General features: G+C 40.6%; 1 protein-coding gene across 2 annotated transcripts; it reads right to left on the reverse strand.

Annotated features, from left to right (window-relative positions):
* Positions 1 to 3409: 3409 nt before the first annotated feature.
* Positions 3410 to 106270, reverse strand: Wwc3 (WWC family member 3). 2 transcript variants are annotated; one of them, XM_027431820.2, is made up of 23 exons: positions 105666 to 106270; positions 67885 to 67994; positions 64288 to 64491; positions 53497 to 53573; positions 51924 to 52003; positions 40718 to 40847; positions 39569 to 39718; positions 37528 to 37601; positions 30005 to 30247; positions 25046 to 25135; positions 23770 to 24332; positions 18833 to 18950; positions 17779 to 17850; positions 16783 to 16869; positions 15635 to 15827; positions 15117 to 15284; positions 14608 to 14759; positions 13038 to 13203; positions 11612 to 11776; positions 9843 to 9935; positions 8045 to 8272; positions 7313 to 7440; positions 3410 to 5944 (listed from the first exon to the last, which is right to left on the reverse strand). In XM_027431820.2, the coding sequence occupies exons 1-23, from the start codon at positions 105947 to 105949 to the stop codon at positions 5878 to 5880; spliced, it is 3642 nt and encodes a 1213-aa protein (XP_027287621.2). In that variant the 5' UTR covers positions 105950 to 106270; the 3' UTR covers positions 3410 to 5877. The 2 variants fall into 2 exon arrangements, with proteins under 2 accessions (XP_027287621.2, XP_027287622.2); XM_027431821.2 differs by having other exon boundaries at positions 18833 to 18953.
* Positions 106271 to 144179: the final 37909 nt, after the last annotated feature.

A 144179-nucleotide genomic window follows, 5' to 3' on the forward strand; every position in this document is an offset into this window, starting at 1 on the left:
GAAAACAGAGAAAACAGCCCCCCCCCCAAAAAAAGACAGAGAATGTTTTAAAGTAGCAACCTGTTTTCATTCTAAGGAAGAAAAAGCAAGCAAAACCAAGGGAACTAATGAGATGGCTCAGTGGTTAATACTGCTTACTCTTTTAACCACTATTCTTGCAGAGGACCCAAGTTCAGTTTCAAACCCCCATGTTAGGTGGTTCACACCTGCCTGTGTAACTCTGGTCACAGGGAATCCAACACCCTCTTATGTTTTCTGCAAGCTCTCTTGCTCTCCCTCTCTCCTCCCTCTCCCTTAAGAATAAGGAAACTAAAATCAAATGAAAAAGGAGGATCTGGAAAGATCGCTCAGCAGTTAAGAGCATTGGGTACCCTTCCAGAGGACCCTGGTGCTATTCTCAGCACCCATATGGTGACTCACAACTGCCTGCACTTCTGCATGAAAATACACATACACAAAAATGAAAGTAAAGAATACTTTAAAAATAAAAAAGACTCAGGAAGTGAACAACTCAAAACTTTCAGTAAATTCCTGAAGCCTACAAGCTGTACAAGGTCTCCCTTTCCCCAAGGTTATATAAGCAGTAAGGACTGTTCTGAACAGAGGGTACTCTCCAACCTGTAGAGCTCCCTGCAAGTTTTGCAGAGTTGCAGGGTTCTAGTTTTCATGAGATGTCATCTATGATGTGGTCAGATTTTTTAATCATCCTTACTTCTATAGGTAACCCCAGTAAATTTGTTGGTCCACCAAGAAACATATGGAGGTATCCTTAGTTTGGTCTGCCTTTGTTTCCCTATCTGGGGTGAGTAGACATTAATTCACATCTTCCTAGGAACACTATCACACATATAAGCAACTACTAATTTATAATAAAATTCTGTGAAGAATGTTCACCTATGCCACAGAGATTGAGCCAGATAAATCCAGAAAGTGGGAGAATTGTAGGACTCACAATGGATTGTGTACAAATCTGTACACTATAGATGGAAAGACATAGCTACAATGAGATAACACTTTGCACCTTCAAGATTTGCTATCGCTACAATGACAAAACAAGTATTGACCAGAATTCAGAGACATTGGAGGCCTGGTGCATACATGCTGGGAATGTAAAATGGTGTAGATGCTTTGGAAAATACTATGGCAGCTCCTCAAAATGTGAGACACAGAGTCACCATATGACTCAGAAACCCTCTCTGTAAAAATGAATGAGAAATGAACATGAAAGCTCACAGCAGCACTACATATAACCACCCCCAAGTGGTAGCAACCTAAATGTTCAAGTGACAGATTAATGGATAAGTTATAGTCTGCCCACACAATGGAAGATTACACAGCTGTAAAAATGAAATGCTGTTAGATTATACAGTGTGGCTGAATCCAGCATTATGACAAATGAAAGGAGACACATTAAAAAAAGTACATATTGTATGAGTCCCTCTGGATGAACTAAGTGGGTAAATCACAAGGAAAGTAAATAGAAGGGGGAGGCAGGGCACAGAGGGGGAATGGAGGGTGACAGCTGATAGTTACAAAGATTTCTTAGGGAGTGATCAAATATCAAAATGAATTGTGGTAATACCTGCATACTTTTTAAAAATAATTTATAAACTATATTTTGTGTGCATCGGTGTGAAGATGTCAGATCCCCTGGAACTGGAGTTACAAACAGTTGCAAGCTGCCAGGTGGGTGGTGGGGATTGAACCACAGTCCACTGGAAGAGGCATTTCTCAAGTGCATACTTCTAAATATATGAGAAAACTCTGAGTCATTTGCCTTAAAAGAGTACATTCTATATTGTTATTTTAATTCTATTCAACAAAGGCATTAATAAAGTCACATGCATTAAAAATTAACAAATGGATTATATTTGGATTCTATTTAGAGTTAAAAAATAGGAAAAGAAGTAGGGTTGTTGACCCTGGTGTCTTAATACCAAGGAGTTATTAGATGCTAAGTTATAATAAAGTCTTCACACAGATTTTTCTCACTAACAATATGTGCTGAAATACTTTAAAATGAAAAAAGGGTATATGGAACTTGCTTCAAATCACAAGATGGAGAGTTGGGGAAACACTAATGGCTTTCGTGAAAGCCAGGTGAGCACTATGTGTACATTCATTGTATTACTCTCTAATTTTATACCTCTATTTGTATGTTAAAGTAAACATGCCTGTGACAGCTATTCTTGGTTGTCAAGTTAACTACATCTGGAATTAACTAAAACCCAAATTGTTGTGCATACCTGTGAGGAATATTTTCTTTTCTCTTTTTAAAAAAAGATTTACTTACTTATTTTATTTAATGTGCACTGGTGTTTTGCCTGTATATATTCTGTGTGTGGGTGTTATATCCCTCAGAACTGGAGTTACAGACAGTTGTGAGCTGCCATGTGGTTGCTGGAAATTGAACCCAGGTCCTTTGGAAAAACAGCCAGTGTTCTTAACTGTTGTGACATCTGTCCAGCCCTGAGGGATTTTTTTCTTAATTAAAACCTTTGAAGTGGAAAAAAAAAACACTTTTTAAAAATTTGTTTTTTATTTAAATTAAAAACAATTTTATTTTATGTACCAATCCCAGTTCCCTCTACCTCCTCCCCCACTCCCTACCCCCATTCACTCCTCAGAGAGGGGGAGGCCTCCCATGGGGAATCAAAGTCTGTCACATCATTTGGGGCAGGACCTAGGCCCTCCTCCCCTGTATCTAGGCTGAGAGAGTTTCCCTCCATAGGGAATGAGCTCCCAAAGCCCATTCATGCACTAGGGATAAGCACTGGTTCCACCGCCAGAGGCCCCATAGACTGCACAAGCCCCCCAACTAACACCCACGTTCAGGGGCTCTGGTTCAATCTTATGTTGATTTCCCTGCTGGCAGTCTGGAGTCTATGAGCTAAGAACCACTTTTAATCCAGATCTTTCAGGTGGGAAGATTCACCTTTAATCTGGGTCACTCCCTCTGCTGGCAGCCTATGTAAAGGACAAGGAAGAAGGAAGCTTGTTCTGCTTGCTTACTCTGCTTGCAAGTCCATTCCTTCACTGACATTAGAGCCTAATGTCAGAGTATATTGAAGACCCGGGGTAAGACAGCCAGTCTTGTGGACAGAACAACTAATGGATTCTTGAACATTCTGTTGGTAGAAAGACATTGTTGTAAGACATTCTAATAAATAGCCCCCCCCCTCTCTCTCTCTCTGTGTGTGTGTGTGTGTGTGTTTTGTGTTTCTCTTGACTACCCCAATACAATGTCGTTATTTTCTTCATATATTTGTCGGTGTTGAGACTGAAGTCAAGTCCTGGTAGGTGTGAAATATGTGCTCTGCCACTGATCTAAATTCCCAGTACAATTTTCATTTATTTAAAAGTCTCCATTAAATTATATATTCTTTAAAAAACAAACCACACTTTTCCATTTGTTCTTAAGGCAGGTTAGTTTAATTTTATAGAAGAAATACTTTCAAACAATACAAATGACACAATCATAGAAAACAGGGACAAAACAAAGAGATGAATACTGATTCTAACTTATTCCCACAACAGGTTACTTATTTCAGCAATAATCACCAAAGTCTGACAATGCAATGATTAGATAAAGCAGAAAAAAACAAATTCCCTTTTACACTCGGCGCTGTTTCAGCGACCCTGGTGGCAGAACTCAGGTTGTTGGATGAACAGAGCTGCCCAGAGACCTTAGTTTTCTTTCTCACCAGGCAAAGCATACATACAAACTCACATAGCAGATGTAAACCTCCTCTGGCCCCCTAAAGCCTGTAGCCCTTCATTTATCTGAAATAGGCAATATATTCTGAGCATGGTAGTTTTAACAGGTTGGCAGCTGCCAAAAGGCAGCAAGTGAGGGTGTTGGGTACCATGTCTGCTACAGCAGCAAACAGCCCACACAATTCACCTTTGCAAAGCCAGATGGCAAGGAGAGATATGATGGAAAGGTGTTAAACTCAGGTGCTCCTCTTTGGACTGATCCCAAAGCAGGGGCTGCATGGGTTTCCTGTGGGGCATGAGAAGGAAAACAATGCTCCCCACAGAAATTGGCATAGGTAAGCAGTGATGTTTCTGAAAAGTACATCTGGGTTTTTTTTTTTTAATTAGCATTATCAGTTTTTCTCAACTGCTCCCTAATTTGGGCTGGCAGAAAAGCTACATTATTCCAGGTAGAGTGTGGCCTGGGAAGAGCTTTCTCTGTAAGGCAGTGTCAGCTACAGGTTAAGGTCCTAATATTCTGCAGGCAGAGGAGAAGAGCCTGCTGAGCAATGTTGCTTGCTACTGGCAGTGCTCTAAGATGGGTGCCTTGGGTCTCTACCTCTATTGTAGGTTCGTACAAAAGGGAAATTGGGGGAAGGGGGCGCAAAAAAGCAAGGCTAGAAACAGGAATGCATAGCAAGAGATGACAACTGTAAAAAACAAGATTTTCAGTCTTACCACCACTGACAAATTCCATTGTCTGTGATTGGTCGCATGTCGATGAAATGCTTTTACAAAATTCATTTTTAATAAATTGAAAAATGAAAGTGGGTTATATAAGGGAAGAGGGTATAGAGTGATAAGAAAGGAGACCTAATTAAAAGGGGGCATTTCCAAGGAGGGGAAGGAAGATCTAGGAAGAAAGTTCTGTTTTCTTTGACATTTCCTGTGATTACTTCATTTATTCATTCAAGGCCTCAGAAAGAAAACACATTTCCATAGAATAAATGTGTGCTAGGCAAACTAATTTGTTTGGCATTTAAAAGAATCATGGCATATTTTTATTCCATATTTTTCCTCATGAGCTAGTTCTAAGATTCCACGAGGAATATTGTTCATTCCAATATGAGAGAAGCACTCTGATGTAACTCAAATATTCTCCTACAATGACTTGCTGGGTAAGCCATGTTACCCACATGCCCTTCTCTACACACACATACACACACACACACACACACAAAGCACCTTCAGAGGTTACGTCTCTGCCTTTAGTGTCTGCTGTATTCATTCTTTTCACTTTCCTTCCTTCACAAAACAGTAGGGTATCGGAAAAGCTTTCCCACCCTGCTGTCTGTCAGAGCAGCCAGAGGTGGCAAAGATAGCTGCACATGCTTTGACAATGTAAGCAATGTGAACAGCCACCGGTCACCAGTGGACAGGCAGGCTGAAACCTGGGATGCCGGAGGCTCTGTTGCCAGCTTTCAGACTTGTGGTAAGCACAGAAAGATGCATTAGATGACAACACAGCAATGATGAGCTCTCAGTGCCCAGCACACTGAGCCCTACAACGCATACACAGCTTTGCAGAGTATGACTGAACCACTGCAGTTGATATTTTAACATAACACACAGAGAGTGAAAGTGTACAGTATACATGGTTAACGCACCTATAAGAAACTGATACATGTGACAAATTCAGCACATAGTGTTTGCGTTTCAGGTGTCAGAAACAAAACCGGCCCCAAGTTCCATTCTACTGCATTACAAATACTGAAGAACAAAATTTCAGTCTTAAAATACACCTTAAAGTCAGTATTTTCCTTCAAGGAAAAAAAAAGTACTATAAATAAATTACAATACAGTGAATTTGCCTGAACTCACTTCGTTTCTGTCTTCCAGCCTTTAAGTCAAATAAAACAGCGTAAAAACTGTACACTCTTAACATGATAGTTGATCTTTTATAAAATAACCTGTCTTCAGAGATGTCGATTTCACAACAAGGAAAAACCAAGCCCTGTTGCCGTCACTATTATAAAATATATATGTATAGATATATGTTTTTTTACAAAATGTGTATATTAATAGCTTTGCACAAATATTTTAAAGACAAATTTAGCTAATCTAAGAACTTCATGAAAATAAAACAGGCAGATAAATACTTCATGTGCACAACGCACTACATCAAACGTCGTCGGCTGGGAGAGGAGGTATGTTAATCCTTGGTCTTGTAAAAAATGCTATCTTCTCCCTAGGATCAGAAAGAATTATACATTAGAAACTATTCTTAAAAGGTCATGGTGTAGCTCAGTGGCAGAGTGCATGCCTAATTTATGCAAGGCCCTAGAATCAATCCCCAGTAACAAATGTGGGGAGGGGAGGGCTGAACTTAAATCTCCAGTGACAATGGTATGTATAAAGCCCTATGGTGTGCTTATATTTGGTGGCTAAGATACTAATTCGTATATGGTAGGTGCACAGGAAATACTCATTAAGAAATGAATAAGAAGGTGAAAATTGTATGAATGAGGTCTAAAACATAATTGAAGGCAGAAGATTATACTACTTAATGCTAGTTATGACAAGGATATGAGTATCTTAAAGATTTCAAAGCATGAAGGCCAAAAGCCAAACATGGTCTTTACCAATAAAAAGGATTGACACAGGTAGATGCTACAACAATATGGATGACCTTCAGAAGCCTGATGCTAAATGCAATGAGTAAGACATAGAAAACTACATGTTTTGTGATCCCATTAATAGGGAATAGGCAAAGGATACAAATGCAGAGAGACAGAGAGAAGACTGCTTTTTGGCAGGGCTCAGAGAGGGGGATGGGCTTGATCCCAAGCAGGTTTGAGGCACTTTCCCCTTTGGGAGTAATGACAGGGTTTATAAACCAACTGGAGGGAGCAGCAGCATGACTTCATTGATGCAGCAAATGCTGTTGATTTTTTTGTCTTAAATGTGTTAATTTTATACTTTCTGAACACCACTGTACTTTTTCACAACCACAGAGAATACAGATATAATGATGCAATTAATTCTCCCCCGCAAAAATCTTTACCTGCTTTGGTAGGTAAACCCAATCTATTCAATTAAATTCCATGGCAATAGTGATTCTAATGTGGGAAAGTAGAAGTTGCTGACAAATTCTTGATTCCTGTGACAGCAAGTCTTTGATCACTAACCTATACAATACAGTTTGTAGGTTTCGTTTCAGTCAAAAGTTAATTAAAAAGAAAAGGTGACAAGGATGTGTGTCTGTATGTAAATTAGTTACCTACAGTAGCAAATGTTCAGAAAGCAGCAGCCAGTTAATAAAATAGAGCAACTGGGTGATTTATAGATAAAAGATTATGTTCCAATAAGCTATCAAAGTATGTAGCATCCTGGGATATTTTAATTTTTAAGCAACATACGATTACAGGTTGCATGAAAAAAGTATAAAAATATAAAAATCAGAAGAAAACATCAAAATGGTACTAGTGGCAGGACATGCTGCTTTCAGTAGATTCCTGGTGGCTGTGCTTTTTACTTTTTATATTAACCCAGGTGCCATGGTGATAGGAAGGCAGTAAGCCATCATTTGGTGCACTGGGTCCACTTCCTCCCCTACCTAAAGGTCTGCACTTGGATAGGCTCCTTGTGGTTCTGCCCTCGAAGTTGGTAGATCTCTTTGGAAGCTTTCTTCAGCATCTTCTCAGCTACTTGTTCTTGATGGTAGTCAAGTTTGGTCTGTCTTGTCTGCAACAAAAACATTTGATGAGCAAGACTTTCTAATGCTACTTTAAAAAAAAGAATTGCTGGGTGGTGGTGGTACACGCCTTTAATCCCAGCACTTAGGAGGCAGAGGCAGGTGGATCTCTGTGAGTTTGAGGCCAGCCTGGTCTACAGTGTGAGTTCCAGGACAGCCAGGGCCGTTACACAGAGAAACCCCGTCTAGGAAACAAACAAACAAAAAAATGAATAAGTTCACTCCCATCCCCGGAGTCCAGAAGATGCAAGGCGAGTCCTCTCTGCATCCACAGAGGAAATCTCCACAGAAGTGCCTGGGGGTGGTTGAGGTGGTTGGAGCCAGGCCTGACTGAATGTGGCTCCAGGACATTCTCCATGCAAGGCAAGGAGGACCTTACTGCCCTTCACTCTCCTCGAAGAATCTCTAGCTGTCCATTAGTACCACCATAAATGTGCATAGTAGGGGAGAATGTCACAAAACAAGTGCCATCATCTTTTCAATCACTACATCATTATAGGAACACTCACAACTGGAGCTCAGGGTGGTAGCCACCGCTAACTAACAGCTGGGGAATTCTAGAAGGAGTTCAGAACAGGCCCTTGGCCGTCTTACCTGCCGTTCTGCTTCCTTAAGTAAGCTACGGAACCGTTCATCTCGGAGCACCCAGTGTGGGAGGTCAGTCTGGCCCCGTAGCTGGGCATCTTCAAGACGCTGCCTCAACTCCCGGAGGGTTCCAATCTCCTCATTCAGCTGCCGCTGCCTAGTCCTCGAGGCCTGAAGGTCCAGCTCCAGGTCCAGAGAGGTGCGAGCCATGAGCTCAGCTAGAGACGACCTGCAGGGCTATGGAAAGCAGGCAGAGGGCACCAGTGAGCATGCATACCAGCTTGGGATGCAGGCTTCACCTTCTGGAAGGTTCTTCCACCATTAATAGTAGACGTCTGTGGCACAAGAATTTTTCTAGGTGCAACCTATCCCATATTCACATTTTAAAAAGCTAGGTTCTGGCAAGATTAAATCTCTACTTCAATATAAAAATTAGGAACAACAAACTTTTTCCTTTAATAATGGCCTACAACTGTATACATCCACAGACCCTTATATATGCAGCCAACAGGATTTAAAAAAAATGAACACATTTTTGGAAATGCCATTTGATAGTGTATGTCTAAAGCAGCAAATGTGCGTTTTCTTTGGCTTTTAGATTTCATTTTGACTTACAACTGAAAAGTACAACTGGCAACACACAAAAGTGACCCAAGTAAATAAAATTTAACACAGAGGGGGAAAACTTAAATATATAACAGCAGGAAATGTGGGTGTTTCTGACATCCAATGATGAAGGTCAAGGGCGGTGCTCAAAAGAGAGCACAGGAAGCAACAAAGGATGACTCAGTTCACGATGTCCATACTGCTGCTGTTCAGACACAACTTCTGCAGCCCAGTCATATGCTTTTTAGATTTCCCAGTCTGCAAGTAATCTGTATACCAACAGCACATGGGAATCTTGGATTTTTAAAATAGCTATTCCAAAGGATGCTTGCCCAGAAAATACAGGGACTTCCCTAGTACCTTACAAACTACAATTTTTAAAGCTGGCATGTTATAAAGAGAAGAAAAACGTGGTTAGTAAAGGCAATGAAAGCTATAGAACAATTGTTTTTTTTTTCTTTTTTGCATGGGGGTGGCTTTTTGAGACAGGGTTTGTCTGTGTAACAGCTCTGGCTGTTCTGGAACTCGCTTCCTAGACCAAGCTGGCCTTGAACTCATAGAGATCTGCCTGTCTCTGTCTCTTGAGCACCAAGATTAAAGATGTGTACCACCATCACCCGGCTAGAACAGTTTTTGTAGAAGCATGCTTTATGTTGAAAAACTCGGGCTGGAGAGATGCTATTTACCACCATGCACTGTCTTGCAAAGAACCCTGAATTGGGTTTCCAGTAGCCATGCCAGGTGTCTTACAGCTACCTGTAACCCAGTCTCCAGGGATCAGACATCCTGTTCAGGATTAATCCGCACAGGCATCTGCATTCACATGTACACATACTCCCATAAATTCACATACTCCCACACAATATACATATAATTAAAAGTAATAATAATCATAAAAGAAGCCCAATTTTGTCAAGCCAACTCTCCTGTCAAATAGGAAAAAATAACATCATGTAGAAATGGTTATTCATTTAATACAGCTAAGCAAATAATGATCACAAATGACATAAATTCATCTCAAGCAATGCAAATAGCATTATGACACTATTACACTTTATAAAGAAGTTCCAAAGAAATAAAGATATCATCTTTTAATTATTTTGGCTTTAACCAATTCCTAAAATAATATCTTTATAAAGAGGGTTATACAAATAAAACACAGAGCAGATATAGATTACATATAAGTTTCTATAACACACACCTGTTTGTAGCGAAGGGTTCGTCTTTCCAAAGTATTTCTGACAAAGGAGGACTTCCTGGGCAGTGTTGAACTGTCACTGTCACTACGATAAAGCTGCATCAAAAAGAATGATACTCAGAAACAAGTTATGAGATATTTTCTATTTAGTCACTGTGTATTCCGAATGGCATTTTTTTTTTACTTTTCCCAGGCATTTAAAACACATTTAAAACTTTTGTTGATGCTTTTTTATCAGGTCTTTGGACCTATTAGAGTTTTAAGGGAAAACAAAAGACAAAACCAAAAACCAAAATGAAGCAAACAGAACTGCCATCCTGGCCTTTTTTCATGCTCACCAACTTAGCCAGGTAGACTTTCTACACTGATCAAATCAATCTAACTTCTGTGCTATCCATACCAACTACAATTTGCTATTAGGTAAGATGCTTATAATAAGGTACTGTCTTCAGCAATCATTCACATTTGCTATTTATTTCTGGTTTTAGTAAAATGGCTTTCTGGAAAAAGAGACTCATTCCTGGTAGAAGGACAAGCCAACATTCACCCAGCCCTGCTGTGCCAGTCAAGGGAAAGGTGTGGTTTTAAAGAGGAAAATAAAGAACACTTCTTTATGGGAGCCCCTACGGATTTCATGTGGTGGTGGATCAATGGTTGTCTGTGTGAGTGCCCAAGTCTTGCCTTCCTAGCTTTATTTTCTGTACCAGTTTACAGGAGATATTCAGGAAACACAGTGGCATGGAGGCTTACTTGCCCTGTGGTCATACCAACATGCATATAAACAGTAAGGCTTCTAATACCATCACCAATAAATGCAGTCTTCTATGCAGGGCACAGAGCTCAATGCAGCAGCTGCCAGTCTTCCTCTAAGCAGCAAACTCTGCCCAACTACCACCCTATTGTCAAAACACAACTGAATCTGCTCCCTGGTGGTTCTGGCAGAGCATAGGCTACAGAGGGACCATAAGGATAGTATTCAGATGAATATATGCAATGACCCATATTAGCATCATCACCATTTTCTTTTAAAAACCCTTTCACTGTCCAGGTGAGTGGTGTTATTGAAATCCTGGCACTGCCTAATCAGCTCAAACTCGCTGAACTCCCTTCATTGACTACCATGGCTTGGATCTCCTATCCACCTACCTTCAGGTTCTCAGTCCCATGTACACATCATAATTTCCAAAAGTTCCAATTCTTATGCCCTACCTATAACCAGTGACAAGTCTCTAGGAGTGGGACCAGGGTGTCAGTACTTAGCGGAGCCTTCCAATGTGATTTGACCGTGCATATCCATCATTCCCCAAAGGGAATGTGGGTGAATTGGAATGCACTCCTTAGAGTCTACAGGCTACAAATTGGCTGTTACCTTGCTGTTCAGACACTCGACCATGCTTCATGGACTTCTAAGGAACATGCTAGTGCAACCTACAAATCTCTATCCAAATCAAGGCTGCCCGCATTTTTACTTGCTGTTTCTGAGGCTGATGTCACAACATTTACCCTGCCTCCATGAGATGGAACACATAGAGTATGGAAAATCTGTGGAAGGTAAAATTCAGAGGAAATCCAGATATCAACAAGCTCAGGGATATGTGGCAAGCTGAGTGCCTAGCATTCAACTTCTTCTCCACTCATATATCGTGTTCATTCATTCATTGATATGGCTTGTGAGAATACACGTCTTTTAGCAGAAATAGTAAAAATAAGTACATGACAAAGAGAATGAAGAAGAAAATGTTGCAGACAAGGGTAGAGGAATTTCAACTCACCCTGCAAACATACTGGCTCCTTGCTCCTGGTGAGAAGGTCTGCGAGCGCACAATGGTGCTGCTGCGGACGAAGGGAGAGCCTCGGGCACGGCGGCTAAGCCTTTCCTTGCGAACACTCACTATGTCCTCCAGGTAAAGGTCTTCTGTGGTGGTCTCCTTGTCAACCTAGGTGGTAGGCTTTTTGTTACTACATAGTACAAGTGATACATGTAGTGGGAACAACTTCCTCTCCGAAGTTTTCCCCTGCTGGGACACCTGACTTTTTAAACCCACCATGAAGAAGCGGCATTCCAAGAAAGTACAGTAGTTCATTTCCTCACTCCTTACTCCAATCAGCTCTCTTTTTTCTATTTTTGGAGACAGAGTCTATGTAGCCCAGGCTAACCTGAATCTCATTACACAGTCCACGTTGGCCTTGAACATATGACAATTTTAATGCCTTATCCCCACAAATGATGGAATGAGAAAAATGAGCCACCAGAATGCACTGAAGAAATGCCAGGCGATTTTCCATAGCAATTACATCATCTCACAACCCCACCCTTTCCAAAATATAAATGCAAAGAAAGAAAGAACGAAATGAAGGAAGGAGAGAGAGAGAGAAAGAGAGAGAGGGGCAGAGAGGCAGAGAGAGAGTGGGAGGGAGGGAGGGAGGGAGAGAGGAAGAAAGAAAGAAAGAAAGAAAGAAAGAAAGAAAGAAAGAAAGGAAGGAAGGAAGGAAGAAAGAAAGAAAGAAAGAAAGAAAGAGGAAAAAACATCAATCTAGCCTCCCCAGCCACTCATTTGGTTACTTTTCAAGGTTATAAGCAGTAAAACAGCAGCAATTCCTGTAGGCCTAGTCTAAAACAGCTACTCTAATCTGCTGCATAAGCTGCAGACTAATAAGCTGCCTAAGGGGAGAGTTCATACTTGCTCTTAAAGGGACTTTGGCGGCAGCATGTTTACCCAGATGGTTAGGGTAATAGTGTTTCAATGAGGTATAGATACAGTGTCAATTGCTCAAAACATAGTTGTCCCTGAAGATGGGAAGGGATTACCACAGAATGGTGTAAAAAGCTCACTTTCTAAGTTACATCTGTCCTTTCCTTGTAATCTATGGGTGATGGACATTTCTGTAGGACATACTGAGCACACATCAAGCTCAGAGCTTAGGCAATATGTTTGGTAGTACAGAGCCCTTGCTTTGCTATTACCTTCAAATGCCACACATCTCCATACCCCCCAACACCCACAAGGCATGACTATTAGTGAGCACATGTTCTACTCCTACATGTAAGCATGTCAGTCTAACTTCCTGCAGAACACCTGCCTCTTTTCTACCCTGTCCCTTACACTTGCCATAATAGGTATGGGGACATACCCTTTCTCCTTCTAGGACTGGCCAGGTACTATATATTCAAAGACCCCTTTGACACTTTCTACTTACCTTAACAGGCAGGGGTTGAAGTTTCTCAGGGTTGTAAGAATCTACCTGGCCAGCAAACACATGTCCATGGATGGCATCTACACCAGTGTAACAGGAATCCGGGTAGTGGGGACTGGTCTGGGTGCAGTTGCTACAGCCACTATCAACCGAGTCAGCCTGCCAACTCCTAAAGGTAAACATTGCAATAGCCCATGAAAAGCTCATCAGAGGTGATTCCTTTTGTGGCTGTTTGCACAGTAGAGTAGCAGAAAGAGCAAAGAGAAACTGTTTCTGTTCAGTGACTAAAGACAGCTGCTATTCTCATAAAGTAGGAATATTTCTGTTTTCTAAGGAAGACAATACTTAGATTTCTCTATCACCCAATTGGAGCCACTTAACGTACCAAAATCTTTACCAGAAAATGCCCCCCCCCAACTTGCTGTCTGACCATTAATAGAATACCCTATCCCTCTGCCAGGTGCTCCAAGGGCGCATTCTGTCTAAACTAAATTCAGGGAAAGTCATGTGAAGAAATAGTGAACTTCACAAAGACAATATTCTTCATGGAAATCTGTAGAAAGAATTCAACATGTAAATGCCTCCACAGAGGATCAGTCAAGGCACTCCACCAGAGGGGTTCAGTCACCTAACTATTCATCCATTTCTCACAGTTCTTCACAGTCAAGCAGTCACTGACTGGACACTTCAAGCAGCAATAGAAAGAGAAACTGCCTGGTCATGTGATTATATGATTCGGCTGAAGAGTGCGTCCAGAAGAGTAAAGTCCACAAAGACAAAGTGGATTTGTGGTAGAGTAGGGTCAGAAGGAAGGGGGAATGGAAGTGACTGACAATGGGGGTGGTGGGTGGTATTTTCATTTCATGAAATTTCTCCATAGCTGACTATGGTTAAAACAAAAACAAACAAACAAAACATGGCACACTGCAATTATAACCCCAAACTAGTGAATTGCACACTGTAATTGGCAGACGGATGAAAGCTCAATAAGGTAGGTTGTAACAATAACAACAGTGGAAGTGTAGCTCAGTGATATAAATACCTGCCCAGAATGTACAAAGCCTTCGGTTTAATTCTCAGTACCTCAAAAGAAATAAAACACACAACAAAAAACTTGAAAGAACTATGAGTCAAGTATAGTGGTATATGTCTATAATCCTAGCACTCAAAAGGCTAAGGCAAGAGAAGTCCAAAGCCACCTTAGGCTAAATAGTAATAACCTATCTTCAAAAACTAAGAGGAGGGACTTTGTTATTATTAGTCTCAGCAGAGGGGAGTCCTGAAAAGAAATTCTGGACTTAAAGGAAGATGACCGGGCACAAAGCTCTGGATATTTCTCTTACTCAGATCACTGTGAGATTCCCCACCAGAATCTGGCTCCTGAGCACCACTAAGTATACTCTAGAAAGGAAAAGAGGGAAAGCAACTTGCATCCAGAAACACTCCCCAGAGAGCCATGTTGACTGGCACTGGGCTAGCCTGTCTGCAGGAACTTCACTTCGCCTCCCTAAGGTACTGTACAGAGTTCTGCCTCTTGTTGTGTCCTGAGGAGGGCAGGGGACTAGGCACTCACCTCTCAGATACAGCCTCTCCTTGCTCTTCCTTACGCTCCATCTCCAGGATCTCCTCCTCAGTATATTCCAGCTTTACACGCTCCTCTGCCAGCTCTCTCTCCACAGCTCGTAGCTGTGCTGTGGTTCTGGCCAGCAGCACTGTCACTGCATCCTGAAGGAGGAAAGGATGCTTTTGAGGACCAGCTTACCTCTTGTGCCACACAGGAGAACAAACCCCACCATTCCCAGCAACACACTGTTCACCCTGTGCCAATAGCTCTGTGTCCACCAATTTGTATAAAAGTAGTAAGTGTGAATATGTTTGCATTACAAATTCAGTTTCAGGAAGTGGCCTTGTGTATTAGCATGTTCCCATCTGATTCCTTCCATTGAAACTCCTTCACTGATAACACATGCTGATATGTAGTCTACAAGGAATCTTCTTAGAAATGAGTACCAGGAGCAAAGCCAGTCTCAAAGTCAAGAAAACAGCCATGAAAGATTGGCTCCTTGACTCAGGGCCATGTACCGTCTTTCCAGAGCTGGCATTCATGGTGTCCTGTGGAGCACTCTCCATAACTCGCACAGGTTCTTTTGGCCTAGGCGGCTCAGGGCTGGCAAAGACCTGTACAGGATACCAGCGCAGCTGCATGTCGCTTGAATTGTCACAGTCAGCCAAGTTTATCTGAGAAATGCCCTGCATGGGTGGGAAAAACAAAAGTGAGAACCAGTCCTTGAGGATTTTATCCCGTAACTGCAGTCCCTTAAAATATCAAATTTGACTGCCAGAACCCACACGGTAGAAGGAGAATGAAGGTTTCCCTTTGACCCCCACATATGCATTGTAGCTTGGGCACCCTCACCCCTACTTGCCTCACCCCATACAATGTATATACAAAACATGAATGAGTAAGCATAAAAAAGAAATCAGGAATGAAGACTAGAAGGAGAAAGAGAGAAAGACGATGGAGTCATAAAACAGAAAGGAAGTAGAGAGGGGAAGGAGAGCACAATATGGGCCAGCAGAAGTCTTGCTGCTACACGTACCAGCAACTCTTCCTGTAGCTGAGGATTCACTGAACACACATATAACTGCAGTGATTTCAATGTCAACATGCTGGAATGCACAGGGATTCTGAATACTTCATTAAACACCAGTGGAGCTTGGAATTCCAGAGACTTGGAACAGTAGGTGTTGGGAGTGCCAGAGTCGAGTGGGGGCAAGTAGACGCGGATGTGGCTGGGAACAGAGGGGAGGAAACATGTTGGTAGGCAGCATGGACTAATACACTCACTTACTGATATGACATCAGTGGTGTGGTCCCCATCCTCCAGGTCCAAAGGACTAGTGCATTTCTGTACACTAGATGGAGCATGCCTTGTTGGCCAAGACAAGACCGGAGGCTGTGAGCTTGTGCTAGACACTTTGTTTCAGCAAGAGCTCTTCTGCCCTTTCCTCATAGTTCTAGCATCCACAGAGGTAGAGCCTGTTTCCTGTGCTTTCTGCCCCCAGCCTAGAAGTTGGCACATAGTTGAGAGGGCTGAAATATTTGTGACCACTGCTGTGTGTACTACCAGGTAAGATGAATCCCAATGTGGATCCCCATGTTTACAAAGCTACTTCACAAAGAATGGATGTGGTTGGTTACCTTAGATCTGAATGGACCATTATTGGCAGTCCCCCACCTTAGTGAGACCACCCACAAGTACCCACCTAGGGTCACAGAGCACAGAGAAGCAGAAATTCTGCCACTGAGGCCAAGGTCATTAGCAGACTGCCAAATGGACCCAATTCTCATTTCCTGTTCCTCTCCTTAGCCAAGGACTCCATGAATCCAGTCTCAGACCTCTTGATACATATCATGGGATCACAGAGTAGAATGGGCTTGCACCATCGCCACCCAGTCCTTTGAGAACCTAGTACTCCTCAATTATTCCAGTGACAGGTCCTTTCTTGGCAGCACACTGTATACAAAATGTCTCAACTAATTAAGGTCATTATATACATATATAAAATCCTTTGTACTCTAAATAGATATTCCATACTGTTTTACTAAAATTTGGGCTTCCAAACCATTTTCCCCTCCCCAATCTGCCAAGAAGAATAGGTAATGAGCTGTTTAATGAAGAGAATACCAGAGGAATATCATCACTAGCTGTACACAGCCTCCAGCTCTCCAATACCAGGAACTTACATTTTGCAGTCTTCCTTCATCACCAGCCCAGCAAGGTTCCTCAGCTGCAGCACATGCACAAGGAGATACTCATTCGTACTGTCATGCCTAGAAAATAAAGCTCATCTTCATGGCCTATAAATTTCCCATGGAGGAAATGACCCTGTGATTCAATTGCAACAGTGGCCACTGAATGAGGGGCATTTTCCCTATCCTACCCCCAAGGGACATTGGTGACATCTGGAAGCATTTCTTATTACCAAAACTGGAAAGGGAATGTCAAGTAGATGGATGTCAAGGACACAACTGAATACCCTACAGTCTACAAGATGAGACACCACAGCAAAGAAATGACCTGATTATAAATGTCAACAGTGTCAGTACTAAGAAACCTAGACCAGAATAACAAGAATGGACAATCAAAAACTACAGAGACCAGAATATCCTGCTCTGCTAGCATGAACATCATGGCCCCTGCTTTTACTGAAACTGTAAACTAGGCATCTGTAATTGCCATCATTACAGACTACTGGATGATGTGTTCTGGGCATTAAGGGAAGGACCCTGCTATCTGTACTATGGTGAACACTGTCAACTTCTAGCATAAATATGGAAAATATATCTCCAATGTCTCGAGTTTGATGAAACTCTGATCATTCTACCTTTCTGTCTTCCATACATAAGCTAACAATCCTCAACTGTGGTATCAATGATGAAAGAAAACAAAGTAGCCACTTTTCTCTACCCCTCCTTCCTTCTACTCTCATGAACTCATCTGAGGCTAAAGTAAGACTGGAATTAGCAAGAATGGAGAAGCAGCACCTGGGTCATGGGGTCTCTCCACCTCCTTCACCTGTCCATGGAATTGGGAACCACAATGATGCAGGCCCCCATTTACAGGGCATCTTTAAGGCTGAAAGGTGACTGGGAATGTCAAAGGTGATGGAATACCACCCAAGTGAGTCCCATTCCACAGAGCATCTTGAAGAACAACAGAAAGTTGGCTTCTATACTCACAGAAATCCCACATAGATCTGGGGCTCGTTTCCATAGGCCTCTCCAAAAGCAGACTCTTCAGCATCTTCATTTCTGAACGTAATAGTAAATTCATCAGCTTTATTCCAAAAGGAACTGAGCATTAGACATGTGCATATTCTCATGCTCAGGGTGTCCTTTACTGAGAAGAGCTTTACTAAACTGTGATTTGAGTACATATATTCATTAAGGAGGCTCAAAAGACATGGCCAGTCCCCAGAGTCCATCATGGGTTATTTTACGGGTACCTGCCACAAACTTCTTTCTCTCTTTCTTCCTCCCTTGCTTTAAAAAAAGGAATTCTTTATTTTTAGTTTATGTGCTAAGTGTTTCCCTGAGCATAATATTTGCACTATATACATGTCGTGGACATGGAGGCCAGAAAAGGGTATTGGAACACTGGAAATGGAGTAATAGATGTTTGTGAGCTGCCATGTGGGTACTGGGAACTAAACGCAAATATCCCACAAGAGCATCAAGTGCCCCTAACCACCTAGCCATCTCTCTAGCCTACCCATCTGTTTTTAGCCCAGGTTGGCCCAGAATTGACTATATAGCCCAAGGTTGTCTTAAACTTGTGGCAATTGTTCGTGCCTCAGCTTCTATAATGCTGAAATTATAGGTATGAGCTTCAGCAACAGGTGTCTTGTTTCTTACTGTGGTTTTGTTTTGTTTTGACCACAAGGGGCTCCCTGTAGCTAAAGAACTAAAAAAGGAAGAGAGGGAGAAACTTCATTGCTAGGAACGCAGGTCCCTTGTATGCATTGTGCATACTTGCTCTTTCTTAGTTCTACTGGCCAGGACCAGGGAAAAAAACCATTCCAGCCAGCCTCCAAGTGACACACAGAAGCCAGAGGCGGATTCCCCACAGGGTTCTAAGGCACAACCTCCCAAAGACCAAAGGAGGTAGAAAAATGTGCATGGGACTGTAAACCAAATTCAGAATCTATTTTCATTTAAATCCTTTGTGTGCATACCAGTAATCCTCTGGCAAGTGTACTTAGGGGTAAAGGAAACAAGGTGGTCATCTTCTAACCTTTTGGTTAGAGGTTCAAATACCCCACTGTCACTGGCAAGGGAGTAATCTGACAGGCATGCAGAAACACGGCGTGCTCTCCTCTCCAACCTCTTGGCGCTATCTTCCCGGAGGGTCACTGCTGCAAACAAGGGATACACCTGGGTCAGGAGGTGACAGCACAGGGGGCTAGGAGGGCATCTATGGTAGAGTGCTGGAAAGTTACTAAGTGCTCCAGAGACAAGCCATGGCATGTTCATGCAGAAAGACACTGTGCATGATTGTCTTTAATACTCAGAACCAAAACCAAAACCAAAACCAAAACCAAAGCAACAGACTTCTTGCTTTTTTTTTTAAGGCAGAGGCCCAATATGTAATCCTGCCTCTTTGAACTTGAGATGTTTCTTATTCTACTGCTTGCTGGGATTATAGTATGCACCATTATGGCTGGCATTGGCATCTTCTTTTTTAAAAAAAAGTCTCTTAACTGTCTAGAAATACACTTGAATTCATACATTATTTTCCCTTTGATGATAAGCACATAGAGAATAAGGTGACAGAGGTGGGAAACCACTAAGAGTCTGGGAAAGGAAGGTACAAGGAGGGAAAAGAGATAGCAGGGGGTTGGAGGAGATGGGGAGAAACAGAATGACAAAACACACTTTGTTCAAATATATCATAATGGTATATAATACATTGTATTCTGATTGATTAAAAAGTAAAAAATACTTCAAAAAAACAGACACAAGAACAGCAGCTACAGTGAATTGTTACTTTTCACTTTTCTTCTTTATGTCATTTGGTATTTTCTACAATAAACCTATTTGACATTGCTTTTATGATCACTTTTTAAAACTTATCCAAATATATTCTAACAGAATTCAATGATCTTCTAAACAAAGACACTGATTCATCCTTTGCAAATACTGTCTTGGAAACCTGTGTCTTGCACAGAGACGGACATCTGTCTGTTGATCTCACTGCAGTAGCTTTCTCAGCCACCATGGGCTTCTGGAATAGATTTCCTGGATCACAACGCTACCATTCCTGAGTTTTGATTTTTATCTTTCATATCTACTTTTAAGAGCCAAACATAATTACTGATGTTTTCTTACGTATTTTACCCTTTTCTTTCACTGAAATGGGTTCCTTTCAACAAAACCAATACAAACTTACTCCACCTTTTTTATGTTACATGTGGTTATATATGTAGGAGCCTGTATTTTACATGGGACATACTTTGTTAAAATACAGAATACATACAATGTCCCAGGCTAAGTACTGCTATGCTGCCACTTGCTAATAATGTCAGTATCTCTGTTGCCTCTATGCTTCTCATTGGCTAGCCAAGTCCCAGAAACTGAAAACTTGACATTCTGAACTGAGGGAAAGAATAAGTCTAGTAACAACCCAGCTGCCTCTTTTTTTAAAATCAAATTATTACCCATATCAACTAAACCCAGCACATTCAACAGATAAGGCCATAGCCTTTGGTCTCTCAATGGCAACTGTAAACAAAAGCTGGCCTTCCAATTATATGTAGTACCAATCATGAGGATAAGCTGCTTCTGCTCTGATCATCCAAGGACAGAAGCAGGCTTTGTCCAGAAGTAGCTGAAGGTATAAAACTCTCAAATGGTAACCAGAACTCTGAAGCCCTGCTCTTCGTCCCACTCCCATGAAATGACCTCAGTCCCAACTGCATGTGGAATCTCCTGGTATCTGAGCCTCTGTATTACAGATCTCTACAAGTGAAACCAATGCCTGTCTTCACTCCCTAACCTGACACCCACCAGAGATGCTTCCTCCACACACCTTGAAATACCTTTGAGGAAACAGCACTAGGTAACAATTCTCCCACGTCCATAGTCCAACCCCATAGTACAACTTTAACCAAAGTAGTTCTCTCCTCATTACAATGGGAGTCCCTTCAGAGGATGGTGACGGAAACCTCTGAATTTACAGAGCAACAGGGAGTAACTTCACCAGGTGCCCTGAGTGAAAAAAGACATAGCAACTTCCACACTACATACTCAAAATTCTAGGACCTCAAGACAGGCTTGGGAAATAGTGCCAGTGAAGCAGTGGACCGAAAGAAGTCTTCTACCCATTCATTTAAAAACAAAAACAAAACAAACATACAACACTGTTCTTTCCTTATTGAAGATAGACAGACATTCAAACCAAGGAACATAATAAACGCTGCTTGATAAAGGGGGGGGGGGACGACTGAAAATCACATCATAGCCAAAGCTGCTTGCTGGCATATTTAAATAATTAATGCTATTAAATTTTGGAGAAAAAATATGTAAGGAAATAAATATTGAAAGCTTTTAGAAAAGTTCTTACATGATTATAATGAATAATAACAGTGAAATAATAATGATAATGACAATCTATGAGCTATCAACCCCAGCCCCCCTAAGCATAATGTTATCGCAAAAGTTGTACCCGCAGCCTGAGCAACAAGGGGGGACAAGGAGACATACCAAGGCCACTTACAGTAAACGTTTCTGTGGAGCAGCATGAGAAGAGATAAAAAAAAAATCAGAGTGAAAACTATAAGATTCCAGCTAATAATCATCAATGAACAGATGAGCAAACTCAAAAGAATTTTATGGATTTTATCAGCATATTCTAACCAGTAGGTAAAAACAAGAAAGTATTTCAAAATCAGGATACATTTAACTTTAAAAATCCAGGAAGGAAAAAAGTATAGCAAAAATGCAAAAAATGTTCAAAATTACAGTCTATTCTTACCATCTGCCCATCTGACTGCCTTAAGGTATAAAGAGAAAAAAATCACTGCCTTCTAGCTTGGGCAATTTAGATTTTATCTTAGTAAAATTTTATCTTATAAAACTTTCCTGAAGCCAAACTTAGATTTTACAGAGCAAGGCTGAAAATTGGAGGGAAGTGCATGACCCTGGGCATCACCAGATGATAGGATGAGGGGGATCTGATAAGCATTGCTTCAATGCTATGACAACTCTAGAATGCAGAGTTGCCAAATCACACAGGAAGGCAAGGAGTCCCTATGTGTTCAGGCTTGAAGTTACTTTACCCGTTCAGGATCCTGGGAGTATCTAGCAGGACCCAGGAACTGATTCTGTCAATTATTTCAAATTCCTAAGGACACAAGTCAAATGACAGTGTCATTCATGAAACTACCACCAGATGGCAGTATCTAAATGAGAATGAAGCAAAACCCTCACAGTCTAAATTGTTCAAACAACAATGTCATAGAATGAGAAATTAAATGAGAAAAAGAAACTAAAGAAATCAGAATCAGAAGTTAATTCAGCTTTTCTCCCTCCAAACCTCTCTTTGCCCTGGCCCAGAGGGCCCTTGTGTAGACTTTCTGCATAATAACAAAATATTCTTAAAATTGAAATTTAACCTTTAAAGAGAACTTAGTAAGAAGTGGGGGGGCGCTCAGGGGGAGTAGAAAAAAGATGAGTTTAATCAAGACATGTAGAATTCTATCATTATTTCATTTCTGTTGAGAGGAGTAAGTATGGAATGATGAACCTGTAATTGTAAAGAAGAACAAAAAGAATAAAGGTTACCTGAATGTGTGTGTGAGTAACAGAAACAATGTATCTAGGGACATACAAATATGTTTGCAAATGTAGGGGAAGACACCAAAATAACAGAAGTCAAAAACTAAGAGGCAACCCATAACATAATGATCTCCAGGTAAACATGTAAATGCTAGGCAAAGATCAATTGATTTTTCTATCAATCTATCAATGCATCTCTTAGATAACAAAAATGGTGGCAAATGGAAGAAACCATAAAGATCATCTTGTTTGAGGACAAGGAATGTGGAACAATTCAAGGAAGGTCACAGAACTAGAGGTCAACGTGAGAGAAACTTGGCCTGCAGACTGCTTGTTTAAAGCCACTTCCACTACACCACATTACTTCTGTATTCCAGTTTTATTTGTGATCATCTGTTGGATACACATCCAAAACAATGTCTCTCAGGATTCTCAGCCTCCACAATACTGACATTTTGGACTAAACCATTTCTGTTGTAGTAGAGGCTAAGCTATGTATTACAGGAGGTTTAGAAACTTCCCTAGCCACAATCCACTAGGTACCAAAAGTGTGCTCTCTGCCCAATTATGAGAGACAGGTGTTTCTCCAGACATTGCCAAATTTCCCTCAGGGCACAGAGGAAAGAACCACCATGCTATTAAATTATCTAGTGCTTGCCTAAGTGAAAGTCTAGAATATTTTTGCTGTGTAAATGAAAGTTGACTACAAGAGCTGAATTTCAGGTACAGGAAACCTTGTTCTTGGTGTTACATTACAGTAGTCAACAGTTTCTCAAACAGTATCAATAAGGGGGTGAACTAACACAACTGAGTAAATGAAGAGTCCTGTATAGTGCGGTGGTCCACCATCCAGAGAACAACAGAGAAATGGCTGGGTCCTAACTGGAGTGCCTTCTGAAATGGCACAATCAGAATTAGTTCCATGTTTGATAGAATTATATACTTAGAAACAAGGGTGTGTGGCTAAAGACAGAAGTCTTTTTGGCAGAGGAAGTAGATGTTTCCACCAGGATGCAGTCAGATGCACGTCTATATGCTGGTCTGAGGAGAGCATACACAGAATATTCCATCTTAGCCCTGCTGAGTGCACTGAGCTCCTACTAACACTTTATTTGCGTTTGAATATCAATGCCTGTGGATAAGAATATGTAGATCTTAATGTTACTTTTCAACAATTAAGAATATTCCATAAATGAGCTGATTACAACTTCATCAATGTCAATCTTCTGATACAGACAGGAAAGACTAATGAAGATCTAGGCTCTTCCTAGCCCTATCAATATTTTAAAACTAATAACTCACCAGCAACTCAAAAGTCACCAGCCTCAAAGCCACAGCCCACATTCCATGCCGCCACTGCCAGAAACTCAGGCCTTTCTTCCCATCACCACTTACTTCCACTAGTGGGAGCCATGAGTTGAGGTCCCCGTTCTCGGGGTCCTTCCCCATCCACAGAGATTCCATGTGGCTGAAGTGTCGCAGTTCCCTGCAAATCTTCATCTCCTAGAGTAGAGGCCTGTGACCGCAGTCTGTCCAGTGTTCCCAGGCCTGGCACCTCAAAGCTGTCAGTCATCTGTGCCAGAGGGGAGTCCCTCGAAGCTGGGAGGAAGGGTGTGTCTAAGGGAGAGCTGGGGGGTGACAGAGAGGACAAGGAGGAGCGAGAGGACAGTGAGGCCAGAGACTGGGGTGTATCCAGGGACCTCCTCTGCTTGTGGAAGCCCGAGTGGCTCTGTGGATCTGTGAAGGGGACATCACGCCCCAGGGAATCAAAGGGGATCAAATCAAAGCGCAGAAGCTGTCCACACTCAGCATCAGCCTTCTCATACTGCGGGAGGCCGTAGATGTCCGTGAAGCTGATGGAGCTGAGGGAGCCACGGCTGGAAGCGAGGGAGCCCCTACTGGAGGCCAGGGACCCACGGCTGCTCCCAGAGGACACAGTCAGGGTGCTGGCAGATAGGCTGAAAAAAAAAAAGAGTCATGGTCTCAGAAAAACACATGCTGCTCCCACTACCCACCACATGGTTCCTGGGCTGGAGCCTCAGGGAAAAACTGAGACAAGAATGCAATTCTAAGCTTGAGAGCAACTGAGTAGAGTTTGCTTATCTCTTTTGAATGACACTCAGTGCACAATAGCAGTCTCCTTTCTGAGTTGGAGTAATAACTGATAATGTCATCTGTACAAAGTCCTTCATATCCTGCTTCATTACATAGTAAGGGCTTGACAATGGGAGCTGCTAGTATGCATCCAGATGTTGCTTTTACAAAAAGACCCATAATATAAGTGTGCATAGATGGTTTGGGAGCTGTTAAGTAAATTATACATTCACTTAATAAACTTGACTTCATAATTGAGCTCCATATCCTCCTGCCTCAGCCTTCCACCTAATAGAATTGCAGGCGTGTGCAACCATACTAAGGTCACACTTATTCTGAAACCACATTTGGCTCTCCTTATTTTATCTGAGTTGTATGCTAGCAAGTTATGTACGAAACAAAACCTATCTACTTTTCTACTCTCTTAAATGCCACTTCAGGTTCCAATTACTAATAGTAGAAAAATCAAAGCTAAAAGAAACTATGAAGTTCTAGCACATGTCACTGTAATATAATACATGTCTGTAATGCTGTAATAAATTTATTAAGTATACATTTCCCTTCAAAATTAGTTTACCTCTTTAACTGGGACTGGAGATAAGATGTTAAACGTGTAGCTTCTTCCAGCTGCATAAGCAGACAATTTCTTTTTTCCTGAAGAAGAATCCTAGAGATACAAAAATAGTCATTTGCTGGGTCTAAAAGGCAGGGAAACTCTTATTATAACAAGAAATTCAGCTATAAGGGCTAGGAATGCAGTTCAATGATACATTTGCCCTGTGTGCCTATGGACCTGGATTCCATTCCCACCACCATATGGAGAAGAGGGAGAGTCAAAGGAGAGGAGGAAGGAAGGGAAAGAGAGGAGTAAGGGAGAGGGGAGAGAAAGAAGGACATAGTAGAATTCAATTATAAATGTCCCATAAATAATTCAGGTTGCAATGATTAAGTGAATTCTAAAGGCATACATTATAAATGGCAATATAATAAAAAGTTTTCGTCTTATTTAGAAAGTACATCGCTGGAACTACGTTGTCTGAAATTCTATAGATACTTGCGATATACATTGTGGGAGCAAGTGAATGAAAGGAAGACTAAATTAGTCTATGGATGGATGAAGAGATAAGCTCATGACCAGGTGAATAGACAAGTGGAGGGGCAGGTGGATGAACAGGCAAGTGTGTGAATGGGCATATGAATGCGTGATTAAGGTGAGTGAAGGATGACAGGGTAAATGGGTACCAGAATAGACAGAAAAATAGGACACTACACTATCCACTTGGCTTAAGTGCACAACATGCATTAATTTGCTGGGATTCCTTACAGCAAATCCAAGTCCTTCATCCTAGGCCCCCTTAAGCAAAAACTACACAAAGTTCCATTGACATTACAGTAAAACATGCCCTGTAACATTTCCTACTGATTCAAACATCTTCATAAGTGTAGCCATTCATTACACAACACATTTTAAAGCTGAATAACATACATTAAAACCAATGATGTTCAAAGTATGGTCCACAGACCCTAGGGCAATCCCAGTCAGAGATTCTAAAATATCCCCTCTTCTTTATTACATATCTGTGAGCAGAAAAATCTTCATGTGTTCACCACAAACAACATAACAACAGGACAAATGCTCTAGCAACTGCCTTCTAGGAAACCAGATGTTTAAAAACTTTATTATAAAACTGTTAAAGTACTATTCTCTTTTTTAACTTCAAAAACATTATCAGCCATAAAACTTTTATTTCTAATGTGGCCTTGTTATCAAGTAATAATGTCAACAATGTCAAACTCATTGCTAAATCATTAATTATTGACAGATAAAAACCAGTATGAGCTCTTTGGGAGTCCTTAGTAATTTTAGCAATGGAAGGAATTCTGGGAACCAACAACTTGAGAAGAGCTACAATACACACTTTTTATGCTATGCAATAGTTTTAAGATTCTATAATTTTGAAGGAAAACATTTTATTATTTGTTCAAAGAAAACTTTACCAACACAATGCTCTCTTGGGTGAACTGTTTTAATATATTTACAAGTCTTGTATTAGTGCATAAGAAAGGACAATGTCCTTAACACTTGAAATCATGCCATACTTCATTTCCTATCGGTCATTTGGTTATCCCATTTAACAGATGAGAAAACAAATACTCATGGAATGAAAGTACTTTGCCTTGGCTATGTAAGTTCAAAACTTGGTCATCAGCATGAACCTAAAGGCAGGGTAATTTGCCAGACTCCACTGTTTCTACTTCCAAGATTTCTTATTCTGTTGTTAATATGTGATAAGAAAGAGTGCATCTTTTTTATCACAAATCATTACCCAAATGTGGAGTCATGCTTAAATTCCTACCTAAGTCTTAGCAATGGAAAAGGCACCAAAGTCTCATCTTTAGTTTCTTTTCCAGAAAATGGAGTAAGAGTACAAGAAAATGAGCTTCAATTATGTTCCCTCATTGGGATTTCTATCCATAACCGTCTTTATGAATGACTTTGGAGCTGAGACAGGCAAAGATTGGATCCTGGTCATTTCACTACCCCAACTTAGCCAGAAGAAGCTAGCCTCAATCAGTCCCTTTGTTCCACCTCCACTGTGGGTCTAACCATAGATTGTCCTACAAGAAATTGCCTACCATGAGACCCCACACTTAAATTGGTAAGAAGTGACACTAAGAAATGTACCAAGTATCCACTTTATAGAAGCTGTCAACAGCTGCAGAAACCCTTTGGGGCATCTGGTCTCATCTTAATACTCAGCAGTTGATACAAAGTGCAAAGGAGATAGGTAATTATCACGCATGTATGTTCTCCTGTAATGAAGGTCATTTTCTAGCAGATTAGGAAATTCACTTGGATCTATTCAGCTCTGATTGAGGGCTCTTGTCCCAGAACTGACTACGCAAGCTGGTCCCACAAGAGACCACAAGCTGGATGAAAAGTAGTCCATCTTTGCTGCTGTCTTATTCCTTGGTCCCAGGCATTGGAGCTAACACTGCTCCCAGAGGGTTCTATAGATGTGTGCCCTGTGCCCACAGTACTGGCAAGTGCTGAACTTCACATGGGGAGGGAAGCCATTGTCAAGGGTGTGTAGGTAGAGGTTCTGAGGAGGCAGGCTCCATTTGTAGAACAAATCCACCCTGTCGAACTGAGACCAACAGGAACTCTAGGTCCTCCTATCCAGAACATACAAAAGAGAATACCAAGGTTGAAAAGTTAATGCTTAACTAAGAAAATACAGAAGCCAAAGAGAATAAAAGAAAAGTTCAGTAGCATTGTTCTCTTTGAGACTCAGACTCAGGTCTAGGTTTCGAGTGAGATGGTAGGGCATGCTGTCATCTTGAGCAAATTAAAATTCATTCTTATCATTACTAGGCTAAGATGAACTCTCTAAACCCTACTTCTTCATTGGAAGCAATGCTGCCATGAGCTCTGAACCCCAAGTACCTGCAGGCCATTCATCTACCCTAAAGATTAACAAGGAGCATCCAAACATCAAGATTGATAGGCAATATGAAGAATAGTCAGAAGTCACAGTGAAAGTGGGTGTAGCAGTGCACACCTTTAATCTCAGCATTCAGAGGCAGGTGGATCTCTATGAGTTGGAGACAAGCCTGGTCTATATGGGGAGTATATGTAGTCAGAGCTACATAGTGAGACCCTGTCTCAAAACAGACAGACAGACAAAAAGATAAAATAAAAAGGTCACAATGAAATCATCATTATATGTATCTGCACAGGTCAAATAATTCTGATTACTTAAACTCTATGACACTATGTGGACAATGCTCAGGAAAATACAATTTAGGGTCATGTCAATATACTGAATTGGATCAAGCCAGTATATTAACAAAGAGGGGTCCCCAAAGCTCGGCAGATAGCCACAGATAAACCACTGACAGCTGTTAAATGTGGAAAGCAGACCAAGCCTTCGGCACACTCCACAATCGCAGGCAGCAAATGGAAACCAGGAGACATGGCACATGATGAAAGGCTGAACAACTTGGCATCAGAGAATACAAAAGACACAGGCTTCACGTGTCTTGTGCTTGAAAGAGTCTCAAGAGTAACTGAGGAGAGGCACATTCAGAAACAGACTCACAAAAGGCTGCCGACTTCCTACTGCAAAAGAAAGAGCTGGCTTCCCTGGCTAGAAATCAAAGTTGAAGATAAAAGCAATAGGGAGACACCCACAATGCTACAGGGAGCAATTCCCCCAGGCAACAGAGGCTCCCTGTTCTGGAGCTGGAACACCTCCTGCCCCCCCCCCATCTTCTTGAAGTTACCTCCGATCCTACACAGGCACTGCTCTGCAAACACAGGCAGAAGCCCCAAGCACCCACACCAGAAGGGGAACAGGGTAAATCATGCTTCTCCTTCTTCACTCTCTATCCATGTCCTCAACCACTTCTTTATGTTTGATTCTCTTTTTGTGGAGATAACTTGTTACTCTGTAGCCCACTATCCAACTCTGAAACTCACCATGTACCCTAAGCAGATCTCAAAACCAAGACAATTATCCCACCTCTAAGTGCTGGGATTACAGGTGTGAGCCATCACACCTGGCTGTCATGTCCCAGTTCTATGTTGGCACCAGGAACCTTGGGAAGCAGCTGACACCTCTCATGGCACAGAAGGCACATGATTCCACTTCCCACATATTCTGTAAGGAAACATGCCAGGCAGTCACTGTTCTCAGGGGAAGTGGAACACCCCTGATCTGGGGGGGGGTCCCAAATCTGAGTGGATGCAGAAGGTAAAGATTTAGGATTTTGGAGCATTTCAGATTTTAGATTTTCAGATTAGAAATTCATAGAAGTGCATTTTCAAAAATACTGAAGAATTAAAAATAAAAAACAAAACAAAACCTCCAACCCCAAGAGGATCGACATTCATGCCAGGACCTGAGTGGTAGAGGCAGGATGAGAAACTTGGAGGCCAGCATGGGCACATAAGACCCTGTCTCAAACAATGAAGGAAGAAATAAACAAAGGAAGGAAGGAAGGAGTAAAGGAATAAGGAGAGAAAAGAAAAAAGAAAGGATGAACAAAGAAAAGAAAGAAAGGAGTCTAGGGGCTGTAGCTTGATGATTAAAGAGTTAACCAAACATGCTAAAACAAGAAGATAAATATAAAAATAAAATACTCTGGGGTCAGTGAGATGGTTCAGCAGGTAAAAAGGCATCTCCTGCCAACACCAAAGACCTGGGTTCGATCCACAAGACCCTCATTACAGAAGAACTGTCTGCTGCCAATTGTCCTGGAACCTTCACACTAGTACTATGGCACACACTCACATTCATATACACACATATACAAAATAAATAAAATGTAATAAATGTCTTTAAATAAAATAAAACATGCCAAAATTGGAAACATTTCTGGGCTCAAGCATTTTACTCAAGGACTGTTCAGCCTGTATCAATTAAGAACATCCTCAAACCATATACAAGTCATCCGTTTAATGTTTCTAGTTTGGTTCATTTCTACAAGTGTTACCCACTGCCCCCCCCCCAAATCCTGGAAAACCACACACCTTTCTGTGGCACCCTGTGCAGATGTGGCCCGAGCACGTTGGATCTCCTCCTCCAGGCGCCTCCTTTCCTCTTCCAGACGGGCCACATCTTCTGCTGAACTCCGCTGCTGAATAATGAGCTGCAGCTCCTGCAACAGGGCCTCCTTTTCTTTGATGAGCTGCAGCCGGTCCCTGTCGGCTTCAGCCATGCCTGGCCATGACTCGTTAGCCAGCTGAGCCAGCTGCTGCTGAATATTGGAGACTCTGAGACAGAGAGAGGGGCAGGAAGAGATAGGAATGAACAGAAAACCTGATGTGGGCACATTTTCTTCACCATTGCTGACTCCATACATTCACTGGGTTAAATAAATGGTGAGATAATTGCTCTGACCTTCCACTTAATAGCATTTGGAAATGAGGGTTCATGAAAGCACTCCAGAAGTCTGAACTGTGAGGTGACAAGAATTATACTGTACTTGTTTCAAAGAAATGACAAAAAGGCTAGCAGTCCTGAACATGTCCACACTCTGTTCCATGCTCATTCAGAGAGGAAGGAAGCTGCTCATGTCTCCTTTTCCCACCACTGTCAGTATCTAAACTTTCATCCAAGAGACGCCTCTGCCTTTCTGCCCCCTCATCCAGGGGTAAGCACTAACAGACACATTGGGAAAATAACAGGAGGGAAATGCATCTATCAGGAATGTTTCAGAAAAGTACAGCTCTGGGGCCCCAGGCTCCACATCTGTTCCTCCCTGCCCCAGAGCCCTTGGCCAGGTGGGATTGAAAAGTGCTGTAAAGGAGGGGCAAATACTCAACAAAAGCTGAGTGCTTGAACACTTCCCTGGCCCTAAATTTCCAAGTGCTTGCCTGGCAAACACATTTCATCTCTTGTGCCCTGAAGTGGTGTTGAATTCAGATTAAATAAAATAGACATGGCTCGTGTTTTGCAAACATACTTAAAAGTGTGAGCAGTATGTTTTAGATAAGGGTTCTTTAAGACAAAAAACTAGGAATGCCAGACCCAATGTGAACCCAGTTCAGTGGAGTACAAAGTTTGGCACACATGCCTAAAAATGAAATCCAAAGACTTCATTGAGATGACAGAAATCTGTGAGAACATGTAACTGTCAGGCACCACACAGCCTTAAGGTGGTGATTATAAAAGTGGAGCCTCAGGCCTGGCGCCTCAGGATCACCTGGGAGCGGTTAGAAAGGCAACCATCCGGCCCAAGCCCAGATCTACTGACTCCTACGCCATGAGCTTGGGGTCTTGGCAAGCCCTCTAGGCTCTTCTGCTGCTCACTCAAGTCGAACAGCCAGGACTCTCAGCGCTTCCTCCTCTGCAACTCTGCCCAGTCTGGAAGGTGCTAACTGACCTTTAGGGAGTTACATCAGGCACTGACAGGATGTTGTTCGTCACTAAAATGGGAATGGCATAGACAGGGCAGGAGGATGCATGAGACTGCCTACCTCCTGTGCCCAGGACACATGGCACTAACTGTGTCTGGCTTCTTGCCTGCTGGGTCCAGCCCTCACAATCTTTCTCAAACCTGAGCTCCATGTAGATGTCACCAATTGACTGGATTTACCACATGCACTGAATAAACTGTGGCCCAGCCCTGAGCCACATGAGGCTGTCTCATCTAGATATGTGCACATGGACGCACCAAAGCTGGAGAATTGGACAGAACTCCTTCTCCAGATACAGAACCAACCCAAAACCCACAGTCACAGAAAGAAAAGCGACTGTAGGCTAAAGTTTAAGTGTATGCAGTTTCCTCAAGCCCAGTTCTCCAGAAAGGTTAAAAAAAAATACTTGGGCTTAAGTAGCTTTATTAGATAAGTTGTTTTCTAACTTAAAAATAATATCCTGAAAATGTACTGGAAAATGAGGCCAAATCATGTCAAAGAAAAAAATAGTGTCAGAGGCAACTAAGCAGGGCTTAAGTATCCACCTATGTCTAATTAGTGGAATTAAAAATTTATGGCACTAATATATAACTAAAGCCCAAGAAAAACACGCTGAGCAGGACCATAAATAATCCAGTGGCAAATTAGACATTATATCCAATAAAACTTCTAGAACAATCTACTATAAGCAAAGAGAAGGGAAAAGATTAAACATAAAAGACTGGAAGACTAATGAGAAAATCTGGCTATGTTTTCACAGCAGATTTTTATTTTAGTTTATCTGCTTCTTAGGAAAGCCTATCTAAGCTAAGCTAAAACTAGCTACATCAGTCACACTTCTGATACAAAAAGACACATTCTCAAACACACCCTTTTTGGGTTCTGAGAGAAGTGTGTGTGTGTGTGTGTGTGTGTGTGTGTGTGTGTGTGTGTGTGTGTGTGTGTGTGTGTGGTGTGTGTGTGTGTGTGTGTGTGTGTGTGTGTGTGTGTGTGTGTGTGTGTGTGTGTGTGTGTGTGTTACTAGAGCTATCTCCTGGACAGCATACATGCTACGTAGCCATTTATCACTAAGCAATATACCAACCCCACCCCACACCACTGGAGCAGTCTGAATTTCCTATGGTTTAAATACAAAGAGATCAAGACTCCATTAAGCCTGGCAGCTCTATACTAGCTGGTATCTACAAGGATTCAACTTGCTGAGGGTGGCAAAAGATCCAGTTCCAGATAATTCTAATCTTCTCGGGAAAATCTCAAGGGATTCACATTATCTAGAAAAATCAATGAGCAGAAAAGCTTAATTATTGGAAGAAGGAGGAGAAGCACAGGGAAAGTTTCAAACAGCCTGTTCACCTAAAGCATAATGAAACAGTAGAGCAGCCAAAGTCAAACCATGTACTATAACTTTTCCTAGCTCACAGGAAAAATTTGCTAGAAAGGGCCAACCTCTCCAGCAGAAACAAGATCCGGATGAGGATGATTTCTTGCAACCCATCTGGAAAAGTTGTTTGGGTCATGCTGAAAACCAGGCAAGCATTTCCATGCTTAAGCACATTGCTTTGTTAATTCTGACCTCACAACAATGAAGATGCTTGTAAGTTGCTTTTCAAGCAACCTCAGAATCCAGAATACTGACATGCTGGAAAAGGCAATCAATCCCCTTCTCCATGACCACAATCTAGATGTGGACTTTTGAGCCCCCTTCAGCCAGGTCAAAAGAGGCACATTTGTCTATGCTCTGTCTTTTCTAGAAGCCAAAAGCAATAGAAGTAAGGATTCCCCCAACAAATGACCACTAGTACAGTTCCCTGGCCTTTCAGTAGCATGCCCTGGAACAGAGCCACAGGCAGGGAGCATCCTTACTACTGGAGGTTTCCATGAGGAAGCAGATTTCCTGCCTAAGGCAAAACACAGATGTGCCAAGGTCTCTGCACCTTCTTCTAGATCTATGTTAAATAGCTTATTCCCTGCCTGAAGGCCCATTCCTGGGAGGGCCATCATTCCAATTCTGAGCATTAAAGGAAAAACAATTTCCAGAAAGGCTTTTCTTTGAAGAATTCTTTCAGTGAAATTCAGTGCTTGAAAAGCAAGACCATGATGGCTTCCAGAAAAACAAACAAACAAACAAACAATAAATTTCCAAGTCCATTTTTAAAGAGCCCTAAAAGCCACATAAAATTCAAAAGGGATTTTCTTCCCTTTTTTGGTACAAATCCACTATATGCTTTATTGACTTTTCTTTTTGATAGGTACAACATATTAAGAGCTTTAAAACATCCCATACCCTGAGAGTGAAGAAATGAAAGAAAAATCTCACTTTAGGTTTCATATTTATTACATGATTTCTAAGTTTTGTTCCCTGGGCAGGTCTAACACAGAGGTAGGATACGAACTACTTGGTTCTGATATCTGACCAAGTGTTTTTTTTTTCTGTCATAACCAAGGCATGATAAACCATAAATGAATACCTGTGTTTGGACTGCAGAAGCTACTCATATCTTCACAGTTCCTGGGGAAATCTTTATAACTGCATTTTCTAGGAATAATGTACTTTTAATATTAAAAATATTTGAAGTACATCAGGAATAATCCCAAATCATACCTAAAATTTTTCAATCTGTTATATAATTTCCCATTTTCCTAAAAATCCTGTGGCTTTCTGGAATAGCAAACAAAACTTCAGGAAACCTGTCACCCTACTTGATGGTAACAAGTCAGGATAGATCCAACCTGCCACGATGCCAACTTATCATGGCAGTTGTCCTATCATGTCCCTTAGCTTACATTTTCTCCCCTTGAGAAGGACAAACCTTTAGAAAGAAACTTTACAAAATGAAAAGCAGCAAGTCTTTAACTTATCTTCACCAGTGGCAAACATACTTTTATTTACTTGTCAAAGTCCATATACAAAGCTACTTGAGAAAAGGAGATGTAAATCCAAGTGACTAATCAAATTCAACCGGAATCATAGTATGAATAAATCATGACAGCTGACAAACACCAGAAAGCCATACAGAAGACACAGGAACTGGATTAACCACATGTTAAGAAATGGCTACAACTTGTGCACCCTTCTGGACCAAGTCCTCTTAGGTTAAAAATACAGAGCCATCTGCATCATCAGGATTGCTTCAAGAAGACTTGTTCTTCCAATTTCCAAAAAAAAAAAAAAATCCAAAAATTTTAAGCCACTCATGCGAAAAAATTCCTCTCATAAGGCCTGCCTTGGGAATCCAAAGAGTCATTACAGGAAGGAAAGGTGAAAGCAGCCCTCTTGGGACATTTCAACACAGGGTTGAAATACCAAATAGGTTACTCTTGACAGTGGTAGTTAGGTCAGCTAATTCTCCAGAATTCTCACACTACCACTTGGAATTATGATTTTACTCCTAGAGACTTCCTTTAAATCTGTGAACACATAAAACCCCTCATTATGAGAACTCTGCATTTTTTATAATCATATATTTATTTAAAACAACCTCAATTCTAGACACATGGAAATACGTCTTCAAAAGGTGTAAAAGCATCACCTTCTGCCCATTTTAGAACTGGCAAACCACAAGTGATTCTGCAGTAGATATGTATAAGGGTTACTTTGTATTGTAAACTTGATTGCGCTAAGGTATGCCCAGGTAGGTGGCAAAACATTATGTCTGAGAGTATCTCTGAGAGAATTTCTGGAAATTATTACCATGAATTAGAAGAGTAAGTAAAAATGACTTGCTTTTATCAGTGTTAGCAAACATCATCCAGTGGACAGAATTAAAGTATTAGATGTATTGGTATACTATAACAAAACAAAACAAACAACAACAAAAAAAACATGACCACAATTGTGGTGACTTAAAACAACACTACTATTTGACTACAGTTCCACAGGTCAGCAAAGCTATGTTCCTTCTAGAACCCCTAGGGAAGAATATGTCTTTCCGCCTCTTCCAGTTTAAGGTTGGCCTCTAATTGACACCCACCATGCCTTCTCTGACTCTGACCTTTCTGAGTCTTTCTCACAAGGATCCTGGGTTGGATTGGGCATCTTTGGATCATTTAAGGACATGTCTCCCCATCTTGAGATGCTTAAACTCATCATTCCTACAGAATCCCGTTTGCCTTTCATTTCGGAGAAGCCTCTAATGTGCTGCTAAGGCAGAAGTGCTGGGCCCTGGAGTCTTCTAAGCAGTTACAGTAAACATCTTAACAGGGTTCTAGCAACTGTGAAATAATTCTTTGATGCAAAACTAATGATTAAATGCAGTGTCTACCCAATAAATCATCTTAAATCCTCAACTTTTTGCCCAAATGTATTAATTTGACATCTAAAAGGTGACTTGGTATGTCCTGACACCACTTCCAGAACAAAGAAGTCACTTGCTATGTTTGGTAAATGTCACAACAACACATAACAATTACGGTCGTAAGTGTAGCAATAATCTATTTTCTGTGTTTAATACAGCACAGCAAATTCCAGCACCCACACTTGGCAGTCCCACTTCGAAACAGGCACGAAGGAGCAGAGAGGCCTGGTCAGAAGAAACAATCGCCCCCACAAGCACCCAAAGCTATCATGAAAGAATGCATGCAAAATGAAGCATATGACCAGGGAGGTAACCAGCACTGGCCTATGAACTTAAGAAATTCAATGCCAACCACAAGCCCACCTTGAAAAATCCTGGGAGAGCTGGTGTGATGATTCCCAGTAAAGAGAAGTAGGTTTTTGTTTAGGCTACTGCTACAGCAGGAAATCAGGTTTGCTTCTTTATTAATGCTAAGGTTTCATAAAGGTGATTTTCAAGATATCAATGAACATTGGTCCAAGTGACAAGTTTCTAAGGGTCTCTCACTCTACTTGGTACTCTGCTCTTCCCCCAGAAGATATTAAGACAATATGTAATCCATAACTAGTGTTTTAAAGCTATTCTTCAATTTGGGCCTTATGGTACAGGCCTATAATCCTAGTTCCTCAGAAGGCTGATACAAGAAGATCACAAGTTCAAGGACTACCTGAGCTAGCATGAGCTCAAGGCTAGCTCAGCTCACTTACGGAGACCCTGTATGAAAATACAAAATAAAAAAGCAGATGGGTTTGGGCGTTGGTGATGCATGCCTTTAATCCCATGAACTCTGTGAGTTCAAGGCCAGCCTGGTCTACAGTTCAAGTGACAGTACAGTCTCCAAAGCTACACAGAGAAACCCTGTCTTGAAAAACAAAACAAAAAACAAACCAAACAAACAAACAAAAAAGCAGCTGGGATAGGCCACCTGCTTAACATACATGATGCTCTGGGTTCTATTCTTAGCACTGCATATAAAAATAAAAATAGAATTTTAAATCTATGTTTTGTGTTTTTCTATAACACATATTTAAAATGATTTGCTTTTCAGACTTTTTCTATAAGGCATAATAGAGAAACTGTCTCTAATCAGAGGCAGTGTAAAGCATGAAAATATTAAAAATAGAGAACTGAAGCACCTGAGTTGAAAGGCAACACACTAAAATCACAGAGGCAACAATACTGTGATGTGCAAGGATATGGCCAATGTTCTGTGGAAAACTGGAGGGAGGGGTGGAGCAAGGAAAGACAAATCCAAGGCACAAACCCTGATAAAAGTCAAGTTTGCAGAAGGCAGGTAAGATACAAGATAGATCAACACAAATGATGTCACTTGTCTCCAACAAATAAACTCTAATAGATACTGTTATCACCTGCTGCCCTATCAGGACCAAACTTCTTTTGATGGTAAAATAGATAGCTTTCTGTATCTAAGTGATTAATGCCAATGTATGTGAAAAACAAAACAGTTTGCTTCCACTGGCCTGATGGATGGATGCTATCTGCAGGTTGGAAGAGAGTGGGGGCAGGGAGGAAGTTCCCAAGTATTTGGTATGAAAGAGAAAGTTGTAGAAGTCTCTTATGGCTTCACATCATCTTAACTTTAAATACTAAGAATTTCACATGTTAAGAGTACTTGAAAGTTCACCAGGTGTATTAAAAAGAAAGGACCATTCTTCTCTATTTCAAGCATTGCTTTTCTGATAAAATGTGGGCACTCAGACACTAGAAACATGTTCGACCTTTTTCTGAGGAAGCAACAAAGCAAGCAGAAGGGCCAAGCTGTGAAAGTGTTCTACTTACCTTTTTCGGGCTTCTTCATACTGCCAGTTAAGTCTTACACGGTCTACAAGTCTTGTTTTATCATCAAAGAGAAACTTTCCAGAACACAAGGAACAAAAAAAGGAAATGAAAGAATATTAACAGCATGTCTTGAAAGTAGAAAATTCACTTAAACATTTGGGAAAAAAACCCAAACTACAAGAGTATAATAACTACCCATATCACATCAGGTATTATAAAACACCTAGAGATGATCTGAAGTGAACATGAGGCAGTATGTGGGGGTCTGTGCAAATAGCATGCCACCTCACAAATGTGACATAATCATTTGTGGATTCTGGTATCCCACGGGTTTGGGAACCAATCCTGCATGGAGAAAAATAGATGTACTACTTAGAAATCCTAAAGTCTAAATTAGACAGACTAGTTGCCTAAGGAAAGGATTAGAGAATACCTTTCAAGGCTCAAGGCATAAAAATGGAACCAAAGATAAAACAAAACAACACAAGGTCTGGATTGGGGAGTATTACCTACAAGTTATGCTTTAAATGCTTGCAACACTATCAGTAGTTAGGCTTAAATATTTTCATGCCAATTATATTGAAGGTAACAAAATCCACACAAAACAAACAAAAAAAACTAGTTAAACCAAGATAACAGCTGTAAAGCTGCCAACCCAGGGCCGACCCCAGTAAACTTCAACGGGTTATAAGCTATGATAATTTACAACTGGGATGGCAGAAGCAGCCACTACTTCCAACCTGACACTTTTAGAATGGCTTATTGAAATCATTAGAGAGCTTTGATCTTATCTGTTTCTCTCAAACTAATTAAGAGCTATAAATTCTAAATCAACTTTATGATAAGAAGGAAAAAAAGGCATTTCCAGAACTCAGTGAGTCTTGTGCTTGCTTCCTTTCTTCACGACAAAATCTCTAGGCAAAAATGACAAATGTTTTGGCGTACACATTTTTCTGAGTATTCCAGGTGGTAACCATGTTCTTTAAATAAAAGATCCCTTTCAAAATCTCTAAATATACTTTCAGCAATAATGAAAATAAAAATTGAAAACACATTATTTTCAGGACACCTGAGATGTAACAGTTCATAATTTATATTATATTTCCCCCAGAAAGGCATTATTTTTCAAACTTTCACACTACTACTAATAACTAAATTCCTGACCTTCCCACAAATTGTTTTTCCCCTCTCTCTTAAGCTTTCCTTTATTTGATGGGAGGGGTATCATGCCTTCCACTGACATTTTATCTTTACTTAACAACCGTTATAGAAAAGAAGTCCTCCAAAATGTTTTCATTTGGTTGCAAATTAATTTCAAACTTTATCCAATGATACTAAAACAGTATGTCTTTGATTATTAGCTACCCAGTTTCAAATGATGATTTTCCTAATTTGTTTTTTGTGGCTAATTCAGAGCTTTATTGATTATCAAGGGAGAGAATGCTAAAAGTGTCCCAAGTCTGAGAGAAAATCAATTTCTTGACATTCTCTTAGAAGAACAAGAAATGGCAACAAAATATAACCCTAAGTGACAGAGCCAGAAAGCCTTTGGAAATCACAGCAAGCTGCTTTTTTTTTTAACTTGTTTGGGAAATAAAGTTTTAGTGGCAACCAATAAGCCCACTCTCTTAGGTATCACGAAGGACACCTTTTTGTGTTATATTGACAGCTGACCAGTCAAGGAAGTGACTACCTAGCTTTCAAAGCCAAAGATATTTGCTATCTGATCCTTCGCAGAAATCATTTGCTAAGCCACATTCGAAAATGTCATGGATATTTCAAGGAAACACTTAAGTTTAATGCTGGCAAAGCGGCTGCTGCCATTTTTAAGACTCCTAATCAAAAGGCTATATGCATTCTATACCACTTTGCCATTAGAACTAAATGTGAGAAATACGGTTTCCCTTTCAAGTTTACTGACACAAAAGCCAAAATATTTTTCAAGTAGAAATTAAAAGTTAGAACAAATGTGTGGACACCACCACCAAAGCCAGTGACTCCTCTTTGGGAATGTTCATGTCTCTGCCCTGGGTGAGCATACCTCCCCTATAGTGTCAGTCTGAGAGCCAGCATCACAAAACTGCTGAGGGACACCAGAGTCACCAAGTGCGCCTGTGCTGTGAGAGAAATCTTGTAGAGTATCTGTAATGGAGCAGCTATTCTTGAAGCTGTCAGTAAGCTTGGCCAGGCTCTGGAAAAGAGTAAGACAAGTTCTGTGAATGGAGATTGCATAGTTTCCTTTGAAGCAGCTGTTTCTTTCTGGTTCAAGGAGGTCTACAGCCTAAGACTAGAGAGATGTCCCATCCTACTCTCCATTATCATTAAATTTGTTTTTTACAAAAGCATATTTTTTGGTGTTTTGAGATAGGCTTTCTCTGTGTAGCTATGGAGACTGTTTTGGCATCTGTTTGTAGACCTGGCCTCAAACTCACAGAGATCCACCTGCCTCTGCCTCCAGAATGTTGGTATTAAAGGTGTGCACCACCACTGCCCGGCTTTACAAAAGCATATTTTTAAATGCACATACTTTAATGAAAACTGTTAGTCATTTAAGTAAAGAGAAGATCAATCCTTCTGGTAAGAATAGTTTTGGTGCCATTGTTCCTACTTTTTTAAGCCTTTGTGTTTCTTAATTTAAAAAAATTCCTATCACAAATGCTCAAATAGTAACTGGGTCTGACAAAGATGCATAGCCACTTCAAATTTTTTATAGGTAATCCAGAGATAAAATATCTCCCAGACTATACTTTTATAACTTGATTTTTTCAATCATGGATAAAACTAATCTATGGATGATAATATACCAAAAATTACAGTAAGTATGAATTCTGGCACATGTAACTCATTTGGGTGGACACTGAAGAGAAATAATATTGTTTACTATTTCTTTGGGCTTTGATACCTATTCAATTTTGGCATTGTTGAAGACACTGGAACCAAAATAGACAAGTGCAACAGAATTTGGGCAGTTGGCTAAGACCTGAAACAAATGATTTTTGGAAGGGGCCACTAATCCAAGATGGAAGAGGTCAGGCAGAATTAATACACTTACTTAAACATGGTATGCATGTGCTCAAAATACACATATATAGTACTCATTAATTATCTATACAGTAAACATATAAAATGCAATAAATCAGTGACAGATATGTCAGCAGGAAGAGTTTTCAGGAGGCAGTTTTGGCTTTACCTGCATCAAATCCCTGCGCTCTTTCTCGCCTGTACAAATGGCTTTCTTAATAGTACGAAGTTCATTCATTATAGCCTGGGCCTCATCCAGTTTATAGTTGGTGTGAGAACTTGACATCTTTCGGTCAATCCTGTTTAAAAATATGAAATTGGAGTCATTCCACATGAGATTACAGCATCCTTTTAGCAGTAAGTATTCAAACATTCCAATATTTAAACAATAAATATTCAAAAGTATTCCAAGACTCCATGAAACCTTCTATCTTTGTGGCAAATATGAAAATGTGAGACCTGGCTGTTGGATGTCTGCCTTTGCTTCAGAAGGATCCTGTGTAGGGGAGGAGGCACCTATCCTCTACTCAGCAGCAGTTTTGAGTAACGGATGAGATTGTATAGTCCCTCTCTGGGAGGACAACCAAAGTTTTCCATTTATTGTCAGCATTATCAAGGTCAGTGATCAAATATGTTTATTAAATAAACTTATGGGTAAGATTTGTATGTCAGGAGAGTACATAGGAGACAGCAAGAAGTAGTATGTTCCAACAATATACTTGAACAAAAATTGGAACCTCTTTTTGAGGTACTGGGGATAGGCTAAGCAAGCACTCTACCACTGAACTATATCCTCAGCCCTCAAAACTTGAAAACTTATGCCGTCTCCATTCATTTCACTCTAGTTATCACTTATCACTTATCCTATTTACATCCTTGATACTTTGCTTCAGTCCAAGTATCCATCCAGGAAAACTTCCTTCCTTCCCCCTTCCTTCTTCTCACCCTCTCTCTTGCCTCCTTTTGTCTGTTCATCCACCTAGTCAACCTATGCACATGTAGGCCTGGCTGGGAGTAGTAGATATAGAACACAATACAATCAAACTTGGCTCCACCTTCTGATAGCAGGCAATCTTGGGAGCGTGCCCTCTGTCACGTCTCCCATGTCTAACCCTCAAGCCTAGGAAGCCTTCAAGGCTAAGGTGATAGAGAAATTGGTCCAGATGTAGAATGAATCCCTTCCCTGGAAAGCAGCTACCTTACTCAACAGGTTCCAGGCTCCCCCATTACATAGGTTCTGAGCCAAATAATTTTCCCACAGGTTACCCTGATGATCTAGATTGTTGTTAGCCCAAACTGCCTGGTTTTCCACTACACAAACCTGGTATGTTGTAAATAGGAGTAAAATTCCAGCTCCATCACTCATTAGCTGTGGGATCCTAGGAAAATCATCTATGTCTTTTGATCTACTTCATTGTGTCTCAAATGGGAATACTAACAACACTACTCCTACAGGACAGGCGTAAGATTTAAGAAGAATATGTAAGGAAAGGACTCACCTGGCAGAAGACTTAGAATGTAATGTTTGTAATAATGATTATTATCGGGATAATAAAACTACTTACTCACTGGAGAAAAAGAATTAGGTTGCCAACTTTACTATTTTATTATTATTAATAAATTCCTTGTCATATGTGTAGCAATGCAAAGTGAAGCTCAGTGCCAGAGTTGACCTGACCTATTGACATCCTTGGAACAGAAGGGCAAATACAGAAGCAAGAAACTGAGTTGCAACAGGGCAATAGAACCAGTCAGTATTTCTATGATAGCCATCAACCACTATGAACATTTATAAAGACAGAGCCTAAGACTTTTCCCTAAGAAAACAGATGCAACTACACGATGGAACTCCACATATTGCACAATGACAATCCCAAATCCAATCATAGCCTGACACCACAGGCACTTCCATAATGGGTCAGTTATACCCTGTAAGTTTCTCAAATGTACAGGTCAGATGACCTTGATATGCAACATCCCAGAAATAAGAAACCCTTTCTCAATAATGTAGAGGTAAGAATTGACTCTCAGAAGTTGTTCTCTGACCTCCACAATATGTGCTATGCTCCATGTATACACAAATTCACACATCACGTACACATATACACATGCAAACAGAAAAAGACAAACAGAGAAGAGGGAGAGCATATAATATACCAGAGTAGCTGGTTAGCCCTACTTGGGGAGAGAGAGAGAGAGAGAGAGAGAGAGAGAGAGAGAGAGAGAGAGAGAGAGAGAGAGAGAGAGAATATGAATATTATACCAGAGTATCTGGTCAGAACTTATTTCAGGAATACCCTGTAACAGAAGTCTCCAGGAGCAGAGCAAGGAACCCATGTAGGGCTCTGGATCATACCCCATCTCCACAGCTTTCCTATTCTGCATAAGGTTGTTTGCCCAGAAGGAAATGGAAAAAGTCTGCTATAAGACATGTGAGAGGATCTGGAAAGAAGGCTCAGCAATTAAGAGCACTTGCAATTCTTGCAGAGAACTTGTGTTCAGTTCCCAGCACATTCATGTGGCAGCTTACAACTGTCTGTAACTTTAATTCCAGGAGATTCAATGACCTCTTCTTTACTCCTCGGGTACTGGGCACACATGTGGTACACATATATACAAGTAGACAGAACACTCATATTCATAAAATAAAAACAAATAAATCATTAATGAAATAATAATGAATAATAATGAAGTAATAATAATAATAAAATAACAATAATAATGAAACAATCATTAATGAAAGCCATTGGATGACAGAATCTCAAAAACTAAGCCTCTGAAAAGTCACTATCAAAATAGTTGCATATTATTACAAAATGGCATTGCTACATAAACTATACTATTCAACCATATCATATAAGTATTCTGGCTGGGTGGTGGTGCATGCCTTTCATACCAGCACTCAGGAGGCAGAGGTAGGCAGATCACTATGAGTTCTAGGCCAGTTTGGTCTACATAGTGAGTTGCAGGACAGCCAGGTCTACAAGAGAAACCCTGTCTCTAAAAACCAAAAAGAAAAAAGTATTCTGATATAAATAGTATCTAAAAACAATCCTGCATATCAAGTACCTAGTAGATGGCAGAATCATGTTCCATGCTTTACACTGGGAATATTATATAAGCCCTGAACAGATTTATAAGATAAGCATAATCCTCTTGAATTTTTTCTTATAATGAAGAAGTTGAAGTTTGGAGTAATTAACTAAGTTAAGAGTCTAGATGATAAGTTAATATGTGGCAGGGCAGGGATTCAATACACTAAGCCTTCACAGGGCCACAGGGTAAAGTGATGTACCTTCCTGTGCAGTGTGGTATCTATCACCCCATTCAGAGTGGCCAAGACGCAACCAGGCAGATTTTTACAAGAAGAAATAATATTTCACAGAAGTCAAATTGCTTTCATTTTACAATCACAACCAATTATTATCTAACAAAAAAGAAGGGATGGAGGTATCTTTTTTCACTTCTGAAAAATTTACTTATCTAAGACTTTCCTCTCCTTTTAAAAATTCCTTGCCAGAATGGTGGATCAAATATGAATCTCACCACTGGGAAAACTAAGGCAGGAGGATCGCCTTAAGTTCAAGGCTGGGTTACATAGTGAATTTCAGGTCATCCTGAAATATAGAGTGAGTCCTTGTCTCCAAAATGCTTATAGCCACTCTAGTCAAATTCAGATGACAGCTCATTTATTTTGTCTTTTATAAAACATCAGTATGTTCTACTTCATAATGAAAGTCATAATATCTGCTACAGAACTCACTTTTTTTGGTTTTTCGAGACAGGATTTCTCTGTGTAGCTTTGGAGCCTATCCTGGCACTTGCTCTGGAGACCAGGCTGGTCTCAAACTCACAGAGATCCATCTGCCTCTGCCTCCCGAGTGCTGGGATTAAAGGCGAGAACTCACTTTTTTAGTTTTATTTTCAAGAATGCAAATCTGTGTTTATGCCCTATATTTTTGATAATAGAAAAGTGATTACTTCTCAAGAAAAATAATATGTAGTACTAACAAAGACATAAGCTCTTATGCAGTACAGAAAAAATATTCATCACAAAGACTCAAAAATCTTTAGTTTTCCATACTCTATGCTTTACACACAGCTTCAGGACAGTTGAGTAACTTGCTGAAGGTGAGAGCCTGTAATAAATACAGTGAGAAGGCCAGATAAAGCTTCTCCTACCGGTAAGTACTCATCCTCTTCATCATTAGGTTAACAATACACTCAAAGCCAATGGCTCCAAATGCCTACTGTATGAAACCTGAAGAATACTCATACACCCAGCCAAATGTGGTCGGTCCTCAATCCCTCATAGTTTTATAGTTTTTTTTCAAGAAATAAAATATACTAACTCAGATAAGGAACCCATACAGGTAAAAGAGACACTTCAGAGATGTTTATCATCAACTTCATATCATATTGCCCTAAGGTTTCCATTTTTGGAGATTAACTGAAGATGCTGGTAGAATTCACTAGCAGAAGGATAAAGCCTAACACCTTAAACCTTCACCTTTGAGAAAAGAGATGCCAGTCCTCTAGAGTTATTTGTTCCATGTTAATACTACAGATTAAAACACAAAAGAATAAATGTTTTGTTATAAGCATTACATTTTAAATGAGCAGTCTAGAAAGGGCCTTGAATGCACATCAGGAAGCTTTTGGTAGCTTGCTATCAACAGCAGGTCCTGTATGGAATGCTGGGTCAATCCTATCACTGGGAACAATTCCTTTTTGTTTCCACCCTGTTACTATGCAACTCACTGCTATGTACTGCCAGAAAGGGGTTGCACAGGCTGTACCTTATATGCATGTTAGTGGGATACTGTTAATGGAACCCTACTCTAGATGTACACAATTCCATTCTTTTCTAGACCACTAAATCCTCACACAGAAGGTGCTAACTCTTTCATCTAGTCATGTCTCCATGTGATATCAAATAGTTAGAAGTATGTAGTCATTCTTATTTAAGGAGACAAATAGGTGTTAACTCTATCCATCCTACTTCAACTGGATCAACTGTAAGGCTGAGAGACTCACAGAGTGGTAGGAATGGACCTAGTTAAAATTAGTTGTTGAACCACTTAGTGGACACCCCTTTCAGTAATGTGAATAGCATATGTAAGTAACAGGACTTCTTAAAACTCAGGGCTCAAATGAAATATAATCTAAAATGTAGGGGAGAAGGAAATACTTGAGCAGTTAATAAGAAGGTAACAAGGCCAATTAACAGATCTTCCTAAGATCCTGGCAGCCCAGAAAAACCTTTGGACTGAGGATAACCTTCCCTCAAGACTCAGAGGTTCCCAGTATTTAAGGATAAAGTAAATGACATGACAGCTAGCAGAGACTGTGATATCAGTCACTCCTACGGCACCCAGAATATGGACCATTTATTATCCTGAGCTGTCCCTATTCCAAAAATTGTCTGAGTCCTCCTCATGAGTTAGGAACCAAGGCAAAGTGTCACTTGAATCATGAAGGTAGTAAATAAGATAAAAATCATGAAGTAATGTAGTATTCATGTTTTTAAACAAAATGAAGCGACTTTAGGGTCAGCATATAATTGAGTTTGCCTCTTCAATTGGATGGTTCATCAAGGATCTAAGTAAAATGTCACTTGCCCCAGAGATCCACAGAAAAGAATGAATTTAGTGCCAGTATTCAAAGCAAGTGTCCCAAGTAGGCAGGGTGGTCAAGGGGGCTGGCATGGATGAGTGAGAATGAAACTAGGGGTAAATGAAGTCATCGAACATCTAGTTTATATTCTAGGGACAGAGAAGGCCTCATGAGAGTCATAAGGTGAGGAGACATTTAAAAAGAATCTCTGTGGTTACTCACAGGAATCATGAATCACAATAGTGCCTCAGCTCAGAGTGGTCAGAGTAGAATCTGTGAGAGGGATTGGGTGCCAAGTGTGAAAATATCACACAATAAACAACAGATGTAAGAAGAGGTCAGGGCAGCATTCTGGCCATCAAACTAGTGTCAGGGACACTACAGTTAGGCAGATAAATGGGAGATACTTAGGATAAAGCCATGCTAAGTGGGCTTCTCAGGCAGGACAGCTCAAAATTAGCACAAGGTTCACTTCAAACCTCCAATCTACAAAGGGGATTCTGCCCATACCTGTGAGCATGCCCAGCACATTTTTGTGTTTTATTCATTCCAGAAACACTCTTTAGTTTCTGCATCCTTCTATTTGCCTCTAGACTAGCAATGAGTCACATTAATGTAATTTTCAAGTCATGTTTCAAAACCCTGTGGGCAACAGAGTCCAGTGATCTTTCTCTGAAATAGCCCACTTAAGACTTTTTCAGGATACATGATGTTTGTATTTTCTGAAGACTTTTCCAGAGAGCCCTGAGGGAAATACAAGGGAATAATATCCTTATATGCTCTCATTCACCAATGAGAGGCAGAAATGCCATAGCTTGTCAACACAATTCTGTTGGCAAAGCCATGGAAAACATGTCCAGTGGTAGGAAGACAAAATGATGCAGCTACTGTAGGAGTATTTGGCAATGTCTAATACACGGCAAATACATTCATCCTGTGACCAACGAAACTAACTTTTGGGTACTTATCCTAAAAGATACCCATGTACAAAAGGAGGCAGAAAGCTTATGGGATATAAACATGGCTGAAGCAAGCTACTAAAGCCAGAACTCAACTAAAATCTTGAAATTCAAGAACTGAAATCAAAATCAGAGAAACTATACAGGACACACACATTCTTTTCTTGAGCAAATCAGTTATTAGGAAAACAAAATGAGGAAAATCACAGAAGAAAATATTTAACAGAAACACCAAACAAATGCACTGTGTGGGCCTCATTGGAATCTGGAGTCAAACAGAATGGGGAAACAGGAAAGCTCTTTGCTGATGGGTGCCTAGTAAGTGGAATACTAGGGCTCAAATTACATTCCAAAAGGGGTCTACAGCTTTAGAAAAAAAGATTTATCAATTACATGTGATTTGAGGATTTGTTTCAATAAGAACCTAGGGAATGAAATAGGGCTATATTGCCAAGATGAAGCACTGTGGGATTAAAATAGGGAGAGGGCTATAGGAGGCTTTCATTATATTCTCCTTTCTACTTTTATATGTCCTCTATTATTGAAAGCTTGAATCTCTGTCTCTGTCTCTCTCCACACACACACACACACACACACACACACACACACACACTCATCATTAATTCAGAGACTACATCCAAGGCCAGCTCCCCTCCACAAATTTGCAGCATATATAGATTTTAAAAAATACAAAAGGTTCTTTTTTCCTCCCTTGGACTCAAACATAATGATAGATTTCCTTGCTAGCCAGGAAATTCACCAAGATAAACAAGTCAAGTTTAAAATGTTATGAGCAGCCAAACTCCTGTTGAGGTGCTCTGAACTTTCTGGGAAGCAAGAACATCAGACAATTTCTGGAGGAAAACCAAAGGCTGCTGCATTACACTGTGTTAGTAATTAAAATCAAAACAAAAAAAAAAACCATAAGCTTCACATTTATGCACGACAGCTCATTTGCTATTTAGACTTAGAGTGACAGTGGGATGATCATTTTTTTCTCAAAGTTTCCCAATGAACAATATAATTATGCACAATTGATTCATCCAAACATAAGTGTCCCATCTTCAGTAGCAGAAAATTAATTAGGATATAAGAATCTCATAGACAGTGGTACTCAGGGCAAGGTATCAGCTTGTTTTTCACTTGCAAAGGAACTTTAGAGTGATGTAAGTGTCTATGTTTTCCCTTTTTCCTAACGCTGTATAACAGAATACAATAAACACATAGTGATAATGCAGCTTCCAACAGAGCACTAACATGCTGTTCAAGTAGGGCTCTCTCTGGCCTACTGGTAGGGCTCAGAAATGAAGGTAAGCCCCTCAGGACCAAGGCTAGGTTCAGGATCTCTCCATCTACTTTTTGGTAGGTAAGGGTAGGTATCCCCATGAGCTATGGCAGGCAAGATGAGCCTCTCCGTGGAAAGAAGCAAGTTTGCAATGACTGCTCCCAAGCATGACATCTTGCTAAGGCAAGTAAAAACTAACTAAAAAAACATCATGTCTCTCTCTCTTCTGGGATCCCAATCTATATTTCTATGTCAGCAGCAGGCATGAAGTTAAGCCTCTCCCTGTGCTCGTTCATATTACATAGCAGGAGAAACAGAGGCTACCTCTTATCCCTGAGTCACTTACAACTAACAACTACACCAGATGGACTACTTCCTAGCAAGGCCAAAGGGAAGTCCATTTTCCAATTCCCAGCATATTTTATGTTCTAGATTATTCAGCCTTAACCGGATATTACAAACTCTGCATTCAAACTGGGAAACAGACTATCCACAATTGGCCAGGAGAAGCATTGGGCACCAAGCTCATCAATCTCCTGCAAAAGCCACAGCCTTCAGGGAAAAGCGCAGGAATTGGCTCCCCTGTGAGCTCTGGGGCTTCTGTACACCCTCAGATTCTTTCTGAACCCTAGTCACCTTCCTCAGAACTTTTGTAAGTAAAAAATGAAATGAAATGCAGCTCCCAGCATACAAAGAGCTCACTATTAAAATGTCAGGTTATCCCACATCATAGAGTAAAGTTACTAGTAGCAAAGGGCACTGGAAGCAGGAAATCAACTACACAGTCCAGGCAACTTTGGATAACCTATCAAAGCCAATTATTAGTTTGCTTTTATTCTTTATTCATCCCTTTCAACAGAATAGCCACAACACACAGGGAAGCGTCCTAGAAAGTGCTGGGAGATCTGGAGGCTCTCTGAATGGTGGGGGAGGGGAGGGGAGTTAAAGAGCCTTCACCAACACACTGGGAAGCACTGCAGCAAGCAGACCAAATGAGCAACAAAGCCAGTAGCCAGGAAGCACACAATGACAGTGCAGCTTCCAACAGAGCAGCACTGGAGAAGAGGCTTGATTTGCTTTAGACAAAACTTTTAAAAAGCAGAACAAAACCAGCTGTGTTAGCTGACTAGTGCTAATTAAAAGAATCTCAGCTTGCAGAACCAAAACCCAGGCAGACCACACAAACAGATTGTTCAGTTCTAGTAAAGAACAAAGAGGGATAATGACTTTAAAAGGGCTCAGATGGCATTACGCTGATGGGCTTATCAAAACCCACCTGCAGGGGGCATGCCTGTGTTTCTGAATAAATTGCCATCTTTTTAACATTCCTGGGAGTCTGGGCCAGAGATCGCCAAGTTCCCCCAGGCAAAATCCAACAAATCCTTTGTTTTGTGTCTTCCCTGGTACCCAGATGACCCTAATATAAAAGGGGCACATAAAGCAACCCTGTACCAACCTAATCCTGGCTGACTACAAAAGTCAGTCTCTGGCTGAATACGTGATTCACAAATTAAAAGTACTTGCTGGATATAGCAAACATGAAGACTAGAATTGGGATCCCCAGAGCCCATATGATTGTCAGGTAGATGTGACAGCCTGCTTATAACTTCAGCACTCAGAAGGTGGAGACAGGAGTTCTGGGTTTTATTGAGACACCGCATCTTAACGAATACGTGGAAAGTGATGAAGACTCCCATATGTCAGCCTCAGGCTTCCACATGCATGACATACATAACTCAAACACGCATATACAAACACATACACATGAAAAAATAGTCAGTATCAATTTAATGTTCAAAAATAGAGTCTGGTATGACCAGATCATACCCCTCACACAAGGCTGAGGTAACTATACTTGTCAAACACAATAATCTAATTAACTCCCCATAAAGATCAGTACTGTCCTAATATTTGTTGCAGTGTTACTGAGTGTGAATCTAAGGTACAAAATACGCTATGTTGTTCATCTTTACCCACTACAGTAACCATGCAGATGGAACCCTACCTTTGTTGAAGGTTAACTAGATACCAGGTAATTCTGTGCTCTGGGCAACTGAATTTGATCAATTCTGCTATCAACTGCATACTTGTACCCCTTCCCCATTCTTCTGTTGAAGCCCTATGCTCTAATGTGAAGGTACTTGGATGGGGCAGGGGGCTAGACAAGGTCTAGTATACTCACACATGTCCTAGAAAGAATAGGAAGAGAGACCAAAGCTTAGACAACCTCTCTGAGTCATGTAAGGAAACTGTCAGTGTAAAGGTCTGGAACTGAGTCATTTCTAGGAACAGACTCAGACTTCCAGACTTCATGCATAATTATGAAATGAAAGACTGTTCTTCAAGCTACCCAACTGATAGAATTTTGTTGTAGCAGGCAGACTGGCTAAGACAATCACGTAAAGAGGAGAAACACGGGCACAGGAAGTATGAAGCACATGCCAAGTTTAGCTAGTGGAATCAAGTTCTGAAAGATCTCAGGCAATAAGTCTACACTATTTTCTTAAGAAAACTAATTCTAGCAGGGCAGTGGTGGCTCACGCCTTTAATTCCAGCACTCAGAAGGCAGAAGCCGGCAGATCTCTGTGAGTTTAAGGCCAGCCTGGTCTACAGAGTGAGTTCCAGGACATCCAAGGCTGTCCTTGAGACAGAGAAATCCTGCCTCAAAAAACTAAAACCAAACAAAACTGATTCAGACAAACACCATCACCATTTATAAATTATCTCTTGTTCACTTAATGTGCTGATTTAATACACCTTACTAATTATAAGAAATCCCTCCTCAAACTATATATAGGAATATGGTTCTAATTGCAAGGGCATGAAAAGGAGGAAGCCTTGTAGATGACATTATCCAGCAGTACTTTTTGTGATGATGGGAATCTATAGCCTATGCTGCCCACTGTGTAGCCACTAGCCCTGTGCTTCTCAACTGCAGGCATTTGACAATGTCTAGACACATTACAAATTGTCACAGTGGCAGTTGGATGCTACTGACAGCTAGTGGGTAGAGGTCAAGGATGCTGCACAGTCTCTCTGGTGTGCAGGATGGTCCACAACAAGAGTCATCTAGCTCAAAATATCACTATTGTTATCATAGAGAGAATATGCCATACCCAGGTGTGACTACTGAGAACTTCACATGGGACTACTGAGACTGGGAACTAGACTGTACTTTTATTCTAATTAATTTTAGAATTAAAAAATTAAGAGAAACTAATAAAATTCTGAATTTAAAGGTAAATAGTGGCATGTGTCTTAAGCAGTACAGCTATAAAAAGTATGTATAATATAAAAGAAGGGTTTTGTTTCCCAAGTATTTCCACTTGAAGGAATAGGTTATCTTCAAGGAAATGAAAGATTCTGATGTTTGAGATCAGAAAATAATGAGCATGAATAAAAGCATAAAAGTTAAAGTCTTGATGCTTTTGAATATGACATGCCCAGGTACCAAATGTGTCAGAAATAAGGAAATCACAAGAAAATGCTCCCATGTACACCTGCAAGTAACTCACTCTTGTAGGGTCTCCACACCCTTTTCTTTGTATTGTAGCTCCTGCTTCATCTGGGCCAGCTCTCGTTTCAATCTGGAAAGCTAAAAACATTTTTTTTTCAAATCCAAGCCGTGATAAATTATTTATACAACAGTCATCCACATTCTTCCTTAGATTTCAACTGCATGCATCATCTACCATCCACTATTAAAGGAAAACTGCCTTGCTTAGACTAAAACTCCCCAATCCTGAGGAGTGTGGTGAAGAACTGTCTTCTGGATATAGCATGGTATTGCACTTGTGAACTAACAATTCTGGTTACCTACTATAAGACTCCTACAAAATCAAGCCAGCCACATTCCAGCATAGATGGGGGAAGCGGCTCCCTTACTGGGGAGCCCTTAGCACTTAACAGCTGACGGGGAAGAAAAAAAAGTCATCTTCTTTTCAGAATGTGGCCACTGGTAGAATTTCCATGCTCCAGTAGATACTATCATACACACACACACACACACACATATGGGCGAACACTAATTGGACTTAGGTTACTGAAAACCGGAAAAGACATGAAGTTGGGAAAGGGATGTGTTGGGGGGATATGGAAGAATCTGGAGGGAGAAAATGGGTGGTAGATATGATCATATTTCATTGTATACATGTATGAAATTTTCCTATGAATAATTATTTAAATCCCAAATCCTGACAAGTCCTATAAAGTGCGGGATAGTACTTGTTTTCTGATGGTAATCATATCACATAGCAAATGTAAAATTTTATCATCTTCACTTGTATTTACTCCTCATAGATATTACCAAGGATACTTGTAGCCTCTGACTACCTACCTGAACCTCAATTCCTTGATATGATTCTTTAAACAGATTCTGGAACCTAATATATGCCTCCATCAAACCACATGGGAGTGCGCCTACAAACTTGCAAGTTTAAGAAGCTTCCCAGGTTGTTTTCTTTGCTGTGCTTAAACTTCAGAACCAAAACACAAAGCCTAGTTTTTGGAACTGCACACCAGTAAAAGAGGAGGTCTCATTACCAAGATGTTTCCTGAGCTTTGTCAGAAAACAACACATGAGTCCTCTCTCAGACAACCAGGTGGATATGGGCCAAAAGGGATGAGACAAGTTATCACTTAATGAATGTAGGTGTCACGAGGGGAGTATCAGAATCCTTCCGATGAAGCACTGCTAAAGGAGATGGCTCTTTGGGACTAGCAACCCAAGGAGAACTACAGCTACCAAGAGTCAAGTGTGGTATCCTGTTGGCACAGAGAAGCAGCCCCGTGACACTGGGTCTTGACACCATGCCATCTTCCCAAATGGTTGGATAATCTATCCTATAAAACATGTAATGGATACTGGCTACTTTTTGTGTGATAAGAAATAGCTTTAAAATAAAATACTTTTTCTGCTATTGCAAAATAAGTGAAAAATAAACAAAATGCAACAATAATTTGGGAAATAAAAATCTTACCAATATTTTGGTATCATACATACTGATATCACACAATGAATCATGATAAGTATTGTTACATAAAAATACATACAATGCTTCCAGCTGTGAAAACCTAAATTATACTTACCCTATCCCGGCGACTTGCTATTTCTGCTTTAATCTGGTGTGGATCATACTTTGTGTTAGTTGAATATCCAGAGAAGGCTAAAGAAAAAGAAAATTTTTATTTTACAACAGAGTCTTTAAAATAAATAGATAAAAGGAACTTCTGATTCATCATGTTAATAACTGATTTTCAGTCTGGGCGTTACACCTGGGCACTGGCTCCCAAATAATTAACACTTCAGAACCTCAAATCTGATGTTTTATTTTTGCATTAGAATCTACTACACAATCATATGAGAAAACATAAGCTACAGGCAAATAGACTGTTTATTTCTATTACAAATCTACGAGGGGTAAAGTCCACATGGACACAAGGGAGAAAAGAATATGGTATGGAAAATTGTTCTTACTCAGTTACTTTCTTTCCCATACAAAGACACAGAAGTGATTAAAGGATAGAATCATAAAGATAGCTATTGTTATTCTCCATGGTTGCATGTCAAAGGATTTTATATTTGTTATCTTGGCATCTATAGTCTGCAAATGGATAATGGTTGTCAAGAGAAAGAAAAAAAAAGAACACCGAAAAGATATAAAATTAAAAGGCAGCTAGTTTTCCAGTTCTGTCAAAGTCTAGTTACTGTGTCAGTCTAACCAGACTAAAGGCAGTGTGTTCCTAAGTTACTTGTTCCCTAGAAAATGAAGTAAGGTGTGTTCACACTTTGATTCTCAGTCTGTTTGGATGTTTGGCTAAAATAAACCTATAATTTCTTAAACAGTGTCATGCACGTGACTTAATGCTTTTTAAAGACAGTGTTATTAGTATGACTAGTCAATACCTGGGGTGAGTAAACCCCACAGATGTGTTTCTGTCAATTTCTGTCCACACAAAGCTGCCAATCCTTTCTGACATTCAAGTGGCTAAGACAGTCAGTAGCTGTCCCCAACCCCCCTTACTTCTCTACACTTGTTTTTCATTCTATCACTATGACTTTTGTTTACATAGATGAAGGCTTGGTGGTTTGTACCACGACAACTTGATTTCTATTCTCTTCCATAGTTCCATGGTCTTCAACTGTGAGTCAACCTACTCAAGTATCATCAGCTTTCTGGTGGTGTTCCTTCACTCCTGGGATTTCTGTACCTTTGACTGACCCTCTCATAGTTTAACTTAGATGCTCACAACTAGAACTTAATTCAAGATCCTTTCCTCACTTTATACTGGAAAGGACAGCTTAAAACCATCAACTAGCTTACACAGCAAGATTATTTAAAACTTCAATTAGAACCACATCCAAAGTTAATTTGAGCAGTTCATAGCTCTATTTTAAAAACAGCTCTATGGAAAATCTACTATTTAAGCCCCATTTAGTCAGGACTTCAAACAACTGAATCTACTGGAAATAAATATCTGGAAGAGTGCAGTGTCTGCCAGATTTATCTCAAATTGTCTTATACTTAGAATTGTGGTCTCTCAAGGACATAGAGGAAAACATTTTTTATAACTCAATTCTTAGCTGGGTGTGGTAGCACACGCCTATAATCTAGGACTTATGAATCTGAGGTAAGGAGACTGCTTTAAGCTGAAGGCCAGCATGGGATCCAGAGCAAGACCCTGTAACAAACAAGAACAAAATCCACGATTCTTATGCTAGGAATACATATCATTCCTAGAAAATTTCATACATGGGAAAAACCCTGTATTTAACCAGCACCAGTCCCCCACCCTACCTACACACCAGAATTCTTAGATAAGAATGTCTCTCTCCAAATTCTACAACTTACGTTACCTGATTCATAGGTTTCATTTAAGATCAACAATGAATGTTATAGCTCAATATTATTTGTAAAATTTTAAAATTGTATGGAAATGGGTGTTTTGCGTGCATGTATGTCTGTGTCCAATGGAGTGCCTGGTGCCCATGGAGCCAGAAGAGGAAGACACTGGATTCCCTGGAACTGGAGTTACAGATGATTGTGAACCACCATGTAGGTGCTGGGAATCAAACCCAGGTCTTCCACGAGAGCAGACAGTGCTCTTAATTGCTAAGCCATCTCTCCAGCTCCTCAAGCAATGTTCTTTTTGAAAAAGATTTATTTATTATGTATACAGTGTTCTGTCTGCAAACCACAAGAGGTGGTCAGATCTCATTAAGGATTGTTGTGGGAATTGAACTCAGAATCTCTGGAAAACAGCTAGTGTTCTTACCCACTGAGCCATCTCTCTAGCCCTCAAATACTGTTCTTAACAGGCAAAAATCATTTATAAATATCTCCACATCAGGGCTAGGTAAATGGCTCAGTGGGCAAACTACTTGCTATGCAAGCATCAAGACGTAAGTTTATATCCGCAGAACTCATGTAAAGCCAGACATAGTAATACAGAACTGTAATACCAGTATTCCTACACAAGATGAGAGATGTAGACAGGAGAATCCACAGAGGCTCTTGGGCCAACTAATCAGGCACACAGAGGTGTGCAACAAAATATTGTGTCTCAGGGTGGAATGTAAAGACCAACATCTATGGTTGCCTTCTAACCTACACACACATTCTGTGTGTTCCCACTTACACACACACACACACACACACACACACACACACACACACACACACACACACACTCACACACACACACACCTAAGCCTAAAGGCCTTTGGTTAAATGTAATATGCAAATGTCTAAGAGTTGCTATCTACTCCCTCGCAGTCAAGTTAAAATTGTCAACTTAAGTCAGGAGGATAATGCCAATTGTTAACACCCAGGTTCCTTCCTGATGAGACTAGAAACTAAACCTACCACTATAATTCAACAACATTAAACTCAGCAAGTTCCAGGACAGGTAGAACTGTTATACAGAGAAACCCTGTCTTGAAAAGCAAAACAACAAAATCCCATGTTAAAAACCATTAACAAACAGCAGAGCCTGGGAGAAAACTCAGTCTGTAAAGTACCTGCCACAGAAGCATAAGGATCTGAGGTCAACCTTCAGAACCTACATAAAAAAGCTAGGCACAGTGGTATGTGTTTGTAATCCCAGTGCTGAGAAGACAGAGATAGCAGAATCCCTGGGGCTAGCTGGCCAGACAGCCTAGCTTAATCAGTGAGAGACTCTGTCTCCAAAAAGTAAATAATAGTAAGAACAAACCAAAGCCCTTGAGAAACAATACCTTAGGTCTGGTGTCCACATACATGTGCATTCATATGCAAACATGTGCATCCATACACACACATGTAGATGTACACTTGAAAACACACAAAATAACATAGACTGGGAGTCATCACCACAAAATGGTTCCTGCCTCTGAAATTTCTTAGGAAAAATTGGTAGGGACTTGAAAAACACATGAGAGTGGAGGTGGCCACTACTGTACATGTACACAGAAGCCTCTTCCCACCCCTGCCTCTTGCTTCTCCCTAACAGAACCATAATAATGACCAGCAGTGATACTCGGCACCCTTAAGATACAGATGGAGGGCTTTATGAAACAAGACTACCACCATAGACACTCTAAATCCACCAGTGAAAACCCCCAACCCAATCTTGGGAAGACTCCATTGTTCATGAATTGCTTGTCCAGGCATGTGGGATTAAGACATCCATTATCTATAGCTAAAACCATGTTAAATGACAGCTTTTACTACACTGAAACCATTTTCTGTTACTGTTTAAAATTAAGAATTTCAAGTCTAAGATGAAGGAAAAGGCAATCCAAGTATCCAAGACTGTGAATATATTTAATCTCAAGATGCTAAGAATAGTTGTGAACACTGCAAACTTTTAATAGTATAATTCAATTTATAAATAAAATGCTGAGTTCCAGTAAGTCTATCAGAAGCACTCTTGGAGTCCAAGGAATAGCTTGGACTCCTGATCCCCTTTCATAGCACACATGTCACTTTTATTATAAGATAGCTGCCTACCTACTCCAACCCTAAGGTTTATAATAAAGACCACACTTCTACCTCAAGAAACTCTTCTCCTTTGACAGTTCAATGCAGAAAGACATTAAATAACTCAAGGGGTCTGTTCAGGAATATAATATTGCTTTAAATGTCATAATAATAATAATGTTATACTTTTAGCTGGACAACAATGCAAAGTACTATACCTTATTATAATAGAGTGCCTTTCACATGTATTTTACCTATTTTCACAAAATCTTTGTCAAGTAGGGAAAACAGTGGTATTTTCCCTCTTTTACCCTGGAAAACACTAAGTTTATAGTGATTTGACCTGCACTAGCCCTCACTCACGGGAGGAATCACAGCTAGGACTTGAGCTCCTAGGGATTAGCTCTCAGTAAACACACATGCCCTCCTGTAGCCTTCAAAATTGAGGCTTGCTGACTAATATGTGAGAAAAATGCTGTGTGATCTATTTTTCTCTGGCCTGCTCCAACCTGTGGGAAGGGAAACAAAAGGATGACAGGATTGCCAGACAAGCAGATGAGAAAACCTTTAGCAGAGTGCCGATGGAAGATAGTCTGAGTGGGATAGGCTTGGAGCCTCAGAAAGAATGTTGGCAGCACTGATGGCTGATAAGGTCAAACTCTGCCACCACCTGACCAAAGAATCCAGGATGAGTCAGCATGTTCTCACCGGAGATAAGGCTGCCTCTTTCCCAGGCACCCAGAGTCACTTGCGGCATCTCAGCTCATTCTTGGAACCATGATAATAAAGTGACATTCCTGCTGCTAGATGGGACAAGTCACAGTCAATCTAGGCCACCAGATCTCAACTCAGGAATTACCTGAGAGACTTTAAAGGAACAAACAATAAAAATGTCCAACTCCATCTACAGCTAATTAACAGTCAGTAGCAGTAGATAAAGGCCCTCCAGGAGACTTGTCTCCATAGTTGACAACTGCTGGTTGTCAACCAGGGTAAGAAAGTTTCCAAAAACAAATAAATATTAATTATATTTGTTTGGTTCTCTGGGCCACACAGTCTGTCTCAAATGCTTGATTCTGCTGTTTTAATTGGCATAGACAATAAGTGAGTGAATGGTCATGGCTCAGTTCCAAGAAAATGTTTTTGCAAACACCTGCATGGATAGAATTCAGCCTGCAGGCCTAACATAGTTTGCAGACCTGTGGCTCAGACTACAATTCTACCACAGGCAAGAATTTTTTTCAAAGGCTCCTCCGAATGGTCACATAGTTCATCTGAATTCATGCAGAGGCTAGAATTTCACAAGAATGAGGGAGTAACTACAGAAAGAAAATGCTGAGATAAAGAAGGCATTAATCAGTAAAAGGAAGGCAAACAGAAGAACATGTTGCAATGAAAATATAGGAGATTTCTGCAAAATGGAGCTGTAGGAAAAAGTAGGGGCATGTCTACTGTAGATCTATTTCATCTTGAGTGGTCAACAAAGCATAACATAGCACTGTAAAACAGACAGTGAGCTCAGGTGCTCATAGACATGAAGGAGGGTTGTCATCTGTGTTCCTGGAGACATGTTTTCCCTAATACAGCACAGTATCTGAATTTGTTTTAGTCAGGAACAAGAAAATGTCAAGGCTTGGATATTCTTAGATACCAGATGGCCTAACATTGACACAATTTTTCCCCAACGAATGGAGTTTCATTTTAGTGACCCTATAACTCGGGAGGTAAATCTATGAAGGGTGTGGGCAAAATGCACTTCTGCTCCTCCAATCCTCTCAATGCCCCTCTATCCCAGCATTAGAAATGGCTATTCTAGTTTGTTTCTGTTTATCACTGTTGCTTCATTTCCCTGACAATCATCCATTAAGCATAAACTGTGTCCCCAGAATTTAGTTCATACCAACAACAGGCACTAAATATCTATGCAAAAATGAAGGGATGTGTACAGATCCTAGGTGGGCCACATGAAAGTCAAGAACTAGAAAGTATCCATGTATTTTGCATGATTTCTAGACACATTATTAATTTATAGTCAATCATTATTTTCAGATAACTTGAAAATGGAGGAGGGCTGAGTGTATTTCAAAATTGCAACCAGTACTTCTGAGATGCTTTTTCCTTGTCTAAGAAAGAGTACAGAGAATTGAAGGTCACAAATACATCTGGTTTCCAATCTAAGTTCTATCATCCCTTGGGTACATAATCTTAAATAATTTAGTCCAACTGATACTATTTCTCACTCTCTCCCCCATGCTCCTCTCTGTGTGGGGGTATGCGACTATGTATATATGTGGTACATGTTCATATGTATGCCAGTGCACAAGTGTATACTGGTATGCATGCAGCATGTGGAGATCAAAGACAGCCTGCGACTTTGTTTCTTAGGTACCATCTTCTTTTTGAGACAGGCTCTCTCACTGGCTTGGGGAATCCATCTGTCTCTACCTCCCTCAGTGCTAAGAATCCAAGTATGTGCCACCATACCCATCTATTTTTGCATGGGTTCTGGAGATTGAACTCAGGTTCTCACATTTACAAGGTAAGCACTTTAATGACTGAACTATCTCCCCAGCCTTACATTCAATTTCTTCAGAGAAAAGGAAGATCACAGCATGTGACTATCTCTGGCAATCATACTACTAACATACAAGAAATATTAGCTTATTGAATACTGCTTTACTTTTGCCTCAAGTTATTACCAATGAAGGAAGTAATTAACAGAAAGCAAATCTACAGAGACAACACTCAGTTCCCAGTACCACAGCAAGGGGCTAGCTACTTCCTTGCTTAAATTGACTAGCTGGCATACCGAGACATCCCATGCAGCTGACTGGAGCCAGATGTGCTATGGATCCAGACAGAAGCATCTCCTAACATGGTCCCAGGCCCTCTGGTGTGGCTGTATAAACCATCTATTAGAACACAGGCATTTAACCCAACAGGATCACCGTACTGAACTTTACCCTGTGGCTAGAAAGAATTCTAGTTGAGTCATGACTAGCAGGGTTTTCCTCATTGTAATCAGTAGCTCAGGTTAAACAGAACACTGAAAAGGCCTGGTGGAAACCCTAGGGACAGCAGCCACTTGATAAACCACTTGGATTAACTCCTAGATTCCATTCATAGCTGACTTTTTCCCTGGTGAGCTGATAGGCCCCAGGAAGCTCCATTGGCATCTTCAGCCCTTTCCTGAAAACAGGCAGGCCCAACTCTGGCCTTCAAGATAGCCTACTCCCAGAGAAGACACTGAGTCTAGAAGGTTACTTCTGGCAGGTCAGGCAAGGGAACCTGTTAAACATGTCCTAACTTCTCTATACCACCAAGCCATCAGCTGCCTTTACTGGAGAAACAGAGGTACCTTCAAAGACAGTCTTTGTAACTGGAGGAAGGAATGTAATTGAATATATTTCCTTATCTGCCCAAATGTCAAGGGAATGAAAAGTCCATGGAAATATAAAAAAAATAATCTTGTCAATGTCTCAGCTCCATGGGATGTTAAGTAGTGAATAACCTTGTTCCATAGGTTCAGCACCACGCTGGTGCCCACCCCCACTTACTCCTCCCCAAAGTGAATACTCTAAGGATATTTGTATTTTTAAGGTCATACACTGCTGAGTTTCCATGCTCAGACCTGACTAAACTGGTAGTTTTCAGATCATGGCCCATACTTTCCCTTGACTCAGTTTTACTTTTCCATTCACCGGCAAGAAAGGTTATTCAAGTTTTTCTTTTCTTTTCTTCCTTCCTTTTTTTCCAAGACAGAGTTTCCCTGTGTAACAGCACCAGTGGTCATGGAACTCACTTCGTAGACCATGCTGGCCTCGAACTAGCAGAGATCTATTTGCCTGTGGGGATTAAAGGTGTGGGCACCAACATTCTGCTTTATTCAAATTTTTATGACAAGTATTCCTTCTCTTTCTTTTTAAAACAAAATTTGTTTTTAGATTTATTGGTTTTATTTTATGTGTACAAATATTTTGCTATGCTCACATGTATGTCTGTGTACCACGTGTGCCTTGTGTTCATAGAGGTTAATATAGGGCATGGGGATTGGAGTTGTGAGTCATCATGTGGATGCTGGGGATCAAACCCAGGTCTGCAAGAGCAAATGTTCTTAACTACTGAGGCACCTCTCCATCCCATCTATTCTCTTCTTCTAAATTCTGAATTGAGATCCTTTCTTGTGGACCTAACCAAAACAGGTAACAGATAAATCACATAAGGGTTTCTGGAAAAAAAAGTTTTTTCAGTGAATCATAAAAACAAACAAAAACAAAACTTTGCCAATATTCACCTCTTCTTTAGCTACAAAAAATGCTACTCCTGTATGGATTAACCTTGTTTCTGTCAAGTAGCCTTCTGGAAGGTTCAGAAATGCTATCTATATGACCTCAGACCCAGTTATAAGCTAATGTTTCAGGTTGGTGTGACCTACAGGCTCTAAGTCTGTGACCTTCTGATACTATAATAGCCATACATGCTGGGCCATAAAAATTATCTCAAAAGGCTGAAATCTTACCTACTATAGTTTCTAGGAGCAATAGATCAGTAACAATAAATAGCAAAGCAGATCAGCAATAGATCAATAGCAATAAATCAGCAGCAACTGGACATCTTTTTAAAGTCCCAGTAATTTACTTCTAAAGAACACATGGGTCAAAAGTAATTCATAAAAGAATTGAGAAATTATTTTGAAGTACATGAAAATGAAAAAAAAAACAGCATACCAAAATTTGAGGAAGAAGAATTTATATTTTTAAAGGGTATGCAAAATGTAAGAAAGTTTTAAATCACTAACCTACAGTTCAGCTTTAAGAAAAGTAGAAAAAGAAAAGGGTGGCAAGATGGATTAGTGTGTAAGGGCATTTGATGTCAAGCCCAAGGACTTGAATTGGATTTCCGGAATTCACATTGTAGACTAGCCAGCCACTCTAACCTGACCAAGGAGCCCTAGATTCAGTGAGAGACCCTGTCTCAAAAAATAATGTAGAGAACAACTGAGGAAGACAACTGATAATTGACCTCTGGCTTCCATGGGCACTTACTCACAAACACATGCACAAACCCAAAAAAGATGAAAATAATAAGACACAAATTATTAATATCAGGCCTGAAAAAAGAGACCATCACTCACAGCCTACAAACATTAAAAGAATAATTTGTATACTTGACCATTCAGATCACAATCCAACTATCTTCCCATGGGCTAAATGTAGCTGGCTACATGTATTCATACTTTCACTGAAGCATAGCTAGATTCACAGGTTTATGTGTCATCTCTGACTGATTTTACACAATAATAAGAAGGTTGAGTAGATGGCTCTTAGATGGAATGGCCAACAAAGTCTAACATATTCACTGCTGATACCTCATAGAACAGATTGTTGACTTTGGGACCAGATGTAGTATATAAACTCTTAGAAACACACAAATACAAAAACTGACTCAAGAAGAAGCACAAAGTTAAATAGGCCTTTATCTAATAAGAAGTTTCCACAAAGAACTTTACACCCCAGGACTTTTTTGGTAAATGGTATCACACAGTTAAGGCAACATAGATACCAAATCCTCATGAACTCTTTAATGGAAGAGAGGGAAAACTTGTCAATGCATTCTATGAAGCCAGTATTACCTTGCTACCAAAATATGACCACAGCCTTAAAAGAACAGTGTGGAGTAAAGAAAGCTTCTATAGCTCAGCGCTGAGTTGACCTATCACTTTCCGCTGGAAAGTTTAAAAAATAAACTAGGATGAACCAGTATCTTATGAATAAGAGATAAGATGACTTGGAAGCAACACATCATTATGCCTGAGTTGCCTCCAGTCCTTCAAGAAACAAAGAAATGAAAATATCTTAAATTCCTGCTTCAGAAGCAAACCCTTCCCCAATGTCCATAGCTTCTAAGCTTTTCACCTTCAGCAGTAGTTGCAATAATAAAAGAACATACATCATACGGCCTTTTGGCCTTGATTCCATTCTGACTTACAGCACAGAAAAAAAAAAAAGCTAGGATTATATCTTTAGTGGTCAAAGTTGTTAACAGCATCAAATACCTGGCAGTAAAGCAGCGTCACTTGTCAGTTCCCCACCCCTACATCTCAACTCGATTTTAATGATAAAAACAAAATCTAGTAGTACCAAGTTTATATGTTCTCTCCAAGATCATCCGCACCCAGATAAGAGTGTCTGTACAGGCAATTCTTTTGGGAAGGATCAAGCATGTTCAAATAGTGACTGATCATGTTTACAATACAAAAGGCTCTGGTTTCTCAAACTGAACCTGGCTCCCTCCGCATTTAGGTGCCTTCTAAGCATTAGTAAAATGAAAGCCCACCTCTGACTGTCTCTATATTAAGGAAGGTTTCTTTTGAGGCTAGTGGAGGATAGCCTCTTATTTACAGATCAGAAAGACCTGGATTAGACTGGGTTTTTCCTCATTCAGTGTTCTGCCCAACAAGTCTAAAGTGTAATGAAGTCTAAAGCCCAGAAACAGCTTTTCCACAGATTGGAGACTGACATATCTGCAGACTCCTGGATCTCCCAATTCACTACATATGAAGCCACTCTGTAGCTTTCTTAAGAGATAATTTCAGACAAACAGTGTTAACTACAGCCATCTCTAAGTGGAGCCCTCCAAGTGAAACCTGACAATCATGAAATAGGAGATTGTTTCACATCACTGCCTAAAACTGTATGGGTGTTTACTTCACACCAGTCACACCTGATCTTTGTTAGTCACCATACTCCAGAATTCAGGCACAACACAGACAACTTAGTAAATATGGATTGCCCAATAATATGTGACTGAGAGTTTACAAAGCTGGCTTATCCAAATAAAACTGACCATGGTTCAGAGAGCTCAGTAAAGAGAGTGGCTTTAAAGAAACACATTCATTGAGGGAGGCAAGTCAACTCACAGCTGGTATATGAGCGGCCATCATCTTCACACAATTTGTGCAGCTGTTGATACTCTTCCTGAGCTAGCTCGAATCGCTGTTGCTTGATTTGGTAGATTTCTTTCTTTGCATTGAGAGCCTCCTGGGCTACAACTAAATACTCCTTCAGCATCCGTTCCTGCTCTCGCCTCCACTGCTCCCTTGGATCTTCAATCTGGGTAAGCTCTGAAATTAAAAGGGCAAAATCACAAGTGAGCTCAGGGTGATGTCTTAAGTTGACTGACAGGTATTTATGTGACTAGTCAATTAATTAATTACCAAGATGCACAATATGGAAGGTTCTACATCATGAACCTTTCTGAAGAGTGGCCCACCTTCTACTATGATATCTAAAGCTCAGACAAGAAGAAAATGCTACAAGATAAAAGGGAAGGCAATACAAAAAATAAACATTGGAGAAAATGAACCTAAATGAGCTTAGAAATGTGTAGCTAGAGGGTATTAATAGCATTATTCTTCCAGACTTCTTTAATGTGGGAAAATACACACACTACTGTCCCCAACTCAGCTTGCTCTTCTCTTCTTATTCCATCTTGACCTCTTTATCTCTAGACAGTCAGAATTGTGACATTTTCCACTTCTCACTCTGCAGGCCTGGGAAGGGCCCAGGCATATCTCCAGTTCCAATCTTTTTCTTGAGTTCCAGCCTGTAATTCTCATCTGCTTCCTCACTTCAACTCCTACACAGACCTAAAGTAACTTTAAGCTAGTCTCCAAAGCATAACTCATTCTCAGACAAGGGCCTTTCACTGTCCAAAGCAAGACCAAATCAGACAATACACAGTACACATTGCTTCATCCTAGGCTTCATCATCAACTAGCTTCACCAGCTTAGCCACACTGGGAATCACCCTAACTCCTATCCTCAAAGAACTCTCACCTGAGTTCCCTCTCCCACAACATGCCGGGGGTCATGATGATATGCTGGAATAGCATGCAGAGTCTCCAACATGGAGGAGTCTCAGAAGTACAATGCTAACTGAAGGATGCCAGACCCAATAGGGTCCATAGTATTTGAGCCCATTGATATGAAATGTCTAGAACAGGCAAAACTTCTGGGACAAAAAGCAGATAGATAGGGGGAAGACAGAGACAGGGGTAAGGTGGAATACAGGATAATTGCTTAAGGAGGTGGGTTTCTCTTCGGGTCAAATGAGAGTGTTTTGCAACTAGATAGAGGTAGCTGCACAAATGGACCAAATGCTATATTGGACTGTTTACTTTAAAATGTTTTGCTTTATGATCCATGAATTTTACATCACATGGCTAGAAAGGTAAATTATACATTGTCTGTAATATACAAACACACACACACACACACACACACACACACACACACACACACACACAGAGGGAGGGATAACAGGATAGGGGAGAGGGAGGGAGGGAGATGAGAGAGAGAGAGAGAGAGAGAGAGAGAGAGAGAGAGAGAGAGAGAGAGAGAGAGAATGAGAATGTGTGTTCCAAACTAAGTCCTCCTTGGAAATCCTCTCCCCACCTACTTGACCATATTCAGTCACCACTGTCTCCCCAGACTCTTAGAAAGCTCTCCAAGCCTTCTCTATTTCAAGTATGGAAATTAAAAAATGTAAAATACAAGAAGTCAGAGTCCTGCCCCAGCCACAGAGTTCCAGACACAGTTGGCCTAATGTGGGACAAGGGCAGGGCTTTTCAATAACTGCCCAGATGTTACTAATGTTTATTCAGCTGTTAAGACCCACCGCAACAAGCCAGGTGAACAGCATTATTCACACTATTCCAGTGCCCCAGAGGGTCTTGGGAACCTTATAGGCTACCAGTATAGGGTCATTTTGTCCCTTACTTCACCATCAACCTTTACAGTTCCCATTTTAATATTTATTCCTCAAATGTAAAGAGTTTTAAAATTGGGTTCTCTGAAAGTCTTCAGGGAAGGAGGTGGTATGACACTACAACTGTTGTCCTTACCTACTGTTTCCTATGTGATGGGCCATGTTTTTATGGTGGCTGGAAGAAAGTCCTGTCTCTATTTGCTCTTAAGGTCCATGTCCACTTTCAGAGTATGAAATCCTTAAGAGTGGATAACTTGTCTCACTCTCCTGTGTCCTCAGTGTTAGAACACAATAGGAAGTATAGAGGAACTAGAAGTGTTTGTTGTTACATAGTGAGCAGGAAAACAACAACAATGGCAAATAAAGGGATACCAGAGAAGGAGACAGCTAAGTTTATGAGATAAGACTGTTAAGAAAGGGTCCTGGGGCCCACAGCAGCAGGCAGGCTTCCCAGGAAAGCTGTATAGACCCCACTGCCTTTGCCATCTGATAAACATAAGTATCAATACCACCTGACCATGAGAAATAAAAAACCTAACGATACAGCCATAGTGCCAAGACTCATGACCCAGGGAACCTGGGGAGCAAGATGGTATCATGTATTCAAAGCGTTCCCTAGATGCCTTATTTGGGAAGACAACTCTAGGTGTTCCCCTGAACACACATGGTCATGAAATGCTGGGCATACTAAAGGGAGTGGAGGGGCTACCTTCAGCTTCTGTCCCTCAGCTTAACGCTTCCTGACACTTGCATACCTGCCTAGAAGGGCAACGGAGACAGGACAGTACTTATTCCCCTGCTCCAATCATCACTGACTAGACTTTGGAACAGCAGCACTGCTCTAGACTCAGTGTCCCACATGGGAAGCTCCACTGTTCCAAGATCTAAGACACAAAGATTCAGACCCAAGCAACTAAAAACTTTGGAGTCATGCCCACAGGTCCAGCATGGGAAAGAACTTCAAAGCTACTAACGTAAAGCACAACATAGATCTTTAGACCCATACATAATAAACTGAGGCACACAAAGCAAGCCACAAGAAAGCCATGCTTCACGGCCCCAGTGGCAAAATGACAATGACAAAAGTAACGAAAGAAGCTAGACAGAAAATGCAAACAGAGTCAGAGATGGAACCTTAATTGAGATCTGGTCAAAGAAGGCTGATGAAGAGGCAGACCATCTAAGAACAAAAGCTTGATAGAGAACAGATCTCGAATGAGGCACAGCTTCTGAATTTGGGTTTCTGCATCTCAGCTGTACTCACATTTGGAGTATGTTCATTTTCTATGGTGGAGCCATCCTGAGCACTATTGGATGTTGAGAATCAGCCCTAGTGTTCACCCACAACATACCACCAGCACCTCTCCCAGGCCTGGTTACAAGAAATGTCTTCAGACATTGTCTATCAGGAGAGGACAATCATGGCAGCTTCTAAAAACTTGTAAGTTCTACTTTGCTATCAACATGACAAGTTTTTCTGTTTCCTGGATGCCTATTTATTCCTCACAGGGATAAATAGGAAAAACATCAGAAGTTAGGTACAACTATATGGCTGCTTTGTGTATTCAGAATTCAGCTAGAGAAAATTTAGTATACAATATTATAAAACCTCAATATTTCATTGGCACCATGATCATTTTGCTTTACAAAACAAGGGTTTAGCATTTGAGATTATATGTGAAAACTTGAAAAATGAAACAAAACAGAAAACTCATATATAACAATGGAAATTTGGCACTCTACTTACTATTTATGTGGTCCATATAATAAATTCCAATTTGCTTATCATATACAGTTTCCCATCCTAAAGGAAGTTCATCCCCAACACAATCAGCAAAGGTTAGTGGCTTTGTTATCCTGAAAAACAAAATTATGAAAACAAATTTCAAAGTCAGGTTAAATTTGAGTAACTTTGATGATCTAAATTATTGTTTCATACAGAATTATAATCCATAGTACCTAATTGACAGCTTTTGCCCTAAATACTTGGTTGAAAATTAATTCACCAGATTAGCTTAAGTAACAATCAATAATCATGTAAGTACACCGACCATTAAAAGCATACTGTTGAAGGCACACTTTAAACACCAGTGAAAACAGATATTGACAATGACCAACCAAACAAGTAAGACAAGCGTCTTCTTCCACACAGTGTGATTAATGAGGCCATTGCAATGGAATGCAACTCTTCCAGAATAGGAGAGAACCAGGCTCTGTTCTCACTCCCCGAGATACATCCTCCCTCACAACTTTCAGTTCCACGCAATACACGTGAACACTGCCTTAGGTCTATGTACAATGTACTTGCAATAATGTCACCCTACCCATTAATGAATCAAGCATCAACCACTGCACAAAAGTAAAAAGCCAGGAAACCTAACAATATAGTGAGATGCCTTCGGAATACTTCCTGCATTCTTTGTACAGTAGGGATCAAAGATTTCAAAGGGTCCTTTTTTCTTTTTCTAGAGAAAAACAGCCAAAACACAATGCCTACAAACATCTCTTCTTGAAGGAAATCTGATTAAGGGATCCTGGGCTTACCAGGAGATAGAGAAAGTAAAGGGTGTACCACGGATTTCTTTAATCAGAGCCTCTTTCCTCCCCCACTCTCATGATCATGTTGATTGACAAGCCGGTTTGAGAGCAGCAGCTGTTGTATAAAACAGGACACACCTATAATTGTCTGAGTCTGGGCAGCTATCTCTTTGGTTGCCTCTATAAATGCACACTGACTGGCATGCATGGGAATCTGACAATCTAAATTTCACAAGCTCAGTCCTCCCACTTCTTCTGTTCAAGTCCCTGGCTGTAGAAAACTGAAGACATCAAAACTGTAGCCAATCCCTGTGAGATTTTCCCAAAACTGGCTAGACAACAAAGCTATCTCTCCTAGAATGGTTGAAAAATTGATAAAATACTATCAGAACAACACTGACTCCAATCTGCATTTAATCTTCATATTAAACATATGATTTCAAGAAGCTATGGTCAATACAAAACCAGAAATAGACAAAGTAATGTAGTCTGTGGACAGTCTCCCAAACATGGTACATTAAGGAAGAGGAGGAAGAAGCACAACAAGAGTTCAACCTATTGCACACTTCCCTGCTCCATCCTACAACACATATCTGAAACAGGATTCACTTCCAGGGGGAAAGTGTGATGGTATGCTACCATGTCAAGCCAGCAGTGAATGATCAGAATAGGTCATAGCAAAAATATTTCTACCTTAATGCAAACTGAGTCCTGAGTATATCACTGCCATCCTAGCATAGCAAATATTCATATTTAAGCCTAGAGAACTCTAGGCAAAGACAGGTAAATCTTAAGTTTATTTACATGTGTGATATGATTCAATCTACATATCCAAGTGGGAAACATATCTTTACAACACAGCTGTGCCTAATCCACTTACTTTATACTTCAGAATTGTTGTAAAAATTATAAGATCCTACCTTTCTATTTTTTATAAGGAAAATTAAGTTGTTCTAATATCAATTCCATACTCTTTGCTCTAGGAAGAAACCGAGAGGTACTTCTGCCATTTTGATGAATTTCATTTTGGCATGTTTCCTGATTCCACTTCCTTTCTATGTCAAACATGAATTGTTATAATCATACATAGTACAAGTGCCCCAGTGCAAGCCATGGAGGAGTTACACCTCTTGGAGTTCAGTTAATGTCAACAGCAAGGCCTCTACAACCACAGAAAAGTGATGAAGTTCTTAAAGGTAGTCTCAGAAGCCATAGGGGCCACCACATTTTCCCAGACCACTGGTTTTGAGAAAAACCAGTAACCACATTCCAAAAATACTTAAGCTACTTCATCATGACTTTACTGTCCAAATATCAAAATGATGTTTTTCTGCCAAAAAGGTGTTTGTGGATAACACTACATAGGAATAAATATATCATGTCATATGAGTTATACACCTTCAGAATCTGTTTGTTCATATGTCTGAGGAGGATATTGCTGCTGAGCATTGTCTGGGATTTGAAAAAGTGGAGTTCTTTTGGCTGTTGTTAGCTAAAAAGCATTGTTCCCGACTTGTCAGGGTGAGATTGAAAACTACCTATGACAGACCTTAGATTTGATTGGGAAACACCCAGCACCAAAAGCAAGGTATTAGTTTCCATCCTGGACAAATGTCATGATCCCTTGTCTTGCCAGCTATCAACCCTCACTTGGTATAAAGACAGAGACTCTCCTTCAAATGCAATCGCTCTGCACAAAAATGTACAACACTGGGCTCAGGGTATAGCTTAGCAATAGAGTGCTTGTCTAAAGTGTAAAAACCTGAGTTCCATCCCCAATAATACACACACACAAATAAACATACACACCATTGAGTCTTCCAGGCCCCTGGGATGCTGTTACAGTCGTACCCCAAACAAGCCCATACAAAGCATCTAGCTCTTTACTTCAACCTCTATACAAAAACAACTTTCCACCCACCCATCCCTGCAAAACCCATTCCCACTTCAGTCTTCCACCTTGCCCTTAAGTCTTTCCTACGCCTGTGATTAAAGGTACTCTCCCCTAGTACCCTGAAATGGTCAGCTTTCCCCCTCATAAATCATTAGCAAGGATTTGTCCAACTCCCAAACCCTTTCCACAACTTCCGTTTTTGCCTCATTGGGCCCAGTGGGCATGAAACAGGACTCCGAGCCATATTTACTGCATTTCTGTACATCTTCTACAGGCAGGAGGTTAACTCTTTAGTCTCCTCACTCAGTCAGAGCCACACAGATCTTGTAAAGGAAGGTGGCCTTTGAAACCAGCAGGCAGCCCAAGCTACATTCGTTCCCCCCCCCCAGACAGTCCTTCCTAGCCTCACTGAGAGTCTCAGCTACAATAATATCCATGTCTCCAAACCCAGAAAATCAGTTCTTTTAATCTAAATTACTCCAAACCCTAAACCACCCTTCACAGTCAGATTCTTTCTTGTATTTCCCAATGAACCTGAGATGCATGCCTTCTCATGGGAAAAGCTTGGTTTGAAGAATTCAGGTATCTTCAGGTGTGCCTGGCACCATGTGTGCAATTTTATTTTTTACATCTTCCTACAGGGTTTTCAAGCCATTGTGAGTATAAAGAAGCATAAAAACTCTTCTCAGCACAAGGCAGTGTGAACCAGAAGGAGGAGCCAAGAGAAGACACAGCAACTTGGCTATCATTTCATTTAAATATCTGTTGCTATTTTATCAAAATATAAAGATGGAAAAATGAAACTGCTAATGCTAGCAGATGGCTTGTATGAACTTTATGCAGTTAAAAGAAAAGTGGAAATTGCTCAGTAAGTGGAAAGGCTAAACCTTTAAATAACATCCGGACTCAGCCGAATCCAAAAAGAAAAGGACAGATTTAATGGAACTGAGCAAAAAGTTAGAAATATGTCAAAGACTATGTGAAAAAGATAAGACAGAAGTTAGCTTGTTTACATCCTTTTCACTTCTGGACTGGAGACCCTTCCTTCCACCCTCCCCCAAGGCCCTGAAGTCTTTCACCTTTCCCATACTTGCATACCATATAGAAGCAAGAAAAAAAAGGAGAATCAGAAGCAGAGAGAAAACAGTATGGATTATCAGCAAGGGGAAAAGAGACATAAAAATTACAAAGAACAAAATTCAAACCACCAAATCTGAAGACATTCAATACAAGGTATATTTTTTTTAAAAGACCCAAATGAAACCTTCCTTCAAAAGCCAAACAAAAGGCCCAAATATCTCAGTTACTCTAAAACCCTCCTATGTTACAGTACTATACAGAGATGCATATCCCTGAAGACTATCATGAGTATTTATACCTAATTTTATTTGTCTTTTGCTTCGTTTATTTATACTTAATTATTTTTACTAGAAAAGCTGTTTTATGTAGCTGGGCATCGATGGCACACACCTTTAATCCCAGCACTTGGGAGACAGAGGTAGGTGGATCTCTGTGAGTTCGAGGCCAGCCTGATCTACAGAGTGAGTGCAGGATAGGCTCCAAAGCTACACAAAGAAACCCTGTCTCGAAAAACCAAAAAAAAAAAAAAAAGCTGTTTTATATACTACCAAGGAGATAGGACTTCTATTGTGACTACATTATCTCTAACAGATATGTTTCTAGTTTGGGATGTTACTAATTTTAATTATATTTACTTTTACTAGTCCAAATGCTGAGTACATAACTAAAAATATATAAAATAATGGTGTATAGAAAAGTGCATTTTACTTTTATACAGCCCTAACCCATTTCCTACATTTTTCTATGAAACACATTAACTAATAAAAGTCATTGACTTGATTCTGAATGAATCAATAAAGGCAAGAAGAACAAAGTAAACCATGGTGGCACATGCCTATAATCTCAGCACTGGGGAGACTGATGCAGGAAGATCTTGAATTTGAGGCCAGGCTGAGCTACATAATAAGGCCCTGCCTGAAAAATGAACCAAGAGTATACCAGTTGATTATCCAGTATCAAATGGTCAGCCCTGAAAACATACACATACAAGTAACATTACACAGACTGAGCAGGTTTTATTTTTAGTTTTAGGAATGAATACACACACATACACACCCATACTCACACACCACCACCACCAAAAACAACAAACAGCAACAATGCCAATAACAATTAAATAAAAAGAGGCCATGAATTTGAAAGGGAGCAAAGGGAGGGGGCAAATGGGGAGTCCAGAGAGAGGAAGAGGAAGGGGGAAATGATGCAATTATATTATAATCTCAGAAAAATAAAAAAGTATTAAACAAACAAACTAACAACAAAAAAGGCAAAACTAAAAAGAAAAGGCACTTTTGTTCTAAGGTTGGTTTCTCTGCTGTTTCCCTGGTAGGAGTCCCCCACACTGACACTTCTGACTGCCCTTTGAACAGAAGTAAAATCAGTAAAATCATGCTGGCTCTGTGCTTTTCACCACTCCCACCCACCTCCCCAGGTCAGGCAGATCCCAATGTTTAAAATGGAGATAAGTGGGCTTGCTCGCAAGGGAGGCACTCAGGCGGGCCCCAAGTAGAACATTCTGGAATCAGCAAGGTTAGTAGATTAGCTGGTTGGGGCAGTTTCTCAGCTCTGCTCTTGGAATCCTTTCTAATCTATGGAAAAAGATTAGATAATACTCTTTGAGCAAATAAATAAGCAATTCAATTTTGTCTTCTTACAAAAGCATGGTTAACACTTTAACTTTGAAGAGCTTTTTTCCCACTGCAAAAAGTTAAAAGCCTCCTTTTTAACTACCCAGCAGGGCAATTGCTGGTGTCTGGGTAAGGCCAGGAACAGGCAAAAGACATCAAATAGGAGTCAGTTTGTCTGAGAAGGGGAGGAAGAAGGGATCAAGTCTAACAGGCAGCATACTATTTCCCATGGTTCCATCTTTACTCACAGAAAGCCTGTCCAGTCTCTTCAATTTTCACCTCCTCCAAAACAGGATGCTAGATTATTCCCACCTACTCCACCCACAGTTCTCATGAACAGGCAAGGGGATACTTTTGTTTATACTATAGAAAGTTTAGAAAATAGACTTAAAGTCTGTTCATAGACAAAGTCAGGATCACACACCACATACAAATTATTATCTTGCTGTTTTTACTTAATTTTGTAACATTTTAATTCTTTCTTGTCTTTTTTTGAGACAGGGCTTCTCTGTTTAACAAACCATGTTTTCCTGGAACACTCTTTGTAGACCTGCCTGGCCTCAAAGTCTAGAGATCCATCTTCCTCTGCCTGGGATTAAAAGCGTGCACCAATACAGCCAGGGCAAAAACATTTTTAGTAGAACAAAGATGGAAATAACTAAAAGACCTCAACTAATGAATAGATAAAACATGGCCTATCTATATAGTGGAGTAATATTGGGCTTTGGGAAGTTTTCCTGCCCTGTATCTTAAATTTAGTACAAAAAACCAGATAGTAAAATCTAAAGATCAGGAACAAAATCACTCATGATCCAGAAACCCTAGATTCTCATGCTACCTTGCTCCCCTTCCCTACTTTTCCTATCTTTCACACAAATAATACCATACCACATATAAGTTCATAAGCTGATTTTTTAAGCTGGATATGTATGCCTCTTAACATTATTTTCTGAGATCTGTAATCTTTCACTCTATGCAGCAGACCATGATTTATTCACCAGGCTTCTAGCTTTAACTATTAAAGCATGCCCCAGTGGAGTGCTGCTTATAATAAATAACGGGCATGCATTTATATTAAACACTCTTACATACTGCCAAAGAGCTTAGCCATCACCTTAGGTTCCCGCCAACCAAAGAAGTAAAGTCTTTCACCACCCTCTGGAGATATTTTTAATCCATGAACTCCAGAGCTCAGAATAAGTCCATCTGGCCTGAGTGTGCTTTACCCTGAGGGAACAGGCAAGAAGGCCCAACAGTGCTATGAACTGAGCGGCATTTTCAGAATGTGGGAAATGGAGAAGAATACAGGAGAAACTAAAAAACAGAGGAACCAAATTCTTTGTCCTGAGCCACCACCCAGAGATTTGTAGATTCTCCCCTGAGCAAATCATATTTCTTGGCGTCTGCTATGTGAGAGAGACTTATGTTCTTCTGGCCATTCTTAAAGAGCAGGGCAGTATGAACTGGGAGAATGGTGGAAGCCCAGACTAATTTCTTTTTGCTTTGTCTCTCACATCCTGCTGGGCTGTCTAAGTGCCAGCTCAAAAAGGACTGTGTACTGTCATGAATTAAATCTTGAGTGAGTCACTCCATTTTTGCCCTGAGCCTCAATTTCCTAACCCTTCCCCCTTCCCCAGTATGAGCTACTGAACCTACAGCCTAAAACCTGCCAGGCAAAGGCAAGTACACTGCTACTCAGCTATATCCCTAGCCCATGTTTCTTAATATTTACACTGAGGATAACCAGATGAACCTCATGGGGTCATGTTGGCTGACTGTGGCCTCTTTGGCAGCAGTTTGGAGACCAGCTTTGGCAGCAGTTTGGAGACCAGCAGGCACTTAGTCCCCATCAAGCCATCTCACTGCTCCAGCACTTGCTTTAGACTGGGTTGCTTTCTTTTTACTACGAAGTGGTGGTTTCAAACAGTCATGTTTCTTCTCTCACAATTCAGAAGGACTCAGCCTTAGCTGTTGACCTATTGTTCTCTGACCAGTCTCAGAGGTCTGAAGACACCTAACATAGTTACACAGGCCTGCTTTACTTTTTGAAGTCTCGACAGCATGTCTATCCTTTTGATGCTACAATTGTCATCTACAAAGTTCAAGCTCATAAACAATGCAATCAAATTACAAGACTGAATAAATAAAACATAAAAGTCTCATGTTCTAAGTTTATCATTTTGAATTGGACTGCATCTTCAGCCACATGTAGTCTACAAAACCACAAGTGGGGGCAGGAAGGAGCTGCTGCCTTGCCTTTTCCAGCTCCTGGAACTGTAACTTGTGGCACCCTACTCCTATTTTTCAAAGAAACATTGCTGGGAAGGCCATTTGTCTTTTCTGCTTTTCTCTTCCATTTGGAAAGAACTTGGTTATGACATGGGACCCACCAGGATAATTTCCCCAACAAATATCACTCACTGAGTCACATTTGTAAAGTTCCTTTGGCCACATAAAACAATATACTCACACATTACAGGTATGAGGACATAGATATCTTCACAGCCATTCCTCTGCCCAGTACAAGGCAGCACCTAGGAATGCAGCAGGGCCTGAAGAGGTGAGACTAGAAGCCTACACTCTCCAGCCAGTCTGGGCTCACGAAACTAGCCCATTCCATACTAACCATATCAAATTATAGAAAAGTAGAGGCCAGTAGCAGGAAATGGGGTTAGAGAGTAAAGCACTGGTTCTGTACACATTTTTGTTATCAGGAGGCCAAAGTAATCCCTTGCCCTTGAACTACATTTTCCAGTCTCCTGGAACAAAGTCATCTTTATATTTCCAATGCATGCTTATTTTTAATACGCTATTCAGAGAGGACACCATTAATCTCAATTTCAGTGCCAAACCAATCCTCAAGAAATTATAATAACTTCCTTCACCTTTTCTAAGATGCCTGGCTCCCAGTATATTTCGAAGTCCACCGGAACTTGGACACAGTCTGTTTGTGGTTACTTATGTGGTAAATTCAACTGTGTGTGCTGTTCTAGTTGTTTCTCCAAGCTTTTGGTGGCATGACATTTATACTCCAGAGCCAAGGTTCTCACTCAGCAGCAAGCAGCAAAAAGCAAGCAGCAGATTCCTGGGGACATTGTTCGCCCCCAAAATGAAGTTGCAATGCTTCTTTAGAGAAATTCATTGAACATCTGCTAATTTTTATTACATTTATTTATTGTGTGTTTGTGCACATATGTACAAGGGCATGCATGTGCCACAGGGAATGCATGGATATTAGAAGACAGTTTATAGGAGTTCTCTCCTTCCACCAGGTAGGACCTGGTGACTCATTTAGTTCATGAGACTTGGTGGCATCTTGCCATGCCTGTCTACCAGTTTTAAATAGCAGGTACCATGTCACAAACCTGCTACATGAGTTCTAAAAAGCCATTTGTAGTACTCATTTCAATGCATGTTTTAGCCTCAAATGTTTATTTCGAATATGTATAAAGATGAAATTGTCACTTACTATCAAGTTCTAACTCTAGAATATAGGGTGAGGAGTAATATATTATGCAGAATTCAGTCTAACCACTGCAACTAACATGTAATGCCTTAATGAAATTTGAGGGTCCCAGTTAATTACAGATTCTTAGAACCAATAATTCCTAAACAGAAAATTGTGACTCCTGCACAAAAAGATAAAGTCTTCTTGAGAATAAGAATTTTTGAAAGTAAACATTGGCTAATCTTTTCATTGTCACTAACACAAAACTGTCAGAATACATGGATAAACTCATGGACTAATCTGAAGAGCAAATGGCTCCCGGATCTTCCCTCAGGGCAAAGAGCTGTGTACAGCTTTTCATAAATGGCAATAGCCCAGTAAAAACAAAGGAGAACAGATAATTGGACGCAGCATGCTCCTCTGACAAACAATTCACTAGCACATTTGCAAGAGACCCCCAGCCTAAATGGCTTCTGACAAACAAAAGGAACATCATCAGATCTATTTCGATGTTTTGGTGGCAAGAAGCTGTGACACTAGTCTATAAGTCTTCAAGTAGGTGTGATATGACCATATTCTAAATGACCATATTCCTCCCAGGAGCACTTCCTATCAGGCATGCATGTTTTGCTGCACCCCCTAGCTGCAAAGCTATATACTGTCATGTTCTGTGGGACAAAGATTTCCTCAGAGCAGCAATCTAGTCACAGCTCACTCACCCAAGTTTGAAGGTCAGTGTTACTAACAGCCTAGCAGCAGTATCACTCATGTCAAAAAATCCCATTAAGAAGTGTGCCAAGTGCTTTTTTCAACAGCCAATAAAATGGTACTGCTCCATCAATTTAGCTAATCATTAAAGGCTGTGGGTATCTGAGTACTTATTACTCAAAATAATGGAAAAAAAATAATATGTTTTCTTGAGTCCACAAAAAGGCCACACTTCCCAGCTTCTCTTGTTTAGGCAGGGCTATGTGACTGGGCTTTAATTAAAGAAATGTGAGATGAATTCATGTATATTGCTTCTGGGTCTGTCCCATAAGCTTCTGGCAGGATCCCCATTCCTTATCTCTTCCCTTTTCTCTTGACCAAAAGCAAAGGAGAAGGTAGATGACAGCAATTCCCAAAAGGTAGGTGAGCGACACCAGGGAAGAATCCTGGATCCATGGATGACTCTGTGGATCACAGGCTTAGAAACCCCTTCACCATTCAAACTGAACTAACATGAGCAAGAAACTTCTATTTTGTTAAGCAAAACTCAGGAGAGTTTTGAAGAGCCAGACAAAAGAAGGAAGACTATTTGAATCTGTGAAAAGTCTGAATATTCCATCTCATTTGATGATGTGTCTTCAGTAATTCACAAGACACGTAGGCAAGTGTTGACAAATGACTTGATCTCATTCTACCTCAGTTTCCTCCTCTTTTCTAGGTGGGTGATGGAGCAGAAAGGCAGAAGCCCATATCAAGGCTTCTGGAACTTACTCCATACTCCATAAACGTTTATTTTCCTTCTGTGTTTTTTTTCCTGTAAAAACTACAAGAATGTCATTATTATTCTGATTTAGTAGCATAATATTCTATGAGTGGAACATAGTTTAAAAGCAAGTTGACCTCAGACCAACCTGCCAGTGTACCACCCAAAGGAAACCACACCCAGAGGAGGCCCAACCAATCCAATCACAGTCACCCAGCAGGAGCAAGGAAAAGAATTTCTCAGTAAGCCCATCAAGCTCACATTCCGCAGATGACATAAAAACGTTTTGTTCCCCTCCATGCATAAGCTGTAATGATATAAAAACTGAGGTGAAATAAAGGAAAAGTTCAGCCAAGTTGGTAAAATTATTTCCCTAGGGTAGTACTGTGACACAGTGAAAGTCACACACTTAATTTTTTTTCAAAAAAAGGAAGTAGGTTCAACTAATTGTAAAGATGTATTTTACTGAACCTACTATACTGAAACATTTTATTCTTTATACTCTGAAAAGTACCATCACTTTAAAATGTAGTGACCATAAAACTATAACTGTGATGCTTTATACATTGAGCTCTTCCTACCTTGAGCTCACCAAAAGCAATTATCCAGGTTCTGATGGCTCATGCATTCTATTGTGAAGACCTCAGCTCTAGGATGTCACCTAACTTGTACAATTACTTTTTTCTAGGACTGATGGCAGCAGAAAACCATCTAGCTGATACTGAGCCCCCCCCAAAAAAAGCTGTCTGAGTAGAAAAGAAATGTACTCTGCAGGCCCCTACTAGGAAATTATAAAAGAACCAGGTTTCAGAAATCATAAAATAACAAGCAGGGAACTCTTGGCTCCCTTTTGGCCCCTTATCCACTCCCAACAATGTCTCCCAGTCGGAACTGTTCTTTCTCTTTGCCACAGTTCCTACTCACCCACCTCTTGTTCATATGCCTATGCCTCTTCCAAGTTGTGTTCCAGATTCCTCCTGTCTAGACTCAGCACCTGAGCAAGGTATCTTTCTTTGGCTGGTCTTAATATTTTCTCTATTCTATGATGTGCCTATTTACATGTCACATCTCCCCTAGTATTGGTGCCTTCAGGGCTAGACTGGCATCTCCTCCAACTCTGACTCAACCCTAGTGGAACTCTAGGGCATGCCTAGCAGGTGCTGTTGTATATGTAGGATGAGTCAGACTTGACTTGATCGACACAGAATATAGCCGGCCACTCAATAGGTGTCATCTACGGTAGGTTTGGTATCACATTTCATTTGTGCTGGTCTCAGTGGAGTATACTTATGTAGAGTTGTCTTTAGACACTGGACCAGTAGAATGGCCTGCAACATGACAGGTTAGTCTCCAAATTATTTCTGCATCTTCACCTTGAAGCTCCTCTCAAGCCCCAGGCCTATCTATAAACTATCAGAGGATCCCATGGTACCCTCTGGAGGACATGCCAGTCCTCTTTCCTGGGCCTCAGAGCAAGGAAGTTGGCCCCCAGAGAGATCTCCAGGCATTGCACTTCATTCATCAGTAAAGGTGAAGAAAAGGTGACACTCAGCAGTGCCATGCTACTGAAACATACCTTTTCCTAAAAGGAACCAGAGGCAAGAAAAGCAATATGTAGATAGTAGGAAGCATGTGTGTGCTCTGAAATGCAGTTTTGACAATGGTCACATCTGTACAAATCAAATAAAACTCAGCAAACTGTAAAAAAGGTGAATATAATGGAACCTACACCCTCCCTAACAGCTGTTTTTACAATGCACACTCAAACATTGAGATTCCTATTGAATATTTAATTTGCAGTAGTTAGAAACAATTTCAGGATTCTAACTTCAATGAAACACTCGAAGGAAAAAGAAACATTAGAGGAAGCTAGATTCATGGTCATCTACTTTTTTTTTTTTTTTTTTTGGTTTTTCGAGACAGGGTTTCTCTGTGTAGCTTTGGAGCCTATCCTGGCACTCACTCTGGAGACCAGGCTGGCCTCGAACTCACAGAGATCTGCCTGCCTCTGCCTCCCAAGTGCTGGGATTAAAGATGTGCACCACCAACGCCCGGCTTCTACTTTGCTTTAAACTATTAAATGCTCTGGCTTTTTTGATCTGTAATTGGATGATTAATAAAGTCTCAGAATATCTCCAAAATACCTGTAAACATCTCAGTCCCTCACACACACACACACACACACACACACACACACACACACACACACACACACACACACACACACACACAAAGTAAATCTTTAAAAATATTGGAGCATATAACATTTCATAAGGGATCTATGGTGCATAGTATGTTCTATCTACACTTGTATTTCATTTGTGTACGTTATGTAAAATAGTCCTCTTAGTAAAAACAATAGTTGGAAAGCCATGCTTCAAGGATGTATTTATACAGTCATTCTTGGTATCCATGGGGAATTTGTTTCAAGATCCCTGGTGGGTACCAAAATCCCTGTGCATTCAAGCCCCTCTCAACAAAATGGTACATGCAGTATTTGTATACAACCTACCCACACCTCCCTATCTACTTTAAATCATCTCTAGGTAGCTTATAATATCTAATGCAATGCAAATGCTATGTAAGTAGTTGTCCTATGTAGTTTACTGGGCATAAAGGAAAGAGATCCGTATATGCTTACTACAGATGTAATTTTTCAAAATGTGTTTAATACAAAGTTGACTGAATCAATAGATTCAGAAACCTCCAATATATGCATAGATGTGCCCAATCATTTAAATGCTAAAGCACTCAATGCATGGAATCACCTACAGCTATGACCCTGCCAGGTTTGCAACCATCTCTACGGCCAGACTGCTGAGGCCAGCACCATGCTCAGACAAACAAGAGAACTTTTCTTTCATTATCATACCAATTTTGAGAGGTGGTAGACTTTGTCTGGCCTACAGAAACCCTGCACTCCATACCCATTTCACCTGTGCACAAACTGAGCTCCGGAACACAAAACTAAGAAGAGATATAGATGAGACCAATCAAAGCCTGCATGCCGAACCAGCCACATTTTAAGCAAAATTGAAGGGTTCCAAGACCACTTTAGAATAATCAGGATGTGCCCCCCATACTCTGCTTTTCAATGGCTGTTTTATCATCATTATTCTCTTGAGAAGTTCCTTAAATAATATACGAGAGGATTTCTAATAATGATTACTTTGGTGAAAGCTTGAGGCAAGTAACTGACCAGCTTCTTTTATTTTTTCATACTTCCAAAATGCTACAATGGATTTTGACACAGTCTCTTAAAAAATAATACGATATTATAATAATTTATCCTTTAATTTACTCCTGAAGATAAGAGACAGGAAGGAGTGTTTAAAATTTAAAAGGGGAGGTTTTAAGGAAGGATTTAGGGAAAAAAGAAACAAATAGTAACAATCAACGGAAGAAGTGAATTCAGCCGAAATGGGAAAGGAAAACCACAGTGGCCAAAGGAGAGGGAAGAGGCTGAACAATAACATTCTTTAGAAATGGCATCACAGGGGAGGCGACCCAGGATGGTTCTTGGCTATCCCCAGACATCCCAAGGCAGCAGTGTCACAGTCCCTTGGGCACTAGGATCTCATTATAGACTTTTCAAACACTATAAAGATGGAGTTCCACCATTTGTCTTGGCTGAATCCTGCACCAGACTTCTAGGAGGAAAAGTTAAAGGGATTCTATCACTTACCCTTTTCTGCACTGATTACCTTTCCTGCAAAAGCACATCATCAGAAGTCACTTAGCTTGTTTGTTTTAGGCATGAGAATATCATTGTTTATAAATGAACCTTACAGCTGGGCAGGGGTGGCACACACATTTAATCCCAGCACTCAGGAGGTGGAGGCAGATGTATCTCTGTGAGTTCAAGGCCAGCTGGTTTACAGAGTTGAGTTCCAGGATAGCCAGGGCTGTTAAAGAGAAACCCTGTCTTGAAAAAATAAGTAAGTAAGTAAGTAAATAAATAAATGCATCTTTGCTTGTATCACCAGCTGCATCTATGAACTTTTAAAGGCATGGGGTGGGGAATGTCAAATTTTTATGACATAAAAACTGCATGCCAAGAATGGATGGAGAGCACAATAAGCTCTCAGAGATGGTGGTTCTTTTTAGGACCTGGCTCGCTTTGAGAATTAAAGATAAGCATTAATCTTCCTAGAAAAATGTGCCTACTCAGGATACTTACAATGCTGCTAGTCTTGGAACTCTAGTTTCAAGAAGCCTATTCTCAAAGCTCACTGCCTAGGGCAATGCCATGGGGGTAAACAAGCCTCACCTCTAGGTGGAAGAGCTGGTTTCAACCTAGGTAGGTACCAAGGCAACTCCTCCAAAGTGCAGAGGAAGAGAAGAGGACACTTGAACCTTGACAAGCCAGTCCCACTGTAGATTGGAGATCTACCCTAGAAGAGAAGCTGCTGAACAGAGTCTGGAATGCCCTGATACAGAATACAAGCTGCGCTCTGCAGGAGGCACAAAGACACTGGTACTGGGCATCAGGATGTGTCCACAGCAGACCGACTTTGATAAAGAGCTCCATACCTCTCCAAACCTGGCTGCAGAGAAAGTGGACAGCAGAGAGAGGGGAGGTGTGGGCAGGAGGGTGCCATCTGGGAAGGATGACAGAAAACCAGAAGGCCTGAGTTAGATCTAGAACAGGAGTAGTTATGATGGGGCTAGGGTGTTTGATGCCACTGTGAAGTTAATTACTAGGTATCTGACACAGGAGGGGGTAAATAACATCTCCAATATATTCTGTGGCAAAATTAATGGGAGGGGACACTTATGCTTCCTCTGTGAACATTTCTCATCATTCCACCCACCCTGGTGGCTTTTCTTCCAAGTGTTCCAGAAAGACATGAAGAATGAGCTTTTCTGTGTTTTAGTCTCCTAAGAGGCAGAAATATTGTTGCTGGTACCTGTTTCACATTACCCCCAGAAGAAGCCCAACACACTGGTGTGCAAAACAATGAATAAATGAAGCAGCCTAGCAGTTACTAGGCTAGAATTAGATATCCTCTAGAATAAAGGATTCCATTCTCCAAGTAAAAGGCACTGACGCAGGGACTGTCATTTCGTTCAAAATCAAGTCATATGAATTGTATTTTGTTCGGGGAAGGGGTGTTCTTTTTTAAATCCTCAGATCAGAACAATGGGCAACAACATTTGACTCAAAACATCTGGAGGCCAGACCTATGAACAGCTCTATGAGGTAGCCTGATAGCAAACTCCCCTTTATAACTGCAGAGAAGCTGAAATGCTACACTGGGAAAAATGTAGTAAATACTCTATATCACACCAACTACTTCCAACTCAGGAGCAGTGTGGAACCAAGCCAGTACACATTACCATATACCCCAGGCAATCTGGCAACACTTCTGGAACCTATGGCATCCAGAAGGCCATAAGCATCCATGCTGAACCTCTCTAGAAGATACAGTGAAATATGTGCGGAATTCCAGGCAACCTAGCAAGCCTTCAGCCTAGCATGCACGTATCAGGCCATACCCAACCAAGCCTGGCTGTGCACATAGGTTTCAAGCTATTTCCCTCAGGGATACAGTTCTGGGCCTTGTCCAAAAAGAGCTCAGCATTATCATCAAAGGGAACTGTCAGGTAAACTGAACCTGCTAATGAGCTCAACTGGCTGGCCACCTGTATCACTGGAACAATGCTTATCTGAACTACATGCTGAGTTCCTTTGTTGGCACAAAACTTGTGTGCTCAAGGTCTGCCTCATGGTGTGAGAGGGAACATGAAAGAACTAAGCAGTTATCTTGAGATCCAGAAGGCAAAGAAGGTCAAAGGTCCATGCTTCTCTGGCTTTGAGAGATGACCTAGCATTTCCATCACAGAGAATGTGAATACATAGAGGGAGGCCCTTTCTTTCTGTATCTTCCAAACAACAGCCCAGTGCTCTAATTCCAAAGATGACTCAACCTCAAAATATCCTATTCTTGTATGCATCCATATTACCTTTTCCTAGGAGAGGCTGCCTTACCCTCTGCCCAGGCAGTCGTGATCCCAAGGTTCTCTACTCTGCTCCAAGTCCTTACAGAAACACAAGTGTCTTCAGTTATCCCCACTATCATGAAGAAGTCTTATCTCCCAGGACCTAGTGTGGACCCCAGAGTCTTCTACGTCCAGATAGGACTGTAAGGACAGAAGCAAAACTCGTGGGTGGACTGATTAATGGACCTAAAGATTGATGGAAAGGGGCAAAGGAAAAGTGTGGAAATAGAAATGATATGAAAGGAATGCCAAAGTTGTGCTGGACAAGCAGTGCCTAAAGACATTTCCCCACAATGTTAATCAAGCAGCCATCTTAACAGCTGTCATGAATAGACATGGCATCAAGTTAGTGAATACTGCCAGTTTGAACTCCAGGGGATACAGAAATCAGGACAAAATAAATGGTGTCAGGCTTCTTGGAACCTAAATGATGAAGCTGTAGAGATGCTCCAAAATGAACATAAACTTATCTTTGAGACAAACAAAGAATTACCCTGAAGGTAACTCAGAAACTACCAAAGCTGTCAGCCCCTCCTACCACAGGCCCAGGGACTAGAATGTATCCCTCTGGGTTTCAGAGTCAAGGTATTTGCAGAGTCATGTTGGTAATGCAAAAGTAGGGCATCAAGCCAAAGACTAGACATCAGCCTTAGATTTTTATGGAATTAGCCTTGTCAGATTTGAGACTTGCCTGGAACCTGCTACCTCCTTCCTTTCCTGATTCTTTCTCTACCATATGCCTGTTCCACAAGTGTATTTAGGAAGCATATAGCTTGTCTGGTTCTACAGGTTCAGAGTTGGAAAGGAATTTTGCCCCAGAATGAATCACACGAGTCTTAGCCAAATCTGATTTAGATGCTATTTAGAAGAAACTTTGGGCATCAGATGTTCGAGTTGATGGTGGAATGAATTCAGACTTTAGGGGCTGATAAAATGGAAAAAAATAGTTTTTATGTAAGAAGGACATGAATTTTGAGGGCTAATGGTATAATACTATGAACTAAATTATGTGCCACAAGAAGTTCATATTAAAGCCATAATCTAGGAAATAACATTATTTGGAAATAGGGCCTCTGAAAAGGTGATAAAAATTAAATATTTTCTTAAGGACACAGGACCTAATCTTGTAGGGCAGATGTCCCTGTAAGATTAGGACCAGACTGCAGGCAAGGCCAATAAGATGTCGAGCTCAAACCCAGCCTGGGCTACATAGTGAGATATTGTCACAAAAGAAGATGAAGAGAAATTAGAGCTTATTCTCTTTGTTTTGTTAGGGTACAGTAAGAAGGTAACTGTCTGCAAAGAAATAAAAAGAGTCTATACTAGAAACAAACTGTGCCAGAATATGTTTTAGGCATGCTGGCTTCCAAGATTATGAGAAAAGAAACATCTGCTGTTGGAGGCCCTAATCCAGAGGCATTCAGCAATGGTAGCCAAGGACAATGGAAGACCCTGAATCTTCAGAGAAGACTGGGCAAAATAAGGGGTAAACACAGGCAGTGAGTCAAGTTCTAAAATTAAAAGAATGTTGATTGGTACCTTTCACTTCACTAATCACACTAGTTAAGAGACCACTATTCTTCTCAAGGGACACTTGACAATGTCCGGAGACTCATTTTCAGTTACCATAAGAACAGATTGGGCAGGGTTCCTGGTATCTTAAGAGTGGAGACAACAAAGGCTGCTAAACAAATCCCAATGTGTAGAATGTTTTCCATCAAAGAAAATGTTGTGGCCCCAAACACCTGGTCCCATCTATAAAAATAGCTAAAATGTGTATAGGTATAAAAATATATAGCTAGGCAGTGGTGGCGTGTAGCTATAATCCCAACACTTGGGAGACAGAGGCAGGGAGATCCCTGTGAGCTCAAGGCCGCTATGGTCTGCAGAGTGAGTTCCAAGACAGTCAGAACTGTTTGTGAAGCAGAGAAACAAAAATAAATAAATAAATGTAATTCACTGAAAACTAACTCCATATGGGGTTTGATATGGACAGAGAATAGTCAAACATAATTCAAATCTTTGTGAAACCTACCTGGGATTTTCTTTTCTTTTCATTTCTTTTTTGGAGACAGAGTCTCAAGTAGCCCAGGCTGGTCTCAAATGCACTAGCAAGCTGATGATGTCCTTTAAATTCTGATCTTCTTGTCTCCATTCCCCTAGTACTGGAATTACCACACCTGGTTTTGTGCTGTACTGTCATGCTAGGCAAGTACTCTACATCCCCAGCACAATAACTTTTAAGGGATGTTTAACAAGACACTGTAATGATTTTATGAGATTGTTAGGGAGAAATTACTTGATATATGATCACATTTTGGTTCCTTTGTTTGGGATTGAGAAAAGACCCCCAAATTTAGCTGTAACTGTTGTTATTGGTGTGCATAGGAAAATAAAAGAAACCAATTGTTAAAAAAGTTGATCGAGAATCCAGCATGGCCTCCCGTTCTTGCAATCCCTGAGGGCAAGTGGGTTACAGATGAATTCTTTCTGAGTTCTCCTTTCTCTCTGCCTATGAGCACATTTGGCTAGATCATGAAAGCTAGAATCATATGACTTCAGAGGTGCCCATGCCACTTCCACATATAGACTTGCTCTGTCTGGCTTTCTGGGTTGGCCCTGGGGATAATCTGCCATTGCTACAGTGGGCTGTTAGAAGTTAAAATCAGAAGATTGCATTTCAAAATCCGAAATAAATAAATCCTTACAAATGAGCAGCTGGCACACATGGATAATAGTCCCTAAAGAAAAAAAAGTTCATGATGACTAGGGCCATCCAGTCACTCTTACTACAGGCCCTACTACTCTGTAACACATTACATATGACCAAATGGTTGTGAGCCAACCCAGGTGGGTACCTTAATGTGCAATGACCCCTGCAAGCTGAGCATAGAGATGGGAAAGCCTTCCTGGGGAACAGCCTGGGCAGCCAGATAGCACGTACCAAGAACACTTGCCAGGTGAGGCGTGTAGGAAGTTTGGGATAAATGATGCTCATAAGCCTCAGGCATGTCACCTTGGCTAAGGATGAGAGCACTAAAGGACCCCACCCTAGCAAAAGCTCCATGAAGACTGCAAAGTGCTATGCATTTGCTTAAACATTCACTGAAGAAAAGCTATTTGAGATCTTCAGTGCCAGGAGTTAACCTCAAGGAATTCAGCTCTACCAGGGAACAAACAAATAACAAATCCCTACTGCCCAACACACTCACCCTGTGGGAGGGACTCAGAGCATGAAAGAAGCTGGGAGCAGGAAACTAGCTGTTCAACATAAACATAAATATTTTTGTGGTCAGCAGAACATCAAACTTGTATCCTGATCCTCATTTCCCACCTCTGCTCCAAAGAAATAATACAATGGCATTTATAACTGTTCCTTTACATGTGCCAGCATTTACAGTTTCTAAGGTTAAATCTTCCCTATCCAAACAATTATATACACATGTTCATGACTGCAGTATTCAGAACATGGAAATACCCCCAGTGTCCATCAATAGATAAATGAATAAATAAAACATGACCTATCCATATAATGGAATATTACTAAACTATAAAAGAAAATGAAGTACTGACACAGACTGTAACACAGATGAATCTTGAAATCACTATGCTAAGTAAAATCCTAAAGTAAAAGGACACATACTCTGTTCTAGTCACATGAGAAGTGCAGAACAGATCAATTCATAAATCAATGAAGTAGATTAGTAGTTGCCTAGAGTTGGAGGTGAGGAGGAATGAAGAGTAACAACTTAATAGGTACAGGTCTTTCTTTGAGGCTGATGAAAATGTCTTGGAACAAGATAAAGGTGATAGTTGCACAACACTGTACATATACTGGATGTTACTGAATTATACAGTTTAAAATGTTAGCAATTAATATTAAGTTTTATTTTAAGTTTTAGCCTGGATATTTTTATGTGTGGGAGGAGGGGTAATGAATATCACCGGTGTCCTAGGACCTACTGATCAGAAACTTCTGGAAAGGGGCTGTGTTCATGTGTGCGTGCTTGCTTGTGTGGGTGTGTGTGTTTAAGTACAAATATATAATTATTATCAAGCTCCCCAGGTTAATTGTACTTGCATCTAGGATTTAAAAGTAGCAGGTAAGGATGCCAGATGGTCATATAATCTGACAGCAAAACAGAGTGCATTACAAATGAACTAGAGAACCCTTGTCAAGAATCAGCTTGTGCTGGGCGGTGTTGGCACACGCCTTTAGTCCTAGCACTCAGGAGGCAGAGGCAGGCAGATCTCTGTGAATTCGAGACCAGCCTGGTTTACAAGAGCTAGTTCCAGATAGCCTCCAAAGCCATAGAGAAACCCTGCCTCGAAAAACAAAACAAAAACAAAAACAAAAACAAAAACAAAACAAAACAAAAAAGAATCAGCTTGCTTGTTATAAGTGCTAAACAAGGGAAAACAGTAATGGACCAGTTCCTCAGGGGGGTAAAGGAGCTGCACCAAACGCCAGTGGTTATTAGATACTTCACTAGATAGGAAGGGCCACAGGAGTGCTGCTGGGCCAGCAATTTGGGTTTGTGAATCCTGCAGGGAATATGTGGAGCAAGGCTCACCATAAAAGTAGGCTTCAAGTCTATGATGTTGCAATTGTCTTCACTGTAGATAGTTCTTGCAGGTATTTCAGAAATTGGGTGTTAAATCAGAGATCCATGAATTTGATACCATTTAATTTTAAAAAGTCACTGGAGTAGTAACTATGAGGGATCACTAGATTTATTTATTTGTCCTTTCATTGATCAGGTTACAAATGACAACTTTCTCTAGCATCTTCTTTTCCTTGCTTCTGTAGAATTGTCCCCTTTGGACTGTCATTTCAGTAAATGTAAGATCTAATTACTGAAAGAATTGTGGTCTAATATCAGGTGTGTGTCCAACCCACAGGCCACATGCAGCTAAAGACAGATGTTTCTTACTAATTTTTTTTTTTTTTTAGTTTTTGAGATAGGGTTTTCTGTGTAGCTTTGTAGACCAGGCTGGCCTCAAACTCACAGAGCTCTGCCTGCCTCTGTCTCCTGAGTGCTGGGATTAAAGGCATGTGCCACTACTGCCTGGACATTTTTTCATACTTTTTTTCATTATTATGTATACAGTGTCCTGCCTACATGTATCTCTATATGCCAGAGAAGGTACCTCATCTCATTACAGATGGTTGTGAGCCACCATGTGGTTGGTGGGAACTGAACTCAGAACCTCTGGAAGAACAGCCAGTGCTCTTAACCTCTGAGCCATTTCTCCGGCGACAGTTAAGATTTTTAAGTGGTTTTTGTAAACTTACTGGAGGTTTTTAAAGCATGAACTTTGCAGATAATGACAGCATGCTACAGAATCAAAAGCTATACTTCTGTTCTATTTCATCTGTATTTTTAAAACAAGTGTTGTGAGAGGAATAAAGAACTTAGGAGCACTAGTTTCGTCAAAAAAATCCCACCATTAATTAATAGAAGAATTTAATGTGGATCCATCATTTTGGAGAGAAAACACAAATACAGACACACACATTCATTCTCTATATCTCTATCTATCTTTTTCTCTCTCTCTCTTACAAACTTTTGCAAACATTGCTAGCAAACAACTTCAACAAAACCAATTTCAGTAACTCACACTTGAGGTGCTATTATGTCATAGGTTTGCTTCATGGAAAATTTCCTGATTCCCATTTATTTCAGTAGTTTGGATTATGATGAGGTCCTTTCATTAACTCTAGGTGGAAGGGAAGAGCAATCCAACAACAGTGAGTCCTAAAGACCATAGAAAAGACATAAAAGGCAGAGAGGCACATTCATTGCCTCTCTAAAATGATCAGTGAAGATCTCACAATTTACAGAAGACCTGAAGATCCAAGCTACAGGCTTGGCAAGGATTGTCTCCTAACTGGTCTCATGGGACATGAAGGTAGAAGAAAAAAAAGCTTAACTCCTTCTTCCCACTACTTGGTTGTGGTTAATCTACATGGTTTCAGAACTCCAAAATGAGGCAGAAAGAAGTGCTTGTCCCTGAAATGAAGCTGTAAGTTGTTATTTTCACTGGTGCATAAAAGGGGTGAGGTTCACTGCAAACAGTGAAAGTTGCCTGTAACAGTCCCTAAACAGATGAGAAGAATGCACTATGTATCTCTAAGTGACAAGAGAAAATGAGTACATCTGAAGGAAATCCAGACTTTATATTCCATCAAATATTGACTGAGCTTGCACAAGCTTGTAAACTGAGACACTGACAATGACTCAGGAAAAAAAGCAGTCACCAGTTTATGTAAAACATTATAGCCATCTACATTTATCTGTATGTGATAAATGGAACAACAGAAATAATTCTATTGACAACTCTGGAAGGACAAGAAGTACATGTGTTCATATTTTAAAATTCAAGGTATGGCATATTTCTAAAAACCCAAGGTTTTAGCATTGGAGGTTGTCCAAACAAGAATTGTTGGTTGAAGCCACTGCAGTGGCACTTGAAACTCGAAAGCTACTCTGTCCTTCTCTTGTAACTGCATATGAATGCAAGAAGCTATTCTTGGTAATCCTTGACATTTTTGTCAATATGCCATGTACATGGTGACATTTTGGAGGTTTATGATATGGGCTGGGGAGGAGGGAAGGTCAGTTTCTGGTGTCTTGGCTTCTAATACTGAGATTAACAAGATGACAATCTTAGGTTAACCTGGACCAGGTCAATCACAGAATGATTTATCTTGAATACCTTTTGAATAAGTATATGTATAGCAAATAAAACAAGACCACAGGGTTGAAGAAAAGTCAGTGTTGATGTAAGGTGTGTAGTGGACGTGTCTATGAGGGTGATCACCAAAGACTCAAGCCTTGTCACTTCAAGTTCTTAGTCACTTTACCCATTATCAAGCAATCACCACTTTGAAATAATAATAATAATAATAATAATAATAATAATAATAATAATAATAAAACTTTCTAAGTACAATCACTTATAACACATGGGCTTTCATAAAGTGTATGGCTCTCCTCAATGAATTCCATCTTTAATGTACTACATCTTATGAATGTATTAAAATTGTGAGAACATAATGTATACATTGCCCTGCATTTTCTGTCACACTAAATTCCTTGTAGCCCCAGTAGAAGAACTGGGGATAATACAAAAATGCCATCTCATCTGTGCTAATCTAACTGTTACAACTGAATGTCCGTTTGGTTTTTTTTTTGTTGTTGTTGTTGTTTGTTTTTTGTTTTGTAGGATATGTTATTCACCAAGCTGACAGGGAATCTGAGAGAGGGCCTCCGGAAGGGTGAATTACACACATCCAGAGCCTTAAGAAACCACATACGTCTATGTCTGAGAGCATTCCCACTTCCTCTCTGCCCTCAGCCATCACTGCCTGACTCTAAGGAAAACCACTATCTCCTAACTAGTTCTTATGCCTCATCTTCTACTGCCCTAGTCTCCTACAACACTGAGAGCACCCCAGTGACGTTAAATCTTTCAAGTGGAATGACTTCCTAGCCTATTTAGAATCAAATCCAGATCCCCTGTTAATAGATGTTTCACTACAAATATCACCTTTCAGCTGGCTCATTTTGTATCACTTAAGCCTCTGTGGTTCTTTTCTCCCTAAAAGACAGTTTACCCAGATAACAGGATCCCTTCTGACCTTTTGCAGGAATTAGCTAAATACCATTGCCTGAATGTGGACAGGCTTCTCCTGATATTCTCTACAAAATGGCTACCTATATGTATCACATTCCCCATCAACCTCCTTCAAGCAGAATTTTCACCTTAGAAGATACTAACATATTCACTATTGTTCTTTTATCACTACACTGTATGCCCCATATGGACAAGGTAGGACTGCTTGGTCTCAACTTTGTAAACACCAGAGATACCTCTTTCTTTGTTATGAGTGGCCATCTTGGGCTTGGTAGGATGCTGATCAATGTTACTGGCTTCCAACCCACTACATGAACTTAGCCCACATTACCCCCACCCACCACCATGTTGTGACAGCCAAAAATGTCTTCAACCATTGCCAAATGTCCCCTTGAAGGCAAAAATTATCCCTGGCTGAGAAACACCACTTTCAATGGAATTTGTGAACCTAGGGGTGAAGATATTTTACAGCTTTGGGCACATGCTGCTAGGAAAATACCTAAGCTTACAATGAAGTTAACTCTTCCTTGCTTTCCACTGTGTGTGTGTGTGTGTGTGTGTGTGTGTGTGTGTGTGTGTGTGTGTGTGTGTGTGTGAACAGTCTGAGGAATGACACTGGAGATTGTTCTCTGACTTTCCATATGCATATGCACACATGTGCACCTACACATACATGAGAATGCCCCCACACCCCCACACAAACAAAAGAAAAGCAATGAAAAGCAATAAAATGTAGTACTTGTTCTACAGTAGACACGCACCTAAGTGTCTATACCATCTTACTGAATCCTCAAAAGCACCTAGAAAGCAAATATTTCTACTACATTTTATAGAAGACAAAACGGTATCAGAAAGATCACAGCAAATAGCAGAGTCGGAAGTACGTCAAGGCTGTCCCATGTCTGCAATCAGTCCACATTGTTAGTGATATAATGTAAGGTCAGTGTTCACCCTGCTTTTGGCCACCGGTTCAAATGCTAATTTTAAAAAATACAAAAAAAAAAACATGTAACACAATTTTCAGAGGTTCATCTCCAAAACATTCCGAAAAGAACACTGATATTTAAAGGTCCAAATATCAAATTGGCCCTCTATTCACAAATCTTTTTTTCTCCCAATCCTGTCATATATCCAGACAGCACTTCAACTTTCCTAAAACAAACAGAAATATGAGTGAGTCATCCTACAAGATCAATGGCTCTGAGTGAAAAAGTTAGCTGTCTCAGTAATGATTACCAGGCTGTTGCATAGTATTGTTCTTCTCTTACAGTTGGCAAAGCTCCTAAGCAATAGCAACATGTGGCTTCTTGGCACCTTGCCCTGACAATTGTATAGGCATTTTGAGAAACCCCCAAATCCTTTTGCATGGTAGGAGGTTGGCAAGTCTAATTTACATAGTCTGATCTCTCCAACAAAGTCAAGGTATCTATCTGAATTTTAAAGTGATTTACCCTTTAAAATTGCTTATAAAAACACTACTAGCTATAGCCATCATACAATAAACTCTTCCTAGTGAGTTGTACAACACATATTTCAGTTTTAGAACATTATCCAATAAGATATCTCTTGCCTTTTGCCAATACCATCTCTTCTCACTTCTCACTAATCCACTTTCCACCTCTACAAATTTATATTTTCTGTACACAGTAGCAATCAGATTATACAATCTGTTGTCTTTGTCTCATTGTGTCACTAAGCATCATGTTTCTGATGTTTGCCAAATAATTTCCCTTTTATGTAAAAACTACCCTGTACCTGGGACTATACCCCACTATTTCAAGCTGTATTGGAAAAGCATGGAAAGTTTTCTGTGACCCACTGTGGAACAAATCTTTTGTGATATATCTAGGCTGATGATGGTTAAGTACAGGAGCATAAACTCATTCAGCAACAGGATAGGTGAAAGGAATTTCTAGGTCAATCTGCCCATTTCAAACCAAGTCTCCATTATTTTAGGAGCTACATTTTGACTTGCAGATATCTGTGATCTTCTTAAAAAGTATATGCAAGCTTCCATATGCCACCACCTTAATCTGAACAGAGTCACTGTCCCTCACAACTGATTTCCCAAGCTCCATGACTCCAAAATCCATGAAGCCTCAATAAAAGACTGTTTGGTTCTAAAACATTATTGACATAGAAAAGACACATTGGTAGAAATACTGGTGAAGTATGTAGACTGTACTGGCCTTGAACTTGAGATGGTCTGCCTCACAAGTGCTGGGATTATTTCAACAATCCTCTTCTAGGAACTGATAAGTTCAAAAGACAAAAGTAATGTAAAAAGAGAAGAAATGAATAATATCATCAATTATCAAATATAAATGCAATAGATATTTATTTATATCTTAAAACATCAATGAATTAATTATTTTCTTTTTGCTGTATTGGTTTTGTTTAATTTTTAAAATGTATTAAATGTATTTTTGTTATTTTTAAGAAAAAAAGAAATACTGGTGAAGGAAAAAGACAAGATCTCCTGTGTAAATTGGGAACCTGGAGTGTAGGGGGAGGGTGGAAGGGGAGGAGGAGATGAGGGAATGCTATTAGGGAAAATGTATAAGCAAAATCCAAATGTCTAGATTTTGCCTACCAGTAGTCTGGATCAAGATTGGCTTCTCAATTTCAGCAAAGCTACTATGATAAGATTAGAATTTAACAATGGGGGAGCTACCCAAATTTTACAACCCTTCAATAACTTTAAAACATTCCAAAATAGAAGTGTGCTAAAACAAATAAATAAAACAAAAGACATTATTTTTACCCTACATTTAAAAACATCATCTCCTTTCTAAGGCAAACATGAAGCAAAAGAGAAAAAGAAAGAAGGAGAAATAGAGAGGGGGAGGGAGAGAGAATTAAAGAAAGAAAAAAATAAAGGAAGGAGGGAGGGAGGGAGGGAGGGACACAGGAACATTACAATTAAAGTACTTCATCATAAGTATTACAGGCAACCAAAATGATTACAAATAAGGAAAATAAGTGGGAGTGTATGTACTTAGTGACAGGCTATGGCCCCAGTAGGAATGCCGTAAAGATGCTGGGTGGTGGTGGTACATACCTTTGATCCCAGAACTCAGGAGGCTGAGGACAGCCTGGTATACGGAGATAGTTCCAGGACAGCCAGGACTACACAAAGAAAACTTGTCTCGTAAAACAAAAACAAAACAAAACAAAAAAGAATGCCATGAAGAAAACTACAGATGACATTGGGGAGAAAACATAAATGAATATATCTTTGTGTCTTGGAAAAAAACAGAAACTCAAGTTTAACTGCCTTAAAAGGTAAGGAGACATGTGTAATTCTTCATGAGAAAAAGTACTAAGGGTAGATAGATATTCCAGAGGTGTAATTCATCTATCTACACACCTTAGCAAGGTGTTATCCCAACTTCACAACCAGCTCCTTCCTAGCACAATGGCAGCAGTACAGTTCCTTAACCACCACAGTACATTATTCAGCTTCACATCACCTTATGGGGGTAAAGACCATCTCTTCAACCATTCCTGCACCATACCTCATATCCCAGTTCAACCAAAACAGATCTGGACCATGGAATCCTGTATCAACCAACTGTAGACTTCTATGCTAAATGTCTGACTTAGTTCACTGTCAGGCACTATCAATATTTAGGGCTGGGTCACTTTTGTTATGAGGACTATCATATGCATTGTACATAACTCTGTGTAGGATACCTAGTACCCTCCTTGGCTTCCACCTACTATATGTCATCCCCTGTTGTAGCAATCATAATGTCTCCAAATACTGTTAGATGTCCTGTGGAGGTTAACACCATCCCTATTTGAGACCTAGTATCTAATAGCAGCTAGAATTTTATCAAGAACTACAGATGGATCCCATCTTCAGTCAAGATAAGGAGAAACCATTCTAACAAAATAGAGGCACTGACATCTTTGTAAGAAGGATTTCCTTTTGAGTATGGTAGAACATAAGAGAAAAACTCAATGAAATACAGAAATATAAAATTATGGTTATACACCAGTAAACACTGTCCCCATATGTATGATTACATTCAACATTTATGTGTTAGGTATTGTGTAGACAACTCAGAACAAAATATGGATGAGATAAAAGAAAGGAGATTTCTTTTAGACAGCTAGATTTTTGCTTAGTTCCTTCAATCTCCAAATTTGTTTTCCTAACTTTTCATTTTGAAAAAGACACAAAGGAATATTACAAATAATTATCCAGGAGCAACCCCATAAGACGTCTATGAGATGATACACTCACTGGCTTTGGGTGTAGATAGGGAGTGGCTGCTAATGAACATGTTTTCTTTGGGGGGGTACAATACTGGTGATGGTTGATAGCCTCATTAATATAACAAAGCCACTAAGTCATATCCCTTTAAAATTGATTATCTTATAGTATGAGAATTAAATCTCAAATCTTTAAAACTAAGCAATAGACATACTAATTAAAAGGGTAATAGAGTCAACTCCACACTCTGAGACAGAGTTTTTTAAAAGGCAGAAATATCCATGTTACATGACCAAGCTCCAGGTAGCAGTTTTCTCACCTGATAGGAATGAGTTTGGTACTTAGGAGCTGCTCAGGATGTCCTGTCTGTCTCAGTGGCTCACCCACCAACACTGTACAACTAGCCACCTGGGGGTGGTACAGATAGCCTGGCTGCACTCCTCGTTCTTTGCATTAACATTCCTCTCATCTTCTTCCCACTCATTCCCTGAGCCCCTTCCATTTAAAGACATAGAGAATTTTCCAGATGAAAAACACTGAGGATCACACAGACCCACAAGCAGGCTTTCGAAATGTGTATGCTTGCTGTGCATTTCCAGACCTGAACAAAAGCAGAAGCAACTCTCTCACAGCTTTACAGTGCACTCAAGTGGGGTACTCCATGGATCAGAGGATTTTAGGCTGCCAATATCAAACATAGGTGTACATACACTCACACATGCAACACAGGGAACCATTGCAGCCCCAGGTAGCTCCAAACAATGAAGTATGAATACATTCATTTTCCTTTGTGCCACTGTATATATGTATATACCATAAATACCTATCAGTTGAGATTACCCTCAAAATGCAGCAATATGTATACTAACACATTTTCCCAAAGTTCCATATGCTGATTCAAGGCTTCTCAGATGCTTATGGAGAACTTCTGTTCTTCATGGAAATCAGTCCTCAATGGTATTACCTGCTTACCTATAGTACCAGAGGAACTACTGATCTGCTTGAATCAAAATACAGCCACCCAAGCACAGTAACCAAGGGATATAGCCTGCCCACCAAAGGCATGTGCTAATGTCTGGAAACATTTCTGATCACCTTAAATTGAGTTTTGGAAAGGATTGTTACCAGCATATAGATCTAGTGAATAGACGCCAGGAATAATGCTGACCATCCCATGCTACCACCTCCCAACAAACAACCATCTTTCCCCAAATACCAAGAGTGCCATAGCAGAGAAACCCTGGTCTAGTAACACTTTGATGGTCTGGATACTTTTGAGGACTCTACTGTGAGCTCTACAGTCATTTGCATAACCTAACAGGCTTCTCACTTCTATCTATATTATTAAATACACAAAATGATAAGAATGAATGTTTCTAATAGTAGCTAAAAGAAGTCCTACATATTGGTTCAGAGTGCCTCAGTAACAAGAAGTTTGAGATACCTGGTCATGTCACTGGCCATACCTTAAGGCATTATCAAAATCCTTTGTACTTCTTGTTTTCCTCCCAAATTGTCCAACATAAACATTGCCCTTTCTAGCCCTAGTACCCCACATCTCTCTAGTGCAGGCCCATCATCAGCTGAGAAAACCTCCAAAAGTGTCAATTGCTGTCAGATATTCAACCTACTCACCACTCAGATCAGCAGACAGGATATAGCATAGGTACTACAGTATCGTATCTTAATATAAGACTCCATACTCAAACTGGAAGAAAGGTGGATCTTAGAGCTGAACTGCAAGAAAGTGGTGGAAAATGCATAGCACCTGCTTTATTGGCATGTGACAAATGGGAGGCTGTTACTAAAGACAGCAAGCTGACCTGGTGTCTCCCTTCTCCTCAGGATGCAATGCATGGGAATATGGTAGTTTTGTCTATTGATGCTAAGACAAACTACCCAAAACGAAGGGGCTTCAACTAACACACGTGTATGATATCTCACAGGTTAAGCATTAGTTTCACTGTGCTAAAGTCAAGGCGTCTAAGGGGCTGAAGCCCTTTCTGCAGGCTCCAGGAAAACATCCTTCTACTTGCCTTTTTCAGTTTCTAAAGACTGTCTGCATTCCTTGGTTCATGGCCATGTGACTTCAACCTCTGCCTCCACTTTCATATCCTCACCTCTGTCTCATGCTTATCTTTCTGATCCCTCCAGTAAGCCCCATTGTGATATTGGACCCACCCAGATAAGGCAGGATCATCTCCCTATCACAGAACCCTTAACTTAATCATATATGCAAAATCTATCTTGTCATGAAGGGTAACATATTAACAGGGAATAAGACATTAATATATCTGTCATTAAGGGGTCATGGTACTGCAGAGGAGAATAAAGATCAAATAACAATGAATGCAAGATAAAATATCCAGTGGGTCTAGAACAGCACAAAGGGTATAAAATTGAGCCTGATTAGGGAAGGGTCAAGCACGTGGTCCCTCATTGGCTGTGAGAAAGAGGTTTCTGTGTCAACCTCCCATCAACCTGTTTCATCATGTGTCCATCTATACTTCATGCAGCCATGATTGGCTTCTGATGAAAGTAAACATGCAAATGCTTGGCACATGACACAAGATACATGATATGTCTACCATATCCACAGAGCCAGGGCCTTGGGTTTGACTCAATGATAGGGTGCTTGCCTGATACTGACAAAGCCCTGGGATCTGTCTCCAGCAGTGGGGGTAAAAGGCATGGAATCCTAAAGGAGAGAAGCCTTACTGCATGATGAGGTCTTACTGAAAAAAAAAAAAAAAAAAAAAAACCTCAAGTGCAGCAAGGAAAGTATTAACCTCACAAAGGAAGGGCTCTTTCTGATATCACTTACTAGAGTCCCAAACCTTGGAAAAATGCTGAAGAGAGAGAGGCTGTGAAACACCCTGTTGAACAAATGAAGAACTGAATAAACAGAGACAGGATACTTCAAATGGGTGTGGACTGGATGGCTGAGGTGCATGCTAGACAAAGCAATAGGTCAAGGGTCGGGAGAGCCCATGGCCTTCTAACTAGGGGCAGAACATGCCACTTAGCTGGGCTCTCAAGTGTGAAGGGAGGAGTTTGAACAAGATGTTCCTAGCTTTTCTGGCCCCAAGACTGTGGCAATCTCAGCTAGGAATGGTTTGGCCCAAGTCTTCAGCCCTTCGCATACAACTTGTGGGCCAGTCATCTCAACTCATTCTCTCACTTGTTTGGAACACACTCAGCACCTCCTCATCTCTAGAACTTTTCTCATGGGCCTCTTTATCTTGCTCAGTTCTATAATCATTTTAATATCTTGCTCCAAGATATTGATGGACAAGTATAAAAACCAGTCCATATTCAATAGAGCTCTCCTAGCAGGGCGAGACTGTTAAATACTTTTTTCCCACAGTACCAGTTTGATTTCTCCAGGTTCTATGACTCAAATAAATCATTAATATGATCTTATCATGAAGGTCTGGAAAGCATCTTTATCAATAATGTCTTTTTTGTTGTTTTTTCAAGACAGGGTTTCTCTGTGTAGCTTTGTACACCAGGCTGGCCTCGAACTCACGGAGATCCACCTGCCTCTGCCTCCCAAGTGCTGGAATTAAAGGCATGCGCCGCCACCACCGCTCAGAATCAATAACATCTTATCATGAAGTTCTTGAGGGTAACCAAGCACAATGGCATCAGATTGCAATGTTGTTGTTTTTTTTCCACAGGAGTTATGGAAGCCCACTGGCCAACAGCTCAAAAGCAGGTGACCCATACCTGGTACTAGACTATATATTTGATAGTCTTTGGTGTCTAGGAGAGGCCTTGTACCCTGCAACCCTCATTAGAAGATAACTCAATTTAAACTCTTTATATATGAATATGTATATTTAGGGAATTTCTACAGTAGTAGGCTTCCAAAGGTCTTTCATGTTGTTATCCCTCCCCATACTCCCTCCTCTACCCTGCACTGCCATTCACCCACCCCATTTAATCATTTCTGCTCCGTATTTTCCTTTCCCCCTTCATACCACCTGTCTTCAATCCCCTTCCCTTGAAATTCCTATGACCCCTTACTAGTTTCCTGGTTTCAAATGTACACCCTGAAAAGTATGCCCACTGGTGTATTATGGGGGTAACCAATCAACTTCTAATTGGATTTAAAGCCCATTCCACAAGATAGAACTCGTGCCTGGTACTGTTAACTGAACCAAAAACCTGTGACTTGCCAGATCATAGGCCGGAAAGGAGATCCTAATACCCACACCTCATCAGAGACACTTGCTTTTTCAGTAGATGGCAATAAGTACAGAGACTCACAACTGGTTAGCACACAGAGAATAAGAGACTGCTAGACATCACAGGGCCACAGGGCCATTGCACACCTGAACTCACAGCAGCTGTGACTGCCTGTGTAAGATCTACACAAGATCAACCTAGCTAAAATCTTGGCATGGATAAGGGAGGGCTTCGTGAAATTCCACCCTGTTAGAAACTGGCAGCTGTAGAGAAAATAAGTTTTCTTCAGGAATAAAAATTCCCCCAAAACTCCTTATTAACCCGGGAGATGATCCTATACCCATGCAAATACAGGCACTATTAAGTAGACTCTGTCAGTTTTTTAAAAGTGAGAACAGATGAAATTGGAAGGGAAAAGTGGTGAGGAAAATAGGTGGGAAATTAGAAGGAAAGAAACCAGGATAGATCTGTTCAAAACACATTATATACATGTATGAAATTCTCAAGAAAATATATAAGATAAATAATAGTATAAGTTTAAAAAAAGAGACCTCTCCATCCTTTTATTGGAATTTATTTTCACCTAAGTAGCTGAATTAATCATGGCATATCCCACAACCTTTATCACTTTTGTTTGTTTTATATGTTTGTTACCTACCCCCACCCCATCCCCAAAAAACCTTGTCTCCACATACAGTCCCAGGATGAGAGGTCAAGAATCTTCATAAATATTTCTTTGTTTTATTAGATTTAGATGGAGACAACTGATTTATATGGAGTTCAACTTAACTTTTATTCCATCAGATTGAATTTATTGGAAAGGCAGACAACATCAGCAGAAGGCCCTGGGCAAGAAGCCAAAAGGCCTATCTCAGGCTTACCAGGTGACCCTGTCATGTCACTTGACCCAGAGTTTCCTGAAATGAACCTAACAGAGACTGTGATACACATTATTTCCACTTCCCAAATCAGAGTGAAAGGAAAGAGAGGGAAACTTGGAGACTTCTAAACATCCGAGAGCTATTTTTGGAAATCAATGGCTTTTCCATTTACTTTTCTTGGAGAAAAAAAAGAGAGGGGAAGAAACAGAAAGATATTAGACTGAAAAGTAGTAGCTGACATCTAAATGGATACAAAAGGAAGATTCTTTCCAGGGGCTGACCCCTGATGGCTTTTAAAGCCAGAAACTCCCCAGTGTTCACACAAACACTATCTATAATCTTAAAGAATGAAAAATGGAAAAATCATTAAGTTGTTTATCAGAAAGCTCAACTTAGACAGTTCACATAACCCAGAAATAGACTCTGTGAGGTAAATATAGTCAAGCTCCTATTAATTAATACTGAATAGTGGTTCCAAGAAGGTAGCAGTGTTATCTGGCTCTGTTATAGAAGGCTCCAACTTAGCAAATACCAGAGCCAAGACTGTTTTCTCCTTAAGGCAAAAGCTTGGAGTCAAATACTCCCATGTCTCCAGCACATAATAAATTTTGTGTGTCCTTTTTCCGTAAGAAGAAGAAGAAGAAGAAGAAGAAGAAGAAGAAGAAGAAGAAGAAGAAGAAGAAGAAGCCGCCTGCTCAAGGAACTTTTAATACTTTTAATATACCACAGAATTCTTACATGTGGCACTGGGTCAAACTCCATCTAGTGAACAAATGGCCCTCAACTCTCATGCCATGACATAATCGTAGCAGTCAACCATTATTTACACTGATCTCTGATCTCAAATATGATTTCACAGTGCTTTATTTTTAATTTGAAGAGGGGAATGTGCCAAAGTGTGCATGTGGAGGTCAGAGAACAACTCTGGGCAGTCAGCTCTCTCCTTCTACCACATGAGTCCTGGGGAGGTAGCTGAGGTCATCACTAAGCTATCTTGTGGCCCTCAAATGTGATTTTGCCTACTGTTCTTCATTTCCAGTACTGTACAACTACCATTAGGCTACAAGAAACAAAAACGTTCAGTTTCAACAACTGGATCCTTGAGCGGAGTAATTTAAGAGAACTATGCAGGAAGCACATACACATACAACTGTCAAAGGCACTAAATTGTTTTTTTTAAGGGCAAAATTTTGTGCTATATTTTCTAAGTCCAAGATTTATAATTATTTTCTGTATGAAATAACTTTCTAGCCAGGAGGTGGTGGTACACCCTTCTGACCCCAGTACTCTGTAAGCAAAGGTGAGGCAGGCAGATCTCTGTGAGTTCGAGGCCAGCCTGGTCTACACAGTGAATTACAGGATAGCCAAGGCTACACAGAGAAATCCTGTCTCAGAAACAAGGAAGGAAGAAAGAACTTTCTATCAGGTGGTTAGTGTGCACTAAGATAATATATGCAGAATATATGTAAACCACATATGACTTATTCAAGTGAATGTGAAGTCACAGAAATGGCAAAATAATTTCACAACATTTATGGATACATTAAGCTGACTATGGAAATCATATTAATAGTACCAATCTACGAAAAGAGTGAATTTAGATCCAAGGGCTGTTCAAAGTTGAACTAAAATGTTCTATTGATAGAGATACTTTTTCATGGACATGTTTAGCCATATCTGTAAAGATGTCTCCTTACAATTGCATGTGCTTCATTACTTTAAAAATTAGAGGTCCAATAATTCACCAATATGCTAAATTAGAAATATCTAATGCTATTAAACATAACACAGGATATAATTAGTTTAACATTCTAGAAGAGATTTTGTTTACGTCTTCTGGCCCTCAGTTATTCTATTTACAACAGTATACTTCCTGCTATTAAGGATTTTAATAATTACATATGAAATAATGTTCAAAGTTAACAACAAAGTTAACAAAGAAAACAAAGTTTTCATGTACCCTACCACATTCATTCATTCATTCCTCCATAATTTTATCTTCTTTCAAAAGCTTGTTTTTCCCTTGCCTCTAATGTCATTTCTATTTGGAAGCTATATGGTGAAATTCTTTTGAACACCATTTTCTACTCCTCTTCATGAAACAAGATTCAAAAACTGTCAGATGTACATGGAGAAAACATGGTGTCCTGATAGGCAGTCTTGTTCATATAATAAAAGTTAATTACAACCTTAAAGGATTCCCAGTCACCTATAAAAATTGGCAACCTTGTGTTTTCAAAGAGGAAGAATGACTAGCACACCCTTCCAGGCTCCACTGAAATGTTTGTGGCTTGCTGAACATTCCATACATATTTCGTGCAAGGTATTATGGGAGCTGAAGTTCAAGCTGTCCCCAGCTGAATTTTCACTCACTATAAAAACAATGTCTCAGAAAAGTACACACATGTTTTTACTTTACAAAAAAATGTAAAATATCCACTTTTGTTCATTCAATCAACACTTAGCACTTAGAAAGGGGCCTTTTAAAATCTGTAACCTAAGTAATGTTTGAAAAGGGTAAAAATGTTATTCAGGAATAAAAAAAAAAAGGTTTGTGGAAAGAAATCTACAGAGATGAAGATCCTAAAAGATAATTCATGTAGGACTAAACGCACCTAGGTTGCTAGCTATACCATTAAAATAAAATGTTTACACTTATGTTTTTCATTATAAATCTCTTTTGTAAAATAGCCACAATTGTTATATTATCCTTATAATGTGGGGCTTAGCCTTTTCTAAGCAAAACACCTTTTTTTCTGAGACCAGGTCTTGCTATGCAGCCCAGACTTGCCTCGCACTCTTGATCCTCCTGCCTCAGCCTCCCAAGGGATTAGAGACATGTGCTACCATGCCCTGCTTTAAACACTGTTTTAATTGGTTCGTTTTCCAGTTGTTTAGGATTTCAACAGAAATACTGCAAAAAGAGAATCACATTTCAAGTAGTTCCCCAATTCCAGGATCATCCAAGGTTTGATCAAACAGATGTGGCTCTCACATTTACTTAAATTTCTATGTCATCTGATTTATGTAGGTTTCTGTGTCCAGAGGTCTGCAAAGGTTAGAGGGAATGTTCGGGAACCATGATTGTTTAGATTTGTTTTATCCTATCTAAACCCATAGAAATCTTCAAAAAAGCTAGCAGTTTCCCTCCTCAAAAGTTTATTTTCAAACGACTGTGCCATGAAGGCTGCCTTTCCTGTGTAGGTGGGAGGAAGCAGGCACAATGTTACCACACCGGCCTTTTCAAGTCTTGAAATGGCTAGGAAGCGTACAGTATTTCCTTTTTGGCATTCAGGCTAGGGTGGAGAGAACTTGCTCCAGAGAGGACAAGATATCAGATAACCAGTGGAAATACTTGATTTCAACAGAATTCCCAATTACACACACACACACACACACACACACACACACACACACACACACACACACACACCATCCAAAAGCAGTTGCCCCTATGGAACCAGGAGAAACTTTATTACATGACATTAATTAAGTGAAATCTGGTAGTGCTTTTAGAAGAATCTGTTTTGACTTGATCAGATTTATTTACATGAACTCGACAACTTTGTGCCCTGTGCATATCATGCACAAAAAGGAAACTTAAATTCAACTCTTGTTTTTCACTTACTCCAAAAGCATATGGGACTAATCATATCCCATTCTGGCCACAATGCACAAGGCTATTTCAAACAGAATTTTAACTCACTTGATTTTAAAGGCACTAGAGCACCAAAAACGTTTAGGAACGGCCTCTCCTAACTCCAGAAGGGTTGGGAATACTTTTAATGCCCGTCTGGCACCAGACTTTGGATGAAAACCAGGCTGAGCCCTCCAGGCAGGGAACTCATTCCCTCATTCTCAAAACTGGCGCACCGGTTTGTGATCCAAGGTGACAGCGCATCTCGCATCTGCCAGGAGCTGGGAATCCCTGTTCCGCCAAAGCCGGGGTGGTGGGCCACCAAAGGCCCGGGGTATGGATAGGCGAGGCCACACCGCAGAAAAAGGAAAAAAGGGCCATCCGTCAGACTCCAGAGAGGAAATTCCAGGGCCCCAGCTCCCAGGCCCCGGACAGGAGTTGACGTGAGGGGATCGATTCAGTGTCCACCCCGCAACAAGGGGCCGGGAGGAGATAGGAACTTCTCGTTCTGGAGAGTCCAGAGCGGTCACCTCCATCCTCAGCCACAATACTGAGAGGAGGGATGTGAGGCTGGAGAAGCTCAAATCCCATCTCAACACTAGGGATACAGGATCTTCTCCAAGACCTAGGGGCCTCCCGTACTCCATCCTGTCTCTGGGCCCAAAAGTTGGAATTGCTACAACCATGGCCAGGACTGAGGGGTACAGACAAGCTCCAATCCTGGGAATGGAGGCACTCAGATCCCCGTCTCAGCACCGATCCTGACACAGGGGACACAGAGACAGGGGCACCCTGAGCGTTCCTGGCTGTTCCACGCTGGGCTGGACATACCGCCAGCACATCCTCTACGGTGGCACCCTCGCCCAGTTCCGTGGCCCGCACTGGCCCACTTACCGGTCGCGGGGATCAATCCACGACGTCTGGCGCGTGTTATGGTCGATGTAGAAGACGCGGCCGTCGTAGTCGCGCGCCTCCTCCCAGCCTGCGGGCAGCGGCAGCTCGGCGCTCTCACGGGGCCGCGGCTGCGGCGGCACCGAGGGCACCGAGGGTGCGGGGACCGCGACGGGGGGCGCTGGCGGTGGCGGCTCCCGCTGGGACTGAGCAGGAGGCGGTGGCTCTCGCTGGGCCTCCCGCGACTGTCCCCGCCGTCGCCGCCGGCCGCCGCTCAACCAAGGCATGACGGCTCGGGCCCGCCGCCGCCCGCGGCCGCCCCGCGCGTGCCGCCTCCTCCGCCAGCACTAAGGCCGGGCGCCCGGGCGCGGGGCGGCTGCGGGGAGCCGCCCGCCGCACCCGGCGCATCCTCCGCTGGGCGCCCGCGCACCGGCGCCCGACAAGCTTCGTGAGCCGCTAGCTGCGCTGCCCGCTCTGCTGCGAGGGCCCAGGTCGCTGCCACGCGCGGAGTCACAGTCCCAAAACCGGAGCCGCGGCCACCGATATCGGCGGCTCCTCCACTCCAGAGGCCGGTCCGGCCATCTTCGCTCCTCACAGCCGGGGTCGGGGGCGGGTGTTCCCACGCCCCGCCCCTGCCAGGCTCGCCCCGCCCCTTCTCGCTGCTCTTCTTTCAACCTCTCTCCCAGGCTCCTCCTCTGCCCCAGGCCTAGGCTTCCCCCTCCCCCGCCCCTTGCCCCGCCCCTCCCTCCTCGCCCTTTCCTTAGCAGCTCCTCCTCCATTTCCCTCTCGAGCCCCACCTCTGTCCTCTGCAACTCTGCCCGCCCCGCGTCCCCTCAGGCGGCTCCTCCTCTGCCTGCCTTCTTCGGTTCCAGGCGCTCCTCCTTCTTCCCCTCCCTCTTCACACCACCTCCCCCGGCCTCGGGAATCCGCACCCGGGCCTGGACGGGCGCCGCCACGTCAATCCACCCCCGGGCCACCTCTGAGAGAAAGGAGGGCCTGGAGGACCGTGCTGCACTCGGACGCAGCCTGCTCAGGACTGACTCCTGGAGAGGGCAGTCACCGCACTTCACCCGCCCTCAGACCCTAGACGCCTGGGGTCCTCCCCTCTGCGCACCTGGGGGTGGAGGCTGAGCCTTTGGTCTGTTGACTACTCAAACTCAAGCCACAAAGTAGGCAAAGCCGCGGGAGCTGGAAGAGGAACACCCACAGTCTCCTTGGTTGAAGGAGGGGACACAACTATAAGAGGACATCTAGGTTGTTGGCAAAATCACCGCCCAGCAAGGAGATCTTCGGATCTACCTAGGGTCCTTAGGCTGGACTCGAGAACCCTCTCTGCGCTCTTTACCCAGCTCTACGATCCCACAGTTTGACCCTAGAAAGCTAGTGCTGGCTAAGAAGCCAGGACATGTTGAAACCTAATTGGTAATTCTATTCTATTCACATCTCACAGCGAAAAAAGAGACCCCGAAATGAAATCTGGATTTCCCTAATTCCCCACCTATAGATAGATCCAGGGCCATAATTCACTAGTCCTATAGAGTATGAAACGCAGGGAAATGTCACGTTGTTTTAGCAGAATAATCTAAAAGCATTTACGACTAAAAGTCTTACGTATCTGTTGAAATCCACTGCACAGTTGAAGTCGCTTGAGGAAAACATGCTCCCTCGTCCCCCAACTCACAAACATTCACAGTAGTTTTTATTCCTTCGGTGTTTTTGTTTTTTTAAATTAACTTCTGATTTTCTCTTAAAGGAGGATTATTATATAAAAGAAAGAACTGGGTCTAAAAAGAATGTGAAGATACAGAAACTGCCCCCCACAGCACCAAAATTTCTTTGCTCCTCAAGTATTTATGCATCTATACCATAAAATGCTGTTGGAAATTTCACTAGTTTTATCATTTTAGTGGCCCATGAATGATTATTGGGTGTCCAAGGAAAGGCGAGAATGAGCATTAAAGCAAATGCAGGCTTCCTTCCACACCCACTACCCCAATTCGTGGATTTGACCAACCAAGCAGAGAAAAAAATTCCCTTTGTGTCTGACGTGCACTTTGTAGTCAGGCCTATTGTGGTTACATTTGTACTGAGCATATACAGAATTCTTTTCTTGCAATTATCCCTAAAAAATGAAACAAAACAACTATCTACATAGCTTTTGACGTTGTAAGTAACCTAGAAGTGAGGAACATGTAGGTTTGTAGACAAATATTATCACATTTTATGTAAGAGACCTGTCATCCAAGGATTTAAGTTGTAGAGAGGGACCCTTTTGGAGACACGGAGACATCTACTTTGTGATGCCCCATGTGTTACAGAATGCCCTATATATTGGTTGACCCCACCCTGACATTTTTGCTTCTGGTTGCTACCATTCATCACCAGAGGGCTACCGTGCACCCCCCTCTCTCCCTGACCATTTTGCAGGCAGCTTATCACCCAACATGTCTGGCTGTTCTGACAAGCTTCATTCCCACCCTCCCAGGCACATTGTTGTTTCAGAATCCAACAAATCTGGACACAAATGAATTCGAGAGTGAAATCAGCCTGGAGAAAAGGCCAGGTGAAAGGAGAACAGAGCAGTTAAGAGTAAGGTGAGGAAATAGGCTGTATCCATTTAGGAGCTCAAAAAGGCCAGTACTGATTTGCCTGTCTGCCCTACTGACAACACACATGGGCACATGCTGCGGGGTATGATGCATTGTACAGCCTAGGGTCTGTGCTCCAGCCTCACCTCTTAGGGATCAAACTTCTAAATAGAAAATTATAATACAATGGTGATTTGTCTACTAAGGAAGCCCGGATGCCAGGCTCAACTTGAAGCCTCAGAAGAGCTTTTGTGGGACTGGAAGGGGAGACATATTTGATGGGGAAACAGAGGCATGCCACTTTTGATTACTGAGTTTGGGAATCTTGCCATTTGGTTCATAAACTGCTATCACCAAATCTTTATTGATTGTTTAGCACAAGCTACAAAGCACAAGGCACTCTGCAGAATGCCATGCCGAGGCAGGCTCCTTCTCCTGAGCAGAGATTCTTAAACATTTTCTACTTGTGACACCTCTTCATATGGTTAATTTCTAAATAACCCAGGGTGTTATATAGAAACATGTAAACTAGGTAAACAAATCAAACATTTACTGCTAATGAACCACAAGACAATACTTGACACACACGCGCACACACACACACACACACACACACACACACACACACACACACAATTTTACAAATTTATGAACAATCAAAGCAAATTTGTTCACTAATTAGGTGGATGTGCTTTATTTTATAAAAATAATTAAGCCTTGGCTAAATATTTGATGCTGTAGGACATAGAGCATCTTGAATGCTTTTTAAAGTTGGTCAGTATTTTGATTTTATAATTGTGAATGTCAGAAGACTGCAAAGTGGTAGAAGTATATTTATAGCCATTTGAGAAATTGTTGGAACACCTGTCCTAATCCCAAGCCAAAATTCACTCAATGATTTTTTTAATTGAAAAAATGTTGAGTTGGGTGGTGGTGGTGCATGCTTTTGATCCCAGTGCTTGGGAAGCAGAGGCAGGAGGATCTCTGTGAGATCGAGTCCAACCTGTTCTACAGAGTGAGTTGTAGGACAGCTAAGGCTGTTACATGGAGAAACCCTGTCTTGAAAGAAAACAAAACGGTGGTTGTTGGCACACGCTTTTAATCCCAGCACTTGGGAGGCAGAGGCAGGCGGATCTCTGTGAGTTCAAAGCCAGCCTGGTCTCCAGAGGAAGTGCCAGGATAAGCTCCAAAGCTACACAGAGAAACCCTGTCATGAAAAACCAAAAAAAATGTTACTTTTTTAAGAACTTCATAAATGAGTATATTGTATTTATATCATTTCCACATCCTTCCACTTCTAACTCTTCTCTTCCCCTCAACTCACGCTCAGATTCTGTCTTATTATTGTTTTACACACACACACACACACACACACACACACACACACACACACACACACACACACACAGAGAGAGAGAGAGAGAGAGAGAGAGAGAGAGAGAGAGAGAGAGAGAGAGAGAGAGATTGTTGCTTGTATATACAGGGTTTTTTTTAGGACTATGTGGGATTGGATAACTTCTCATGGGTCTTGTCTCTGGAAAAACTGATCTGTCTCTTAGAAGCCAATGACTACCTGTAGCTCTTCATCCAGGGTAGGGCTTTGTGTAATATCCCCTGTCTCCACTGGTATGTCAACTGCTGTCATTATGCAGGCCTTGTTTAGGCAACCGTATTGTTGAGATTTCACAGGTGCAGCATACCTGTCATATCTAGAAGACAGTATCTCATATCAGATGTCCTGGTCCACTGGTTTTTTACAAGATTTCTGTCTCCTCTCCTATAGTGTTATGTGAGCTCTAAGGGTAGAGTTTGTGTTGTAGGTTTACCAAATGCGGCTGGGCACCCCATGGTCACTTATGATCTGCATTTGACCAGTTGTAGATCTCTCTAGTAGTCTCTGCTGCAAAAAGAAGCTGTTTTGATGAGGCATGAGAGCTACACTTATGTGTGGGTATAAAGAAAATTGTTTAGAATACAGTTAGAAGCTATATTGATTTAGGAAAATGATAGTCATAGTTTCTCTAATAGGGTATATGACCTCTCCAGCCATGGGCAATTGGCTAGGTTTCTAATACCAGACGCAAGTCCCTGGTACTGAGAGGGCCTTTTAGACAGCCCTTAGGTTACCACCAAGATATACGTGTCACCATTTCACCATTAAGGATATCTTTTTCAAGCAGATTCTTGTTGTGGTTTGAAGGCTTGCATCTACATCTAGATAGGACTATAAACTTATTTTCTCCCTTGGCAGCTTGTACAGAAGCTTCCTTCCATTGAGAGCTACTCTTCACTGAGAAGACTTTCAGGTCAGATCCAACTTGATTCCTCCAAGTCCTGTGCTTCAAATGTGCCTTGTCTTCAGTAACAGGGCCGCACTTTCAAGTTCTGGGAGGCAACCAAGGGCAATGGCAATAGCCTATATTGTTCTAGGGGGTCTCCTGGCCGTCTTTGACCAACAACCCAAATGCAAATTTCCCTTGCCTGGCACACTGGCATACTTATTATATATCTTATGACTCCTGGGGAGAGCGTTATCACCCCATGTGACATAATATCACTCTCTATATATATAAATACACATGCACACATATGCTATATATGTGTGTGTGTGTGTTTTAGGTAACCTTATAAAATAACATTTCCTTATGGCTTTTCCAAACATCCTTGGTATTCTTTGTCTCTCCTTCCTCTGTCTCCCTCTGTATTATCCTATTCCCCTTTCCTAGTTAAATCCCTCTTCCATTTTCCCCTTTACCTCTTTAAAACACCTATGTCCTACAATCTCCCTCTTTAGGTCTCCTTCTCCTATTCCCCTATGGTATCAATTCATCAACAAAGTAGAAATTTTTGAAACTCAAACAGTGCAAAACAATTAAAAAACCAAGGAGATATTAACTGTACGCTTTTATGATGAGGAATAATGGTAAGAAAATATTAAGTTGGGCTGGAGAGATGGCCCAGTGGTTAAGAGCACTGACTGCTCTTCCAGAGGACCTGGGTTCAATTCCCAGCACCCACATAACAACTGTCTGTAATTCCAGTTCCAGGGGACCTGACACTCATGGCAAAACACCAATGTACATAAAGTTGAAAATAATAATAAATAAATTTTAAAAAGAAAATATTAAGTCTTTGTTTTCCATAACTAAACCATGGTGTTTCTATAAGAGCAGGGAAAATAGTGTGTACAGCAAAAACATTGCAAGTCATAGCATTCAATAATCTTGGAATTTGAGTCCTAGTGTTTCAGTCAATGTCTGTTGCTGTTACATAGTGTGACAAAATACAAAATATGCATACTGTATGTTGTGAACCAAGGCTGCTATGAAGTCACATGATATAGCCAAGGCAATTGCTGGCAGAAATACCTCAGATTCATTGTGTATTTGATTTTGTTTTTTTGAGACAGGGAGTCATATAGCCCAAGCTGGCCAGGATCTTACTATGTAGCTGAGGTTGGCCTTCAACTCTTGTACTTCTTAGTTAATCCTCTCATGTGCTAAGGTTACAGGCATATATCCACCACATCCAACTGGTATCTGACTTTGAATTATTTTTTGGTCATTGCACATTCAGAAACCTTTTACTCTTGCCAATTTTTTCATGACTCCACATACATTTAAGAAACTGAGCTCAAGAGGAAATTTGAGAGGTTTTATGCCTCTTCCCTGATTGTGTAGAATAGCAGCCAATCCACCTTGCCTTGATGGAAGCAACTCCAGTACCATATACACCCACAAGCTGCCCAGGAGCTTGGGCTAGACATCTTCAAAACCACAGCTTTGTCATGTCCTCCTTCTCCCTATTTTGCCTACTATATCTGCTTAAATCTGCCTTCGATCCATCACTCACATGATAATCCATCTTGACCACTGCTTGAAGGGACCCTGATATAAGACAGTCTCATAGAGTTTGCCCTTATCTAAACATTTAGTAAATATGCACATAACTCATTGCCCTCACAACAGTATCTATATGAATTCTTCATTTTCATCTATAAATTAATAGTGAAAGGAGAGTGATGTGGCATTCCAAGACTAATTAGAAACTTTTCTTGATAAATTTCTTTCACAAACTCATCCAGTACCATCTATAGACCAAGAAGCAGAGCTATAGAGGAAGAAGCCAGCATTGAGATGACCAAGATCCCTCTATTACTTGATTAGTCCTTTTTGTTACACAACATTTGTGCAAGACATCTGCTGATTGGTCCTAAAATCCTATGAATGGAGTTAGAAAGCAAAAGAGCTCTTATAGAGGTATAGAAACTCTTAATTTTGCAGTTTTGCCACAAAAATAAGGAGGTGTAGGGAAAATAAGGACTGCCTTTCTTGAAGTCAAGTGGGACTTTCCATGTTGAACTAAAAACCACATGCACACAAACATAGACAATACTGTGTGTAAAGGAGTCTTTAGTCTTAACTGAATGCACAATTATGCATTCTTTATTTCCTCCACATTAAAACTAACAGCCATACCAACAACAAAAGTATGAGCATTGTAGGGTTCCATCCTCCCACCAAGATTTCACATGGATAAACAGCCCAGAAAAAAAATCCATTCTGGCTCTGGGTAAAGGACATGCAAATACTTTTGTTCTCCTACCCAAAAGCCCTCTGGGAAGTTCCCTTTCCGAAGTTGCTGAAGTCCAGTGGTTTATAACTTGCAGAAAATGTTATCTTGAAAATGGTTGTCACAGAGTAAATCAAACATGGACAGAAACTGGAAATTTTTCTTTTACTCAGTTAGATTCTGCCTTCTGTCTCAACTCTTTTCTCCAAAGAATAAGCTTTATTTTTAAAGGAAAGGTACAAAATTGGATCAATGCACATGCAATACTTGAGGTGCTGCTCGAAAAGGAACATCCATGAAGGCTGCAATCATCACATCTAAAATAAGAAAAAGAAATATAGTACTGCTAGACAAGTCTTTCCTACCTTTTATAAACAAGGCAGTGTTCTAGGAAGTATCAAGTCAGGTAATTCTACACATAGTGCTAGCAGAACAGGGGAAATGGTGATGGATTGGTGCTGCAGAAGAAATGGTTTATTGTTTGACATATTTTAAATGCTAAATTTAAACTGGGCAGTGGTGGCACATGCCTTTAGTCCCAGCACTTGGGAAGCAGAGGCAGGTGGATCTCTGTGAGTTCAAGGCCAGCCTGGTCTACAAAATGCATTGCCAGGTGTGTTTCACAGAGAAATCCTGTCTCGAAAAAAACCAAAACAAATTGCTAGATTTAAGTAATTAGTTATGAGTGCTTATCATATATTTAAATGATACAAACCCTCTAGCCTACTCTGAGAAGTAGATTGGAAGTTACTTTTGTTCATTCTAGCCTTAATTTCTAGGGTGAGAAGGAAAAGCAAAGATTTCTTTTCTTTCTTTCTTTTCTTTCTTTTCTTTCTTTTTTTTTTTTTTGGTTTTTTGAGACAGGGTTTCTCTGTGGTTTTTGGAGACTGTAACTCTCTTTGATGGCCAGGATGGCCTCAAACTCACAGAAATACGCCTGCCTCTGTCTCCCGAGTGCTGGGATTAAAGGCATGTGCCACCACCGCCTGGCTAAAAGCAAAGATTCCTGAGGAACCCTCTCCCCAGGCTCAGGAATTGGAAAGTAGATGGGATGAAGTTGTTCCTTTTTTGCTTATTTAGTGGCTTTTCAGAAAGACAGATGTGCTTTACAAACGTCTAACTTGTCATCAGGGAAGTCTTAGCTTAGAATTGGTGCTGGGGGAGCACTCTTCTCAAGTAAGATTGCATCTGACAGTTAGGTGTGTAGCTGGGTTACTAAAACACCAATTAAAAAATTTACATCAACTTGTCTCCAAAATTTAAGAAAACCTGGGTCTCAGTGTGGTGGTACACATCTGTAAATCCAGCACATAAGAAACTGAGGCAAGAGAACTGAGAGCTGTGAAACCAACTTGAGCTACAGAGAGAGACCCTGTGTCAGTCAAAACATCAGGGATGGGGGTGGGGAGGGTGTGGGAAGCCAACTTCATTCCTCTCCAGCTCTCCCCTTCGAATACTGTATTTTTATTTCTTTTCCTTTTCAGCCCATGGGTTTCAGTTAACAAAATGCTAGCAGGCTGACTTAAAATTTATTTCAGGCAATCCATAATTTTAGAAAGATGTAGCTGCCTTGAGCCGGCCTTGTACAAGAAGCTTCCTCCTCGATAGATTCCTTTCTGTTTAGGATTACGGAACTTGTCCCCTGAGTATCTGGAAAAACTGCAGACCTCTGCATTCTGAGCCAAGCAGCACAGCTCGAAGGTTTCTGCCTGTAGATACAAGAAGGGGAATTTCTCCCACACAGAAAGAAGCAAACATTTTGCTTTTTCAATCCATAACAGTAGCATTACAAATTAGTTTCTTTTATAATATGGAGTAGTAATCTGTGAACCTGTGGGATTCCGAAGCAATAGCCAAAGATGGTCATTATATAGCAGTTCCGCTCAAAGGAGAAGAGGAACTGGGTCCCTTAAGGTGATGTCTGAAGACAGGCTTACTTTGTCACAGCTTTGGTGGAGGTACTATTGGCATCTAGTAGAAGTCCAGGGACACCACTACACATTTCACAGTACTCAGAGCAACAGCCACAGTGATGATCAATATCTCAATCTGCAAAGGTTGAGAGACTTACAAATGCATGTAATTCTTGATAACATTTATACTACAATATTGACTCAAAGAGCCATCTGTGTAGTGTTTTCCTCACTTCACCCCGTAATCAATAAGGGTTTGTTTACCATTTAAGAGGTGCCAGGCCCTACAGCAGTCATTAAGTGAAGTGTAATCACAAGCCACTTTCACACTTGCTCAGCTTGATGAGCAGGTTTAAGAGCCTGGATCTGTTTGTGACTCAGCTTTACGTTATGTCGCTGTGAAATTCAGTCTGGCTTCCCAGGCAGGAAGTAGAAATGGATAAAAAGTTTGCTGCTGGCCAACCAGTTTGAATTTTGCCTTCCCCCAAGTGTATCTCCCTGGCCTGATGTCCTTCCCTACCCAGGATCTGCTGTGTAATTTGTGGTTTACATCTTGCAATGTAAAATGAAAACACATTTAACTCTTTGTTCAGAAAATCTGCAAAAATTTCATGATAGAAACAGTAGAACATTACAATAAGTACTGGTCAGGTACAATTGTCCACACCTGTATCCCCAGCATTTAGGAAGACAGGGGGATCATGAGTCCAACTCTTGCTCAGGCTACATAGCAATACCCCCATCTCAAAAATAAAATCAAGTAAGTGCTGCTTCAGAATACAGGATTCTGGATGACCACACAGGCCCATGAAGCCAGCTTTGAGATTTGATGTTGTGTCCTTTCAAAATTGCAAAGAGATAACAATTTTCAGTAACAGTGGAGGAGATTCTTCAAAGAAACCAGCACATAAAATCCCTTTCCCCTCAAATCTCCTCTACCAACCTACTAAGCTCCCCAGTGACAGAAAGCACTCCTAGGGTCTTGATTCCCTGGGTTCTCTAGAGTTGGAACTGTATCCCTTACCTTAAGAAAAGATGTATTGACTGTAGGTACCGGACAGAGAACAGACTGGATAAAGGGGGAGTAGTGTAAATGTGATAAAATACATTATATACATGTGTAAAATGTCATAATGAAAACCAATTATATATTTATATATTCTAATGAAAAAGATGTATTTAGGTCCCATTCACTGGTTCCTGAGGGTGTAGCTTTATTTGGAAACCAAGTCTTTGAGATATAATCAATTAAGATGAGGGCATAGTACTGTATGACTGGAAACTTTATAGGAAGGGGAGAAGAGATAGACACCCAAGGATTAATGGGAAATAGAAGTAGAAATTAGAACAATGCAGCCACAAGCAAAAGGACACAAAGAATTTTTGGTAACCACCCAGAAGCTAAGAGAGAGACATGGAACCTATTCTTTCAAGTGTCTTTAGAGTACATGCTGCCCTTCTCAAACCTGGACAGCAAAGCTCCAGAGCTATGGGAAAAGAAATTCCGGCTATTTGAAATTGCCCAGTGTGTGACTTGGTTACAATAGCCCTAGGAAAGGAATGTACCTAGAAATTTGTCCCCAGGTCCCTGCTGCTACTTTAGTAGAGATTGCCAGGAAATCCTAAGAAGCAGAAACCCACCATGATTGTATCTAGAAATCATTCCAAAGCCAGGAACCCCAGCGATGGTATGCATGACTCCACAAAAGCATTCCATAAGCTTTATCAGTCAACAGTCTGTGTAGAGCAAAGGCAAGCCATATGCTCTTGTCACATGCTGCTCAAAGTTCAGATTTACTCTGGACCTCTGGCTATCCAACTTTGAGAATAGGAAAGTGTTTTTCTATGGAAGCCTTCCAGAAACCCTAAAGTAGTGACAGAGTTAGAATAAAAGGTTATAACTTTCACACTTCAGTAGACCCCAACTTTGAACATCAGTACTGACAATATTACAAAAAGAAATAGAACAAGACATGGCATATTTCTATGGAAGAACATAGCCACATATTGTTTGGGATTTCCAAAAAGTAAAACCCAAATAAGATCCTGGATCTGTCAACTTCCAGAGAAAGGGGAATGTATGATAGGTATATTTTAGCTGAGTGTGCAATCAGAAATATAAAAGTTTCTTTGGAGTTTGTAAGACAGTAAACACAAGGCTGTGTTTCTGGCTGACTTCCATTAAACCTTTAGGATAGATCAAGATCCCCGCAGACCAAATTTCTTGTTTAATAAATAAAGCTTTATTGACTATGGCCATGTCTATTCATTTGTATATTGTCTGGGCTTGATTACAGGATGCAGTGGTAGAGTTCAGAAGTTTCAACAGAGAAGTTATGAACCCTAAAGTTGAAAGTAGTGGCCATATGACAATCTTTTATGGAAAACATTTGCCAAATCTTAAGCTAAATCACAACTTAAATACTATTTTCTTGAAGACACTTTTGCTTAACTTATTATATCAGTGTGTTAGATATAATATTTATATTCCCCAAAAGTCACTCACTGAATTGCTTAACTCCAATGTGATACTACTAGATGGTGAAAACTTTTGGAGTAGCCAAGTCATGGGAGTAAAGCCCTCATAAATAGGATTAGAGCTGCCTTTATAATAATAGAGTAGGGAACTACTTGGTTCTCTTTCTATCATGTAAGGATACAATCAGAAGTTGGAAGTTTGCAACCTGGGGAAAAGCCCTTACCATACTCACAACCATAACGTTTACATCTGATCTCAGACTTCCAGCTTCTAGAACTGTGAGAAATCCATGTGTGTTTTGTTAACTTCTCAATCTATCATTTGCTGTTATAACAATAAAAAAGGACTAATACACTAACATCTCTCTGTTTACTATCTCTCACCATCCATAAATTTTCCCTTAGTGACCACTATCAAATTTATATTTCTGTTTATTTGTTAATATGTACTATCCTCAACTAGATTAGAACAGTGGTCCTATCAGAGACACTGGGCAGTTTCGGGAAACTTGGAACAGGTGAACAACACTACAAGAACACTGGTAGAGGGAAGCTGCTAACCCTCATTGCAACTTTATAAAGCAAAGCCTTAGCTATCTCCAAATGTCAACAGCACCAAGGTTGAGAAGGCCTGGATAAGTAGCAATAGAAAGCAAAGAGCAGGTGTTACTCTCCACTATATAACTACAAGGAGCAGGAAATCAAGATGTATTTGCTGGGTGAATAAAGCATGAACTTGTTAATCATTTACATCACATCTGGTCAAAATTACCTCAAAATCAGTTACCATGGCTCACAAAAAGCCACACAAAATAGTTAAATCTAAATATTACTTGAAAACAAAATCCAAAATAATACAGGTTCCTGCTAACAACACAAAGCAAGAGACACCAGGCATACTGTTCCTCCAGGGAAGAAAACAAACACCACGGCCTATGAAGCAATCCTGCACCCCCCAACTCAAATCTGATCAAAGCTTTAGAAAGATTCCATGGATTCCAAAGGTCTTTAGGGGCAGATAGAAGAGACACTTATCTATCATAGGATTCCTTTAAGTGCAAAGGTCTTTACAGCTAGAGGGAAAAATAAGTATCTTGAGAAGCAAAAGAATGCAGAATCCAATCAGGTGATCAATGCTGGGGGCCTACAAATGCCCACATGTGCCTGGAAGAATCAATAATGTGTATAATTTAAAACTTAAGGTCAGGGGCCTTCAGATGACCTCTCATGAGTTATAGAGTCATGGACATTGCAATTTTTAATGGGTTAAGTATCACACTAGGGGCACTGAGAAGAATCTAGACAGAGTCAGACCCAAATCTTGAGTGTGTATGCAGTCTCGGTTACTAAGACTTCGGAAATATACAGGGACCATTAAAAGAATCAAAACTGTAGGATATATATTTGGGATGTGGAAGACATCTATGCATACAATTTCCCCCTGAATCCATAGGATATCAGTTCTGGGACCCCCAATGGTAGCAAACTCTGGCGATGCTCAAGTCCTTTCAATAAAAGGATGTGGTTAATCTACAAAAATAATTTCATGTACTTTTAATAATCTCTAGATGATATATAACATCTAGAACAATATAAATGTTATGTAAGGACTTATTGTTTAGAGCACAGTGTCAAAAAAAAAAAACAAAGTCAATACATATTCAGCCCAGATGCAGTTTTTAAATATAGTTAGTTGAATATGGATTCAGAGGACCAAGTATGAGATACTCAATGCATTTATAAAATTTAATAGAATGTTTGAGTTTTGGAAATTACAATGACATAAATAACTGAGTGATCTTAACTAATGATTTTAGAGCCAGACATGGTGACTCACACTTGTATTTACAGGATTTGGAAGCTGATAAAGGAGGATCATTGTGAATTTGAAGCCAGCTTGGACTACACAGTGAGTGCCAGGCCAGCCTGAGCTACAGAGTGAGATATTCTATCTCTAAAACATTATGAATGAATGAATGAATTAAACTAATGATTTAGAGGAAAATTAAATTTTATACAGTATTTAAACATTTTAAGATTCACTATGGCCAGGCAATGATGGTGTACACCTTTAATCCCAGCACTTGAGAGGCTGAGGCAGGTGGATCTTTGTGAGTATGAGGCCAGCCTGGTCTACAAAGTGAGTTCCAGGACAGCCAGTACTGTTACACAGAGAAAACCCATCTTGAAAAACAAACAAAAAACAAAACAAAACTAAACTAAACTAAAAAGATTCACTGTGTAGGGCTGGAGAGATGGTTCAGTGGTTGAGAGCACTGGCTGCTCTTACAGAGGTCCTGAGTTCAATTTCCAGCACCCACATGGTGGCTCACAACAATCTGTAATGAGATCTGGTGCTCTCTTCTGATGTACAGGAAGGCAGAGTACTCGAATACATAAAATAAATAAATAAATCTTATAAAAAAGCATCACTATAAAATTGATTAGATCTCAATAAGTTATTTATGTACTTGGGAATTTATTTGTTAATGGAGATAACCAAAGAAGGGAACTGAGGGTCTGAGAATGTGATTCACTTGATAGAATGCCTGCCTGGAACACATAAAACCCTACATTCAATGTCCAGCACCTGATAAATTAGGTATGGGTGCAGATACTTGTTACCCAGCACTCTGGAGACAGAAAAGAGGATTAACAGCAATTCAAGGTGGTCCTCAGCCACTTATTGAGCTGGAGACTAGCCTGGTCTACATGTGAATAAAGAGAAAGAGGAGAGGAAGAGGGAGAGGGAGAAAGGGAAAGGGAGGGAGAAAAAGAGAGAGAGAGATTTCAATTCCAGGCTGAATTTGCAATGTTAAGGAAAAGTATATATTTGAAATTGTAATTTAAATAAATTATTAAATTTGTAAAACTGAATAAATTTTTTGAACACAGAAATATGTAACACTCCTTAGGGCTGCAATCAATGGTTTTGAAGGACTGTGCAATGTCTAAATTAATGTGCTTACCTAAAAAATTCACAACTCTATCTTTTCTAGATAATTCCACCACAATGTAGGATCTTACTCAGCTCTCCAGAGCCTGCTTAGAGCTGATAAGATCTAATATGAAGCAAGTTGCATTCCTCCTAAGGTACTCGCGTTTCTGTTTTTGCACAACCTGAACATAATTTTCTTCCTTTGTCACGTTCTCTCTCTTTCTTACAAACTAGTATATATGTGTATATATGTGCATGCATGTATGTATGTGGGGGGAGTTGGCCCTCAAGTAAAGAAATGGTGTTTTCATTTTTTTGTTGTTGTTGTTTTTTCGAGACAGGGTTACACTGTATAGTTTTGGTGCTTGTCCTGGAACTTGCTCTGTAGACAAGGCTGGCCTTGAACTCAGAGATCCACCTGCCTCTGCCTCCTGAGTGCTGGGATTAAAGGCGTGCTCCACCAACGCCCGGCTATTGCCTTCATTATCAACCAGTTGAGTTATGCTCTCAATACAGGACCAGCTTAGCTCTACGACAATTTACCTAGCAAGTGTTCATGAAGGTTCCAAATAGCTCTTTTCTGTAGTCAGTATGGGCTTTGGAAGTTAGATAACACTGATTGTTTGAATACCATTGTAGTTCTATTGTGCCCAACAATAGTGTGAGGCACCTTTCCTATGTGGTCCACCAAGAGGCACCGTTAGCAGCAACATTAGAAATAGGGTGTTTCAGCTCACATCCCAATCGTTCCAAATTAGAATCTACTATTCACCAAGATCCTCAAGTGATCCTTCTGTATATGTTCCTCCAATGATTGTCTTTGTCATGCCAGCACAGGGCATTCATACCTGGTGGGTACTGGGGGAGTGAAACATTTCACTCTGTAGCTCAAGGTGATTTCAAACTCTCCACATGTACCCGCCTCAACTTCCCCATTGCTAAGATCATAGGTATGTGTCACCATACTCAGGTTCTCTTCTTAAATCCATAGGATGCACACTCCTTGTACTTATATGCATTTACTCCCTTTCCCCAAGTTTTATGTTGGTGACATTCCTTTGCATTATTGTGTGTAGTTGTAGGTCATTCTCTATCCATGATGATAATTATTCTCTTAGTCATATCACAAGCTCTGTATAGGCTTATATTTATCTAACAGAGGGGGTTAGCAAGCTGCCTTTGTAAATGGTCACATAGCAAATATATTACATGGTAAACCACCGTCTCTGTTGAAATAAGTCCCTTCTGCCATTGTAGTTGGAAAGAAGCCATAGATAATATGTAAACAAATGGATATGGTTGTGCTCTTGTAAAACTGTCTCTGTTCATGCTGAATTTTAAACATCACATAATTTCTGCATACCACAAAATCTTATTCTTCTTTTGATCTTTTTATAAGCAGTTTAAAATGTTTTAAAATATTGTTTTCACACTGTATTTTTTTAAAAATCTAATCAAATGGCAAATATTTTTAAAACATCCAAATGTTGGCAAGGGCACAGGAAAAGAGGAATTCTCAGGGAATGTGAAGTGATGCATTCTTTAGGACTGGCAATGGAAAAAATATATGTAAAACACCTTAAAATTTGTCTTACTTTTTGACCATTTCTAGGCATTTGTCCAAAAAAATAACTAGAGACTTGCATAAAGATTAATGGGTGTAGATATTCATCATAGAATTATTTATAGTATTGAAAAATTGGAAACAGACTCCAACTTGGGCAGATGGAAGTAATGCATCCCAAGCCCCCCATATTTCTCCAAACACATAGACATGCTTTATAGAATATAATAAAAATATTAAATATATAGACCACTAGAAAGATTACTTTCTTCAGTCATAGGCATTCCTTGTCAGGGATTGCAGTTTTAATACCTGCATAGGAATAAAACCCTGTGCTTGCCAAAACTGAGGACCCAGGCAAGATTACCTCTTCTATGAAATGGAAGACAAGATGAATGTCTCCTTTTTGCAGGCAGGCTCCTCTAGACACTCAGTGCAAGGGAGAGAGACTGAAATAAACCTATGAGAACAAGAGAACCTCAAACCTATTCGATACTGTTGTAGAGTGACAATGTGCACTGTCCTTGGGGCATGGAAATTCCAAGGTGAGACGTTGGTGGGAAAACCTGGTTGGTCTGGTGGAAACAGCTCATCTACTGTATAGTACTCATCCATAACCAAATATCAGCCTGCTAAAATAGAGAAATTTTCTGCAAGAAGGAAAGGCAACAGATACTATATCCTTGAGGATTTGAAGCATGAGAAAGTAGGGTCATAACCACATGTCATGTCAGTCACATGTAATTCCAGCAATAGAAAGAAGGAGGAGGAAGCAGGGGATTTCCGTAGGAGGCTCGTCTGGACTACACAGCAAGGTCCTGTCTTAAAAAAATAAGTTAACAAAAGAAAATAAAATGCATAAAAATTGAAGAAATAAGTTGGGACAGTAAAACTCCCAGAGACAGCCCATCAAATCAATGATTTAAAATGTTAACATGTACAAAGGCAGGCAGTGGTGGTGCATGCCTTTAATGCCACCACTCAGTGGGCAGAGGAAGGCAGATGTCTATGAGTTCAAGGCCAGTCTGGTCTACAAAGCTGCACAGAGAAACCCTGTCTGGAAAAAAAAAAATGTTTACTTGTACAAAAGAACCGAAACTGTGACAAAATAGCAAGTTACCAAAAGAAGACTGTAGAGAGAAATTCCTCAGACAAAAGAAACCTCTTGGGAGTGGGATCAGCTACATCATTGATATAAACTCAGTGAATGGGTTAGAGAGCTGAAGAGAAAATTTGTGAGCCAGAAAAGTCGAGTTGGGAGAATTTCCATGAATGAAAGTGAGAGGAAATAGAAGCTCAGGCGACATTTAAAAAGTAATTAAAAAAAATTAAAGAAACCTGAGACATTTCAGCACACACTCAATACATTCTGAGGGAGAAAGCAGGGAAAGCCATTGCGATGACTCAGAGGATAAAATCACTTGCCACAAAAGCTGAGGATCTTAATTCAGTTCCTGGAACACACATGGTGGAAGGAGAAAACCAAGTCCCTCTTCTTGTCCTCTAATATCCACCTGCCTGCTATGCAAACCCTCTCCCTGCAGTAAAAATGTACAATAAAGTAGATGTTTTAAAGGAAAAAAATCACTCAAAAATTTAAAAAAGGACCCCTTCTCCCCTCATAATAAATAATACATTAAAAAACTCTCAGAACACTACTAGAGAGTCTTAAAGAGACAGAAGAGCTTGAATAAGAAATCCCCAAATTAGCTTACACAAGCTCAACTTTAATGTAACTGTTATAGTACATAAGCTGCTTTAAGGTTAATATGGAAAAAGACGGAAGCAAAAAAGTCCGAAAACATTTTAAAAACGAAAAGTTGGAGAGAAAATACTCTATTTATTTAATATAAAAATGTCCTATAAGCTAGTGTAACTTTCAAAGTGCATTACTGAAACATTAAGAGTGGATAGTTAAGTAGAAATAGACTGAAGTTAGGGCATGGTAAAATGAATTAGTATTGATAAAGCATATGGAAAACGGGATTATTCAATAGCACTGAATAACTTTGTGACTACCTAAGGAAAAAAAAATTATGCTGGCTCTTCAGGACCGGTAATTTTAATCAAAGTCTAGGGCACCTAGAATTTTTAGTAGCCCCGTGATTTTTCTCTTTCTTTCTTTCTTTCTTTTTTTCTTTCTTTCTTTCTTTTTTTTTTTTTTTTTGGATGGGAGTTGCTATCCACAAATGTTGTCAACAGAGCATAAAAGCAATTTAAATTCTTATCTCTTCCTAGTCAATGATCCTCAGGCACCGGAGTCTTCAGTGTTGACCTGGAGACAGGGGCAGCATCCTAAGAGGTTGAGAAAAACAAGATGGAATCGGAATCCCTGAATGGGTGTCTGCAAGTAAGGTAGTCAGTGATCTGGAACGGTCACCTCAGAGTCATTTGGACTTTGTACTTTAAGATACTGAAGTTTTTTTAGTCTTCCTTCTACAACAGGCTGGCCTTCACTGTTTCTCATATGAATCCCCAATGTAAAAGAAAAAAAGTGTGGCAAGAGTTATTATTAATAATATTTATTATTACTGAGACAGGCTCTTACTCTATTGCCCAGTCTAGTCTAGATTTCCAAAAATTCTTCAACCTCAGCCTCTCATGTTCTTGGATTACTCTTTATGAATTAAATTATTTTTCTCCGTATTTATAGTGCACAGTTTGGACTTAATATACATAAATGTTGTGAAATAATCACCACAATCAGGCTAATTAAATACTTGCTACCTCACTGTGTTTCCTTGTGGAGTGAGCACTTACGATCTATCCTCTTAGCCAATTTCAAATACATAGTAAAGTACTGCTTTCTACTGTCATCCTACTAGATATTTGGTTTCCAGCGTGTATTTTCTTTATTTTTATTTTATTTTATTTTTTTGTTTTTTCGAGACAGGGTTTCTCTGTGGCTTTGGGGGCTGTCCTGAAACTAGCTCTTGTAGATCAGGCTGGCCTCGAACTCACAGAGATCCTCTGCCTCTGCCTCAGCCTCTCGAGTGCTGGGATTAAAGGCGTGTGCCACCAACGCCCGGCCAGCGTGTATTTTCTTGACCTAACTGAAACTTTTTTACTGTTCCACCAACATCTCCTCACCCTCTCTCCAGCAGCCACAACCACTATTCTCTTTGGCAACAGCTGTTTAGAGTTGAGAGTGTTGAGACTTTAGGGCTGGCTAAGTCTCTCCACCAAAGCCTGCTTTTGGGTACCCTGGGAAGTTAGACACGGCTATAAGGGGCTGACATTTGCCAATCCTGCCTGCTGCTAGCATGGCAGTTTGTCCCAGTATCCTGGACCTGTCTTAACCCAGGATCCCAAAGCCCTGGTCCGAGATTCATGCAGTGGTCCGAGATCCATGGCGCTTGTTCCAGTACCCTGAACCTGTCTTAACCCAGGATCCCAAAGCCCTGGTCTGAGATCCATGGCAGTTTGTTCCAGTATCCTGAATCTGTCTTAACCCAAGATCCCAAAGCCCTGGTCCGAAATCCATTACAGATACCTTGTTGTTCACAGCAAAAGCCAGCCAGATCAACCTCCAGGACCTATGCCTGATACCCCAATTCCACAGGCCACAGTAGGAGGGCCAGGTGTTTGTCTACAGCTGCAGCAGTTGCAACACAGGAAAGGAACCATCAATTAGGACATTGAGTATTTATCAAGCCCACTAGCCCCGCAGGGAACCAACTCATTGCTTGGAATGCCACTGCCTGCCTCCCAGTCAGAGGCTAAAAGCTTCCTGGTTTGTTAACCCTGCCAGATGAACCAAGGGCTCCCTGGAGGGGAAAAAGGCTTCAGGACCCCAGGATGCCTCCAGGGAGGAACCTGTTCCCTATCTTTATGAGGCCACTATCTCCTGCTCTCAAGGCTGGTTTCTTATCCAATCAGCCAGACACAAAGCCTCTGGGCGCCCTTTGCTCAGAGCACCCAAATGGCGTGCTAGCTCTGGGAAACAACAGAGAAAACTGTCACCTAATCCTCTGCTCCCCTGCAGGACCTGAGGGTTTGAACCTTGCCTGCTGTGAACTGCTTTGGTATGGAACTGGATCTCGCTGGCTAAGCCAAATCGTCCCATACTTTTGTAAGTGCCTGTGTCCCTACGGCCCCCTGGCCCCCCCTCTCCCCGCGTTCTTTTTTGGCGTTGTTTGACTTTTTGACACAGAGGATATCCACATGTCCCAGACTGGCTGTGCCCCCCCCCCCCCCAGCCTTAGGGATTACAGGCATAGTTTATTAAATTGTCCTTAAATTGTGTGGTTTGCGCAGTTTCACGTGCCTTTCTATAGCTATGTGGTTTATATCTGGAATGTAAAAAGAAAAAAAAAAGAGTCGGGTGTACTAGCTTTTTGCCTAGAACGTTTACTCGCTAGGGGCCTGGGTTTCATCCCCAGCACAATGCCGCAGGAGTGGCAGTTGAGGGGGAATTTACAAGATAAAATTTTGCTGGCTAAGCATAAAACACTGAACTTCAAATCCTTAAATCCCTGCCTTAAATCCCCAACTCTTAGTCCAGATTGGCCTGCGTGATAGGAGGAACTGGGACACTGAGCCACTGTGAGCTATCTTGCACAACGTAGGAATTAAGGATGCATTGCAGTGTTATTTCAAGTCTGAAGAGGCTCCCAGTTTTCAATCAGCCTGCCTCCTCTAGGAAGCTTCGCTCTGCCAGGACTGTCTCTCTAGGGAGACTCCTGACGCCATTCATTCACACTTGCCTGTCTGTCTCAGGAGCCCTCATTTCCAATGATTGGAAATAATGTGTTTTTTTTTTTCAATAGGAAGATATGTTAATAAAACACATTTTACTGGTATATAACGTCTAAATGCACCTAAATTAGGACTATAGCTAAATGTGCAAATCTGTAATCAGGATAAATGAGTTAAGAATTTTCATTTATTTAAAGTATACAGAACATATTTTTGTTACCGTCTGAGGTCAACGATAAAAAAGATACAAATAATTTCAGGATACAACTTTCTTTTCTTTCATTATTTATTATTATGATAAAGTGTGGGGTGAACCTTGGTGGATTCCATGGCAGGCACCAGAGTGACTGAGGCAGAGGACAAACATGCCAGGCAGATAGAGCTTAGGGAGAAGTTTTATTACAAAGGGAAAGGGGGGATGAAAGAGAGAAGAGGAAAAGAGACAGAGACAGAGAGAGAGGTAGAAATGGGAGACAGGAAAACTCCTGTCTGCCCCAGGGAAACAGTGGAAAGAGTGTGTGGGTGAGGGTCTGTCTTTTAAAGGAGTCCTTTGCACAACTACGTAGCCATGGAACTCTAGGCTGACCAGGGTACGGCCTGAGTGTATTCTGCCAGGTGACAGGGCCAGCATAATGCCTGATTCCTTACAATTGTTATTATTGGTTTTTCAAAGCCAATGTAGTTCTGGCTGTTATGGAACTCTCTCTGTAGACTGGACTGGCCTTCAGTTCAGAGATCCGCTTGCCTCTGCCCCTGCATCCCAAGTGTTGGGACTAAAGACATAAAACACCACACCTGGCTAAAAGTTTCTTTAAGTATGGTGAATGGGATACAAAAAACATTCAGTTGTATCTGAAATCAATTAGTTCTTTAAAGTATCTAAGCCAGAGACTGGGGGATGTAGCTCAGTTGCTAGAGTACTTGCCTAGCATGCACAATGAGCTGGATTCAACCCCCAATACCGAATAAACTTGGCCCTAGTGGCACACACCTGTAATCCAAGAACTCTGGAGGTGAAGGCAAAAAGATCAGTTCGTTTATTTTTTAACTTTACTTTATGTATGTGAATCTTTTTGCCTTCATGCATATGTGTACCATGTGCATGCCTGGTGCCCAGGGAGGTCAGAAAGAAGGTGTCAGGTTCTCTGGAGTTACAGATTCCAATGAACCACCGAGTGAATGATGAGAATTGAATCCAGGTCTTTTGGGAGAGCAGCCAGTACTTTTTTTTCAAACAGAATCATGTTTAATTTTAATATGTTAAGTATACTAAAGCAATTGACACAAATTTATAGAGAATCATTTTGACAATAAGAAACCCAATAAAGAACATTCCTCTATCTTATACAGTGTGGATTTTCCACATTACATTTATACCAAATTTAATGTAATATTAAATTAGTTTTACAGATGTAACTACATATCTTTTTTCCATTCATTTATTTAGCTCATAAATAAAGTCATGCACAATTATGATACATAATACAGTATGTTCACAATGGCATGGCTAAATTAAACCAATTAACATGTTATATCACACATATTCATCATTTTTGTTTTGAGAACACTTAAAGTATACTATCTCACAACTTTTAAAATATAGCATATTGTTATCAACCATATTTATCATGCTCTCAGTAGACCTCAAGACATCACAGAGTCCATGCCTCTTGTCCAACTGCAGTTTTATATCCTTAAACCAATCATTTTCCCATTGTTAAAAGACCCACATTGAAGCCTAATAGCCACAATTCTGCTCTCTGTTCCCATAAGTTCATCATTTCTAGGTTACACATAAAATTGAAATTGTGTGACATTTGTCTTCCAGTATGTCACTATTATTTTGGCAAGCATATAACTTTACTACTTACTAAAGATGAAATCAAATTTGCATGCACAGGTGAGCACTCACTGAAACACCTTGGATTCATCACATATTTGAGTTTCAATTATATATATATATATATATATATATATATATATATATATATATAAAGACCAATAATGGCAACGTTATGCATCAGTAGCAGCAACAGCTTTTTCAGGTTCTACAGTCATTTGAATAATATTGTAGAGACATCCAGCATACTCCATTTAAAAAAAAACAAAAAACAAAAAACAAAAACAAAAAAGAAACAACAACAACAACAACAAAGTAAAAAACAAAATCCCAGAAAACAGCATAGTTCTGTTACTCTTGTGGTACTTGGCACCATTTTTTTTAATTTAGCTTCTCAATCATCATCCAGGAGGAAACCATTCTGAGCAACATCATTAAAAACAGCTCTGATAAAGCATGGTTACTACTATGTATCATAAAGCAGGTCCACATATGAGTGAGTACCTATCATGTTTGTCTTTTTGTGATTGGGTTACCTCGCTCAGAATGGTTTCTTCGAGTTCCATCCATTTTCCTGCAAATTTCAAGATTCCATTGTTGTTTTCTGCTGAGTAGTACTCCATTGTGTAAATGTACCACAATTTCTCTAACCATTCTTTGGTTGAGGGGCATCTAGGCTACTTCCAGTTTCTGGCTATTACAAATAATGCTGCTATGAACATGGTTGAACATATGCCCTTGTTATATGATTGTGCTTCTGTTGGGTATATTCCTAGGAGTGGAATTGCTGGATCTTGTGGTAGACTCATTCCCATTTTCTTGATGAGTCGCCATACTGATTTCCACAGTGCAGCCAGTACGCTTAACAGATGAGCCATCTCTCCTGCTCCTCAAGTGCATCCTTTACATAGAAAGTTTGAAGATAGTGTTTGTGTGTATTAGAAGTGAGGAAGGCAAAACTTTAGCATGTATCAAGTTTGCATATTGATCAGTTCCTTGATTGCAGTGATTGTATTGTTTCATATACATAGTTTGTACATGGTAAATCTTCTATGAAGTCAGTTACCAAGCTTAAATTTTAATGTAAATCAGCTAAACACATTATAGTAAGTCCACAGGTTGAAGAAACACCCTGTACCCTTTAAAATTACCATAACAAAGAATTGAGGGGGAAAACCCAAGATACATTCAATATGAAAACATTGGGAAACAATGGCATGGGGATACATTTTGTTTTAGAAAGATGGAGCTTCTAATTTTTTGTGCATCACATTCATGAAGGTGCATTGGTCAGGTTATTGATACAGCTGAGTCATGTCACATTTGTGTTTAAGTCTGTGTACCAGGTTTACAATGAGCAGTTACAGTCATCTCATCAGAATAAAACAATCTCATGAGCAGTTTGGGTCAAAATGAACTCATCAATTAATAGCAGTGCTAAGTTTTACTCCAAATATTTTTTTTACCACTATAGTATTTAATGTTTTTCTGCCATCTGATGGCCAATGGGAGAATGCTTTATAAAAGTAGACTAAATGAATTTTTTTCTTTCTTTTTTTAAAATTAATTTTACTTAAATTAAAATCAATCTTATTTTACATACCAGTTCCAGTTCCCTTTCCCTCCCAACCTCCCCTGCTTCCCACTAGCTCTCTATCCCATCCCCTTTCTTCTCCCTAGGGAAGGTGAGGCCTTCCACGGGGATCTTCAAAGTCTGTCATATCATTTGGAGCTGGGCCTAGACCCTCCCCCTTGTGTCTAGGCTGAGAGAGTATCCTTTTATGTGGAGTAGGCTCCCAAAGACCATTCGTATACTAGGGATAAATACTGATCCACTACTAGAGGCCCGTAGGTTGCAGAGGCCTCCTCACTGACACCCATGTTCAGGGAGTCTGGATCAGTCCTAAAGCCTTCATTCAGTAGCTGATGAAACAGAAGCAGACACCCACAGCTAAACAATGAACTGAACTCCTGGAATCCATTTACAGAGAGGGAGGAGTGATGAGCAAACGCCACAGACTGATAGCTGGGAAACCAACATAGGACTGATCCAAAGTCCATTCTTGCACTAGGGATACATACTGGTTCTACTGCCAGAGGCCCCATAGACTGCCCAAGACCCCCACTGACACCCACAGTTAGGGGGCCTGATTTGTTCTTATGTAGGTTCCCCAGCTACCAGATTGGGGTCTATGAGCTCCCACTTGCTCAGGTCAGCTGTTTCTCTGGGTTTCCCCCAGCATGGTCTTGACTCCTTTGCTAATCACTGCTCCCTGTCTACAACTGGATTCCAGTAGTTCAGTTCAGTGCTTAACTGTGGATCTCTGCTTCTGTTTCCATCAGCTACTGGATGAAGGCTTTAGGATGGCATTTAAGGTAGTCTTCAATCTCATTATAGGGAAAGGGAATTCAAGGTAGCCTTTCTACTATTGCTTAGATTCTTAGTTTGTGTCATCCTTGTGAATCCCTGGACATTTCCCTAGTGCCTGATTTCTCTTTAAACCTATAACGAGTTCCTCTATTATGTTATCTCTTATCTTGTTCTCCTCTATTCTTCCCCTGACTCAATCTCCCTGCCCCCTCTTGTCCTCTCATCCCCTCCTCTTCCCTCCTTCTCTTTCTCCTAACTCCCTCCCCCTCCCATGCTCCCAATTTGTTCAGGAGATCTTGTCCCTTTCCCCTTCTGGGGGTGGGGTCCATGTATGTCTCTCTTAAGGTCCTTCTTGTTTCCTAGCTTCTCTGGGGTTGTGGATTGTAGGCTGGTTATTTTTCTTTTCTTTTTGTCCTTTCTACCATTGAATGTGCTTATTCTGCCATCTTGTGGACATACTGAAAATATTTTTAGAGGTCTTAAAGTTTTATTTTTGTATACTTTTTTGTTGTTATATTTTTCCTTTTAAAATTATTCCTTTATGAGGAGGGGTGAGGAGGACATGAGGGAGCAGGAAGGTTGAATTGGGGGAAGAATAGAGGAGAGCAAGATAAGAGATACCATAACAGAAGGAGACATTATAGGTTTAAAGAGAAATGAGGCACTAGGGAAATGTCTGGAGATTTACAAAGATGACACCAACTAACAGTCTAAGCAACAGAGGAGAGCCTACCTTAAATGCCCTCCCCTGATAATGAGATTGATGACTAGCTTATCCGCCATCCTAGAGCCTTCATCCAGCAGCTGGTAGAAGTAGAACCAGACACCCATAGCTAATCACTGAACTGAACTGGAATCCAGTTGCAGAGAAGGACAAGTGATGAACAAAGGTGTCCAGACCAGGCTGGTGAAATCCACAGAAACAGCTGACATGAACAAGGGAGAGCTCTTGGTCTCCAGACTGATAGCTAGGAAGCCAGCATGGGACTGATCCCATGAACGTGGGTGTCAGTGAGGAGACCTCGAAAATCTATGGGTCCTCTTGTAGTAGATCAGTACTTATCCCTAGCATAGGAATGGACTTTGGGAGCCCATTCCACATAAAGGGATACTTCCTGAGCCTAGACACATGGGGGAGGGCCTAGGCCTTATCCCAAAGGATATCACAGACTCTGAAGACACCCTATGGAAGGCCTCACCCTCCCTGGGGAGCAGAAAGGGCTTGGGATAGGTAGGGTTTTAGTTGGGGGGGCAGGGTATGAGGGGAGGGAGAGGGAACTGGGATTGACATATAAAACAATCTCGTTTCTAATTCAAATAAAAAATTGAGAAAAATACTTCTTTTTTTGAGATCATAATATAATTAAATAACTTCCACTTCCCTTTCTCCAAACCTTTCAATACCTCTCCTTGCTCTCTTTCAAATTCATAACATCTTATTTTTCATTAATTGTTGTTTTACACACACACACACACACACACACACACACACACACACACACACACACACACGTGCACACATGTTCCTAAATGCATAACTATAACCTGCTCAGTCTCTATAATGTTACTTGTATGTATGTTTTCTGGGATGATCATCTGTTACTTGACAATCAGTTGGTGTGCTCTTTCCTGGGGAAGACCATTTCTCCTTATCTCAGCATTCCTTAGTTGCCTGTGGTTCTTTGTGTAGGACTAAGGCCTCATGATCTTTCCCCATCCACTTTGCCATCTACTGTTATTGTTGTTTGGCTCACATTTAGATAGTCGTGTTGGTGAGACACATTCTCATGACAAACTCTCTTATCTTCTTTCTGGCTCTTAAAATCTTTCCAACCCTATTTCCGCATCCTCGAGCCTTAAGTGTGGGAATTGTTTTGTTCACTTCTCCTTTGGAACTGGGATCCATATCTCTTCACTTTGATTGGTTGCTGTAATATTCTGCTGCAAAGAGAAGTTTCCTTGTCCAGAGGCAAGGACTATATTTACTTATGTGTGCTATGAGGACGAATATTTATAATTTGTTGTTAGGGATTATGCAGGTTCAGTAAAGTAGTGGTTGTAGATGCTCCTCCCAAGGTCTATGACTTCACTAGCACTGAATAGTTGGCTAAGTTATGGAGGAATACCCTAACATTTATTTTATAATGTATACAGTGTTCTGTCTGCATGAATGCCTGCAGGCCAAAAGAGAACACCAGATCTCACTACAGATGGTTGTGAGCCACCATGTGGTTGCTGGGAATTGAACTCAGGACCTCTGCAAAGGCAACCAGTGCTCTTAACCTCTAAGTCATCCCTCCAGCCAGAAAGAATACTTTAAGAATGTAAAATCACTGAAATTATCATTTTTGCTTCTGTTTTATATAACTGGCCTATGATGCCATCATATGGACCAATGTAAGAACACATCTATAAATATAAGTGATAAACATACATGTTCTTTATATACTGGTAAAGATATTATCTATTGTTTTTATTATTGAAATTTACAAAATCAACTACTAATTGATCAAACACGTTAACATAAGACTTGAAACTCTGAATTGTGAGACAAATATTAAAAAACTCTTCAAAGTTCAGGAATAGGGAAGGGCTTTATGAATAGAAATTTAGCTGCTCAGGAAATAATGCCAAAGATTAACAAACGAGAACTCTGGCTGGAGAGATGGTTCAGCAGTTAAGGGCCTAACAACAAACCAATGTGCTCAAGGCAGTGGGGAAAGAAGAGCTGATTGTGGAAATGTAAACTGGTGCTTTGTCACAATAAATCTTTTCTGCAAAAAGCCGCTGAGCCCCACTGCCACATGTGTGCTTTACTCCAGCCGCCCGCCTGAGTTAGGGCCCCAATTAATGCACAGAGAGACTTGTATTAGGTACAATGCTGCTTGGCCAATGACTAGGATTCTCATCTGTTAGCTCAGTCTTAATTATCATAAATCTATATATTTTATAAGACTTATCTTATAGAGGATGCCTTCTGTTGGCACCCTCTCTTGCTGGTGGCTCACATGGTGCCACTGGAGGAAGAGTGGAGGGGAAAAAGGGGGCCACTTCCTGTTTCTCCTTACTTAAATATGAGTCTCCTTGCAATGTCACTTCCTGCCTGGATCACCACTTCTCTATTACATTTCCCAGAATCCTCTTTGAATCCTAGTCCTGTCTAACTTGCTGTCTCATTGGCCAGACAAGTACTTTATTCAATAATCAATAAGATGAACATACACAGTACATTCCCCATCATCTCCTCTTTTCTGTCTAAATAAAAAGAATAACTTTTCTTTTATAATAACTGAAGAAAACTGTAAACATAACTGTCTGTCTTCAACTCTATCAAAGAATACAGAAGGAAAATATATAAACTCTAGAATTGACAGAGACATCTGGTTACCTGGACAGTCAAAGTTCCTCTGTAACTTTGGGGCATCCATCTTCAGCCTTTAGGCCACAGTGTGGCTGGCACACGTCTACATTTCAACAGGAACCCTTCAGTACTGTCTTGTTTTGTAAGTTCAGCAGTCACTTTCTTGTGGGTCCTGTATGTCCAGTTTATACAGCAAAAAACAGTCCAGGCAAGAGCAGTTTCTTGTCCAAATGGCTAATCTTGCCATGTTGAAAGCAAACTCCATAACGACTTTCTTCGATGCCTATCCTCCTTTCTGACGTAATTGGCGTGCCATGAGCAGTTGTGTCTCACTGTCAAGAAAAACCTTAAACCATTTAAATGCCATATTTCTGTAGATCTTTGAAAGGTTTGAAGAATACCTATCCATCTCAAATACATCTCTGTATATCTAGAAAACCTAACTCATCTAATTATAACTTCTGTCTATTATAGGTAACTATATAACCTGTATTTAATTATGCATATCATTTTAAAAGATCTGTATAAACACAATACCTAAACAAGAGGAGACATATACATATCACAAAATTGACCTTAAAGTTGTATCAATAAATGAAAATCTATACCAATGCAAAGTATTCATTCCTATATCTTATTGCCCCCTTTTTTTCTTTAAAAAGAGATTGACTATGCTCATTACCGTTTATAACCAACCCCATTTAAATGAAAACAAACATTTATAAATAATATTTGGTTATATGGGCGTCCTTCTTTCTAAACTACTTCCTGCTGATTGGGGGCAATGTTCATACCATTGGAAACATGATAAAACACAGAAATCTGACCAAGTCCTTGTTTTTGTTGTCTGTAGGGCTTTATCGTCTCAGCTTCAGGGGGTCTTGCTTGATCAAACCATATTAGTCTGGAAGGAATCCACAGCTTTTCATTTTCTGTGGAAACACAAGCAGAAATTCTTTTTCCAAGTAGCCTGTCCTTAGATTTAAATTTTGAAGTCAAAGCATTTTGAAAATGTAATTTAGCAGCATTTATAATCAAATGTATTTTACAGCAGTAAGTCTTTCCTCGGCAATTAAACAATTTAAAGACAACAATGTGGCATATAGTATCCAGATTCTCTGTGTATTTTTCATCTTTAGGTGGCTTTTCTACTATTTTACTTTTACTTCCTTTTGTTTCTTTTTTCCCAAGACAGGGTTTCTCTGTGGAAATCCGCCTGCCTCTGCTTCCTCCAGCAAATCCTACTGGCATGCGCCACCACAACCAGCTACTCTATTTCCTCCTGTTATTTTTTTTCTCTCACAAGCCTACATATATTTTTAAACGCAGTGTAAACCTTTAGAGGTTTTTCTTTATCTGGATCTGTCTTTATCATCTTGGGAAAGTTGAGTCCAACGCCCAAGAGCACTGCGACTGTGCGAGCCTATGGAAGCTGCTCCAATGCCTCACAGTGGCCCTACAGGGCAGGCTGTGGTGGAAGGTTTCCCTCTTTCTCTGGGAACCTTGGGTCATGGGGTCATCCTGCTCACTGACACCATTCTGTTATGATAAATCTTTCCGCCAAAACCGCCCGAGCCCTACTGCCATGTGGGCGGTCTCTGCCAGCTGCCCGAGTTCTGCCCGCTGCGTGGATGGACAAAATAATACAGAGACATATTAGGTACAAAGCTGCTTGGCCAATGACTAGGATTCTCATCTGTTGGCTCAGTCTTAATTATCATAAATCTATATATTTTATAAGACTTATAGAGGATGCCTTCCGTTGTCACCCTCTCTTGCTGGTGGCTCACATGGTGTCACTGGAAGAAGAGCGGAGGGGAAAAAAGGGCCACTTCCTGTTTCTCCTTGCTTAAATATGAGTCTCCATGCTATGTCACTTCCTGCCTGGAACACCACTTCTCTACTACATTTCCCAGATGTCTAACTTGCTGTCTCATTGCCAAACAAGTACTTTATTCAATAATCAATAAGATGAACATACACAGTACATTCCCCATCAGTGCTTCACTATGAAAGTCAATGTGTAAAGGTCTCAAAATCAAGGAATAAAAATAGAATTACCAGGAGCTGGAGAGATGGCTCAGAGGTTAAGAGCACCGACTGCTCTTCCAGAGGTCCTGAGTTCAATTCCCAGCAACCACATGGTGGCTCACAACCATCCGTTATGAGATCTGGTGCCCTCACCAGATCTCATAACGTGTGTGCAGATATACATGAAAGCAGAATGTTGTATACATAATAAATAAATAAAATTTTAAAAAATAGAATTACCATGTAGCAAGCTATATCACCCCTTGACATGTACACAAAAGCATCTACATTGTACCACAGACATTTATTGTTTTTCTATTTATAAAAGCTAAGAAATGCAATCAGCCTAGATTCTGTCAGCTAATGAAGGATAGAGGAAATATGGTCCAATCCATGAGGGAATTCTATGCAGTCATAAAGAAAATGGAATGATAAAATTTGCCGGAAAGCAGATGGAACTGGAAAAATATATTAAGATTCAGAAAAACAAATACTGCATGTTCTCTCTTGTATATACATACTATTTTCTATTTTTATATGTGTACATGTATGTGAGATGAATATGTGTAGTGCCTAGGAATTTAGAAAGGGACACACTAGAGGGTCAAAAAAGGGTTTAAGGAAGAGGAGTCGGGAGGGTACTAGAACTGAAGTGATTTTGAGTAGAAGAGGGAACACTGGAGGAGAAGGGTTTGGGTATGTGAGCTAAGAAGCTGGGGGTGACCAAAACTAAGTATGTATAAAAATGATATCAGAATCCTGCTCCTTGTATGATTTTTGGAAAATTAGGCTACATGTTCAAAATTAGTACATGCTCATTACATAAAATTTTGAGAATTTGAATTCATGAAAGTAGAAAGAATAAGAGAGTATCCTCGGTGTCCTGGCTATGCCTATAATCCCAGCACAGTTAGTCTATACCAAGAAAATTATGTGTTTGAGGCCAGCCTTTGCTACACAGAATGGCAGTGTCTCAAAAAAAAAAAAACAGAAAAGAAAGGAGGAAAATAAAAGAGAAAGTCACCCACAATTTTACTGGGTCATACCATTAATTCAGTAATCTTATTTCTTGGGGGGAATGATTGGACCAGGGTTCAGCAGTTCTTGCAGCAGGCAGTTTTTCTGCTATTGGGATGCTAACCTTGGACCTTCTTCTGATACTTGATTATTGCTTTGTTTTTAAAAACCTATACATCAGCTTCTTTATTATTACAAATATCTAGTTGCTTGTTCATAGGCAAATACTATGTCTTGGATGCTGAAGGGTCTAACCTTGGTTGTCAGCTTTCCTGGATCTGGAAGCAATTAAAATGCGTCTGCTGGGCATTCCTTTTCTGTGAGAGGCCTGCTTCCTTCCTTCTTCCATCCATCCATCCTTCCTTCCTTCCATCCTTCCTTCCTTCCTCTCTCTTTCTTTCCCTTCCCTCCCGTCCCCTCCCCTCTCTTTCTTTGTTTCTTTGTTTGTTTGTTTGTTTCTTTGTTTGTTTGTTTGTTTCTTTCTTTCTTGCTTGCTTTCTTTTTCTTCTTTCTTTCTTTCTTTCCCCATCCCTCCTTCCCTATTTCCTTCCTCACTTCCTTTTTTCCTTTATTTCTTTTCGAGACAGCTTTTGTTTGTGTACTTCTGGCTGTCCCGGAACTTGCTATTTAGGCTAGACCTGCCTCAAACTCAGGGGGTCCCTTTCTCTCATTCTCAAGTGCTGGTATCAAAGGCATGAATCACCACATCCAGTTGATACTTTCTTTTTTAATGAAAAAAGTCTTTTAGATTTTATTTTTATTTTATGTATATGGATGTTTTGCTTGAGGGTATGTGCATGCTGTGCCTTCAGAGGCCAAATAGGTCCTAATATCCCTTGTGACTGAAGTTACACACAGCTGTGAGCTGCCATGTGGTTGTTGGGAATCGAACCAGGTCCTCTAGAAGAACAGCCAGTGCTCTTAACTGCTGGCACATCTCTCCAGCCCTAAACTTTCTTGATCATATAATTTGTAGCAAAAATACCTATCCCAACTGTGGGTGGTACCTTCTAGTGGCTGCCTAGATAAAAGAATTCAGATGAAAACTTTTGTCTTTTGCATGCTTATTTTCTTTGTTCTTGCTGGCAAGTACTTCTATTCTATTGTTGCAACATTCCATTTTTGATGTTAGAACCAGCCTCTTCAGGGTGTCAGTGTAGTCTGAAGAACAGCAGCTTTCTAGGAATCCTCTGTACCTTTAGTGACAGATTGGGAATGTTGAGCCATCCAGTCTTGTGGACTGAGAAATCACCAGAGTCTGCGTCTCCAGTGTGAGACAGCCACTTTTGAACTACATGGACAATATCCTGCAAATCAATTGAATGCATATTGTTCATATATGTATGTACACACACACACACACAAACACACACTCATTTTATCAGTTCTGTTCCTTTAGAGGACCCTGACTAATATAAGTGCTTTAGAAACATTTATTCTCCTCCTTTTCAAGGCAGGGTTTCTTTGTGTACCTTTGGAGCCTGTCCTGGAACTCACTCTGTAGACCAGGCTGGAGATCTGCCTGCCTCTGCCTCCAGACTGCTGGGATTAAAGGCATGTGCCACCACCCCCTGGCTTGTATAAATATTTTATAGTATAAATTCCAAACAAGGTTATCAAATAGTTACACATATTATAAATTTAATAGATACTGTCACATCATCCTTCAAAAAGTCACATCACTTTATGCTTCTACCACAATATTTGAATACTCACTTCCCAATCCCCTGCCTTCAACAGCATCAAAGCCAGAATTAGTTGGCAGGTTCCCTGGAGCTGGACTTTTGGATGGTTGTGAGCAGCCTGGTGTTGGTGCTGGGAACCAAACTAGGGTTCTCTGGAAGAACATTTCATCCTCTTAAAGACTTAGCCACCTCTTTAATCCCCTAAAAAACATACTGTGAATGTGTATTTTTTTTTTTTTTGTGTGTGTGTGTGTGTGTGTGTGTGTGTGTGTGTGTGTGTTATTTCTAGGTATTGAACCTAAAATCATGCACATGCAAGACAAGTGCTTTCTCAGTGAAACACATGCCTATCCCTGACAGGAAGATGGAAGATGCTGTGTCTTGAATTCTTATTGGTTACAGTAATGCATACTAATATGTTGATTCATTGTATTGCACACTTAAGATTTGTGTTTTTTTCTGGTGAGAAAGGGCAGATTCTGAGTAACAGGAGTGTCTCTTCTATGCGTCTTGACATGTTTTGAAGGTCTGCGCAGGGCACTGGCTTAGTATGCCCAGCCTGAGGCTGACCACTGAGCCCCACTGAAAGTTGATGAGAACAAAACTAGGGTTCTCTAGAAAAGCAGTACATTCTCTTAACCACTCAGCCATCTCTCTCCAGCACCCACACCAGGCTGCTCACAATCACCTATAAGTCTGGTTTCGTGGGGCTAAGGAAGCTCACTGTATGATAAAGATGCTGCCAGTGATGACAGAGAAGTGAAAGTTACTCAAGGAGCACTTGCTGCTGGGCCCTAGCTCCAGCACAGCTTCTTTGTGGCTATATCCATTCTTTCACCATATTCTGTCTCTGACACCAGTGCTGGAGGTGTCATCATCAGAACTGATTCATAGCACAATGTTAATAGCTGTGTGATTGCTAGTTATGCAATGAAGTAAAGGAAGCCAGTCCAACCAGGTAGCAGAGAAGGGAAATTGGACTTCTCAATCACCCAGGGCTTCAGTAACTCCTCTGCAGTTATCATGGCGGACAGAAACAAAGTCATGAGGATCTGTGTAGCACCTAAAATCATCTGTACCTGAAACATGTGAACAGGGGATGATACAGAGATCCACATCTTGACTTTTTGAAAACTGGTACCAGGAACAGAGGAACTCAGCCACACTGCCAGGCAGATGCTCCTACCATAACCTGTTGCAATTCCATAACCACCTGGTTGACATTTGGAGTGAATTGTGAAACTCAGGGACAAAACAATTTTATACTTGGGCTACAAAGGGCCTTTCTAAAGCAGAGAAGAAATAAAACCAACATTAGATGGAATATTATTGAGAAGCCTGGTGGAAGACTACAGGCCAATGGTATGGACCTCTGAAAACACGAGGCTCAGTAAGCATCCTGCTAGCAGGGTCCATGAGGAATGGAGGCTAGACAGAGCCTCAAGTTCTTAGTCTTCTGCTACTCCAATCCTCTAAGTCAAGGCTGTTTCTACATTTCCATGATTGTTCCTGTTAACATATTTTTTTTTTTTTTACAAAAAGGATTTGTGGATTTTTAAAAAAATGTTATACATGTATCATGATTTTTTAAAAGATTTTATTTATTTATTTTGTATACAGTCTTCTGCCTGCATGCCAGCAGAGGGCACCAGATCTCATTCTAGGTGGTTGTGAGCCACCCTGCCATTGCTGGGAATTGAACTCAGTACCTCTGGAAGAACAGTCAGTGCTCATAAACCACAAAAGAATATCACATGTACTTCTTTCTCTCCTCTCTGCTAACTTTTCTTTCTGGCCAAATTTAACTATAAATATAGGGTACAGTAAATTCTCATTTTTTATCATAGTTAAGAAGTAAAATTTCATAAACATAATCTTTTTCAGAACCAGGTAACTGTCATATTTAAAGTAAAATACAGAAAAGGAAAAGGTAGATTTGTTTATAACCAAAACACAATCCTTCAATCTCTTAGTAATTACACACTGTCAATATCTAATTTGTGTCTGTGTCTAAGGAACATATGGTAGGCCAGGTGGCCCAAGTCTCCAGTAAAGACACTTTGCTTTTACAGTATAACGTATTTCTTTCATTTTGTTGAGTTACTTAATTTTTTTTCTTTTTACAAATTTTCTTCCTATGGCCCTCAAAAATTATAGTGACTATTTGATGGATGACTTCAAAATTAATTTATTTTGAAGGAATTTCACATATCAAAGGGACATTAAACACTCTGTCCCTTTATGTCTTGACACTGATTATTTGTTCATAATCTAGTGAGCTCTGGTAGTCATGGAAACAAGAATTTTTAGGGTCACTTCGCTTAAGTTGGCAGTAACTAACATTTGTACTTAGAAAATTTACAGGCATGTTTTTATATTTTCCATGTGGTATTTATTAATCACTTTCAATTTCACAGGCCACAGAAGGACAAAGAGGGTCATGGCTACATAATTAGACATTTCTTGACATCCATTCCATATGAGTAAATCTCGTAGAAAATCATAACTAACTCTTCTATGTCATTGTAGTTTCCTGAAACTGAATATGTGAATTATCCTCTGTGTTGTTTCATTATCTATAATATTGAAATAATGATTGTGTGGGTGTCCTTGGGGGAGTCAATGGTGTCAAATGTGCTAATACATATCAAATGTGTTCTTTTATTTAAATGTTTTCATATTCTAAATTCCACAGGCCATGATCACATGTTCAGATACAGTAAACGAGCATTAGCATTCAATAGTATTGGAGAAATGCAAGTTGCATGAATAAACAAGACACATACAAGGTGAAAGATTTCTGTGTGTAGAGAAATATTTATTAAATTTATTCTAAGGTTATATTTAGATTTTAAAAGTCTCAAGATATTTGAGGGGGCTGGAGAGATGGCTCAGGAGTTAAGAGCACTGATTGTTCTTCCAGAGATTCTGAGTTCAATTCCCAGCAACCACATGGTGGCTCACAACCATCTGTAATGTGATCTGGTGCCCTCTTCTGGCGCACACTGTATACATGATAAATAAATAAATAAATAGATAAATAAATAAATCTTAAAAAAGTCTCAAGATATTTGAAATTCTAACATATCATTTGGAACACAGGCCAATACATAAACTGTAAAATATTGAACAATCTTTAAAAATGTTTGTATACATTCTTCTTATATGAAATGGTACAGAATGACAATTAAAATCCAAAATGGAAAAAAAAAAGGGAAAACAGCAAGCAAAGAGCAGGCTGATGAAAAACCTATAAATGGGGGCAAAAACTGAATCCAGGAGCTCTGTATCTGCAGTGTAGTGATATGATACAGTTGTTATGCATTCAAAGGATTTAACAAGCCTTGACTTTTATTCTCTGGTGGCAGTAGCATGCATCCTCTTTCATGAGCTATCTGTACCATTCGCATGCTGCATTCCATGATAGGCACCTCAAGTTTCTGGCTTCTCCACCATCCTGGTAATTCCACCACAACATAGCATCCACCTTCAGGTCTTCATGCACTAGCCTCTCTACACCTCGTTGCAAGATCTTCAGTTCTGACTCACACTGCCTTACCTTAGAGGCTGTTTCACTGTGTTTCAGGAACTTAGTAACATTATCACATTGCAAAGTTCTTTTCAGCAGCATGCATACTATAGGGATCCTGAAGCCAAGTTCTTCAGCTGTAGGATAGAGTCTCACCATTCTGATTAGTGTTTTGTGAATGACACAATCATAGTCTTTCGAGAAGAATGAACCACTATTGAGATCATTCTTTCATGAAACTGGTCTGGACAGAAGACTATTGATTCATCTTTTAAGTTGTCATTGGTTTGGGAGGTTTGAGCTCTCTGTGGGTGGTGCTTATCCGGGAATGGTAGTCCTGGGTTGTACAGGAAGGCAAGCTGGGGTCCTTCTGGAGAGCAAGACTTTAAGCAGCATTCCTTAGTGCTGTCTGCTTCCTTCAGTTTCTGCCTTCAGGTTTCTTCCTTGATTCTTGACCTGATCTCCTTCAATGATGGACTGTGTGAAGCTCCTACTCTGCTTTCTCTGGTAAGTTTACCTGGAAGTAAGCCCAACTGTGTTTTTTGCAATATTTGAAGCCTTAGCTGAAGATACCCAGCTCAGTCACTGTCTCCTCTTGGTGTTCTCTGAAGAAGCTCCATTTCCAGAGCCATCCTCACTGTTCCACAATCAGGCACTGACTACCTTCCAGAACCAAGATAACCGTTCCACCCCATACTCTAAGGCTTCATCCTGAAAGTACACTGCTCATGAACTTTGCCCAAATAGCTTTCTTGGATCTCTCCTATTCACACCATGCACATAGTCCCCAGCCTAGGATCTTTTATTTAGCTTCTGCATCTATTTTACCGGAGTGGTTTCCCAGGCAGCTGCTTGCTTATAGCACCCTCACACATACTGTCCTCTTTCTGTTGAGCAGGTCTTATACCAGCTTTGGGTGATCAGATTCCAGGTCATAGCCTGCCATGACACTGCTCACTGTTACATGACTGACTGTAGTCACACATATCTTTACTGAATTTCTTGGTGAGTTCTCCCATTAGTGAGACCATTTGTTTAGCATCCATACTTAGAAGTCTAGCTAAGCATATGCAGATTACACATGGATGTTTGTCAAGAGCAATCCTGACCCTAGTTCCCCATTGCCATCTCTTACTCCCAGGCCTTGTTCAGGTCGAACAGCACTTGTATTGGACTCCCCTGTTTCCTGTTCTCAGATTCATATCCTCCTCTACTGTCTGCACACCGCCAGGCCTATGTCTGAATAATCAGACCATGTGCCTGCCTTACCTGGTTGTCTCCCTATTATCTTTTTTCATCTGTGTCTGTGTTGTAGTCTAGTCTTATGAGTGCAACACTGGATTTCCTTGGTAAGTTTCTCTATGACCAAGTCTTCCTGTGACAACTTTATACTGTAAGGTGTATCTCTAAGTGAGCAGGTCATAGACACACTGACCTTGCTGGTGACTGCCCCTGAACCAACCACATCACTACATGGCTGGTTATGGTCATGTATCTTCTGCACCAACATTTCCTGGTAGGATATGCGAGTGTAGGGGGCCGTTTCCTGCATGCTCCATTACAATAATGGTGCCTAAAGACACCAAGATGTAAATTACTTCACAGGCGCTGGGTAATCTCCATTCCTTTGATCTCTGCCTATCCCGTGGCTCATTTGGCCTGAGGAGCTGAAGCCATTCATAGGGTAACACGTCCCAGGCGGCTGGCCAGCCTTTATTAGGGATGGGTTTTCTTGGTTCAGAGTCTCCGCTCTGGTAAGCTTATGCATTAAAGCTTGTCTGCAGAAGGATCCGAGTGTCCTGCGTGTATTTCTTGCCGGGCGAGAAAATACAGCGTGCGCGGGACATATGGTGCCGAAACCCGGGAACATGTGAACATCTCTGGCACCGCGGAGACCCCTCTAATGGGGCGGATTCAGAACTGCAGGGTGGT

The sequence above is a fragment of the Cricetulus griseus genome, chromosome X, assembly GCF_003668045.3.
Source record: "Cricetulus griseus strain 17A/GY chromosome X, alternate assembly CriGri-PICRH-1.0, whole genome shotgun sequence".
NCBI classification, from domain to species: Eukaryota; Metazoa; Chordata; class Mammalia; order Rodentia; family Cricetidae; genus Cricetulus; species Cricetulus griseus.

Excerpts from the sequence above, each read along its gene's own strand:
- Wwc3 (XM_027431821.2), bottom strand. The coding sequence starts at position 105,949 with ATGCCTTGGTTGAGCGGCGGCCGGCGGCGACGGCGGGGACAGTCGCGG. Across the intron at positions 14,760-15,116 it reads ATGCCAGCTCTGGAAAGACG|GATGCAGTGACAGTGCTGCT; the intron begins GTACATGGCCCT and ends TTCCTCCTTCAG. Across the intron at positions 9,936-11,611 it reads GGAGCCAGTATGTTTGCAGG|CTTTATCGTAGTGACAGTGA; the intron begins GTGAGTTGAAAT and ends TTTTTGATGCAG.